General features: G+C 39.5%; 3 protein-coding genes across 4 annotated transcripts; all 3 read left to right on the forward strand.

Annotated features, from left to right (window-relative positions):
• Positions 1-10,218: 10,218 nt before the first annotated feature.
• LOC127645030 (contactin-associated protein-like 2) lies at positions 10,219-70,305 on the forward strand. Of its 2 annotated transcripts, XM_052128525.1 has the most exons (25): positions 10,219-10,568; positions 38,259-38,369; positions 39,468-39,661; positions 41,210-41,357; positions 43,318-43,521; positions 43,856-44,040; positions 45,053-45,196; positions 47,633-47,891; positions 49,029-49,178; positions 49,829-49,991; positions 53,971-54,077; positions 54,382-54,501; positions 55,786-55,904; positions 56,016-56,100; positions 57,951-58,107; positions 58,342-58,469; positions 59,288-59,458; positions 59,656-59,874; positions 60,063-60,299; positions 62,574-62,801; positions 63,576-63,709; positions 63,806-63,899; positions 67,145-67,375; positions 68,232-68,306; positions 68,530-70,305. In XM_052128525.1, the coding sequence occupies exons 1-25, from the start codon at positions 10,499-10,501 to the stop codon at positions 68,727-68,729; spliced, it is 3,933 nt and encodes a 1,310-aa protein (XP_051984485.1). In that variant the 5' UTR covers positions 10,219-10,498; the 3' UTR covers positions 68,730-70,305. The 2 variants fall into 2 exon arrangements, 1 of the variants encoding a protein (XP_051984485.1); XR_007970760.1 differs by lacking the exons at positions 67,145-67,375; positions 68,232-68,306; positions 68,530-70,305 and having other exon boundaries at positions 63,580-63,709.
• Positions 70,306-74,911: 4,606 nt separating this feature from the next.
• cul1a (cullin 1a) lies at positions 74,912-95,800 on the forward strand. The gene is made up of 22 exons (XM_052129260.1): positions 74,912-75,097; positions 76,893-77,194; positions 77,636-77,813; positions 80,275-80,442; positions 80,522-80,572; positions 80,660-80,750; positions 80,842-81,005; positions 81,673-81,835; positions 82,128-82,258; positions 82,669-82,776; positions 82,894-83,000; positions 83,100-83,148; positions 83,420-83,551; positions 88,831-88,948; positions 89,041-89,117; positions 89,521-89,652; positions 89,818-89,910; positions 90,017-90,064; positions 90,170-90,252; positions 90,400-90,505; positions 94,413-94,526; positions 94,661-95,800. The coding sequence occupies exons 2-22, from the start codon at positions 77,055-77,057 to the stop codon at positions 94,739-94,741; spliced, it is 2,334 nt and encodes a 777-aa protein (XP_051985220.1). The 5' UTR covers positions 74,912-75,097; positions 76,893-77,054; the 3' UTR covers positions 94,742-95,800.
• Positions 95,801-98,002: 2,202 nt separating this feature from the next.
• Positions 98,003-114,644, forward strand: mcm6l (MCM6 minichromosome maintenance deficient 6, like). The gene is made up of 17 exons (XM_052128916.1): positions 98,003-98,100; positions 98,180-98,326; positions 99,538-99,648; positions 99,863-100,112; positions 100,612-100,777; positions 102,240-102,385; positions 103,116-103,266; positions 106,785-106,926; positions 107,029-107,170; positions 107,322-107,429; positions 107,590-107,745; positions 107,852-107,980; positions 109,048-109,209; positions 109,305-109,419; positions 112,660-112,857; positions 114,226-114,365; positions 114,464-114,644. Exons 1-17 carry the CDS (start codon positions 98,006-98,008, stop codon positions 114,584-114,586), a joined length of 2,481 nt encoding a protein of 826 aa, XP_051984876.1. The 5' UTR covers positions 98,003-98,005; the 3' UTR covers positions 114,587-114,644.
• Positions 114,645-118,332: the final 3,688 nt, after the last annotated feature.

Consider the following 118,332-nt stretch of genomic DNA (forward strand, 5'->3'; position numbering starts at 1 on the left):
GCCAGTTTAAGCTATAAATAGTAACTTTGAGTGAGACTGAATTTATTGAACAAAAACATATCCTCAGTCAAGTGGTTAAATTGCTCTATTTATTTAGTTAATGTGTTCAGCACTCCTATTGGAATTTATTTAATGTTAATGGAAAAGAATAAGAATCCTCCAAGAATCAAATATCCAAAGAATGCTAACACTGAGCCTCTTTTACTGGGTCAAATATCTGGATCAAAAAAAGAAATATATATATATATGTGTGTGTGAGTGTGTGTGTGTGTGTGTGTGTGTGTGTGTGTGTGTGTGTGTGTGTGTGTGTGTGTGCGTGTGTGCGTGTGTGCATGTGTGTTTATTTATTTTTGGCAGATTAAGGCACTTTGAAGCAGGTTAAAATTAATTTGGTAGATGGAATATAATATTTGCTGCAGTTGGTTGGTTGCAGCTGAAGACTGTGGGTGATTCTTTCATTCACTCCATGTCATCATGGTTCTGAGTACACTCTTTTATCACCTTCATAGAAGAGAGGAGTGGAAATGTTCATGAGATTGAAAAACAAAATCATTGGCATTCAGGAATACAGTAAAATCACAGTTTAAGGGCAGGCATTCGTTCTAAAGCTTTATACTTTTATATGTTTTTATATCTTTAGAAACCCTGGAAAATAACAATAATCCTAATGGGATCAATAAGAGTCTTCTAAGAAATAATAAGAAGAATATAATATTTTTATTATTATTTTTAAAGATAATCTAGTAATTTCTTAATACATAGAGAAGTCTTTTTTGTATCGTTATATGATCATTTAGGAATACTGTTCTTATACTTTTGATTTTTTGATTCTGTGAAATTGAAATGAAACACACACCTGGCCATCTTGATAATAACTTTCTTAGTAGATGTGCATTCTGTAAAAGGCTTGGACTCAAGCATTGGTTCTGTGATAATGCAAGAATATCTTAAACTGAACACACTCTCATCTATATATTTCACAATAATATTTTTGGCCCTGTGTTAATTGGAGAGAGGAGAGTGATACAGCCAATTTATGGATGGGGATTATAAGGAGGCCATGGTTGAGAAGGGCCAATGGGGGGATTTGGCCAGGACACCAGGGTTACAACCCTACAAGGAGTGCCCTGGGAATTTTAATGACAACAAAGAGTCAGAATCCCAGTCTCATTAGAAGGACTGGAATTTTTTTTTAAGTTTTTTTTTTATTTTTTAAAGCTTTGCATTCACATCACTATACTGGGACATTAGGACCCACACAGACCACAGGGTGAGCACCCCCTTCTGACCTCCCTAATACCTCTTCCAGCAGCCTGAGTTTTCCCCAGGAGGTCTCCCATTCAGGTACTGACCAGGCTCAACCCTACTTCACTTCAGTGGGCAACCAGTCTTGAGCTACTAGGTGATATGGCTGCTGGCAATGCGTGGTGGTGGTGTTGTTGTTGTTGTGTGCACATGTTGCTTAAATATATCTGGACTGACCCAGAATCATAAATGAGCCTGTTTACATGCACACCAATACCCTGATTACTCCCAAAAAATCCAGCCTGATCTCATGAAATTTACATGACCATGGCAACATTTTTGCAAACAAAAATGACTTGCTGTGTTTCACATTTGGCTGCAGTTTCCTAGTGAAATGTCCTGTGGGGGGTGCCAAAACAAGTTTGCAAGGTGAATTTTAGATGAATGTTTTAACGAGTAAAACGTACTTCCCTAACCTAAAAACTTAGCATAAACATAACCAATAGTGTCCTAAAAGATAAATGAGAGGTAAACAAAGCATACATCTTTACCCTTAACCAACGCCTAAACCTAACCAATAGTATTTTAGGCAAATTCGACATGAAAAGGTCTTTTTTTTTTCTGAATCAACCATGACAATTAATGTCGCTTAAATGTCACTGGTTTACCTTCGCTTTTGTTTCGTGCGTCCTTTGCTGGGCTCAAACTGCAGTCTTCCTAGTTAACCTCGTGCGACCCCGCGTCCTCTTGTGTAGATGTTGTATTTTGTTTTCACTATACGCAATGCATCATTTAAATGAATTAAACCTGACTGAAAACTGTTCACAAGACTCTACACTGTCATTTAAGGGTTAAAATTCTGGCACACTTTAAGTTTTTTCATTGAAACCTGTTTGGTTGTAAAGGGTAGTGTCTCTAGTTTCGTTTGATATGCCACTTTAAAAAAATTCATAAATGTTTCACGCTTCAGCACGCTCATAAAGTTGAAGTCCACATTTGTGGACCTTATTTCCTTAAAAGTTTAAAAAAAACTTTTCATTTGAAAAAACAAATAATTTTCAACTATTTTCAACATTTCGCTTCATTTTAATATACATTTTGTCATATTTTATTTTGTTATCACTGTTAAATATGGTTCTATTCATTAGTATAAGTAAATTCATTCCTATATATTGACTGTGCATTTTCACATTGAGAATACATGTATTCATGCAAAAGCTGAAAAAATTAGCTTTTAGAGGCTTTAAAAGTTTATATTTATGCATTTGGCCGATGTTTTTATCCAAAGCAACTTACAGTGCTCTTATTACAGCGACAATCCCCCCAGAGCAACCTGGAGTTAAGTGCCTTACTCAAATGGTGGTGGCTGTGGGGATCGAACCAGCAACCTTCTGATTACAAGTTATGTGCTTTAGCCCACTATGCCACCACCACTTCTAAATGTTGCAAAAAGAATGACTGTATCTCTTAAACGCATCAGTCATGATACTATCTCTTGCTATTATGCATCAGCACAGGCCTCATGAATTAAGTTCCTGCAAATGGCTGTTCTTATGCAATTAGTAAATTATCAATATCAATACCTCCGTGTCCAAAACACCTGAGCATTGTTGCCAACTCAATCTCCAAGGCTGTACAAGGAAGCACAACGTTATGATGGTTGAAGCACGTGCTGAGGCGGAGTTAAAGCGAATAGGAGTGGATCTGCTCAGATCTGCATTGGCTACGACTCCATTCAGGTTAGTCCCAAAATAGCTTTCTGTTGGGTCTCCGGTTATTTCCTTCAGGGGGGTCTGAGTCCACCCAAGACCCCCGTAATTCCCACTGATGGTCGAATCAAAATCATTTTTGTGCTAATTGACATTATGCCACAAATGCTGCTGACTGAGCTTAACTTGTATTGATTCCTATTTTGGGGGCCACTGCAACCTATTTATTGCAGTTTTTGTATGTTTTTGCTGTCCATACTTCTCCCTGAGTCGCTCTAGTCTGTAAGATTGTCTCGCATCACTTCCATGCTCGTTTTCTCCATGGTTAGCTGATCCACCTGTTGCCACAGGTCACACATCTCCTTCTCATATAAGTACGTGATCTCTGAAGATCGGAAGATCTCTGGCCCTGCGAATGTTCCAGCTCCACCATGAGAAACGTATTCTGCTGCTCCAGTAAACACACTTTCTTGATGAATCTGGGGAAGCTGTCGTTTAGCGACTGCAACTGCACCATTTTGTTCAAGAGCAAGGATCATTCGAGACTTGTCAATTTGCCAACGGATGCTACAGCAAATAAACTAGCACTTTGAGAACAATGTTCCCCAAAGACAAATTGGAAGGATTTGGGGCATTTCACCCTCTACAGTGCACAATATATACTTAAAAGATTCCGGGACTCTGGTCAAATCTCGGCGTGTAAAGGGCAAGACGAAAACCACATCTGAATGCGTGTGATCTCTGATCCATCAGACGTCACAGTCTTAAAAAACATCATTCATCTGTAATGGATATCATGAATATGGGCTTGGGATTATTTAAGTACAATTTTGTTAGTCAACACTATTCGCCGCTGCATACACAGATGCAAGTTAAGTCTTACTATGCAAAGCAGAAGCCGTACATCAACACTGTCCAGAAGTGCTGCCGACTTCTCTGGGCTCGTTCACATCTTAGATGGAAAGCAGAAGTCGTTGTGTTATCTGGGCCAAGGTGGAAAAGACATCCAAGCTGTTATTAGCATCAGGTCCAAAAGTCAGTGTATGTTTGGGCCAGGAGTATGTCAGTGCCCATGGCATGGGTAACTCCCACATTTGCGAGAACTCCATGAATGCAGACGGATATATACAATTTTGGATCAACACATACTGTCATCTAGTACCGTCTTTTCCAGGGACATCTCTGTATTTTTCAGCAGGACAACTTCAAACCTCATACTGCTCGGATTACAAGTGCATGGCTGTGTAAGCAGAGAGTGCGGGTGCTAGACTGGCCTGCCCGCAGTCCTGACCGGTCTCTAATTGAGTATGTGTTGCGCATTTATAAGCACACCATACGGCAACAAAGACCCTGTACAATTGTGCAGCTTAAGACCTGCATAATGGCTGACTGGGGGAAAATCCACTTTCTAAACTTGACAAACATGTGTCTTCAGTGTCCAAATGCTTAATAAGAGTTATTAGAAGAAATAGTGATGTTACACAGTGGTCAACACTCGACTGTCCCAACTTTTTTGGAGCACGTTGCAATCATCTGATTTGAAATTACTGTATTTTTTATTTTTTTTAAATATGTTCTTGTGGCAGGGCTCTCCTCCGCCCCTGGCAGCGGCGCCATCGCTCCAGGCGGTCGGAAAGTCCAGTCCCCACTCGCCTTACGGACGGCGGCCGTTCACAAACGGTCGGTCTACTCCCTCCCCCGGTGGATGGCAGCGGCGCTCCCCTGGGTGGACGGCAGTGTTGAGGACTCCGCGACGGTCATCCCTCCTCCTTCCCGGGCTTCGGCACCAGTGTAACGTAGTTCAATGGAAAGGAGGAGGCGAGAACCGGCTTGGCAATATAAATAATAGTGTAATTAGTAAACTGAAACAAAAAACAAAACACGCACATGACGGACATGTCTGTAAACTATCTCTCTCTCTCTCTCGTCGCACCACCGTCTGCCATCGGCCTTTATCCCTCTCGGAGGCTTAATTAGCCTGATAAGGGACCGGGTGTGTATAATCACAACCTGGCCCCGCCCTCCGCCCTGCCACAGATCTGTTTTATAGTCTGACCAGTTCCGTTTTGTGTGTGTGTGTGTGTGTGTGGGTGGGTTTGAGTGGTTTACGAGGACATTTAGGTTAAAAACTGGTAATTACAAGGGTATTATGATAGAAATGTGGTTTATGAGGACATTTCTAGTGTCCCCATAATTCAAATCTCTTAAAAAAACATACTAAACAATGTTTTTTTTTAAATGTAAAAATGCAGAAAGTATTTTGTGAAAGTTAGGTTTAGATGCCTTTGTGTTTTCTGCATTGTGGCTGTTTTTATATATATATATAATAAAAAGACTTTCAGTTACTATTTGTAGACAGTATCATATAACAAATGGTTCTAATGAGACATTTAAAAAAAATTACTTTATCACATTATTGAGGTTATTTTATTTAAACTTTTGCTAAAACATCAATACAAAAATTGCATTTCAAACAGTCATGCCAGTAAATTATTTCTAAATTGACATTGAAATTGAATGAGAACAGAGAGAGAGAGAGAGAGAGAGAGAGCGATTTACAGCAAGTGTAATTTTTCATTTGACCTTGGTTTATAACCTTAGGCCTATTTGGCTGAAAAGCTCTTTTGTTTCACCTCCCATGATTCTGAGCCACTGATCATGTCCCGTTTCTATGGAAACTCAATCAAGTATGTCCTCAAGTGGCACTCTGCAAGTGAGGGGCTTGTTTGTTCCAGTTGCCCTTTAAGTTAAGGGGATAGTTCACCTAATTTATTCACCCTCATGCCATCCCAGATGCGTGACTTACTTTCTTCTGCAGAACACAAATGAAGATTTTTAGAAGAATATCTCAGCTCTGTTGGTCCATACAATGCAAGTGAATGGTGACCAGAACTATGAAGCTCCAAAAAAACACATAAAGGCAGCTTTAAAGTAATCTATACGACTCCAGTGGGTTAATCAATGTCATCTAAAGCAATCCAATTGGTTTTGAGTAAGAACAGACCAAAATCAATTATAACTCCTTTTTCACTATGAGTGCTTCTCAGTTGGAAGACTGCAGCCTTGTTAGGCTGGATATCTCGGCTGCCATGTCATCAAGCACCGTCGAAGGCCGTCTCAATTGTGAGGACCCTTGGAAGGCAGCCTTGTCTCGCATCCTTCGTTCGACTTATTTTGGAGGATGCATCAGATGTGGCCTTCAGTCACACACAATCCATTGCACAATTCTGATTTTTTAAAAGAAAACACTGGAAAGCAATTCAAACAGATGTGCATCTTCCTGGTCACTTCCAAAGTAGTTGTAGAGCATCAGAAATAATTTATTTTCAAACATGTGTCCTCACAGCCCGGCCCCGCCCTCCTCCTCATCACAGTGATATTGTTAATATATTTTACATATGCCTTTTAGAACATTTTAATTTATCCATTGATTATTTATTTGTATAGTTTTATACAAATACGCTCCTCGTCGTCACACTCCTCCATCGCCTGACTCAGGTCTTCCCTCCTTTCTGGAGCCCTGGGAGAGACGTGGGGAGGGAAAGAGTGAGGTGGAGCATCAGAGAGAGAGAGAGAAAACTGTCTCGTTGGTCCCCAGACACGACATCGCCTGGTCCTCAGCCACTCCTCCGACCTCTGGCGGACGGCTGTTACCGCTCCCCTAGTGGATGGCAGTGGCGAGGACTCCTGGACAGCGCATCCCTCCACCATCCCAGGTTTTGGCACCACCAGTGAAACCGGTGGGCAAGGACGAGGCGAGAACCGGCTGAGCATTCAACATAAGTTTTAATATCATAAATTAACTTAAATCAACGTAAACACAAACATATAGACACACACAGCAGCCACATGTGTCTCTCATTCTCCCGAACTGGCACCCCAGTTTGCTTTATTAGCCTGATTTAGCTGTATCCTTATCACTGCATTATTCAGATCAACTTGACAACTGTCTTTCATGCCTGTCGGTGACAGTTGTGTTTTCTTTCAGAAGTTAGAAACAAGCTTTTCTGTTGTCATACCTTTAACCTGAACTTTCCAAATCATAACACATACACAAAAAAATCACCAAAAAAAGCTTCACAAATGCTCACATATATAATCAACTGATAACACCACTACTCACTATGTTTATGCTTTACTTTGCCTCTGTTTTCAACTTAATGCAAAGAGCGACGGTTGTTTATTTTTCCCAGAGCATTCTTAATTTCCCAGAATTCAGCCAGGCCAACCCTTGGGAATCTCCTTGATCACTTCTAATCTGGCCTTTCACAATAGCATGTACATTTTATATCAATCCATCAAATGTACACACAAATCTCCTTGCTTTCGTGCTCATTAAGTTAGCATGTTTATCTGCTATATTTACAAGTTCTCGTGGATATGAAACAAAAATGATGAAAAACCTTTGATGAAATTCATGGTCATTTATCTGTTTCAAAAGTGATTGTTGTGAGATTGCATTTGGAAGACTACCTTATGGTTCACTGTATAGTGCATACTGCAGAGTATACTGCCAAAACTAATTTTAATAGTATGAGAAACAGTATGCAGCCTGCAATGAAATGCAGTACTTTTAAAATGCAAACATTTCAAACCGTAGTATGCATTTTTGTCACATGACCTCACCACGTTGCATGTTGTATTCAGTGAGTGGTGCAAATGATCATGCTGGAAAGTTTGGCTTAACTTTTGGCAAGTAACACTTTGTTAAAATTATGATTTATTTATCACACTGGAAAGGGAAGTTAAAGTGGAGTATTCCAAGCAGTGTACTATGTTGTACATTATTGCACATAATTGAACATTTTGCCTAATATCTCCTTCTGTAATCTTCAGAATAAAGTCACAACATCAGGCTGAGTAAATGATATCAGAATTTTAATTATTGGGTGACCAATGCTTTAAAATGTATATACCTTCACTGTTCATTAAATTTGTTTAAATTGTTTTCTCTGCATTTACTGTTTATATATCATAGTTGAGAAGCCTGTGGAAAACTAGTAAGGTATTAGCTTGACTGGTTTAGTGCATTACATTTACATTTATGCATTTGGCAGACACTTTTTTCCAAAGCGACTTACAGTGCACTTATTACAGGGACAATCTCCCCGGAGCAACCTGGAGTTAAGTGCCTTGCTCAAGGACACAATGGTGGTGGCTGTGGGGTTCAAACCAGCGACCTTCTGATTAACAGCCCTGTGCTTTAGCCACTACGCCACCACCACTCCCACGCCACAGTTGGAAAGGGTTACATATTAATACTGATAGGCAACATTACAATATGGTGTTTTGTCGCCCCTTAGTGGACACTCTTTCATTCCACTGTAAAACGGCAGAAATCTGATGCCAGAGAGCAAATGCAGACATCTGATTTCACATTCAACAATCAGGTCCTAACATGGGTTTCATGTCGATTGTCTAATATCCCATGTGGTGTTCAGATAAAGCCTTCGTTGATTACCATAGCATTTTCCTTATTGTGGAATCAACTGTGTCCTTTAAGGGATAATTTACTCTAAAATGTCATTTTTGTTATAATTTACTCACTCTCATGTTGTTCAAAACCCAAATGACTTTCTTCCATGGAACACAAAAGGAGATGAAAATCATTAGCCTAAGTTGCCATTCACTTTAATTACAATTTTATATACTGTATATATATATATATAATACAATTCTGCTAGCATTTATTGTCATATTGGTTTGGGAAATTATTGCTTTTAAGATGAACTGTCCGTTTAAGATTTTTATATTATACATTTTTTATTTTATTTTTTTAAGGGAGAGGTTGTTTGGAAACCATAGCATGACACATGTTTCATTATAGAAGTAATTTTGTACTAGATTAACGAAAATTGGTGCCTAACTCCACTAATTGCCCCAGGGAATAATACAGAATTGGTGTGATTATGTCCAATTTAAACTAATATTAGAAAAATACACATATACAGTACTTTAAAATTTATAACAAATGTATTATGTTAGATTGTTATGCATGTTTGAAAATTCACATCTATCTGTCAAAGATTCGATTTTTGGCTTAAATAGCAACCTTAAAGGGATAGTTCACCCAAAAATTAAAGTTCTCTCATCATTTACTCACCCTGAGACATCCCAGATGTGTATAACTTACTTTCTTCTACAGAACACAAAATAAGTTTTTTAGAAGAATAGCCTATTTCTACTCTGTTGGTCCGCACACTGCAAGTGAATGGTGGCCTGAACATTGAAGCTCCAAAAAGCACATAAAAGCAGTATAAAAGTACACATGTGACTCCATCAATGTCTTCAGAAGATAAATATGATAGGTGTGGGTAAGTAAAAGATCTCCACTTTCAATTTCACATTCTTATTTTGTTTTTGGCGACTCGTATTCTATGTGCATATTGCCACCTACTGGGCAGGGAGGAGAATTCATTGTAAAAAATGACTTAAATATTGATCCCGCATTTAACATATTGCTTCAGAAGACATGGATTAAACCACTGAAGTCGTGTGGACTACTTTTATGCTGCATTTATGTGCTTTTTGGAACTTCAAAGTTCTGTCCACCATTCACCTTGAATGGACCAACAGAGCTGAGATAGTCTTCTACAAATCTTCGTTTGTGTTTAGCAGAAGACACCTGGGATGGCATGAGGGTGAGCAAATGATGAGAAGATTTACATTTTTGGGAGAAATGTCCCTTAAACTTATACGACTTTCTTTCTCCTACAAAACACAAAAGTTTATATTTTAACGAAATTCATAGTTCACTATCAAATCAGTGATCAACCCATATCAATAGAGCCCAAATCAAATAGGGTGACATGTCAATAACATAAAACCTCATTGGTTTTCAGTGAATAACAGTTAACTATTGCGCAACACTATTGTATGGTTTTAGACTATAGAGCATGAGTCATTTGGACTACTAATATGACATTTTTTTCTTCTACTTTTTATGGCTTGATAGCCCCCGTCCCCATCCAGTGTCATTATATGGACAACAGCAATATAAACTCCTATCAAAACATCTTATTTCGTGTTCAATGTAAGAAAAAAACATACAGGTTTAGAACAACATGAGGCTTAGAAAATGATGACAGAATTTTCTTTTAACGGTGAACTATGCCTTTAAGAAGCCAACCAACCACCCCTCTCCTCTTATGTTTCACCGGTTCCTGACGTTCATGTGTGCTGGTGGGCTGCACCACTTTCTTTCGCAGTGGGGGAACTCGAGACCTCATTAACTTAAGCACCTGGACAGCGACTGGCCCGGAAACCCTCCTCTTTATCTCCTCTCAGTGTAACAATGCAGGTTGAGCGTTCCGTGAAGCGATATTCCTCTCAGACATGGTTTGACAAACAATGCGACTTCAATCCGTTTCTGGGGGCTTTTGTTGCCGGGTAATATAGGATAGCTGGATGTATTGCGCACATCGCACGTACAGATCGCTGAAATAGCGCAGGTTGTTGTGGGTTCCCTTCCGTACAGGGAGGGGTGAGCGTGAAGGAGGAATAACGCCGCGGTTCTCTTTGTTTACACCGGGATAAAAGTGAGAATGCGACGGACTCTGATTTTGTGGATTTGGAGTGTTTATCTACACCTCAGTGCAGCACGTTCAGCATCCCGTAAGTACATGTGTAGCCTATGTGTGCGCGCGCGGGTTCTATAATCTTATTATGCGTCAGCTGTGACTCTTCAATAAGTCACTAACATATATGCTGCATATATTGTTACGTTTTACAGTTTTAATAGATGATTAATAGAAAGAAATGCTCTTCTAAATGATCAATGCACACATGTGTACAGAAATGGTATTATGTGTGCCAAATGGTAACATGAGATGTCATGCTTTAATGCTTTGCATGGGTGTATCAAGGGAATATAATATTAGTGTACTGTAAAAAGTGCAAATGTAAAGTGTTTACCTAAAGGTTCATTTCTACCTGATTTGACCCTAAAAATTACTTTTGTTATTGGTATAGTTGGTATAACCTAATGTGGTCAAATTATACTATAGTTTTTATTGACTTCAACCAGTTAATGTACATGGTACCAAAATAAGCACATTTTTAAGTTACATGAACTCTGAACTATAGTCTTCTTTCTTTCTTTCTTTCTTTCTTTCTTTCTTTCTCAAAAACCTCTTTTAGTCAAGTATAGTTGTTGTAGTCAAGTTTACATACTGTATAATTCATTCATGTGGAATGAAATTGTTCTGCGGTAATAACAAGTAGCCGCTTGAGGTCATGCATTAATAAATAATGCCCAACAGAGAGGTATGGACATGCTGGCACCCTAGTATAAAGTAAAAATGAAAGGAACAGGTGGGGATGGAGCATGCAGAGAATTAGAGATGGGGTATTTAAACCAGAAACTGCTGCACAGAAATCTGATATGCACTAGGAGACAGTGTAGAGCATCACCTGTCACCACCTATGCAATACTGTAATTGTTATTACAGTAATAATCACAGTACTGTAATTGTAAATTTGTATCACAGCAAATATTATACTACTTTAACAGGCATTACTGCATTAATTTGAATACTGTAAATTAATAACTGTAAAATGAAGACACTGTTTTTGTCACAAAAATGACATTTATTTTTTAACTTAATTCAACTTTCAACATTTTACATTTGAAATTACATAGGCACTAAATAGATTTTATTTTGTATTTTTCAATTTGTAAACCCTTTTTCATTTTGTAATTTTTTTTATTTTGTAAACAACAACACTACTTTCCTAAATCCTTCCTCTTTTTTCAAGTTACCCTGACAATGTAAACTGCATGGCTTGAAATTGTTTTGTTAATCTTTCATGCATATTTAGAGAGTTTTAAAATGATTGATTTATTGTTTGGGGAGTTTTAGTTCATTTGATTGTACTTCTAGAAACAAATGTAAAAGAAAGAAACAGAAAAAAACAAAGGAAAGTAATTGTTAATCATAAAGATGTGTGCAAGTACACTATTGTTTTACATTTGCTTTCTGAGACTCGCTGACAGTCACATGTATCCTAGTAACGTTGATTCAATGTGGGAAAAAAAACACAAAAACAAAGATATTTTTACAAATAAAACAGTAAGATCCAAGCACTGGAAGCAATTAAAATGTTTAGTTAAAAGTGGAAATGCATAAAAACACAATTAAATATGAACCAAAAACTGTAGAATTTTACGCAATAAAATGTCTAAGACTGACTTTATTATTCCTGAACTGGATGCTTCTTCCTGTGCTGGAGTCTTCTTACCTTCAGTGGAAGGAATTAGTTACTAAAGTGTATAGGCAAGACTGATGACTCTATGACAATTTTTGTTGACTCCTCATTTCCCATTAGAAATACCACAATATATTTCTACTACTGACAACAGTACGTAAAAGGGCAGTAGCATGGTACAAAGGTACACACACACACACACCAGCTGGTTTAAGTTTTGTGTGGTTTTGGTACACGTGCGTCTATAATGCACAAAATGTCTTGAAATTACAAGGACACTTGGAAATCCCACATGGAAACCTGAAGTTTGCACAGTTTCTGTGCACATAACATGCTTGATATATCTAGGGATTGTGTCTGCAGAGAAACGACATTGTTTGCACATATTGTATGCATACTAGTTAGTCCCTTTATGAAGCTGAAATGATTGTTGTGGTTTTCTTTGCTGCAAAAAACATTCAAAACATCACTTTGTAGAAAACTCTACTCAGACTGAAAGGAAAGAGCGAAATGGTACAAAACATCTTAATAAAGTGGAATGTATTATGCTTCTGTAAATGTAGCCAGCTAGTAGGTATCTGTGCAGTATGTAAACCTCACTGATGCTACAGGCTGTAGCCTTTGCCTCCTTGTTAGCATGCCTGCCTCCCATGGTGGAGATGTCGGTTTGAATCCCGCTCAGAGCAGGTTGAGCCAGAACGGTTACAGTGGTGCTGTGACCCGGATGGTAGTGAGGTTTAGAGGGGTGAGTGTAACGGTAGCCAGCTGGTAGGTAGCTGTGCAGTATGTGAACCTCACTTCCCTGGCCTCAAGACTGATGCTAGAGGCTGTAACCTTTAGCCTCCTCGTTAGCGCGCCCACCTCCCATGCTGGAGACGCCGGTTCGAATCCTGTTCAGAGCGGGTTGAGCCGGAGCAGTTACGGTGGTGCCGTGACCCGGATGGTAGTGAGGTTTAGAGGGGTGAGTGTAACGTAGCCAGCTGGTAGGTAGCTGTGCATTATGTGAACCTCACTTCCCTGGCCTCGAGACTGACGCTAGAGGCTGTAACCTTTAGCCTCCTCGTTAGCGCGCCCACCCCCCAGTGACACCGGTTCGAATCCCTCTCAGAGCAGATCGAGTAGGACCGGTTGTACTTCCACGAGTTGGGAACAAGACCCCTGTATGCTCAAGTTAGGCTAGCAACAATTTGTCCAACTTAGCTGCTGCAGTCTGCCCTGCGATGAAGCTCAGAGAAATACATGATCCTATCAAAAATGATGTGCTGTTTAAAAGTATTACCCATTGTTGCGTTTTGTTTCGCCTCGGCCCGCTTCAGTACTTGTTAACCCATGCCTCATGGTAGCAAGCAAGAGAAAAACAAGTGACAAGCTTCTCCAAACGGAGCTAGCTAGTGCACTAACACACACACATACACGTGGAGACACACACACACACACACACAATTTCAATTTAATTTTATCCAATAATGTTAATATTATTGATGACATTATCAAATAAATGTCACCAGATAACACAATCTATCAAAATTGAATGTCCAAATAGTTTATTTTGGTAATATTCAGCACACTAGCTTACTAGCTAAAGAGGATGACTCTCTCTACTTCTTTCTCCCAGTGCACTCTTAAAGTTAAACACACAGGTAAATTTACATGAGGAAACTAAATTAACGTAGCATTGCAAAATAATGAGCAAAGTTACCTTGCTGAAGTCAAAGGCGGAAGAAAGTGTGGAATCTTGTCAGTAAGCTCTTGCAACAAAATAGTGTGGAGAAAAGGAGGTGGCCGTCAGCATATCATTATACTCCATCATTTGTGTAACTGCTAATGTTATGGAGGATATAAAAATGTCAGGTCCTCCTCTGTCTGTGTGATAGCAAAAACTAGAAAATGTCTGTGTTGGAAATAATGCAATGTGTACCTTCAGCAAAAACAGATTATTGTTTCTACTGCTGAAAAAAAATCCAGCTCCAAATTACTGTATTGTGATTCACAGGAAAAATATAATTACTGTAGAATTCACCCGCCAAAGAAATTTGACCATGATGCTTTGCAGATGTACAGCAACATGTTGTAAACAGGTTCTACAGTAAGCATTTGTCAGGTAACCTTAAAGGCATAGTTCACCAAAAAATGAACATTTTCTCATCAGTTACTCACCCTCATCATATCCCAAGTGTGCATGACTGTTTTTCACAGGACACATTTGAAGAAACATATCTCAGCTCAGTAGGTCCTTAAAATGGAAGTGGATGGTGATCCGACTTAAGAAGCTCCAAAAATCCCAGACAGTCAGCATAAACGTCATCGATATGACTCCTGCGGTTAAATTAATGTCTTCTAAAGGGACACGATGGCTTTTGGTGTGAAAAAGATCAATATTTAAGTACTTTTTATCTATAATTCAATGCTTCATGCGAGGGTGGAGTTCATGTGTTCGCTCGTGTGATGTATTCTCATGTGGAGTGGTGGTGGCGTAGTGGGCTAAGGCACCGAACTGTTAATCAGAACGTCGCTGGTTTGATCCCCACAGCCACCACCATTGTGTCCTTGAGCAAGGCACTTAACTCCAGGTTGCTCCGGGGGGATTGTGCCTGTAATAAGTGCACTGTAAGTTGCTTTGTATAAAAGCGTCTGCCAAGTGCATAAATGCAAATACATTTATGTTGCCATGTTACGGATGTAATCTCACGTTCTCCTCTCGGTTGAGACATCCAGGATAAGCACACAAGTGCACCATTGTGTGTAAAGAAACAGATAAATACAGATCTAATCCAAAACCAATGAAGCTACTGTACAGCATTCCCCCTTCTCACTTATAAACAGGGCTGCTCTTCTGGGTGTGTCGCACATGTCCCAGTTCTACCTTGCATACCGCTGCTGACCAAAAGCAATTATTTCAAGTTAAAAAAGTGCATAAATATGTATATTTTTTGCACCAAAAACTATCGTATCACTTTAGAAGACATTCGTTTAACAGTTGGAGTCATATGGATGATGTATTTGCTGACTGTCTGTGATTTTTGGACCCTCAAAATTCGGATTACCATCCACTTGCATTTTAAGGACCTACTGAGCTGAGATATTTTTAGATTTTTCTTCAAATTAGTTCTGGTGAAGATAGAAAGTCATACACACCTGGGATATCATGAGGGTGAGTAAATGATGGGAGACTTTTTTTTATTTTGGGGTGAACTATCCATGTAAAGTGTGCTCTATGTGGTAACATTTAAATAATCTGGTTTTATTCAAGTCAGAAATATTATTTACTATGAAAAATTTACCTAAAATAAATACACAAGGTTACACTGACAAAAAAAATAGTTTTTAAGGAACAGATCTAGTCGATATAGAACCTTAAGGTAATAATTGTATGTAACAACTTTGTTTTGTGTGTGTTGTAGTAAGAAAAAAAACAAACAAAAAAATATTGCATTTGGACATAAGTTAAATAGAAGTTAAACATGGGGCATTTTGCAATCAAATTAGCATCACCATGCTTTCACGGCAACATTTTCATGAGAAATTATATTTTACACATGCATAGAGTACATAAAGTAGTCAAAAGTAATACTTTTCCATTACTCTCTAGTAACATTAGGTTGCACCACAACTAATTTTAAGGGTTACAGTAAAGGTAGAAATAGCTCCTTAAGGTAAGAGTTGCAGGTTGCTACTTTTTACAGTGTACTGTGCAGAATTTGTAATTTTTTAATATTGTTCTTGATAAGAAGTCAATCTTTTAAATATCTTAAATATCTGGATTTTGCTATGTGATACACCATTTACAGAAAATGCCCTTCCTACTTTATGAATGTAGTTTATGATATAATAAATATAAGTTTTCCTCAGTGTGTCTCTCAGTTGTATTTGCCAATAATAAACAGCCAAGAAAAAATATTGTTTCTAACAGAATTTATTATAACACAAAAATTTTATTATTATTTTTATCAATAAAAATAAAGTACTTTTTTTTATTTGAAATCAGTTTAAGATCACACACACACACACACACACACACACACACACACACACACACACACACACACACACACACACACACACACATATGTTGTGTTTCCATGTTTTATGGGGACTTTCTATAGACATAATGGTTTTTATACTGTACAAACTTTATATTCTATCCCCTAAACCTAACCCTACCCCTAAACCTAACCCTCACAGAAAACTTTCTGCATTTTTACATTTTCAAAAAACATAATTTAGTATGATTTATAAGCTGTTTTCCTTATGGGGACCGACAAAATGTCCCCACAAGGTCAAAAACGTTTTACTATCCTTATGGGGACATAAGGATAGTATGGAGAGTCCATCTAGTGTACCCACAAAGTGATAAATACACGCTCACACCCACACACACACACACACACACACACACACACACACACACGCACACACAATAGAATCAGATATCATTGTAGAAATCAGCACACAGTGGTAGACTAAAATATTACAGGTCTTAACAAAACCAAAACATATCTGTGTGAACCAAATTATAACTATCCATTCAAAGATTTTCCAGTTAACGCTATGTTGGTATCATTTGCAGAGACTGGCAATAAAACACGCATGACATAATTCTGCTCTGTAATACAGACAGATATTCATAAGATCAGTTCGAGCTCTCCTATTGGCTGTGGCAGCTCCTCTAGATCAGTAACACTGTGTTTTGTGATGCTAATGAGGGAGCTCATTTAGATTCCTGGCACCTGCCATCTTGATTTGTCAAAGTGTGTGCCTCCACCTGTCATCTCACCCCTCCCCCATCCACCAGGCACCTCCCTTTGTCCACACAGAGATGGACACAACTGAACAAAAGCCTACAAGCAAGCATGCACCCCTATGTGTTTCACACTCAGTGTCTGTACTGTCACACCTCCAGAAGTTGGTTAGATTGGTGGTTATTTGGTTTTAACTGTTCACTCATGAACAAAGTATACATTTAGTTAAAGGTCCTTTATGGGCTGGATGGGTGAATGGATGGATGGCCATATTGGGACTACAAAAGTATGCTTTGTAAATGTACTGTTAACCACCGTAATAACACATGTGGTGTTACAAAAGGCCACATGATGACTTCAATTTCATCAAGAGAGGCTCTTCCAGGAACAATGGCCAATAAATATGAATAGGCAGTGCACAGTGTCATACACAAACACAAAGGGTAACACACCTAACATTAAAATAATGCAAAATATATTAGCTAAAAATAAAACGTAACATAATTTTAAGAAGAAGCTTAAACATTTCAATAAAATATCAAATGTGATGGGTCACGCAGGGACTTCTTAGAAAGTTTTTTCGTTTTAGTTTACTGTAAAAGTACATGTATTGTCTTGTTAAACATAATATACAATTTCACAGTTAACTATTTGGTTGTTTTTTAACAATAATTTACCGTAAAATTACAGTTACAATTTTTACTGTAGGATTTTTACTTTTTTCTGTTCAAATAAAAAAAAAAAAAATACAATAACTTATTGTAAAATTACATGTGTTGTCTTGTTAAATTAAATATAACTTTTCATCATACATTCTATGGTTAACAAATTAACAGTTTTTACTGTAGCATTTTTACATAATTCTTCCATTAAATCTACAAAAAAAATGTTTACAATAATTTACTGTAATATGTATTGTATTGTTAATTTAATTAACAAATTAATAATTTTATGACATGTATTTTCTTGTTCAATTATATATAATTGTTTACCATACATGGTAAAGTAAACCTATAGTAATACTTTTTTACTGTATAATATTTACATTCTTTTAACATTAAAATTAAAATAAAAAAATACAATTAATATATATATATATAATTTATTGTCTTGTTAAATTAAATATAATTTCCACTTTACGTGCTAAGGTTAACATTTTGTTTACTGTAGCATTTCTACATAATGTTTCCATAAACATTTTTGGATAGATAATTTACCCCAAAATCAAATGCTGTTTATATTTGATAGATTCAAATTAAATTAAAACATTTTGCTGTAAAAGTGACTATTACATTATTGAGAGTCTAAGAATCATCAATGTTGTTTATGAGGCCAGTTCTAGTGTCCCTATAATTCAAATAGCTTAAAAAACATACTAAACTATGTTTTTTGAAAATGGAAAATGCAGAAAGTTTTTTTTTGTGAGGGTTAGGTTTAGGGTTAGGATCAGGATGATAGAATCTATAGTTCGTACAGTATAAAAATCATTATGTCAATGAAGAGTCCTCATAATGATTGTGTGTGAGTGCATGCATGCGTGTGTGTGTGATTTACCTCATTATGGCTGTATAGGTTCTGGAGACTTCAATTACTCCTTATGTCTGATTATCACTCAGAGCTTGAGCTTGCTCAATGAATCTGAATCACAGTTCACTAACACCCAGGGAGACATGAACGACACAAAGCCCCCCAGCAGGCCCTTCTCCACATCCAGCCACTGAGAGCTCATGTTTTCAATCAAATCCCAATTTATGAACAGATGTGGTTTGGAGAGCAAGAGAAGGCAAACAAAGGCCATTTGCGATGACACTGTCAACTCATTAATTCAAGATGTGGCTGTTCATAATTGACAGCTTATACCACAGAGGTTATTAAACATGTTGACTCAGAGCAGCTGCTGGCTCTCATGAGCAGGAATGAATCCATGGATATAAAGTGGATTTAAGTGTCCAAATATGCGTTTCATAGAGTTTACATAAAATTAATGTTCCCTGAAAGGTGGGTTGGAATTGTTTGGGCTGCACTGGTATTTTTAAGAATCATCTTTATATTACATACTGTAACAAAGTTACGGGAAGGAGGAGACAGGAAACGGGGTTTGATAACTGATGGTAGGCTTTTTAATTGCCGTTTTTCTCTTTTACTGAACAATTCAATCACTACAATACACAGCACACTGGGTTGCTTTTTGGGCTCTCTCTCTCTCTGTCGGACTGGAGGCTCGGAGTCTGCTTTTATGCCGCTCTCCTCGTGCTCACTGGAATTAGAGACAGGTGTTAGGCATAATTTAGCTCAGGTGTAACCGCCCTTACCGCTTTCCTCTCCCGGACAGGCGCTTGACCACGCCCCCGCTGCCACACATACATTATATTTGCTGTGTACAATGGGAAAAAAATGGGATAGTTCAACTGAAGATTCAGATTCTGTCTTTCTTTTCTCATCTTCATGTTGTAATAAATCCACATAAGTCTCTTTCTTCCATGGAACCTAAAAGGCAATTTTAGGCAGAATGACAGCTCAGTCACCATTCAATTTCATTGCATAAAAAAAAGATCCATTGAAAGTGAATGGTGACTGAAGCTAACATTCTTCCCAAGAAATCAAATGTTTCAAATTAATTCTTTATATAGGTATATTTGAGAATTTATAGTTGGATTCCATTGTATGCTCATAAAATCCCTTTAAAAACATATAGGTACAGTTATAGGTTCTAGGTGCAATTAAGCTCAACAACAGGTTTTTGTGTAGGGCTGTCCGATTGCACCTGCTCATTTTCCAAAAATAAATGCCTTTGTAAGTGCCTTTATAAAAACACAATGGAAAAAGTTCCCTGCAACTCCAAGAACTTTTGTAATTGGTCCTCCAAACACTTACCATACACAGCTTTAGAAAGAAAGCTCTACTATGAGCCTCGCACAGGTGGATATACCAGGGTGGCATGGGGTGGCAAATGCTGCCCTAAGAAAAAGCATTGCCACTCCATCTGCCACCCCAGCATAAGTATCCAAATGTAAGTATATCATCATTGATTTTGACATTGTGTAGGTGTTTATTCATGTCAAACCGAATAAACTCTCAAGGAACGCACAAATGACTACCGACCCATTGATTGATTACAGCAGCAACCAATCACGTGATTGTTTGCAGCAGCAGCCAATCGCCTACCTATTGCAGCGCTTGTGGGATGATGAGCTTATTTCCTCAACAACATTGACCACATGGATAGATACATGGAGAAAAAAAAAGAGGTAAAAGATGGATTTCTCATTTGTTTCCAAAAATTCACTGAATGATTATTAGATACATCGCTGCCAGTTATGGGTTGAGACGTGTCCTCACCACTCTTTGGAAATAGTTTCCCTCAGGTATAATCCAGATGAAACATCTCCAGTTCTTGAGTTGGAGTTTCTATTTCATCTTTGTGTGTTTTGACTGGCGATCCAGTGCTGGAATGTTTATTTTGAATATCATGATAAGTGTTCGTTGCGACTGTGATCAGTGTTTTATAGTGTCAGCATTTTTGCCACAGCTCGTGCTCTTTTTCCCATGTCCCCCATTGTGATAGCCTTCTCGACCATATTGTTTGTGTGTATGTAGTGTGTGTGTGTGTGTTGTCTTTTTCTCTTTCTCTCCCTTAACCAGGTGAGCTGATTGTGGATGGGGTGCACCGGTGCGCAGTGTGTTTCCTCCCTATATAAACTGAGTGTTTCATGGCTGGGTTGTGTTATGGGAGAGGGTTGTTCGTGGACTGTGTCATCTCCTTCATGGGCGCTCAGGTGCATTCCAGGTTCCCACTCCTGGAACGGAGAGTTTGTGGTTGAAGCTGTCTGAATTTTGGTGTTCATATACAGAACTGTTCAGTTGTATAACACATCTACGATGCTAACATACACCCATTTCTAATGGATGAAGCCTTGGCCTGGATGAGAGGTCGTCAGGTGGTCCCCAACCTTCTCTGGGTGTTTCGACCCTTAACCACAACACCCTCCAGTTGGCAGGTCGGCAGTGACTGGCCAGGTCACTGCCCCTCTCTTCCAGGCTTCCAGCTTGTGTCCTCTCTCTTATGCCAGAGCCAACAGGATGCTCTCTCTGATGCTTCTTCCAGCCTACGAACTCCTGCTTTCCTCAAGTGGCCTCTCAGTCCAACCTTTGACAATAAGTTCCACACAGACTGGGCTGGGAACCCTCGACACCCGACCTCCACCGTCATCAGCCATGTTGTCCACCCCTTGTCACGGCAGTCTTGGACAAGTTGCTGGTATTTGGCTTTTTTCCTCTCTGCACCTTCCTCACAGCCCTCCTCCCACGGCACCGTCAACTCCACCAGGATGATTTTCTTTCCCTCTGGAGACCACATGATGATGTCGGGCCTTAGAGTTGTGGCCAGTACCGCCTCGGGGAAGTGGAGTTTCCTCCCGAGATCAACCTCCATTTCCCATCCCTGGGCTGTCTGCAGAAGATTCTGCCTGGCTTGGCTGTGGACGACAGGTCTTTGGCCCTCTTTCACAAAGGCGATGGTACTCAACTGTGGTCTTGCTTTGACTGGTTGTTTCTTCCTCCTTTCATGCTCCAGGATGTCTGCAAGCTCAGCCAACACCCTGTCATGGCGCCACCTGTATCTCCCCAGTGTCAATGTGATCTTACACCCTGACAGAATGTGCGCCATCGTTCCTTTCCCACCACACAGCTTGCACAGTGGGTCCTCCCCCATCCCCCATCTGTGCAAATTGACTGGGGTTGGTAAGGTGTCATACACTGCTCAGAGCAGAAAGGATATACGGAAGGGCTCCAGCCGCCACAGTTCACTCCATGTGATTGTTCTCTTCGGGAGGTTCCACCTCGTCCAGGTGCCTTGAGTTGTGAGCTCGATGGATTTTGCTCTTCTCCCTTCTTCCTCAAGGTTTCGGACTTCATCCTGGATCCTAGTTTTCTTCTCCCTAGGGGTGGACTTTGACCACTGCGGGAAACGTGCTGTTTTCCAGTCATTAAATGTGTCTGTGTTTCCGCTACTCTCGTTTCTCCGCATCTTTTATTTTATTTTATTTTTAAAGTGTAACACCCATCCACTGACGTATAGATGGAATCTTGTTTTATTCAAATAAAGTTATATTTGGGAGAATTAGAATCCAAAGCCTCTAAAAACTAAAAGTCAAAAAGTTACCACTAGATCAATCAGTCATGTTCTCAATCAAATTGCTGATCTATGTATTCATCTATTGATTAACAAAATCCCAAGACTGATTGTTGCAGATGAAGAAATTACCATATTATGTGAGACCATCAAAGGTGATGGTCTTACAGGACATAAATAGTAGAATAACATGGGATATGCATACATTTTCCATCCATGGGTAGACATTTAGTCCAGATTGCCCTTTCTATATGTGAAGCATAGGAGCATTTAGAATTTGTTGATGTGTTCAATAGACAATGTCTTGGTGCTCTGATATTTCTAATTTGATAATGACTCCAATTAATGAACTAGTAGTTGTTGCAATGAAGCTTGGTACTTGAATCCATAAGGACTACGCATGGGTGCTTGCTTTAGTGTTGCCACCCCTCATACTCTGCATGCCCCCCCCCCTGCCGCTCCACGAAAAAGTATAGATCCACCCCTGGAGCCTTGAAATATATTGAGATTAACAAAACATTGATCTCATCTGCTATATGGAATAGAAATGGGAAAACTTGCTCCATTTGATGTACTTACGTTCTATTAGAAGATACCATGATGTTCCCTTGACGTAGCTGAATCCAATTCAGACATCTGCTTTGGTAAGAAAACGTAATCGATAACCTTGCTACCATTGTTATCTTGCATCTGATCCTGAAACTTGCACAGTCTAGAGTTTGTCTGGTACAATAAGATTCAAGCTTACAGATCAATATTTACTGTGTTCCTGCTGAAAAGAGCAGCTTAGACCAGTATGAATTTCAATACTGATTAGTGCTGGTTTGGTGCTGGTCTACAGCTGGTGGACTAGGATAGCCTTCCTGTTTACATTTAAGGGTGTTTCTTCAACGTTTAGCATTTTAAGCACTGTGGATTTCTAGAGAGGAAAGTCCCATTTAAAAAGAAATGTTTTTCCATTTCGGTTTGTTCTGAGCAAAAATTTTATTTTTTCGTTACGGTTCAGAAGTTCCGCAGCCTCCTACCCAAATGGTAACCGGTTAGAATAAAAAAAAAAAAGAACGGTTATTAACATTTTTCTAAAACGATAGTACTCTGCGCTAAGGGGTGCATGACATACCAATTGCAGTGTTGCCAGACCTTGCAAGAGAACCAAGCAACCTGGGCCTCATTTCCCAAAAGCATCGTTAGTCTAAGTAGATCGTAGAATCCATCTTACGATTCATCTTACTTTTGCGGCCCGTTTCCCAAAAGCATCATAACTGAAGTAGTACTTGAAAATGCTCATAGATTTAAGAGTGCTCTTGAGTAATCGTACAGCGCTAAGAGCATCGCAAGCACATAGACTTCTGCAGACACCTGCAGGACAAATGTGAAATTACACCTGATACAATTTAAATAAAGTCAATAACTGCATGAAAACCGTGAGTATATATTGGCTCATCATCCTTGTCTCCTCTTCCTGTCTGACACCCAAATGTGCTCTCGCCAGTACTACAAGTTGTGTAGCACAGCGCATGCAGCATTGTCACTGTTATCAATTTTGGGAGTAAAGAGTAGACCCCCGCTTTATTGTTGAATGTCCCTAAAACGCGTCTGCTAAATGACTGCTTATTTTGCGCTGCGTGATAACTCGGTGAACCTCGTAATGTTGAATGAAATTAAAGCTTGTAATTAGCAGGATCATACACAGGGCCTCCGCTGTCTTCACTAATCCTGGAAGCTTTCATATCGAGAGAAATGTGTGAAAACGAAATATTACACATGCACGCCTGATTATGGAAGCAGATTGTGTAAAAGAAATAGACAGTTCTGTACACAATTATTGTAAAAAGAATATGTTAATATGCCGTTAATTAGGTTGAATATTTAAGAAAATATTTTAAACAAATATTAGCGAGGTTATAAGGTAATAAAAAAAGGTTATGCACATATAAAAAAGATGAAGAGAAACACTGCACAGTCACATTTCAGCACTGTCACACGGACAGCGACTCTCTAAACGTGTGCTTGCGCAATCATGTTATTTGCAATTTTGGGAAACGCACGTAAAAAAAATAACGAACGTTCATAAATTTGGTAGTAGAAAATGCTCTTAACCACGAAGATCGATCTTTATTGGAAAACGGCCCTGGTCTGAAAAAACAAGCCCAAAATAAGCCACGTTCCTCACCAAAATAAGTGAAAATAAGCAATTATATTGTTTCCTGTGCTGTGGATAGCAGCATAGAAATCATAACAAGAAGTTTTCAGTTAAAACAATTTTCAAGAAGTCAGGGGGAATGCTTCTGCAGAACTAGTCTGAAACAAAAACAAAGTTTGCAACAGTCTGGCTCTGCAAGACCACTGCAGTCAACTATGAAATATTGAAGGAGTTTTCTTTCAGCAAGAGAGTAGTATATCATTTTGCATTCTTCCTTTGGTTCGGTTTTGCTCTCATGGGTTACTGAAAATTTAATAGGCTATGCGGCTTAAAAACTAGATAGTAAATATGCAATTTACTGTCTGAGGATAAACCGTAAAATGAGTTTTACTCCAAGCAACTGAATCATAATTCTCACTGTACCTGATATGATTGTTATGAATGAGGCTGGAGTGAAGACAGACGAGGAGGTGCGGATCCAAACGCAGTTTTAACTTTATTGAAATAAATGGACAAACAAAGGAAAACCCACGATGGGGAAACAAACATAAGCAGGGAACTCGGGAAGGAAACACAGAGCAGGCTTAACAAACATTACCAACATTCAACAATCGACAGGGACTGAACAAACGGGCAGGGTATAAATACAAGACAGGACCAATGAACAACCAGAACTCAAAATTACATGATGAGGTGATGAACAGAAACCAATGGGAAACTAACGAGGACAGGTGAGAACAATGAACAATGAACACAATGGCTAACAAGACTATGGAGGTACAGAAGGTTCAAAAGTGAAAACTATGGAGTGACGAAAGTATCAAAATGGGAGACAAAAGGGAAACAGTAAAACAGGACAAGGTCATACGTTACATAGCCCCCTCTAAGGATCGGATCCCAGACGATCCAAAAACGAGAAAACAAAACCCAATACAAAAACCATAGAAAACAACATGATGGCACCGGGGCAGACAGACAGACCAGGGGGGCACAAGAGCAGGGGGCAGTCCAGGGGGCACAGAGGGCAGGCAGGAAGTCCAAGGGGGCAACAAGGGGAAATTAAACAGTCCACGGGTGCACAAAGAGACAGGTTTCGATGGTCTGGGAGCTGGCCACCGGGTAGATGCAGGAGGCCTAGGAGGAGACCACTGGACAGGGACTGGGTCAGGGGGCCTGGGAAGAGGCCACGGACTGGGACTGGGTCAGGAGGTCTGGGGAGAGTCCACGGGACTGGGACTGGGTCAGAAGCCCTGGGAGGAGGCCACAGGACAGGGACCGGGTCAGGAGGCCTGGGAGGAGGCCACGGGACTGGGACTGGGTCAGGAGGTCTGGGGAGAGTCCACGGGACTGGGACTGGGTCAGAAGCCCTGGGAGGAGGCCACAGGACAGGGACCGGGTCAGGAGGCCTGGGAGGAGGCCACAGGATAGAGGCCGGCTTTGGTGGCCTGGGAGGTGGTCGTGGGCCAAGGGCCGGTTCAGGGGACCTGGGAGGTGACCACAGGACAGAGGCCGGTTTTGGTGGCCTAGGAGATGGAGTGGCCACAAGGGAGGCCGGCGGAGCCGCGTGAGGTGGAGCCCAGGAGGACCTCTGAGGCGGAGCCGAGGGAGGTGATGGCTCAGAAGGCCCAGAAGGCGGAGCTGAGGGAGGCTCAGGAGGTGGAGCTGAAGGAGGCTCAGGAGGCGGAGCCGAGGTAGGCGGCGCCGTGGGAGGCTTTAGGAACGGAGACATAGGAGGCTCTGAGGGTGGAGCCGTCGAAGGCTTGAGTGGCTCGAGAGGCGGAGCCGTAGGAGGCTCGGGAGGCTCTGAAGGCGGGGCCGTCGAAGGCTTGAGTGGCTCGAGAGGCGGAGCCGTAGGAGGCTCTGGAAGCGGAGCCGTAGGAGGCTCTGTAAGCTCAGGAGGCGGAGCTGAGGGAGGCTCTGGGGGCTCAGGAGGCGGAGCTGAGGGAGGCTCAGGAGGCGGGGCTGAGGGAGGCTCAGGAGGCGGGGCTGAGGGAGGCTCAGGAGGTGGAGCTGAGGAAGGTGGCTCAGGAGGGGCCTGTAGGAGGCGGAGCCAGAGGAGGCTCGGGAGGCGGAGCTCTAGAAGGTTCTGGAGTCTCTGGGAGCAGAGCCATAGGAGGCTCTGGAGACAGAGCCATAGGAGGCTTGGGGAGTAGAGCCGTAGGAGGCGGAGCCGAGGAAGGCCTAGGAGGCGGAGCCGAGGGCGGCTCGGGAGTCTCTGGAGGCAGAGCTGTAGGAGGCTCGGGAAGCTCTGAGGGCGGAGCCGTCGGAGGCTCGGGTGGCTGAAGAGGCGGAGCCGTAGGAGGCTCTGGAGGCGGAGCCCTGGAAGGCCCGAGAGGCTTGAGGGGCAGTGCCCTGGAAGGCTCGAGAGGCTTGAGGGGCGGAGCCCTGGAAGGCTCGAGAGGCTCGAGAGGCGGAGCCCTGGAAGGCTCGAGAGGCTCGAGAGGCGGAGCCCTGGAAGGCTCGAGAGGCGGAGCCCTGGAAGGCTCGAGAGGCGGAGCCCTGGAAGGCTCGAGAGGCTTGAGAGACGGAGCCCTGGGAGGCTCGAGAGGCTTGAGAGGCGGAGCCCCGGGAGGCTCGAGAGGCTTGAGAGGCGGAGCTCTGGGAAGCTCGGAGGGCGGAGCTCTGGAAAGCTCGGGAGGCTTGAGAGACGGAGCCCTGGAAGGCTCGAGAGGCTTGAGAGACGGAGCCCTGGAAGGCTCGAGAGGTGCTGGCTCTTGGACGATCGAGGCTTCTGGTGCTGGCTCTTGGACGGTCACGGCTAATGGCACTGGCTCGTGGACGGTCACGGCTACTGGCACTGGCTCGTGGACGGTCACGGCTACTGGCACTGGCTCGTGGACGGTCACGGCTACTGGCACTGGCTCTGGGATGGTCGAGGCTACAGGCCCTGGCTCGCTGACATCGGAGGCTACAGGCACTGGCTCGCTGACATCGGAGGCTACAGGCACTGGCTCGCTGACATCGGAGGCTACAGGCGCTGGCTCTGCTGACGTCGGAGGCTACAGGCGCTGGCTCTGGGACGTCGGAGGCTACAGGCGCTGGCTCGCTGACGATCGGAGGCTACAGGCGCTGGCTCTGGGACAGTCGGAGGCTGACAGGCGCTGGCTCGCTGACATCGAGGCTACAGGCCCTGGCTCGCTGACATCGGAGGCTACAGGCGCTGGCTCGCTGACATCGGAGGCTACAGGCGCTGGCTCGCTGACATCGGAGGCTACAGGCGCTGGCTCGCTGACATCGGAGGCTACAGGCGCTGGCTCGCTGACATCGGAGGCGACAGGCGCTGGCTCGCTGACATCGGAGGCGACAGGCGCTGGTTCACCGTGACATCGCGTGGGCACTGGCTCGCTCACAGTGATATGCGTGGGCCGGGAGGCGGAAGCCTGTCTTCTCCTCCTCCTCCGGGCAGACGAAGAGGGCCGCGCTGGCTCGTTGACAGGCGTGAAAGGACGAACCACGGGCGAATGGAGGGTCAATACTGTGGGAGGCGCTACGGGGTTCTCCTCGATGATGTCCACTGTTAAAGGAGAACCGCAGGCCTGTAGGGTCTCCTCAACGAACGCGCGGAGCGTCCAGTCGCGCGTTGCTGGTGGCAACCGCTCCTTCAGCCCGTCACTCAGGTTGCCTCGGAAGAAGACCACAAGGGAGGAATTAGGGAAGTCTGAAACGTTTGCCAGAACAAGAAAGTCGTGGATGTGGTCTTCTATCGGTCGGTCCCCTTGCTTCAGGCAGAGCAGTTCGTAGTTAGCCCGAAAAACTGCTGGATCCATTGTGTGGTCGATCGTTCTGTTATGAATGAGGCTGGAGTGAAGACAGACGAGGAGGTGCGGATCCAAACGCAGTTTTAACTTTATTGAAATAAATGGACAAACAAAGGAAAACCCACGATGGGGAAACAAACATAAGCAGGGAACTCGGAAGGAAACACAGAGCAGGCTTAACAAACATTACCAACATTCAACAATCGACAGGGACTGAACAAACGGGCAGGGTATAAATACAAGACAGGACCAATGAACAACCAGAACTCAAAATTACATGATGAGGTGATGAACAGAAACCAATGGGAAACTAACGAGGACAGGTGAGAACAATGAACAATGAACACAATGGCTAACAAGACTATGGAGGTACAGAAGGTTCAAAAGTGAAAACTATGCAGTGACGAAAGTATCAAAATGGGAGACAAAAGGGAAAGAGTAAAACAGGACAAGGTCATACGTTACAATGATTCTCTGGGACCTGCATTTCATTGTTTTTTTTAGATGATGAGCACTTGAATTCTACTGAGGGAAAGTACGTGTACTGGTAGTTTTGACACAGAGGTATCATTTGGACTGTTTACTTAAAATGTGATAATTAATCTCAATTGTACTAAGACCATGAAATGTGTTTAGTGACTATATGTGCATACTTTGCCTTTCAGAACTGGTGCTTGAAAGTGTCTTAAAAGTGACTTGATAATCTCACTAACCCTAGAAGAATCTATTTTAGTATGTATGAGCCTATTTCATTAACCAACATCATTAGAATGATCACTTCTTCCCCAAAACACACAGAAAATAAAAGTTTGAGGGGAACATGAGTGTATTTTGAGGGGAACATTGTGTGTATTTGCTGCCATGAATAGAAGGCTAATCTTTTTTTTAAGAGGACACAAGGGTTATTTTTGATATAACCTCGACTTAGCAGGGTCCATTTCGACTTGTTCATTTAGAAGTGTGTGTAATGAGGTAGGAGGTGGAATAAAGAAAGATCCCAGAGCAGTAGAACAGACTGCTGGCTAATGTTTTCCTGTGGTGGATGGTACTGTAATGGCACTATAGAGACGTCAGAGAATGTCAAGTTTTTGATTTAAGATTATGTCTGGGAGCCACAGAATTAATGTTTTGGGGATGTAATCTCAGATGCTTCTCTAAACATTCCTTTGGAGAAATTAGATGCAAATGAGACACTTGTTGAGATCAAGAGTAAGACCATAAGAGTTATAAAATGAATGTGGCTGGCATAGTGTAGATAATTCGGTTTTGGAATATTTTAGTGAGATTTTCGAATTAATGAGATCTCCGACCCATTCTCACTTCCCAAGCCATATGCCTAAACCTCAACAATATTAAAGTCGTAATAAGCAGATAAAAGTAGAGTCAAAATATAAAGCACTCTTATAGTATTCCAAACCATATGTGAAACTGAAAGTTTTAATTGCTGAAAATCATCCCCCCCTGTAAAGGGAGTGACGTCCAAGCAGCAAAAAGCAAAAAACATTCAAATCTCATTCAAAAGATACATCCGAACTTAATCCTGGTCGCAGTTGGTCACGAATAAGGCGAGAGCCAATGGCATTTGACATCGCTGTCAAAATGGTTCTTGAGACGGCAACTTTTGAATGATAAAACTGATGTAGGACCGGGGGACCGTGGACAACTTTGGGTCTGTTCTTCATGCAAAGCAATTGGAAATACACCTGGAACGAACACCAACCACATGGAAACTAATACATGTTGCTGATGAAACCTATTTAAAGGAAAATTACTCCAACATGTCATGTTGCAATGACAAAAAGTTACCCTAACATATAAATTCAAGATGATACAATTCTGATGCCCTTTGCATCAGTCTATTGAGGCTAAAGGTTTCTCTTTGAGAGCAATGCACTTCCCAGATGCGTCAGGAATTGCTTTTAACTGTATATGTGTGGCTCTTCAATTTTTCTGTTTGATTTCCGAGTACTCTGATTCGTACAAAAAAAGTTTGGGCATACAAAGGCATCTCCTCTTCAACTTCAAACTCTTCAGACATGTTTTGTAATTTCGGTTCTCTGGTTTGTATGCAGCTGTGTTGTCATCGCTGTGGAGGTCCGGTTCTACCAAAACAAAGCAAGTTCTCACTCGAATGCCCCATCTCGTGAGTGGGGCTGCGTGAGCTGCTGCTCTCGTGCACTCTCATGAAGGTGCACTGGAGAGCAACGTCCGGTGAAGATTATCACTAAATAATAAATTCGATTACGGATTGTTTTTCAGCAAACCTTATCATATGCCTTCAAGTCATGAGTCACATGGAATAATTAGTTTGAATTCTAAATTCTATTTTAGCATCCTTTTTAAGCTTAAAGTGGTGGTCACAATTCACTACTATTGTATGACATCAGCAAAACAAATATTTTTAAAATTTCTCCATTTGTGTGCTAAAAAAATAAAGAAAGTTATGTTGGTTTAGTAAAACATGAGGGTGAGTAAATAATGACAACATTTTCATTTTTGGCTGAACTATCCATTTAAGTCATTTTAAAAATCAACTGAGACTGAAGAGAGAGAGAGATCAGTGTTGAATCCAAGAGATTCAGCTGCACTCTGGGTAAATGAAAGCAGAGGCGTCATGCCCATTCAGACTGAGGGGGCACGTGCCCCCTTATATATTTGATTCTAGAGGATTTTTCATGGATTATTTGAACTTCCAAAAATGTATTTGTGCCTTCGATAATTAAATTAAATGGTTATTGCATGTAAAAAAGAATGTCTGTGGCAGATATCTTTTCACATGTCTAAATTCTGTCGGTCCAAGTCCAATCGAGTCACATATGTTCCGCTACACCCTCCGTCCAGTGGCTGCTTCTGAGATCGTGCTCACGGGGAAGGTCAAGCACCAAGGGAAAACTAATTATTTGCATCACCTTCAATGCAGTTAACATTTGCCAACTGTGTCTGATCATTGTGAGACAGTCAGTCAGTTTTTATAGTCTATTATAATTTTTTTCTATGTTTTTATTTGATTAGTCGCTGTTCGTTTACTTTGGTGCGGAAATGCATTTGACAGGTTTTGCGGCATCTTTAAACTCTTTTTTTCATGATTTACTGATTAATCTGGGCCGATAGTTGTGTGGTTTAACCATCAGCTATCGGAAAAAATTAACTCCAATAGTTTCTGATATTTTTGGTTTCATTTCTCCATGGCTGGTGCTGGAGGGTTCTACAGTCTGAACTCCTTGTTTCTACAGTATAATGGCGCCCTCTAGAGGTTAAATAAAAACAATCACTGACTCTGCATGGAGTTTGTTTTGCAACGTGACTATTTATACTTTAAAAAAAGGGTTTTAAAACATTGAAAGAGAAAAGCAAAGGTATGTATACAATGCATGTTATTGTTATTGTCATGGTAAAATAAATCAGTCATTTCAGAAAACCAAAGGTAGTTCTGAAATAAGTTTGATATTCATGAGAGGGCACATTGTTATATAATACAATGTGTTCATGTTAGGGCACATATTCTACAGACAATGCCATTCTAAAATTAACTTTAAAAAGATTATAATTTCGTTAATTTAATTTCTATCCCTTTTTCTCTCTACCTTTTTTGGACATCATTTATAGATTTTATATGACAGTAAAATTATATAAAAAATATTATCAGTAGTGATGAAGCGTACAGTCTCTATTTGGCTTTGTAAGGCAGTGTTGTATGTTACTGCTGAACAACAAACACATTTGACTTGTAATATTTCATTTAATAAACGGCTTTGAAGATGGTAGCAGTGTTGGAGTAATTTATTAAAGTATCAGCATGGTTTTCCAAGTCTGTTTTCCCAACTTAGTTATTGGTATCGGCAAACGCACTATCGTCGACCTCTAGTTTACTATTTTATTTCAATGTGAATCCTCTCCTTTTCAGTCATTATAAAAACTTTAAGTAACGAAAGGCTGTTTTACACGAATCCTCGGTAGCCGCTGGTTCCATATTTGCAATGGGAAAAAGGCGGCAGGAGGCTAAATGGATCGAAGCAGCAGCGCTTGTGTTCACGAGACATCAGCTGCTTTGTTTCATGACTTCTTACAGCACACACTTCGCAAGATACAAATATTTTGTATTTTCGCTGCTGCTGCATGTCATTGAGCACTCAGACATTACTTTATTCAGTCGTCATTTAGCTATTATTTATTCAGTTCCCTTAAGAACATTCGCTACCACCCCTGGAGTCACAAGTTCGAATCCAGGGCGTGCTGAGTGTCTCCAGCAAGTCTCCTAAGCAACCAATTTGGTCCGGTTGCTCGGGAGGGTAGAGTCACATGGGGTAACCTCCTTGTGGTCACTATAACGTGGTTCACTCTCAGTGGGGCACATGGTGAGTTGAGTGTGGATGCCGCGGAGAATAGCATGAAGCCTCCACATGCATTATGTCACCTTATGTCTTATGGGGTGGCTGTGGCTCAGGTGGTAGAGCGGGTTGTCCATTAATAACAGGGTTGGTGGTTTGATTCCCAGCCCATACGACTCCACTTGCCAAAGTGCAAGACACTGAACTGTCTGGATAGCACCTTGCATGGCAGCTCTGCTGTCATTGGTGTGTGAATGTGTGAATTAGTGAATGAGACACAGTGTAAAGTGCTTTGAATACCGCTAAGGTTAAAAATGCGCTATATAAGTGCTGACCATTTATCTCTGCGGTAACGCGCTCAACAAGCCACGTGATAAGATGCGTGGATTGACTGTCTGCGGATTGAGGCGAGTCACTATGAGGACTTGGAGCACATTGTGAATTGGGCATCCCAAAGCTATCACTTGAACACAGAATGCAATATTTACATAACTGGCTCATTCAGATATAGTTTACAAGCAGTTGTGGGCATTATTGCGTTTGTGATGTCGAATTTTGCGCCCTCAAAAAAAGAAAAGAAAAGGAAAAGAAAAAGAAAATAGGTGAATAATGCCCCTGAATGAAAGGTTAATCCCTACCGGAGAACACTGATCAATATACAGGATGAGCACTCTAGTGTCAGATAACAGATTCTGCTCAGAGCTCTCTCTCCTCTCTCTCTCTCTCTCTCTCTCTCTCTCTCTCTCTCTCTCCTCTCTGTTTATAGTGCTCTAAGGAATTTACCTGTTTCAATATGCATATAGGCAAAGTTAGTTTAATAAAGGATTCAACATTTGCTCTGAACAGCAGTGAAAATCTCTTTATACCGCTCACGTTTGCTTTTTGTTCTGTATTCTTTATCACACAAGGGAATTTGGTGTACATTAATTCGTTTGTGTAATCTAAAACAAAAATGTTCTACAAATCAATGAATAATTCCCTCTTATCTTTGCTTAAACACATCATTTGCTTTGTTTTGTTGTCATGATGGGACAACTTGCATTCTTACCCATTGTTTTTGTCTTTGAAGGGAGAAAATAGCTAAAGTAAATGGCTTGATTTGAGGTCTGTGTTATGACACAGTTATGACAAATATGATAAAGAATTTCTGTCTGCACTTGGCAGCTTTGTCGACTGACCCCCCTCCTATAAAAGCTATAACCCAGGAAAAGTCTAAACTTGGGGGGCATTCAAAAATGTTTGGCCAAGACCAGCAAAAACCAGGCGTAAAATGCCTTAATGGGGCATTACATGCCAGCAGGAACCATAAGAAGTCTTGTTCATGTAGGCATAGAATTGCGAAGAAAACGCTTGAACAGTTATGAGTTAGCCTAGTTTATGATAACGAAAATGGTCATAGATTTCATAGCTCTTTGTAGCGTGCATATGGTCATGATCACTTTTACAACATGCTATAAACCTCTAAACGCATGCCAATATAAAATACAAAGACCTACTCTTACCGTGTGACAGCTGGGTCTGTTTTTGAGAGCACATTGCACCAATCCGTGATTTAATACTGTAGTCATAAATCATCCTCCTTTGTCAATAAACGTGAGCAGCAGTGGGGATTTCTTTAAGACTGCAAGGGAAGCTCAGCTTCCCCTATAATGTCAAAAAAATAATGGTCAAATATGTACTATTGTGTAAACAATTTATTGACTAAAAATGCGTTAGAACACGTTCATCTCGAAGACGAGTTCGTTCAGAATCAGCTACATTACATATAGCAGGTCGGCTGACTCGATTTACTTCTCATACATTCCCGTAGCGTCAGTGCATTTCCCTGTTGAAGCCGAGCGTCCATTGACTTCAATGGGGCTGCTCTGAACAGTTTTTTTCAGTGCTCCGAAAATAGACGGTCATTGGATAAATGCTGCGATTATGTCCCGCCCACGGACGCTCAGCGTCTCTGGGGTGAATGAGGAGTGGGCTGGCCCGGACTCGGGCTTCAGCGTGATGATTGGAGGATCTGTCGAAAGACTGCATCTCCTTTTGATTGACAGCGAATCTGTACTATAAGAAGTCACTGAAGCTATTTCACGCTCAGTCCCATCGCGGATTTCTCAAGTGTAGTCGAAAGACAAACTGCTGCAACCTATTTCTTTATATTTGTTTGGCGAAATTGCTAGTCAATTTGCATAATACATTTCACACAATTATACACCACATTCCTTGTTTCAGTTTTACCAAGTTTAATATATTTTGTTTTAGAGCCGCTCGTTCGTTCGCTCGTTCATTCATTCATTCATACAGTAGGCTAGGCTAGCGTCGTACGGGTGAAACTGCGCACGATGGCAGACGGTGCTAATATTGTCGACCTGATTTTGGCGAAGCCATTTGAAAGTCTTCCTTACGAGGAAAAAATTAGAATTAAACAGCAGGGCAGATCAACACCTAAGATTGATTTAGTGCAAAAAATAGGGTAAATAAGTTTATAATGTAGGCCGAAAATGAGCTTCCCCTCTTTGAAAGACCAGCAGCCGCCACTGGTGAGCAGTACTTGTTTTTGATATGAGAATTGAAAACGTGGCTTACGTGGTTATTGTGGTTTGTCGGCTTGTGGGACGGCTGTGGCTCAGGTGGTAGAGTGGGTCGGCTGCCAAACGCAGGGTTGGCGGTTTGATTCCCGACTCCACATGCCGAAGTGTCCTTGGGCAAGACACTGAACCCCAAGTTGCTCCCAATGGCAGGCTAGCGCCTTGCATGGCAGCTTTGCCGCCATTGGTGTATGAGTGTGTGTGTGTGAATGGGTGATTTGGACACAGTGTAAAGCGCTTTGGTATACTCTACGGTTAAAAAAAATTGCTATATATGTGCAGACCATTTACCATTTGTCAACCCTGAATATTTTCAGCGGGAAAAACAATAATTGGCTTATCTTTGAGTTTGAACGTCCGATGTTTACATGTTTAATGGCTTTTCATTTCATCAGTATTCCAATCTGAACGAATCTCTTTGGTAAACGGATTTAGTTAGTGGGATAGGTGCACTTGCCGCTTTTACTGGGGTGCTGCGTGAGTTTCTTGTCTGACGACGAACAAACTTGAGGAACATTTTGTGTGTCCCATTATTCTGTCAGCTTTTCTGTTAACTAATTAACTAATAAATCATTCTTTGAGTCAGTTAATTTCAATTAATTGGTCAGAAGGTTGATCAAAGGGTCTGAATCAGTTCGCAACTGAGTTCAAATTATCCAAAATGCTTGCGCACGCACTGAATTGTTCAGAGTGGTTTCTTACTCCGTAGATCAGTATCAGGATCTTTAGAAAACTGAGAACAAACAGAGCATCGGATGAAGTAGATATTTACCTATGATCAATTGAAACAAAACTGCATCTACTGTACATCGGATCATTTGCCAGCAACCCATGGTGTACTATCAAAAGCGCTTGAAGTACCGTAAAGTACCATTGCATTGCCATGTTTTTGGACATATGTGTTTGGAGTACCATGTAAATACAATGGGACATGAATATTGCAATCATTTAGTACCATGGTGACCCCATGCCAAAACGCTGAAACCCGTTTTAGGACTCAACCTCAACATCACATTAGGATGAAGGTCAACATTCCACAAGTGTTTGCTGATATTTACAGTGATCTCCTAAGGGTTGACTAGACGTAGAAATGCAACAATATCATAACAGACATATCCTCTCACAGCAGGACATAATTGCTCATGTACAGTGTCTGTATATGAAACCCAGCGGCAGGAAGACTCATTGACATTTTCTACACTGCTTTTGTTCCTGCAACAACCTCTATGTAAACTTGGTTAATGTGTGTATTAAACCGATTTAAAGTGTCTAATTTGTTTTTCCTGTTGTCTTTTATATCCATGTCAGTCTCACATTGAGTTTCAGCCAGTTGAACAGCAGTATTAGGCAATTCATTCAAAAAAGTAAATCATTACAGTGTTACATCTGTAGACATAGATTGTTGTGTTTTTCTTCTCTGCCTCCCCCCCATCTCTATCTATCTATAGTTGCTTGTGTGAGTTCCTCCCCCAAATAATCACCCGCCCCAATGACCCAATTCCCAATGCGCTCTAAGTCCTCGAGAGTAGTGACTCTCTGGGTCAGTCCTGGTGGCTGAGGACGAATCTCATTTGCCTCCGCGTCTGAGACCGTCAACCTGCACATCTTATCACGTGGCTTGTTGAACGCGTTACCGTGGAGACATGGCGCATGTGGAGGCTTCACTCCATCCACCACGGCATCCACGCACAACTCAACACACACCCCACCAAGAACGAACCACATTATAGCAACCATGAGGAGGTTTCCCCATGTGACTCCACTCTCCCAAACAACCAGGCCAATTTGGTTGCTTAGGGTCACCCAGCATGCCCTGGATTTGAAATCATGAACTCCATTTGTGGTAGTCAGCATCTTTACTAGCTGATCTTCCCAGGCCCCCAGAATAAGAGCAGTCTTAATTTCAGCCAACCAGTGCGAAGTGGCCATTTATAACAAAATCACATTGGAAAAGTCTTGGGGTTCTGCTGGGCCCCCTGTCTGTCCAGGGCCCTCAGAATCGTCCTAACCCCAGGCTATGGTAACTTTTTCACAGCAAAAAAATTGCTGGGTTAATCCAGTGGGCTGTCATCCCAAGGAGACTAGCCCAAATGACTGAGGTTATGGACATTCTGTATACAGTAAACACTCAAATATCTTTTTAAGTCCAGACTCAGACTTTCAGCATAACATTTATCCAAATATTTTGCAAATGTCTTTCGTTCTGGCATGGGCACGCATTTGCTATGTCTCTAAATGCCTGTGACTCAAAAGTCGACAGGGATAGCATTTCCACTCCTCTTCTCTTGATCCTGTACAAAAATCTGATTATCTAGGTGAGGTCGGACCACTCTTTTTTCAGGCGTAGGAAATAGACAAATGATACTGAACTGTTAAATCCCTTACAACATCATGCGTCTTGCACGCACTCGATTCCGAAGTCTTTTAGTGAAGATGACTTAAGCTCCACTATCTTCACTCACAGCTCCCAAATGTCGCACATCACTTGCAAGTAGTTAAACCTCAACTTTGTCGTGTTGAACGCCATGCCCACATATTGTAGCTAACGTTCACTGTTGTTCGTGTTGCCTGAAGTTGCTTTGCTCTCATTGACTCTTCTCAATCATGGCCTCCTAATAATCACCATCCATTAATTGGCTGTATCACTCTACTGTCTCCTCTCCACCAATTGCTGGTGTGTGGTGAGCGTATTGGCGTACTATGGCTGCTGTCGCATCATCCAGGTGGATGCTGCACACTGATGCTGGTTGAGGAGAACCCCCTGTTCACTGTGTAAAGCGCTTTGAGTGTAGTGTCAGAAAAGCACTATATAAATGTAACATTCATTCATTCATTGACAATGTATGAGATTGTGTCACTTTGTCATTGTGTGTCACTGGCAGTGTGAATGGAGCTTCAGTCACCATTTCCTTTCATTTTATGGGAAAAAGGTGCAGTGAAACTGAATGGAGGCCAAGGCTGTCAGTGTGCTGTGTTAAACATAGAATATTTTTGTTATTAACAAAGTTGGCTTTTTTAATACCCATTGATTCTATTTAATTAGAAGAAGTAAAGTTTGGAAAATGATTCATATTAACTCTATAATATATAGAATTATATTGAGGTAGAAAGGAGTACATATGGCTTTGAACGTCCCCTCTTCTGGCAGGATAAATTGGGGTTATGTGGGGCCTATTTAAACTCTGCAGACTGACCACACACAGTGTCCAGAAATATGAGGAACCTTTCGGTGAGACAAATGTCCCACTTCTGAAAGATTTCAGAACTTTTAGGATTAGGCACGCGTTGTTAAGATGTTAATAAGATGTTTTTGGGTGTTTTTTTTTTTTCAATAACTGCTCTTGAAAGTTTTTTGAATATTCTGTGCTGTGATTTTAAATGTGCTTGTCTGTTTCTATCTTGTACTTGTCTTTCTCTAGAGAGATGTGATGAGGTGTTGGCTTCTCCCCTTCCCTACAGCGCCTTCACCAGTTCCTCTGTGCTGGCGGCAGAATTTGGGGCTGGCTATGCAAAACTCAACAGGAGAGTAGGTGAGCATAGACTTTTAGGATATGTTCAAAATGGAATACTAGATTACTGCTTGTCTGCTTGGTACACACTGCACAGTATACACCATATACTGCACTTTAGAAATAGTATGTGAAAGAATATAGGCAATGATAAACATTTCAAACAGTAATATGCTATGTACATTACCTTTATATTCCGAATGGAGCACTAATTAACTTAGTAGATACTGTGCAGTATACACCGTGTACTGCCTACTATTTTAAAAAGTATGTGAAACAGTATGCAGAATGCAACGATAAACATTCACAACAGTAGTATGGTATATTGTTATCACATGACCTATATATTCAGAATGGAACACTAGTTTACTTCTTAGTATGTACTGTGCTGCATACATTGTATACTGCCTACTTTTTTAAGTGTGTAAAACTGTATGAAGTATGTAATGAAAACTAGTAGTATGCTACAGTATATTGTTGTCACATGGCCTATATATTCGTAATGGAATAATAGTTTACTTCTTAGTGCATACTGAGTGTATACTCCCTCCTATATGTGAAATATGTGAAGTGGTGTGCAGTATGTATCAATAAACATTTCAAACAGTAGAATGCTATGTTCTTGTTGTTCTTGGACCTAGCTACGTTACATGTTTAATTCATTGAGTGGAATCCAGATATTATCACAGAATATATACATCCAAGCATAGTGCACACAGTAAACACATTCCAGGATATATGTGCAAAAACAGTAGTAAGTGTAGTATGGTGGTATTCTATTCTGAACATAGCCAAAATGTCACCCTCATGATCGTTGTGGCCACTCTCTCCTCATTTGTTGACATTTAGACAGAGATGTGGGGAGCAGTTCACTGGCGAAAGTATAGAGCATAGATCAGGATTTGCTTATATGGAATTCTCTAGACGTACTTCTCCATAGGTCAATATGAACTTTAATGCACATTTTGGCTACTGGTAAGGAAATGGAGCATTTTAAACCATTAGCATACGAGTCTAAAAAGCCTGTTTACTAAAAGCATCATCATTTAAGTTTGGCATGATCATGTGCTGTTTTCTGATTATATTACAATATTTGATTACGTGTGTTATCTTTCAAAGGCAATGGAGGATGGTCACCGTCAGATTCTGACAGGTACCAATGGCTGCAGGTGGACCTCAGGGCCAAGAAACAGATCATTGCCATAGCAACACAGGGTAGATACAGCAGCTCTGATTGGACGAAACAGTACAAGCTCCTCTACAGTGACACAGGAAGTAACTGGAAGCCTTATCGGCAGGACGGCAACATATGGGTGAGTTTACAGGGAATGCTGAATGATTTATTGCTCAGGGAATAAATTTAGCTTTTTAGCTGCCTTACTGGAGAGAAAACAGCTGATGTAGTGTTGCAGAATACCCACATCAATTTGGGGCAAAAGTGAAACTTTACTCAAAATATATTGACAGTAAAGGAATTGTTCACCCAAAAATGAAAATTCTCATCATTTACTCGCCCTCATACCATCCCAGATGTGTGAGACTCTCTTTCTTCTGCAAAACACAAATGGAGATTTTTATAGTAAATGAACATTTCAGCTCTGTTGGTACTCACAGTGCAAGTGCACAGTCCAAAACAGACATAAAGGCAGCATAAAAGTAATCCATAAGACTCCAGTGGTTAAACCCATAACTTCTGAAGCAATATGATTGGTGTGGGTGAGAAACAGATCAATATTTAAGTCCATTTTTGTTTTTACCGAAAATCTACACTTTCACTTTCACTTCCACATTTCACATTCAGTCAACTACTGGTTGGGCTGGTCAGATTTATTGTAAAAAGTACTTAAATATTGATTGTTTCTCAACCTCACCTATCATCTTACTTCTGAAGACTTTGATTTAACCAATGGAGTCTTATGGATTAATTTTATGCTGCCTTTATGTCTCTTTTGAACCTTCAAAGTTCTGGTCACCATTCACTTGCATTGTAAGGACCAACAGAGCTGAAATATATTTCTAAAATATTCAATTGTGTTCAGAAGAAGAAAGAAAGGGGCATCTGGGATTTAATATTTTTATATTTATTTTTATATATTTCTTAATATATATTTTGATATTGGTAAAAATCAAATGGTAAAGTTTATATTGAAAACATTGCTGAGATCTGTTCTGAAATTCTAGAGGAGACATGAGTGTGATTACTGTAGGAGTGGTGATGGTGTAGTGGTCTAAAGCACTGAATTGGTAATCAGAAGGTTGCTGGTTCAATTCCCACAGTCACCACCATTGTGTCCTTGAGCAAGGCACTTAACTCCAGGTTGCTCCGGGGGGATTGTCCCTGTAATAAGGGCTCTGTAAGTCGCTTTGGATAAAAGCGTCTGATAAATGTAAAATGTTTTTTATTTCTAAGGAGAAAAATCTGAACAGCCGGAAATGTAAGAAAAATGTTCCATTTGCTCTCCATTTAATCGCATTGCTGTCTATGAGAAACAATTAAGATACTAAAGAGGTCTCATTTGTGATCTTTCTTTGTAATGCTTCCTTTCTAGCATGAAAAGCACAAGCCTCATAAACTGATGTTATTTCTCATTTGCAAATGCTCATTTGCAAATCTTTAATCTCAAGATTGGAAACAGGATTACCCTGATTCTCTATGACTCTGGAGAGTTGAACATTACTGCATGTATTGACTCATTCTTTACATAATTACACTGAAATGCTAAACGGCAGAGTTTTTTTTTTAAATGGTCAGTTCTCCTTGAAGTATGTGCCAAGACCGTTGATCTGTTTTGTATTGATCTGTGTACTCAGAATGAGTAATGATGCTTTAATGGAGTTTGGCTCCCTCTTTTCTGTCTCAGACGTTTTCAGGTAACTGGAACTCAGAGCGAGCCGTGCGTCATGAACTTCAGCACCCCTTTTTGGCTCGATACGTGCGTTTTATTCCGCTGGACTGGAGTGAGGAGGGATGGATTGGACTGAGAGTGGAGCTCTATGGCTGTGCTTACTGTAAGTGTCTAAACACAGATTTCACTTTTTGTGATTTAAAAAGGGCCACATCATAATTTATTAATTCATCTTTTTTATTATTTTTTTTAAAAGACTTGATATACACTCACCTAAAGGATTATAAGGAACACCATACTAATACTGTGTTTGACCCCCTTTCGCCTTCAGAACTGCCTTAATTCTATGTGGCATTGATTCAACAAGGTGCTGAAAGCATTCTTTAGAAATGTTGGCCCATATTGATAGGATAGCATCTTGCAGTTGATTGAGATTTGTGGGATGCACATCCAGGGCACGAAGCTCCCGTTCCACCACATCCCAAAGATGCTCTATTGGGTTGAGATCTGGTGACTGTGGGGGCCATTTTAGTACAGTGAACTCATTGTCATGTTCAAGAAACCAATTTGAAATGATTCGAGCTTTGTGACATGGTGCATTATCCTGCTGGAAGTAGCCATCAGAGGATGGGTACATGGTGGCCATAAAGGGATGGACATGGTCAGAAACAATGCTCAGGTAGGTCGTGGCATTTAAACGATGCCCAATTGGCACTAAGGGGCCTAAAGTGTGCCAAGAAAACATCCTCCACACCATTACACCACCACCACCAGCCTGCACAGTGGTAACAAGGCATGATGGATCCATGTTCTCATTCTGTTTACCCCAAATTCTGACTCTACCATCTGAATGTCTCAACAGAAATCGAGACTCATCAGACCAGGCAACATTTTTCCAGTCTTCAACTGTCCAATTTTGGTGAGCTCTTGCAAATTGTAGCCTCTTTTTCCTATTTGTAGTGGAGATGAGTGGCACCCGGTGGGGTCTTCTGCTGTTGTAGCCCATCCGCCTCAAGGTTGTGCGTGTTGTGGCTTCACAAATGCTTTGCTGCATACCTCGGTTGTAATGAGTGGTTATTTCAGGCAAAGTTGCTCTTCTATCAGCTTGAATCAGTCGGCCCATTCTCCTCTGACCTCTAGCATCAACAAGGCATTTTTGCCCACAGGACTGCCACATACTGGATGTTTTTCCCTTTTCACACCATTCTTTGTAAACCCTAGAAATGGTTGTGCGTGAAAATCCCAGTAACTGAGCAGATTGTGAAATACTCAGACCGGCCCGTCTGGCACCAACAACCATGCCACGCTCAAAATTGCTTAAATCACCTTTCTTTCCCATTCTGACATTCAGGAGTTCAGGAGATTGTCTTGACCAGGACCACACCCCTAAATGCATTGAAGCAACTGCCATGTGATTGGTTGATTAGATAATTGCATTAATGAGAAATTGAACAGGTGTTCCTAATAATCCTTTAGGTGAGTGTATTTGCTTAAAGGAATATTCCGTGTTCAATACAAGTTCAGCTCAATCGACAGCGATTGTGACATAATATTGATTACCACAAAAATTTGTTGTGACTTGCCCCTCCTTTTCTTTAAAAAAGAAGCAAAAATTTAGGTTACAGTGAGGCACTTACAATGGAAGTGAATGGGGGCCAATTTTTGAACGTTAAAGTACACACTGTTTCAAAAGTATAGCCACAATACATAAACAATACGTGTGTAAACATGATTTCAGTGTGATAAAATCTCTTACTAACCTTTTCTGTGTGAAGTTATAACTAATTTTACAACTTTGTTGCCATGACGATGTAATGTCAATAAACTCTAAAACCCTGAAATGACTTTAAAAATGACAATTTAAAAAAACTTAACAGCTCAAATTTGTTTTAACTGAAGAATTTATATAAAAATGTACAAAATTTGGCCCCATTCACTTCCATTGTAAGTGCCTCACTGTAACCTAATTTTTTGCTTCTTTTTTTTTTTTTTAAAGGAACTGAGGAACGTGTCAAAATAATGTTTTTGTTGTAATCAACATTATGCCACAAATGCTGTCGATTGAGCTGAACTTGTACTGTACTGAATATTCCTTTAAGACTGAAACTTTTTTCTGAATTCAGGGGCGGACGTAATCAGTTTCGACGGGCAGGGAGTGATTTCCTATCGCTTCCGACAGAAAAAGATGAAGGTCTTAAAAGATGTGATTTCGCTGAAGTTCAAGACCTCTAAAGGAGACGGTGTTCTTCTGCATGGAGAGGGGCAGCAGGGTGATTATATCACTCTGGAGCTCCGCCGAGCCAAACTACTACTGCAGATCAACCTAGGTAAAGTATTTATCTCAAGAGTGACTGTGATATGACCAGACATAATGAAAAGGCTACAGACATAATAAAAGGCTACAGAATGTGAGATTTACTCCTGTTTGATAAACTAATACTATTGCTTATGCTTATTTAATAAAACCTTGACATGCAACTCATCCCACACCATTTGTGAATTATTCCTCAAACCGTGCACCCTATTGAGAAGATTTGTGCAATTACACATTGATTTTTGCATAGCAGACAAAAAAAACTAAAATATATATATATACAGGGTCACAGTTTGACCCATGTGACCTGTTTCACTAATTGCTTCTTGTGGGTGTGTCTATTTCAGGCAGTAATCAGTACGGCTCCATTCAGGGTCACACATCAGTAAGCAGTGGAAGTCTGCTCGATGATGACCATTGGCACTCAATTCTGATCGAACGCTACAGACGCAGTGTCAACTTCACTCTCGATCAACACACACAGAGCTTCCGCACCAATGGAGAGTTCGATCACCTGGATCTGGACTATGAAGTAAACAAAACAATTAGAATAATTTAGTTTGTGAAATGTCAGTGTTATTGGTGACAGGGGGCTGGTTTAGAAATCTACAGAGTGATTCCTAAACTGAATTCTTAAACTGTTAAAGGGATAGTTCACACAAAAATGTACTCACCCTCATGCCACCAGCGGTGTATAAAGAAGATATTTAAAAGAATATCTCAGCTCTGTTAGTCCGGTCACTGCAAGTGAATGGTGGCCAGAACTTTGAAGCTCCAATAAAGGCATAAATGCAGCATAGAATTAATCCACGAGACTCCAGTGATTATATCCATGTCATCAGAAGCGATATGATAGGTGTGGGTGAGAAATAAATCAATATTTTTTACTATAAATTGTCTTCCTAGCCCAGCTGGTGGCGATATGCAAGAAGAATGCAAGTCACCGTGAAAGTGAAAGTGAAAGTGAAAGTGGAGATTTACAGTAAAAGAAAAAGGGCTTGAATATTGATCTCTCACCCACACCTATCATATTCCTTCTGAAGACATGGATTTAACCAATTAAGTCATATGGATTATTTTTTGCTGGCTTTATATGCTTTTTGTAGCTTCAAAGTTCTGGCCACCATTCACATGCATTGTATGGACCAACAGAACGGAGATATTCTTCTAAAATCTTCATTTGAGTTCAGCAGAAATAAGAAAGTCAAACACATCTGGACACATCTGGGATGGCATGAGGATGAATAAATGAGGAGAGAATTGTTTACATTTTTGGGTTACCTATTCCTTTATGGCACAAATGGAGATGTTTGGTAGCATTGCATCATTTTCATACAATGAAAATGAAATGTGACTGAGGCCAGCATTTGTCTTTTGTGTTCCAACGAAGAAAGAAAATCGTACATGTTTGGAACAAAATAAATTTTCATCCCTTTTAGAAATGTTAGGGCCATATTTCACCCCAAAATAATGAGATTAATAAGATTAATCTTTCGCTAACTGTATTACAGATGGCAAATGTTTCCATCACTTTCTATTCCCAGATTACGTTTGGAGGAATGCCAGTGTCTGCCAAGCCCAGCTCCGGGGGCAAAGAGAACTACATCGGCTGCATGGAGTCCATTTATTACAACGGGGACAACATCACCAATTTTGCCCGCAGGAAGAAAGTCGACACCTCTAGTTTTGTAAGTGCCACATTTACATATCTATTTTTATCAAATAAACTCTGCAGAGCTATCCAATGCTTTGAGAAGATAATCAGTGGCTGTACAGAGGAATTCCTGTTGTTTGGTCTTACTGTAAACTCTAAAAGATGATCTTCTGGTTAAAGTGCCCATGAAATGATTTAAAAAGGCAATATTCTTCCCTGTGTTTACACATTTAATATTAACATCGATGTGCTTTTCCTTTTTTTTTTTTATATATATATATATAGTCGGTAGCCTTTAGTTTAACCAGTAGCCAAAAAACATGATTTGCTACTTGCTATTAATGGTCCGAGGCAGGCGGTATTATGGTGAGGGACATTCCCTTTCTGGAGAGTAATTTAAGGTGCAAAACCATTTGTGTTTACAATTAATTGTGTTGCCCCCACTGTCTCTCAGGCTGTGACACGTTAAAACGTATCTTGCAGCCAGTGCTGCTGTGTGTCCCTCTCCAAGTATTATATTCATTTTTTCTTGTTCTGTCATGGTTATAAATTTGTCTATGCTGTTTGTAAATGTATCTATATAAATGTCCCTTGTATCTTTCAATTTTGGGCAGTGAAGGAGAAAGAACACCCTTTCTTCTCTGGGTAACCATGTTTTTCTGTGTCTGCCTCTCTCGATGGCGAGACTGTGCTCACTGAGCCTGGACTTGCCGGGATCTGTCTCGTATCTCTGACAGTCAGGAGATACTCTTCCAATTCATACTTTGATTTTAGAGTCTGGTAGAATTGTAATTTGCTTTGTGTTTTAGTTTCTTGATCCCAATGTTCCAGATAGGTGAATTGAGATTGTTTGCTGATCTGATTTATTCTGATGTTTGGTTGTAAAGCAGTGCTGGTCTGAGGCTGGTTAATGTTAGTAGTGTTAACTGGGTGAGTGAGTCTCAGAACCAGCTGACTGAGTGGACTTTTTTCATGGTTCAGTTCTTGGGTTTGTAGCGCTTTAAAATGTAGTGATTGGTGGCTGTGGCTCAGTTGGTAGAGCGGGTCGGCCATTAATCGCAGGGTTGGTGGTTCGATTCCCGGCCCACATGACTCCACATGCCGAAGTGTCCTTGGGCAAGACACTGAACCCCAACTTGCTTCCAATGTCAGGCTAGTGCCTTACATGGCAGCTCTGCCGCCATTGGTGTGTGAATGGGTGAATGAGTCACAATGTAAAGCGCTTTGAATACCGTTAAGGTTAAAAAAGCGCTATATATGTGCAGACCATTCTGTGGGACTTTTTTGTATGTTAATAATCAATGAGAATCGTCCTAATTCTGCCCTAATTTCTCTCTTTCTCTTACTTTTTAATGTTTGTATCTATCTGTCTCTTTCTCTGTCTCTCTCTCTCTCTCTTTCTCTTTCTTTTTAATGTTTATCATATCACAGATCATGTTTTTTGTCTAAAACAGTCAGCCCTATATCCAAGTATACAAGATGAGCCATCATCTGCTAAAGTGAATACTAAATGTGTATATCTGCTTACTAAAAAAAGTTACTATTGTCAACTTTGAGGAATTCACCAGCATACAGATGGTAATAATACATAAAAGCTAAAAGACATGGACTAAAAGCCATAAAACTCCAACTTTAATGGCACTGTCTTAAGAGAAGAATATGAAATGTCTTTATTTTTGTTGTGGTTTATGATTTTCCACCATGATTTGCATTGTGTATTATGTTTTCAATGATTTTTCTAATTTGATTCTTTGTATTGCTTACAGTAATCGCAGCTCACCAAGGTTTGCCGTTTTTATTTCTCACATTAAAAAGTAGTTAAAGTTCCTCTCCTGCATTAACCTTATCCATTAATGGAGATCCCCTCCCCTTTCCCATATGTGTAGAAGTGAGAAGTTTGCATATAACCAATAACAGGAGGTTATTATGGTTGACCAGGTTGGAAAGGGGTCTACCCACCGGTAGTCAAGATGACCAACCATCTAGACCAGTTTGAACCAGCTAATTACCATAAATGCCCAGCTTGGAGCTAGTTTTAGCTGGATTTTCCAGCAGGGTCCGGATGTAAACTAATCAATTGTCCTGTGTCAAGTTCCCTTGTCATTTGACCAAATGAATCTTTCCCTTGAAACTCCAAAATAACAAAGTGGCATTTTCACACTTTTTAAGTAGTGACACAGTAGTTCACCCAAAATAGAAAATACTGCAATTATTTACCGTTTACCCTCATGTCTTTCTAAACACGGATCTAGAGGACTTTCTATTTTCCATGGATTACTGAAAATTGATGGCGGGCAGAATGACTCAGTGCCTCAGTCACTATTCACTTTCATTGTATGGAACAAAGATGCAATGAAAGTGAATGCTAACTGAGGCTGTCATCATCTTTTGTGATCCCCAGAAGAAAGAAAGTCATATGGGTTTTGAACAGAAGGTGATTTACTGTCATCCTGTGCTGTTTCTATTTCAGCACAACCTGACGTTCTCCTGTTCTGAATCGCAAACATTCCCGGCGTTCTTTAACTCCACCAGCTCCCTGCAACTCCCAGGTCGGACCGACGCAGATACGGTCTCAGTCAGACTTCAGTTCCGCACGTGGAACCCGAGCGGTCTGCTGTTATTTACCCCTCTAATGCCCGGGGGTGTGGAGGTCAGCCTGGTGGAGGGTAAAGTCACTGTCCACATCTACATCACAATGGGCAAGAACACACGTGTGGACATATCCTCAGGTAACATTATATCAGATATTTAAGAGCTCCTTCACCAGTACCGCTGCTCTCTACACGCATACTACGCAGTCTGTGTAGGGCACCAACTCCCTAGGGGGGCACCATCTTACCCTAGGAGGGCATTAGAAAGTCCACTGGCTGCCCTTACTCAAATGTTATAGGTTATTCAAGAACCCGAAAGCAGTTGCGGAACACAGACGATCGCTTCATGCAAATTATACTCTGTGTAGGGCATCAATTTGGCAAGCCCTGTCCTTCACAATTTAAACATTTGAAGTTTCTCTTTAATAAACATTATATTTGATCCAGAACCTTGTGAGCTGCCTGTCTAGACAGCATCTTATAGGAATATTTTGCAGAACATTTTTTAATTCTGTCATTGTTTACTCACCCTCATGCCTTTCTTTCTGATGTAGAACACAAAAGTCAAAATTGTAATCTTGGTCTGTCTGTTCAATACAATGGCAGTGGATAGTGATTCACTTTAAAGCTTAAAAAGGCACCTAAAAGTAGTCCATGCGACTTGTGCTTCATATTCCAAGTCTTCTGAATGCAAAGGATAGGTTTTGGCGAGAAACTACCTGAAATGTACTGTAAGTCATTTTTCGGTGAAAATATTGACATTGTGCATTTATGAGTGCATGAGAAAAGCTCCTTACTTAGCAACTTGTTAGCAAAGTACATATATTTTTTAAAAAGACAGCTTAAAAATGGATGTTTGATTTTACGTTGAGATCACGTTTTCAGCCAAATACAACTTGCTTTATCTCAATAACCCCCCTGTTTTTAGATTCTTTTGGTTGTGGAATAAATATATAATGGGGGACAAATATGCTTATACTTAATGTACTTTATATTTGATGTGATGCTACATCCTGGATGTGGAGTGTGAGTGTATGTCTGTCTATGTGTGGCCCTGCGATGGACTGGCGACCTGTCCAGGGTGTCCCCCGCCTTTTGCCCAATGTTAGCTGGGATAGGCTCCAGCCCCCGCGACCCTGTACACAGGATAAGCGGTTGACGATGGATGGATGGATGGATGCTACATCCACATTTATTAGTATATAGTCCAAGATTACTGTTGGTGACCAGTGGATTCGGAAAATGACTACTTGATGAAGCCATTTCTCTCTGCAGGCTCTGGTCTGAATGACGGCCAATGGCACAGTGTTCACTTTCTGGCACTGGAGAGCATCGCCATGTTGACCATCAACGGAGACGAGATGTCCACAGTGAGAGCAGCTCTTCCCATGCAGATACGGACTGGAGGAGATTATTTCTTTGGAGGTCATTTCAGAAATGTGCATGTCAAACTACTGCAACATAAAGTTACTTTTGTCATTACAACTGCTTCCCTGCTGAAAGAAAAGCATCTGAATCCAGTCTAAAATGGTCTATTGGTCTCCCATCTTGGCATGCTGGTTCAGCTGGTTGCCTAGCTGATCTCCTAGCTGACATATGGTTTAAGATGTTGTTTTCAGCAGGGTTGTCCACGTAATAATGAAAGGTATGAAGATATATTACTCTCTTTACAAAAATTTAATAAAAGTGCCAGCCGTTCTGCTTCCCTGATGTAAGGAACATATTTTTAAACCAGTCTAAGATGTTTTGCTGGTCTTAGCTGATGTATGATGTTTTAGCTGGTATCCCAGCTGTACAGTCCCCAAAACCCATCTAAAACCAGTAAAACAGGCCAGCCCACAAGACCAACTAAAACCAACGTTTAAGCTGGTTTAAGATATAAGCAGGGTTGTCAATATTATAATGGAAGTTATAAAGTTTTACTGCTCTATAAACAAAAATTCAATCATAATATAAGTCAGTTTGGATGTCAGCATCTTATTGATGAAAATTGGCTTTCCTGCTTTGCCTGATTTCAGTATTTTCTGAAATAATCTGAGGCTACTGATTTTAATTTTCTTTGTCATCATGTGTAGGATATTTCCCGCGGACAGACCTATCTCCATCCCAGCGCTCATTTCAGGGCTGTATGCAGCTCATACATGTAGATGAACAGCTGGTCGACCTACGTTCTGTGGAGCAAGGCATACTGGGTAGCTTTGAGAATGTCAGTCTGGACATGTGTGCCATCATAGACAGGTAATTCATGCTTAAAGGAGTGTTTCATGCTTAATACAAGTTAAGCTCAATGGACAGCATTTGGCATAATGTTGATGACCACTAAATACTATATAATTTCGACTCATCCCTCGTTTATTTAAAAACAAAAATCATGGGTAACACTTTACAATACAGGTGCATTAATAAGCATTAATTCATGCTTAACTAATGCTCAGATAATACTGAGTTAAAGTATGACTTCATTAATTAATGATTGCCACATCAGCAACTAATAAAGAGTCTGTCTGATTAATATATTAAGTCATATATGAATTGCTATTAATTAAATGTGTCATCATGGATTAATTCCCTAATAACTTATTATATGAACTAATAGTGTTAATTAATGTGTTAATTACCACAATGAGCTGAATTAACGCATACATTTTCAGTAATAATGCAGTAATTGAGCATTTATTAATGCATATTAGTGCACCTGTATTGGGTGGAAGTTCAAATACATGCCTTCGGCTCATTGTGGTAATTAACACATAAATTAACACACTTATAAATTGTTATTATAGGGAAATAATCCACCATGGCATATTTAATTAATAGCAATTCATATATGACTTAATATATTAATCAAACATACTCTTTATTAGTTGCTGATGTGGCAATCATTAATGAATGGCTTAGGTAATCATGAGTCATACATTAACTCAGTATTATCTGAGCATTAGTTAAGTATGAACTAATGCTTATTAATGCACCCGTATTGTAAAGTGTTACCAAATCATGGTTACATAGTTTGACACAGAATTTTAAAAGTATAACCACAAGACGTACACATTATATGTGTCAATATGATTTTAGTCTGATAAAATAGTTTACTGACCTCATTTGTGTAAAGTTATATCTAATATTACAACTTTGTTGTCATGACGATGCAGCACTGGTAAACCTTGTAATCTGGTGAACGCTGTAACAACTGTAAATTTCAGATTTGATCACACTAAAAACATGTTAACATACCTGATTATAAGATAGTTTTGTATGTAAGATACTGTATATGTTTATGTATATTGTATACTGTATGTACATATGGCCATTTTTGATCACTCCATAATTCCCATACTGTACATTCCTTTATGTTATTTTGTAGTTTTGATGACATTCTAAATACTTTTGACTGGTTGTGAATAAATATCCTGCTTTGTAAAACTAAGCATGCACTCTCCAAACAGTGCTGCTCTTTAATATGGTAAAGTCAGTGTACAAAATGTCAATCCCTTTGCACTAAAGACAAGTCCCTGTGCACATCCATATTCATTCATTAACCCATGTAAAATGACTCTAAAATGAATGAAGAGCAGGTGTTTGCCTTTGAACACTATGTTGTGATCTTATCAATGCTTTTGCTGTGTTCTCCAAAAGAGTCATTCATAGAAAGTCAGTGCTGTTCCCCGAATCATGGCATTGATTGTTTTATTAGTGATCTATGGACTTTCAGAGCTGTGAAGCTGTTTTAAGGAGGTCACGTAAGCCACATCTCAATCACTTCATCAGGAGTTCCTCAAAGCTCCGTCAGGTGTCCTGGCCTCTTTTAATCAGGCCGACTGTGTTAACATGCATGATCAGGGGGAACCTTTTCACTAATCTGATACTTCTACAAACTGGATTTGAGTGCTGCAGACATGAGGATTTACAGAGCTACTGGTTAATTTGACAGGGACAATACAGAAAACATTGCTACATAAATCGAAGCAGCAGATGCTCTGTAAAAAGGCTTTGCAGCAGCACATGTCTCTGGTTTCCCAGAGATTATCAAAACAGGGTAATGAGGCCAATTATACTGGTGAGGATGTCTTAGAATTGTATGCATAAAGAAAATTCAATCTATTTTTGTGACCATTTGAAACCAAGGTTTTTTGCATTGTGGCAGTATTTGCATGACTATTAAGCACACATTTTCCACCCAAATTCCGTTAGATGTTTTACTTTTGTTTTTCTTTTTATTATTTACCTTTTTCTCAAAGGTGAGTCATTATATTCAAATTATCATCATAAATTAAAGTCAGCATAACATGTTTTACCATGATATTAATTGTATAATTATAATTGTATAATTTTATAAATAATTTACAATTGTAACATTATTTTTAAATTATGTAAAAATAACCATTTAAATACAAATAATGATATATATATATATATAAATAATCTAATTATTATTAATTATTAATAATAATTTAAATACAGCTATTAATTATTCTAAATTACTCTCACTTAATTATTGATTAATAATTATAAATAATTCAATTCATTTAAATAACTAAAAACAATATTAACACAAATTATAAATAGAATATAAGAATACAGTTTATATATACAATGTGTGTGTGTGTGTGGGCAGGTTTGGTAGTTTACAAGGAAAGTTTTTAGGTTACAGACTGGTAATTACAAGTGTATTATGCTATAAATTTGGTTTATGAGGACATTTCTAGTGTCCCCATAATTTAAATAGCTTAAAAAAAACAGGTGTTTTTAGGGGTTGTGTTAGGTTTGGGGGATAAAATCTATAGTTCGTACAGTATTCAAGTCATTATGTCTATGGAGAGTCGTCATAAGGACAGCTACATTTACATTTATTCATTTGGTAGACGCTTTTATCCAAAGCGACTTACAAATGAGGAATGCATTGTAAGGGAATTGTCTTAAGGAGACAGGGGTTCGAAAAGTGCCGTATTACAAGTTTCACTAGCATCAGAATAGTATTCAAGACAGATTAAAGTGTAACAAGCAATCATTTTTAGTGACTGGTTATTGATGAGATGTGATTTTTAACCTTTTTTAAGACAAAAATTAAGTCAGCTTCATGGATGGAGTTGGGAAGGTCATTCCCAACTCCATCCATGCATCAACACATGCACCAACACATGCATTAACACATGCATCAACACATGCACCAACACATGCATCAACACATGCATCAACATTTGCATCAACACATGCACCAACACATGCACCAACACATGCACCAACACATGCACCAACACATGCACCAACACATGCATCAACACATGCACCCAACACATGCACCAACACTTGCATCAACATTTGCATCAACACATGCACCAACACATGCATCAACACATGCACCAACACATGCACCAACACTTGCATCAACATTTGCATCAACACATGCACCAACACATGCACCCAACACATGCACCAACACATGCACCAACACATGCACCAACACATGCACCCAACACATGCACCCAACACATGCACCCAACACATGCACCCAACACATGCACCCAACACATGAACCAACACATGCACCAACACATGCACCAACACATGCACCAACACATGCACCCAACACATGCACCCAACACATGCACCAACACATGCACCAACACATGCACCCAACACATGCACCCAACACATGCATCAACACATGAACCAACACATGCACCAACACATGCACCAACACATGCACCAACACATGCACCCAACACATGCACCCAACACATGCACCAACACATGCACCCAACACATGCACCAACACATGCACCAACACATGCACCAACACATGCACCAACACATGCACCAACACATGCACCAACACATGCATCAACACATGCACCAACACATGCACCAACACATACACCAACTTGTGGACAGTATATAAATTAAATAATAAATTTTATTTGTTAAAATAATATATAGAAATAAAGTCATATATACTGAATAAAATATTTAAATAAAATGTGGTACTTTAATTGTCATGATGCAATGTCACAATGCAAAAACATCTTAAAGTAGGCTTTATTGTCTTTAGGCATTATGCCATTTTGATTTCCTTTTGATATGGGGTGAAATGTGACCTGGACAACTTATTGACAGGTTTCATCAAATTCACCCAATCAGGGGCTGACCAAAAAAACTGTTGTAATGTCATTTCATTTATTAAAGAACTTTAAGAATTTCATCCTGATCTCTTTCTCAGGTGTGTGCCAAACCATTGTGAACATGGAGGCAAGTGCTCTCAAACTGGAGACATGTTTAAATGTGCCTGTGATGGTACTGGATACTCTGGTGCCACCTGCCACAACTGTAAGCCATTTACAATACATGTTATCCAACATTTATTACAACTTAATAGGGTTTGGTTTGTGGTTCTGATACTTCTCTGATACTGATGCTGGTTTGTTGACCAAAAGGAAGTAAACTTAGATCAATAGATGAAAGTGTGCGATAAACTCCAGTGTGATTTTTAATAGTGTGCTCTTAAAAAACAGTTCCCAGTTAGAAACCTTCTATGCTTCAGGGATTGAACTGACTGGTACACATAGATAAAGCACTGTAGGTTTTCCTGCAGTGGTGGCTGATTTGATGCTTACACTGTGTGTTTCTGCAGCTGTGTACGAGCAGTCCTGTGAGGAGTATAAACACTTGGGCAGGGGCTCAGGCAAGTACTGGATCGATCCAGATGGCAGCGGACCCCTCGAGCCATTCAAAGTGGCCTGCAATATGACGGGTCAGAACTAACAAAGAAATGTGGAAATTATAATGATGTAAACATAATACAGTGAGTGAATACCCTGGTGTTTATTCTGTGTCTGTATCCAACTGGATTAGGCTGATATCACCAAAAGGGAAACTTCTCCTAATGACGCTAAGGGGTGGGTGAAATACCAATTGCAGTGTTGCCAGTTCTCACAAGAGAAACAAACAACCTGGAAAACTGAGTGTGCTGAGTGACTCCAGTCTGGCTTCCTAAGCAACCAAATTGGCCCGGTTGCTAGGGTGCGTAGAGTCACATGGGGTAATCTCCTCATGGTCACTATAATGTGGTTCACTCTCTGTGGGGTGCGTGGTGAGTTGTGCATGGATGGTAACGCGCTCAACAAGCCACATGATGAGATGCACGGATTGGCGGTCTCAGACGCAGACGCAACTGAGATTTGTCCTCCGCCACCCAGATTGAGGCGAGTCACTAAACCACCACGAGGACTTAGAGCGCATTGGGAATTGGGCATGTCAAATTGGGGAGAAAAAATCCACAAAAATATCTAACAATAATTCAGTGAAGACATGGAAACAACTGAGAAATATACTTTTTACCTCTAATAATGTTTTCCTTGTATATGGATTAACTGTGCATGTATATATAGTAATTATACATACAGTATTTTGGTCAATTAGGCAAAAAATGTTGTTTCCTTCAGAATCAAAGCACATGTTTCATTTTTTCGGGCAACATATGTAAATTGATGTATTTCGAAACATTTACTGTTGATAAAAACTTGTAAAAATATATATAATAATTGTTTTTATTTAGGATACAGAAATGTTTGCTATCAAATTAGCCTTAGCAAGACAACGAAGTCAGACATTTCAATTCAAAGACATAAAAAATGTCATTTCCACCACAGAATTCTATTGAACACAATGCAGAATTACATAAATCTCTTGTGATGCATATACATACAGTGTTGAATATTGTTATTAGACAAATTAAATAAACTAGTGAGAGTGTGAAATATTTTTTTAACAAGACTTTGTAGAAATCCACAGTGCTAAAAGTTGCCGAAGTTGAAAATGACTCCATGAAGTAATATAAGAATACATCCAATATTTTCACCAAAGTAAACGTGTTGCTTATAGTTTTATACCATACAAGATTTGTCCATCTCTGCCAGTGTCAACATTGCCTATTTATGTTAACACTGATCTATCAAACCCCTATAATTCCAGTAACAAAAACAACAACAACTGAATACTCACTAACTGGTACTCATGCAAATGATGTATATTTCAGAAGACAAGGTGTGGACAACCATTGTGAATGATTTGCCAGCTCAGAGTTCAGTGACAGCGGGCTCGAGTCCAGAAGACAAGACTGTGCTCACACTCAACTACAGCATGTCTGCTGAGCAGGTGACCGTTAAAAACACTGTTAATAGAGAACATTACATCTGACCAACAGACGCTGCAGTTGCCGATCAGCTCACCTGCAGAACTGCTGTTGTAACGGTGTGGTTTTTGCAGGTGAATGCAGTCATCAGCAGTGCAGCGCTCTGTGAGCAGCGTGTGGCCTACACGTGTTACAAATCCCATCTGCTCCACTCACCAGGTAAACAGATGTGGCAGCTTTTACTGGCTGTACTATTGTTACATTCAGTGATTGATTATGTTTTAGCTTCCTAAAGGAACATTTTATAACACAGAGGTTGCTCTTTCATGCTCATAATACTTAAAGGAATAGTTCACCCAAAATGAAAATTCTCTCATCATAGCCCTCATGCCATCCCAGATGTGTGCGTTTTTCTGCTGAACACAAATGAAGATTTATAGAAGAATATTGCAGCTCTGTAGGTCCATACAATGCAAGTGAATGGTGACTAAAACTTTGAATATCCAAAAAGCACATAATGGCAGCATGAATGTAATCCATAAGACTCCAGTGGTTTAATTCACGTCTTCTGAAGCAATTCAGTCTGTTTTGGGTGGGAACAGACCAAAATATGACTCCTTTTTCACTATAAACAGTGCCCTTGGCGATCATGATTTCAAGCTCGATTACTCTTCCTAGCACCATCTAGCACTCTGTGCATGCGCCAAGCACTAGGAAGTGTTGATCTTCAACTTGTAATTAACTACTAATTAACTTTTTAACTACATTTGTTTAATTGTCTGAATACTCCACAACACTAAGCACATATTAAACCTCCAACAAATCATATTTCTCTAAGTCCTCATGGTGGTGTATTTACTTGCCTCAATTTGGGTTGCAGAGGACTAATCTCATTTGCCTCCACATCTGAGACCGTCAATCCATGCATCTAATCACGTGGCTTGTTGAGAGCATTACCACGGAGACGTAGCGCTTGTGGAGGCTTCATGCTATTCTCTGTGGCATCCACGCACAACTCACCACGCGCCCCACCGAGAGCGAGAACCACATTATAGCGACCACAAGGAGGATACACCATCTGACTCTACAATCCCTAGTAACCGCACCAATTTTGTTGCTTAGGAACCCTGAATGAAGTCACTCAGCACACCCTGGATTCGAGCTTGCCACTGCAAGTGTGGTAGTCAGTGTCTATACTTGCTGAACTACCCAGCCCCCTGAAGTGCCTGTGGGACATTAAAAAATGCTCTAAAGATAAAGATTAGTTTAATGCTTTAATTCTTTTAATTCATTATAATGGACATATCAACATCTTGTAAAAAGCTTTTAACATTTAATTTTAGTGAACCACCACTTCCACCACCAAGTCTGGGGAACTGAAATATTACCGAATCCCAAGAATGTCCAGCCTAGAGACTGCAATTGCGAGATACACAGTATAAAATGAGTAAAACGGTCTGTTCACACCCAAGAATACATGGTTTAAACCACTGGCGTTGTATGGATTGCTTATATGCTGCCTTTATGTGCTTTTTGAGCATCAATGTTTTGGTCACCATTCACTTGCACATGGACCTACAGAGCTGAACTGTTCTTCTAACAAAAAATTATTCATTTGTATTCTGCAGAAGAAAGAAATTCATACACATGGGATGGCAAGAGGGTAAGTAAATGATGAGAGAATTTTGGGATGAACTATTCTTTAATGAAGTTTAAGGATCAACTTTGTCTCAGATCTTTTACCTGAGATTACTTTGGTTTTATGGCAAATCTTAGCACAATTTGAAACTTTGTTTAGATCTCTTCTGAATCTCCAGGGAGACACATATGAGATTACTGGGGTTTCGTTCTCGGGAGAAAAATCTGAGAAACAGGGCACTTAAACAGAAGTCTGTTTCATCTCATTGGTGCCTAGGAGAAACAGAAAGAGGTCTTCTTTGTGGTTTTTCTTAACTTTGGGAAAATAATGATGGGTTGGAATGAATAAATGGTTAGTCTTTATTTATTTCAATTTCTCGTTCATCAGTGTTTGTCATGTTTCATTTTCTTTGCTTCTCTGTCTGTCTTAGATGGTTCTCCATCCACTTGGTGGGTCGGCAGGGGCAATGAGAAGCACTTCTACTGGGGCGGCTCAGGACCAGGCGTACAGAAATGCGCTTGTGGCATTGAACGCAACTGCACAGACCCAAAGTACTACTGCAACTGCGATGCAGACCTGAGACAATGGTAAGATCTCATTCTTTGCTAGTTGTTGTGAAATAAACAAGCAGGAAACTTGCAACTGGAACGAACAGTAGATGTTATATGGCTTACTATTGCAAGACAAAAAGCCACTCGTCTATTAATTCGGGAAGCATTTTACAGTTAAATGAAGTTTTGAAAATGCTATCTACTGCATTGCAAAATGTTATGTTGCCCCCTTGTGGTCAATGATTATTTCTTTGATTGCTGTTTCTCCAGGAAAGAGGATGCAGGTCTGTTAATGTACAAGGATCATCTGCCTGTCATTCGGGTGGTTGTTGGGGACACACACCGCTCCGGATCTGAAGCCAAACTCACTGTTGGGCCTCTACGATGTCAAGGAGATCGTAAGAGTTCATGTTCTCAAATGTATTTACGTTTATTAATTTAGCAGACACTTTTATCCAGAGCGACTTGGAATACAACCGAAGCGATTCATTCTAAGGAGGCAGTAATAAGAGCAAATTAATTCATTAGATAGGGTCAAGACGGTCAAGCATTCGCAAAAGAGGTGCGTTTTTAGATTTTTCTTGAACGTGGCTAGAGAATCAGCTGTATGGGGAGAATTTGGCTTTGAAATTGATCCCAGCAATCATTGTCAACCAGTGAAGTTCAATGTGGAGAGGCGTGACGTGCGCTCTCTTGGGCTCGTTGAAGACCAAGCTGGCTGCCCCGTTCTGGATCAGCTGCAGAGGTTTGTCTCTACATGCAGGAAGTCCTGCCTGAAGGATATTGCAGTAGTCCAGTCTAGATATAACAAGAGCCTGCACAAGGAGTTGAGTAGCATGTTCAGATAGGAAGGGTCTGAATTTCCTGATCTTATACAGAGCAAATCTGCATGATTGGGCTGAAGCTTAATATATTAGCTTCAACGTACAACATGATTTAGCCTAGTAGAGCATGTTTCTGGATATGAACGTCCTTTGTTGGTCCTGAAACAAATTCCTATTGAGCACGCATATCCCCATTCCTACCCTTAACCTTTCCATTAAATCCAATGGAAATAATTGGTTGATTAGATTGTTGTTTAACCAACAAAATCTGATTGGTTGATCTTCTTCTAGTACCCTATGTTCACCCAGTAACATTTCCTACATGCTAACTCCAACATGCAGATACAGCGCTAAATAAAGTCATGCTATTTGTTTGTTTGTTTGTTTTATAGGCCACTACTGGAATGCAGCATCCTTCAACACACCTGCATCTTATCTGCATTTCCCCACCATCCAAGGCAAGACCAGTGCTGACATCTCCTTCTACTTCAAGACTTCATCTTCGCATGGTGTCTTTCTGGAAAATCTGGGCAATCCAGATTTTATTCGTTTGGAACTGAATTGTGAGATGTTTGTGCTACAAATCTTTACTTGTTTGTAAATCTAACATGTACAGTAGTGTACGAGATTTATTTGTTTCACGTCATCTTAGATAGGGTTGCCATAAGCATGATGAGTGCGTCTTGAGATTGTGATGACCTGAGTTTTGAATTTTTGTCTTGTCATCCAGAGAAAGTGAATCACAGTTATCTTCCCGCAGCTTCCACAGTGGTGTCGTTCTCTTTTGATGTGGGAAACGGACCGGTGGAGTTGACCGTACGCTCATCAACACCACTCAATGATGACCAGTGGCACAGGGTGGAGGTGGAACGGAACATTAATGAGGCTGTTTTGCGATTGGATAAGATGCATAGAGATGTGCGTCCAGCTCCGCCTCAGGGCCACACCCGCCTGCAGCTCTTCAGTCAGCTGTTTGTAGGTAAGATCTCCAGCAGGTATTTTCCAGAAGTAGAGTTTTTCTACTTATTCCAGCAAACAGATGTCACATTACCATTTTCTTCTTCTTAAAATTCTTTACAGACTATATAAGGGTACAGGTTTTGTTGTGTGTTTTTTTTTTTTAATGGCAAAATAATACCAAGGTACATCTGTTTTTATACATTACAGGTGCGTCAGGGGGACAGAGAGGTTTTCTGGGTTGCATTCGTTCCCTGAAGGTCAGTGGGGTGACCCTTGACCTAGAGGAGAGGGCAAAGGTCACACCAGGGGTGAAGCCGGGCTGCTCGGGTCAATGCGCCAGTTATGGCATGCTGTGCCAGAATGGAGGGAAATGTGTTGAGAAATACAACGGATACTCCTGCGACTGCAGTCTGACTGCCTTCGACGGACCATTCTGCAATGATGGTAAGGACCTTCTTGTTGTAAATACTGTTGATGCATCACTGTCCAGTTCAGTTTACAGTCCATGTTGATACGTTTGAAATAATGAATGGAAAAAAAGTGTGTACTGTATATATGCAGTGTGATAAAAAAAAAAAATGCATAACAAAATTGGCCTATATCAGCATGGCTGTGTCCTATATCGGTAGCAGGCAGAGTGCCACAGTTAATCACAGTGAGTGAATCACAGTGGTTGTGAGTGTGCCATTGCTTTTATATATACAGTAAAACAGTTGAACAGTTCAGCAAACAAGTAGAAAAAATTATGAGGATAAACTAAGGAATGTCACAAAAAATGCACATGTGCAGGGAACTACTATCTTACACCACGGATCAGGATCTGCCAATGCTAGTTCAAAAGATGCGCCCAAGCCTCCGTTACAAATTCGGAAATGGCGCTTTAGAACAAGTAATGTCCACTTGGAATGTTTCTTACTAGAACATTGGAGAAACAAGGGTGTGTGTGTATGTGTGGGCAGGTTTGTGTGGTTTACAAGGGCATGTTTTACATTAAAAATTGGTAATTACAAGGTATTATGCTATAAATGTGGTTTATGAGGACATTTTTTTGTGTCTCCATAATTAAAATCGCGTAAAAAAAGGATGTTTTTCCGAAAAATGCAGACTACCTGTGTCTGTCGGGACACACAATCAGAGATTAACAGTAAAGCTGATGCTGTTTAACTCTATTCCTTAGCTGTAGTGTAAGTCAGCTTGCTGAAGATAATGTAAATTTGGTCAAATACATCCTGTTTCCTTTGTGTAAAAATAGCCGTCCAAGCAGAGTATAGAAACCGTGTTCTCCTCTGCCATGTTGAATGTTTACATCTCCTCTAAACATCTCCTATATCATGTAAGCATGATTACTCTGTCTGTTGTGTCTCTCAGCTGTGGTAAGGCTTATTGCTGAAGTTGTTAGTTTACCTCTGTTTCCCAGCTGTACTGTAGTAGTAATCCGAGTGATCAAGAAGTGACTGACAATGACTTCAAAGAAACTGCTCTCTGACTGACAGCGCTGACTCAAATGAGCGTCAACTGAACTGGCTCATAACACATAAAAAGTTTATTTTGTCACCACCTGCTGGCTAAAATCCTCTCGAGAACGTGCATGTGCATTAGCTGAACAATTGGGTAAAAAATTGTCAGATTTTACTGCTGATTTGAAATATGTTCTTTGATTGTAATCTTGACCAACCGTTTTGGAGATTTCGGTCTTTCCCCATTCAAGAAGATCGGAGCTATACTAGTATGTTGCTTCTTTACATTGAAAATAGCTGCCCAGCCTGCCCACGAGCATTCCAAAGATGGCTGCTGAGTGAACAGACCTGCTAAATAGAGTTTGAATATTCCTACCATCAAAGCAAATCGAGCTTGAAATACCAAATTTTCAGCAGGGGGCAGTAAGCGGTACTCCAACACGCAGCTGTACAGACAATAAACGACACTCAGTCTTGCTTGATGAGGACGCATTCTTGCGTTCAAACAGCTGGACAGGGTGCAATTCTGAATGCTGGGATCTCGAGGGTCGAGACGTGTTTTTTTAAGTTTCAAACTGCGTTTAACTTGACACAGCAACCTAAAAACACTGTGTTTTTGATGCGAGGCAACCAAAGTGAGACGCTCTGAAAGCATCTGTCTGATGCATGTGTACATTGATGTGTAGATTGATGAATTCAATTGCAAAATTCCACATTTTTGTATTGTCTTATCACTGCTTTACTCATCTGCCAAAATAGCGTAAAGCATTTTAATTATATGAATTAGTATATTTATAATATATTTATATGTGTATATACTATATTTATAATTATATCAATATAACTATTTATAAGCATTTCATCATTATACATTGAATTATTGATATTTGGGGGCCTTTCTCAGCAAGTATTTATATATGCGATTAACTGCGATTAATTTGATTAATCACCATATTTACTGCTTATGGCAACCCTATCTAATCACCAATTAATTTGATTACAGATTTTAATCAATTGGCAGCCTTAATTATGTCATTACTTTGTAACATGTAAATGAATTTATTTAATGCCTTTAAAAGTTTTATTGTGTTCAGAGTGATTTCTATAACAATACTGTTGCCGTATTCTCATTTATCTGTAAATTATGGAGAAAGACATTCCTAATGACAAATGTATTTAGAAATCTAAACCAGGTGAGATCACTTGAAGTCTTTATGGCAAAATGTAATGACTTTCTTGCCTTCTTCTGTCTCTGTTCTAGATGTAGGGGGGTACTTTGAGAGTGGAACGCTGGTGCGCTATGACCTGATGTCAGAGAGCAGCTCATTTCCTGCAGTAAAAGAAGGTGGTTCTGGAGTTCTGAGTACTGTGGGTAATTTGACTCGTGAGGAGCTGAGCTTTAGCTTCAGTACTTCTCACACACCCTCTGTCCTCATCTACATCAGCTCCAAGACACTGGACTATATGGCTGTGGTGATGCGACACAATGGTGAGATGTGTTTGATTTATTTAGACATTAATCTCTTGGCCCCTATTTTATGAGTGCTAGCATAAGCGCAGCGCTATGCCATAAGTCATAAGCGCAAAGTCAGTGAGCATTGCCATGATATTTTGGTATTTTCGGTTAAGTCTATGCACGTGTAGGTTTGGTGAAATTGCATGTGCGATGCGTAAATAGGCTGGATTAAGTGCAATTTAATTGGGTGGTACGGTGGCTTAGTGGTTAGCACTGTTGCCTCACAGCAAGAAGGTCCTGGGTTTGAGTCCTGGCTCAACTAGGGACATTCTGTGTGGAGTTTGCATGTTCTCCCTGTGTTTGGGTGGGTTTCCTCTGGGTACACTGGTTTCCCCCAGTAGTTAAGTTAACGTTAAGTGAATTGGAGACTCTAAATTGCCCCATGAGAGTCCACCAGCCACTGGAGATTGGGCATCAGGTGTAAAACATGTGCCAAATCAAATTCTAGACTATCATGAAGCGGACCCTGCACCTACATGGGACAAATGCAAGGAAAGAGAGAGAGTAAAAAATTTGAGAATTTTAATTTTTGGGTGATCTATCCCCTTTAAGGTGTTTTATATAGAGAGTGATATTACAGTGGTTATGGCATGTTGCTAAGCAGCTGGCAGGCAATTTGAACATTAATATACAGCATCTGATGAGTGTGGTGTGCATTTCAGCTATTTTACAACAGCTTTAAATTTTGCATGGAGAGTGAATGTCTAGAAACTGTTTCCTCTGAATGTCTTTTGTGTTTTCTCTCAGGCAGTCTGCAGATCCGCTATAATCTGGGAGGATTGAGGGAGCCATTCACCATCAGTCTGAACAATCGTAACATGGCTAACGGACAGCCCCATAACGTCAACATCACACGGCATGACAGACTCATTCAGCTGCAGGTACAGCTTTCTGAAATGCATTTCACTTCCCTGTATTATATATCTGCTCTGTGATCTGAGAGGATGTTGATTTCTGTGTCTCAATGTGTGTTGCAGCTGGATCATTATCCCACAGTAAGCTACATGCTTCCCGAGGCCTCAGACATTGAGTTTAACCTTGTGAAGACCATTTTCTTAGGAAAGGTTTTTGGTGAGCATTTATTTAAATATTTTGAGCACTAATTGGTATAACGTGTTGCTGCTGGACAATTAGGAAGTCCTTCAGGGGCATTTTAACTTGTCTCCGATCATAATAGTCCTATTATAATAATGTGTGTTTTTTTGGAAATTATTTTGTTTAATTCGTTCATTTATAAGTAGTTTAAAAAAAAAATCATCCTTAGTAATCAACTTTTGAACCATACCTAGCAAAAATATTTCATTTAATGCAAAACCTGTAGTAAAGAATTGTTTATGAGAAAATTAAGAAGGTATAAATCCTTAATTAATAAAGAAATGATTTATACATTTAAATACAGTACCTAATGAATATTACATATTTTAATGCTTTATTCAATACGATCAATACAAATAAAGCTCAGTCATATGTATATATATATATATATATATATATACAGGGTTGGGGATTAACAGAATACATGTAACGGGATTACGTATTTAAAATACAAAATATAAGTAACTGTATTCCACTAAAGTTACAATTTAAATAATTGGTAATTAGAATACAGTTACATTCAAAAAGTATTTTAATTACTGAAGAGATTACTTTGAATTTATTTGTCATTTGTTTCATTTAATATTTAGTCGTTTCAGATGAAAAACATTTATACATATAAATGATGTGATCTAAAGTGCATTTGAACAGCGGTGAAACACTTTCTTATGATGTGTTACATTCATACGAGCAGACAGAGAAGTATGTTTTAAGTTTGAAGCAGAAGAAATAGAAATAAACCTGGTGTAAATTGTCAGCTTTACACTAAGCTAAAATGATATATCTAGCCATTTTACATGCACATGTTATCAGGCACGATCATATTTTTTATTAAGAAAATTCACGTTAGATCGTGATTTCTTTTTTCTTGTAACACTTTTGAGACTTTTTAAGACTATATATATATGTATCATGATTCACTGTTGTTTGCCTTGTGTTTCTCCCCGTCATCTGTTCCTCCCGGACTACATTTCCCATAATTCCCGTCCTCATCGCTGCCAGCTGTCCTTGATTGCTTTCACCTGTCTTCCATTAAATCAATATCCATTGTGTATATAATACCCTGTTGTATATGTATATATATATATATATACATACATATATATATATATATATATATATATATATATATATATATATATATATATATATATATATATATATATATATATATATATATATATATATATATATATATATATATATATATTATTTTTTTTTTTTTTTGATGTCTGAAAATGTTTGTGTATTTATGAAATTACTCTGGCTACATATATTGGGCTATAGATATTAGGCTGCTATATTATAAGCATATAAACATAACTAGAATTATAATGTCTTGTCTCTCTACCTGTAGCTGTGGTCTTCAGCAGTCAACACCCGATTGCTTTTTGGGAAATGCACTGTAGAGATTAAGTAGCCTACTGCTTTAGTGATACTAGCATTGTACTTAGTGCCACGGGATACACAGCCATGGACAAATAAGTGAAATGAGATTAAAAAAAAGCTTCCAATTCCGGACTGGTCATCCTACTACATTATACCTATTGCCTACCTACACATCGCTTCAAACAACTGAGTTATGTAATAACCTGTACAATGGATCGCCAGTCTTTTTATAAAAATTTTAAAAGCAAATACATTCCACATACTGCTCCGCTTCACTACAACGGTCCAGTGGGTTGTATTTGGTGCGCAGCTTCACCACACCTTTTGATAGAGATTTTGATAGCTGAAAGATAAATAAAACAGGCTGTGTGTCTAAGAAGTAATTTTGCATGCAGATGCGAGGGACATCAATAGGCTATTTTTAAACCAGACAACTAATATTTCTCTGGAACATGTTGGTTCCAGAACCCATGCCTACATAGAAGAAAGTTGGCATGAAGCCCTGTCTAGACCCTTCCCTGACCAGTACGGTTTGTGTCACAGGCATTCCTTAGTTCGTTTGTATGATGAGAGAGAGATAATATGTAGTTGCAATAAACGTTGAGTAGCAGTGGATTATTATTCTGTTGCATGGCAATTTTGACCAGCCCTAGAGCAGCTTTGGGACCCTCTGATCACTGTCTGGTTCATGTACTTTCGACTTTAATGCAGAAACTTAAAGCAGCTAAACCTGTAGTAAAGACTGTAAAAAGATGGACCAATGAAGAAGAGCTGGAAATATAAGCCTGCTTTGACTGCACTGATTAGTATTTTTGAAGCTGCAGACACCAAGCTGGATGAGCTCACATATACTGCGACATCATATATTAGTTTCTGTGATGATATGTGCATTCCTACTAGGACTTATTTAATGTTTAACAATCACAAACCAGCAAAATGTACAGGCAGCTTTGTCAGGTCAAAGAGGATACTTACAGAAGTGGGGATGAAATCTTGTACAATCAGGCCAGAAACACACTGACAAAATAGATTAGAGTGGCTAAAAAGTTACTCTGAGAAGCTAAAAACAGGTTTTCAGCTAATGACCTTGCAATAGTGTGGAGAGGCCTGAAAGTCATAACTGACTACAAGACACCATCCCCCAATAATGTAGGGAATCAACAACTGGCTGACGACCTGAATGTGTTTTACTGTAGATTTGAAAAGCCCACACCGCTCTGACCTTCACAAACACCAACACTTCCTGCAACCATCCTCCTCCCCAACCTGCAATTAAGAGTCAGGGACCCCCTCTTTTTTCTCCCAATTTGGAATGCCCAATCCCCCATGTGCTCTAAGTCCTGGTGGCGTAGTGACTCAACTCAATCCAGGTGGCAGAGGACAAATCTCTGCTGCCTCGACGTCTGAGACCGTCAACCCATGCATCTTATCACATGGCTTGTTGAGTGCATTACCGCAGAGATATAGTGTGTGTGGAGGTCATGACATCCACTGCAACATCCACACACAACTCACCACGTGCCCCACCGAGAGCGAACCACATTATAGCGATCACGAGGAGATTATCCCGTGTGACTCTAGCTTCCCAAGCAACTGGGCCAATTTGGTTGTTTATGAGACCTGGCTGGAGTTACTCAGCACACCCTGGGATTCTAACTAGCAAACTCCAGGGGTGGTAGCCAGCATCTTTACCACTGAGCTACCCAGGTTTTTAGTAATTGTGAAAGAAAGACTGCACAAAGAAACAGATCACTCTCTCAAATGACTGTTTTGCTCATGAATTGCTCCATCCTGTTGCATTGATAATTTCTGATGTTATCTTTATTTTTCAGAGACCGGACAGATTGATCCAGTCTTGATTGAGCGCTATAACACCCCAGGCTTCGTGGGCTGTCTCTCCAGAGTGCAGTTCAACCGCATTGCTCCACTGAAGGCCGCCTTGAGGACAGGCATTCCCTCTACAGCCTCCATACAGGGAGTTTTGGTGGAGTCCAATTGCGGGGCATCTCCACTCACAGTACCGCCCATGTCTGCAGCATTTGACCCCTGGCACCCGGATTCAGGTGAACAAAATAATGATGCTGTTTTCATAGACCTCCTCAACATGACACCCACATTTTTTTATATAGCATGACGTGCCAAGTTCAAAGTTCATGTTCTAGACTAGCCTTTTAAAGGGACAGCTCATAAAAATAGACAGAATAAAGCTTTTATAAGGTCACTGATATGACTCGAGTCCTTGTCTCATGTGAGTGCTAATGATTTTATACCTATCTTTTAAAATTACAATTTTTTTAAAGGGGAAAAGACAACCTAGTGCACCTTTATCCATCCATCTATCTTCTATAGCTGCTTGTCCTATGTGCTGGAGCCTATCCCAGCTGTCTTGGGCTAAAGACAAGGAAACAGGACAGGTGGCCAGTCCATCACAGGTCAACACACATACACACTCTCATTCATGAGGCAATTTAGAGTCTCAAATTAACTTTCTAATGGGAAACTGGAGCACCTGGAGTAACACAGGTAGGACAAGTAAACTCCACACAGAAAAGCCCAGTTGAGCTGGGACTTGAACCTGGGACCTTCTCACAGTGAGGCAACAGTACAACCCACTGAGCCATAGAATTTGAAGCCTGCAGATATGGCAGCCGAGAAGAGCAGACGATTCATCTCAGATCTGCTCCTCTGCCAACGTCAACCCACTAACTTGCACTGAGACAACACCCCGAATGTATTCAAAGATTTACTCATCTGCTGCCTAGATAACATCTGTGATAGTGTTCCACTGACCTTCTGAAATTAATGCCAAGAGATTAAATGAAAGGAGTTCTTATTCTCTTTATTGCATATCTGTAAAGGTTTAGAGTTACTTAAATAGAAAATTATTTAACGCCACGCAGTTTTTCTCTTTTTATCAAGCCGGTGCCCAGTTCCCATTCAATGATGAGCAACTTAGCCGTGATGGTGTCAACAGAAACTCTGCAATGATTGGAGGTGAAATCTATTGTTCTAGTTTGTAAAGATTTCTTAGATTATTCACACTGGGTATATTACAATTTCTGAAAACCCATTCATTTTCTCTATAGACAAATTGATTTTCTCAGAGCTCAGATGTTGTTAATCAATGGTGTATGCTTCAGCTGAAGCTATCTAAGGAATTTCTAAATTAGCCTTAACGTGATTTTAATAGCATTCTTCTATCTCCGTCCTCACTTAGGCATCATAGCAGTGGTCATTTTCACCATCCTCTGCACATTGGTGTTCCTGGTTCGGCACATGTTCCGTCACAAGGGCTCTTATCACACCAATGAGGCGAAAGGGGCGGAGTCTGCCGACTGCGCTGATGAAGCCATTATTGTGAATGACCCTGCTTTCACAGAGACCATCGACGAGAGCAAGAAGGAGTGGTTCATTTAGCCACACACCTTGGAGGGGCTTTATTCTCTGACATGGATACCATACAGGATACATCTGGGCAAAGTGCCCATTCTGAGTCTTTTGGGTAGCCTATGTGAAATGAACACTTGGCAGTGTCCAATTGGACCACGTCTGTGCACTGGCTGGCATGTCTTTTCTGTAATTATTTTGTTTGTAAGTGACTGCAGCACAAGGACTTCTATAAGATCAAATTCTTCACACTTGACAGGCATATTCCATGGACTACAGTTTTTAGCATTTTTATCATTACATTATTACTGTCTGTAAACAAATGGAACAGACAATGCTGGAATGGCATGGAAATATGTGTCCGGCAAACGTGAATGCACCAAATACTCCAATAGCACAAAACGGAACATACAGAATGCATAATTATGTTTCCGATAATGACATTTGATTGTATTTAAACATTTTGTTGTCAGCATCTTCAGGACAATAATATATTGTAGCATGGAAACCAGACTGTGGCATTCCTGAATCATTCATCAACTTTAATGCAGCACATTTGTATGTCGTCGTAAATGTTCTTTATAGTTATTATCTGAATTCAGTGTTATTTATTTGATTCTCCATAAGTGCGTGTTTAATCTCTATGAAAAACATAAGGCGTTTTAGAGCCCCCTCTACACATATGGTTGGGCTTTTTATAACTCTTTTAATGTCTTAACATGAATGCTCTTAAAATCATAAGCTTTAGATAGAAATTGCAGTTTTGTTCCAATGTGTTATATTGTAAAATATTAGTTACTTTTAATGTGCCTCAAGGGTTCAGTCATGCTTCTGTCAAAGCATGGATTTCATGAAAGATGTGATGACCCTTAAAGGAACAGTTCACCCAAAAACTGAAAATTCTCTCATCATTTACTCACCCTCATGCCATCCCAGATGTGTATGACTTTCTTTTTTCTGCAGAATACAAATTAAGATTTATTTGAAAAATAGCTCAGCTCTGTTGGTCCATACAATGCAAGTGAATGGTGACCAAAGCTCCAGAAAGCATGTAAAGGCAGCATCAAATAATCCATAAGACTCAAATGGTGTGAATCATGTTTTCTGAAGCGATCCAATCGGTTTTGGGTGAGATTGCACTTTCTAGTGCTTGACGCATGTGTAGAGCACTAGATGGTGCTTGGAAGTGTAATCGAGCTTAAAATGTAATATGTGCATTTTGGAGCTTCACAGTTTTGAGTAAACACAAATTTTCATTTTTGGGTGAACTATTACTTTAAATGTTAATATGTTTGCAGTTTAATACATTGCTAATTTGGGGTTGGTCATAGCAGCATCAAATAGCAAATGAATGTGCAAACCATTTCATTATTGTCTTCATTGTTTGTGCTTTAAGTAATTTTTAATTCTTAACTAAGTCTGAATTACATGATGGAAAATGGGTCTTCTCAATGAGTTTCCCGTATCTGCTCATATGGATTCATAAACATGAGTATTACTTGAACCTAATCAGCTAGATTTTAAACCTGATTTGTATTTAAGCACTAAAGTATTGTTGCTTTTTAAAGTTATTAAACATCTGTACATTTTGAGTTGTTTCAATTGTTTCTATGCATTACTAATATGTCTGTTGATCTTTTAAATTAACACAATAATTAATGAGTACAGGCTTACTTAACATATTTATTAAAGGGATAGTTCATCCAAAAAGGAAAATTCTCTCATCATTTACTCACCCACATGCCATCCCAGATGTGTATGACTTTCTTTCTTCTGCTGAACACAAATTAAATATGATTATTTAAAGAATATTTCAGCTCTGTTGGTTCATACAATGCAAGTGAATGGGTGCCAAAATGTTAATGCTTCAAAAAGCACATAAAGCCATAATAAAAGTAAACCACATGACTGCAGTGTTTTAATCCATATCTTCAAAAGTTATATGATAGGTGTGGGTGAGAAAAAGATAAATATTTAAGTTATTTTTTGTTAGAAATTCTTCTCCCTTCCCAGTAGGTGGTGATATGCATGAAGTGAAAATTGACTGAGCAGGGAGGAGAATTTATAGTAATAAAGGACTTAAATATTGATCTGTTTCTCACCCACACCTATCATATCGCTTCTGAAGACATTGATTCAACCACTGGAGTCTTATGTATTATTTGAATGCTGCTTTATGTTATTTTTGGCGCTTCCAAATTTTGGCACCCATTTACTTGCATTTATAGAAAGGAAACAGCTGAGGAATTATTTAAAAAATCTTCATTTGTGTTCTGCTGAAGAAAAAAAGTCACACACATCTGGGATGGCATGGGGGTGAGTAAATGATGAGAGAATTTGCATTTTTGGGTGAATTATCCCTTTAAGGTTTGTCTTAAAATTATTTCATGTGACTTTTTTCATGTTTAGAAATGTTCATGAAAATCATTTAATTTTAAGGGTTGTAAAGAATCTCCAATAATGAACACATTGCAAAGTAAACTACTTGATTGTTTTTGTTACTAAACAGACAAGAATATCTTTAGGTTGTAAGTGATGAAACAGTTGTGTTTGCATCACACAGTCCTCTTTTAATGATTCGTTATGTTTATGATTGTTAATGTTCCTTTAATACAATTAAGAAACCGTTAATCAAATGAAAATTATATCTATTATGATTGTCTTGAGTTCTGAATACCTGCGTAGTCAGCAGTGATTTCTTAGATGAGAAGCTTTGAATTCTGAATACTTTGTTCTTATGTACATCCAACTCTAATATTGACCCTGATTAAAAAGTACTTTAACGATACTATGGTATCAGATGATAAAACTTTGGTAGCAACTTAATGATTACCTTCATGTACCATGGTATTATATAGTACTCCAATGAACTACAAAGTTCATGTTCAAATACATGGTTGCTTTTTGGTATTTATACAGTGTGTGTGTGTGTGTGTGTGTGTGTGTGTGTGTGTGTGTGTGTGTGTGAGCATGTATTTATCACTTTGTGGGGACCAAATGTCCCCATAAGGATAGTAAAACCTGAAATTTTTGACCTTGTGGGGACATTTTGTCGGTCCCCATGAGGAAAACAGCTTATAAATCATACTAAATTGTGTTTTTTGAAAATGTAAAAATGCAGAAAGTTTTCTGTGAGGGTTAGGTTTAGGGGTAGGGTTAGGTTTAGGGGATAGAATATAAAGTTTGTGCAGTATAAAAACCATTATGTCTATGGAAAGTCCCCATAAAACATGGAAACACAACATGAGTGTGTGTGTGTGTGTGTATGCCATGGGAATCAGCAACTAACTGTTTTTTAAACAAGTGATACACACTACATTTACTGTATTTATATTATATGTGACAAAAAAAAAAAAAAAATCAATCATATAATTAATCCAAAATGAAAATTCTCTCATAATTTACTCAGCCTCAGGACATCACAAATCTCAGCTCCGCAGGTCCATACAAAGCAAGTGAATCCTTGAAAAACACATAAAGGCAACACAAAATGAATACAGTGGTTTAATTAATGTCTTCCTGGCGCAATTACCACTCAGTGGCATCCAACAACAAACTGAAGCATCTTCAGTTTGCCAGACACTGCTGGAACTTCAAATGTGACCGGGTTCTGTGGTCAGATGAAACTAAAGAGCTTTTTGGCAGAAAAGACCAGAGATGGGTTTGGCCTACACAGAGATGAAATACCCAATGCCCACATGGTTTTTCCTGCCAGAATTGCATTATGGACTCAAATACCAATAGATAAAATATCAAAACCTGACTTGTGCCAGAAAGCTTACAATGGGCCCTGGTTGGATCTTCCAGCAGGACAATGATCCAAAAAAAAAAAAAACATCAAAATCACCACAAAAATGGTTCACTGACCACAAAATCAAGGGTCTGCCATATATATAAATCAAGGGTCTGCCATATATATAAACACACACACCTAGAACTTTATTAGGAACACCTGTACACCTACTTATTCATTTGATTATCTAATCAGCCAATCATGTGGCAGCAATGCAATGCATAAAATCATGCAAATATGGGTCAGGAGCTTCAGTTAATGTTCACATCAACCATCACAATAGGGAAAATTGGTGGCATGATTGTTGGTGCCAGACAGGCTGGTTTGACTGGTATAACTGCTGATCTCCTTGGATTTTCATGCACAACAGACACTATAGACTCTAGAGTTTACTCAGAATGGTGCCAAAAACAAACAACATACAGTCAGCGGCAGTTCTGTGGTCAGAAACACATTGTTGAAGAAAAAGGTCAACGGAGAATGGCCAGACAGGTTTGAGCTGACAGAAAGGCTACAGTAACTCAGATAACCACTCTGTACATTTGTAGTGTGCAGAATAGCATCTAAGAATGCAAACACATCGAACCTTGAGGCGAATGGGCTACGACAGCAGAAGACCATATTGGGAATTATTTTTAGGACCATACTGTTCCTAATAAAGTTCTAAGTGAGTGTATATATATATATATATACACTCACTTATATATATATATATATATATTTAAATGAGCCACGGTTTGATGACAAGCGATCAAATCATTATAGCCTGTCGATACACCTACTCTTTTGAGATGAGTCGGGAAAATGAAGACAGATTGTTTAGCTCCATCTCTAATCCTGACAGTCTGACCTGTCCTGTCAAAATCCTCTGGCTTAAAGTGCTCACTGCTTAGCAAAGAGGACTCACTGGTGGAAAAACCTTCCCTCATTAAAGCTACTTCCCGCTGCCTCCTCAACTGTTTCTCTTTGGGAAACCTTAGCTAGTATGAGAAATATTAGCTAGCCAACTAACTACAGTCACATTCACAATATGTCAGTCTCACAGCCGAAACGAGTAGCTTGTGACAAAAGTCAGTTTGGTGAAAAATGGCAATATAGATGAAAATTATGGGCACTTTAGTTAATAATATAATTTATGATATAAGCTATATTATAAGAAATCACTTAAACTTTATAAATACCATTTCATAGCTAACTAGCGTTATCGCTAGCTATTCTTTCTAACTCTGGTGGCCAACTAGTTAGCTTTCAACAATGTTATAATGATCAAATACAACCAGAAACAACTGTTCAGTCTTACCTATGAAAGGTAATACCCCGAGATCTGGTTTGGATTGTGCAAAAGTTTGTACAGCCACAAGCTGCACACGAGTCAGGCATCTTTTCTCCAGTAAAGCTGCCTGAGAGTTATGGCAAGTTGCCTGGTCCAATATGGCGACGACGTTGACGTACGATCCAGCGGCCAATGAGGCATCTATGTATTTATATGTCTATGTTGATCCCTTCATGCCTTCGTATACAGCTGCACACGGGTCAAGCAAGCACTAGGATGTGTAATTGAGCTTGAATTCATGACTAGAGACTAGAGACTGCAATGGCAAGATGCACAGTGAAAAAGGAGTTATATATTTTGGTCTGTTCTCACCCAAAACCGATTAGATTGCTTCAGAAGACATGGTTTAAAACAGTGGAGTCTTATGGATTACTTTTATGCTGCCTAAATGTGATTTTTAGAGCTTTAAAGTTTTGGTCACCATTCACTTGCATTGTTTGGACCTGCAGAGCTGAAATATTCCTCTAAAAATCTTCTTTTGTATTCTGCAGCAGAAAGTCGCACACATCTGAGACGGCATGAGTAAGAGTGAATGATGAAAGACTAATTACTCTGTCTGAAAAGTAATTGCATTACTTATTACTAATTACTTTCTAAAACCCTTATCAACTTCAACAAGATGGGAAAATATAAGGATAGACATGACAGTGCTCTTTTAATTCTTTCAAATAAATCATATATAATCAAATAAATTATTCATGAACTGGCCAAAGAATTTAATGGAGGAGCGTTAAATACGAAAACATATATTCGAACATTAGACGTTATATTTTTATTTTAAATTCACTATTGTTTTATATAGAATTGTTCTATAGTCTATACAGTATTTAACGCAATTAAATCAGAAGTAACTGTAATTAAATTGCTGAAAAAATTAAGAGTATTCCTTTACTTTAATTTAACTACAGTAAATAATTTCTTAGTAATGCATTACACCCATCATGAATTTAGTTATTTTCTCAGTGAGACTATATTTTCATCGTGAAGAACGGATAGATATAATTTGCTAAATTAATAAAAAGTGCAAGTCGGAACCTTCAATCGCAGCTGTTGTTGTTTCTAGGTCGCGCGCACTGTGACGGAGTTCGCCCTATGTTTCCGTGAGCACGCGCTGACGGAGTTTTCTGTGTTCGTTGTCGCTGTTTTTTATTTTATTAGTCAAAATCAAAGTTCGCCACGTGAACGTACCATTTCTGAAGGGGAGCTTGTTAATTGGTAGACGGAGCGGCGGCAGAGATCCATGTTTATGATTGTCTTTATATCTGGATGATGGTAAGAGCGCGAGACTAGCCGTTAGCTTTAATCCTTAACACAAACACACACAGTTGTGATTAATTATTCATCTTTAATCATCACTATTACGTTCTTCTGCTCTCATGACTGTATTGGCGGGACTGTGAGTGTTTTATAGAGAGCTGGTGGCATGTTATGTACTGAGGCCTCACCATTTACACTACTTGCATGAAAACACACAATTAAACACTTTTAATTGTGTGTATGAGTTGTGTGGACGGACGCAGGATCTGGCGTGTTGAAACCAGCAACATTACTCTATAATAACACGTACCCGGTGGTGATTCAATGTAAAATAGTCACCGTTATTGGCTCCGCTGATCTGCTTATACAGGATGTGTCCTCTGTGAGCGACGCGACACAACTAGATCGCTCATTTTATAATAAAATGAAGCTAGTTTTGTCGTGTCGCTTGCTGTCGGTGTGGACTGGGTCGCACAAGCGTCAATAGATTGATGTCATTGTGAAGTATCAGAGATCTGGAGAAATCTGAAATGATAAATCATAATATATCAAATTAGACATCAAGAGAGATTGTGGAGATCAGCGATTAAGGGAGAACATCAAAAACCTGGATTGATCAGAGATGAGAAATCAAGAGACAATTAGAGATCAGAAGAGCTTGTGCTTTTATGGGCAGGTGTCCATTATTCATGACATTGTTATTACACCTTTGAAGGAATGGTTTACTTGCATTTCACTCCTCATTTACACACCCCTAGGCCATCACATATGTTTATGACTGTCTTTCTTTTGCAGCATACAAACAAAGATTTTTAGAAGAAAGTTTCGGCTCTGTAGGTTCATACAATGCCAGATCGGTGTCAAGAACTTTGAAGCTCCAAAAAGCACATAAAGTCAACATAAATATCATCCATATGACTCCACTGGTTAAATCCATGTCTTTAGAGTCGATATGATGAGTGTGAGTGAGACCGATCAATGTTTAAGTCCTTTTTTATAGTAAGTCTCCACTTTCACTTCACTTTTTGTTTTGTGCCGATTTGCATTCTTCGTGCATATCGCCACTTACTGGTCGGTGCTGGTCAAAGGTGGATATTTATTGTAAAAATGGACTTAAATATTGTTTCTTGCTTCTCAGGTCATGGATTTAACCACTGGAGAGTCATATAGATTTATTTTATGCTGGCTTTATATGCTTTTTGGAACTTCAAAGTTCTGGCCATCATTCACTTGCATTGTATAGACCAACAGAGCTGAGATATTCTTATAAAAAATCTTTGTGTTCTGCTGAAGAAAATGTCTTTCTTGTTAATGAGAACGGTTGTATAATACAGTGATGATGCTGGCTGATCAAATTATACTGCTCTGTGCTTGTTTTGCAATCTCTGACGATACCAAGCTAATTAACATAGTTCTTCCATCTCTCAAGTGTATTGTTCTGCCTGAGTAAACCACTGTTTTAAAGTCACGATCTAATAGCAGAGCAGTGTTGGTTTGCTAGGTTACAGCACCGGCTGCAACTCTGGCTTCTTGCTAAATATTTGCCATTCCTTGAGTTGTTGCCATGGATACAAGAAGGGAAACCCAGGATATAATGAATAGTAAATTCCATACAAGGAATGTTTGTCCCTGGAAAAGCTTCATTTTCTTCTGTAGTCATCACTATGTCTAATTTAAGGGACTGATGTTTTGCACACTCTCAAGATGGACTGTATTTGACCCTGTTGCTACATCATATAGGTGTACAAGTCATACCAAAATTAGACACTGAGACAGACTAACACTAGTGTCTCTCTTGTGTTCCACACAGGTTTCTTTCCTGTCTGTCGCTGCACCCTGCGGGTCCGTTCCTTCTCGTCCTCTCTCGCTGCTAGACTCTATGGAGGAGTAGCTCTTTGAGTGACAGGGACGAGAGCCAATCGAGCATCAGGAGGTGTGACAATCACAGCAGCAGGGCCGATAGGAAGAGAGGATGTCGTCAAACAGGACCCAGACCCCACATGGTCTGAAGCAGATCGGGCTGGACCAGATCTGGGATGATCTGCGAGCGGGGATACAGCAGGTGTACACCCGCCAGAGCATGGCCAAGTCACGCTACATGGAGCTCTACACGTATCCTTCATTGTAATATTATGAATGAATTAAATATCTTTCACATTTTACATGAATACAGTGATAAGTAGTGCACAGTTTCCTCAATATATTTTTTCATGTATAAATTATGGATGAGTGACTAATTTCACTGACATTAAAACAGAAATGTTTTAATCAAATCGAATTTCAACAAGTAAAAGTTACCAAACATATAATAACAGTGAGCATTGTTAAAAAAACATTTAACAGATATATCAAGTCTACAATAAATCAATGCACTGAGAAGTCACTCAAATTTTGCGACTTGCATCAGCCTAGACTGTCTGTTTGCCCAAGCAGTGGCAGACGAGGGAAGTGTTCAGGAAACCTGTTTACATAAGATCATTGTTGTATTTGCTGTGTTTACCTTTTAGTTAAAAAAACAGCAATCTGTTGTGGCCTTAACTTTCTATTTTCCAGGCATGTCTATAATTATTGCACAAGTGTGCATCAGTCAAATCAGGCCCGGGGTGCTGGTGCCCCCCCGTCCAAACCTTCGAAGAAGACCGCCTCACCTGGAGGAGCACAGTTTGTGGGGCTGGAACTCTATAAAAGACTGAAGGAATTTCTGAAGAATTACCTTACAAACCTCTTAAAGGTATGTTTTCAAAAAAAGGCACATTGTGAAATTGGTTCAATTGTGTTCTGGTGAAACTTTATAATAGAGCTTTTGTAAAATGAATTGATATTTAAGCATGCATTATTAATTCAAAGAGTTCAAAACAGTCTCTACTATTATTCTTTACATCAAAACATCTACAAATCTACTAACAGACTTAAGAAATAGTGTTTAACCTCTTCAACTTGGCAGGGCTAGAAGCATGCGATTAGTTGACGCTTAAATTGTTAAAGTCCCCTGATACATAAGTCACTTGTTTAGAATCTGACATTTTCAAAGAATACCATCACTTTTGCATTTGTTCAATAAAATACAAAAATAATGCCTTTGCGCCACAAATGAGCGGCACCCAGAGGTGATGTAGAAATATTCAATTAACAGGAAAGATTTTCATAAAGAACTTAAATAGGCGAGTCATATATCAAATTAAAGCTCTCATCCTTATTTTGGTGCCCTAATACCGCAGTTCGAAAGATTAGCAAAAGAATCACAAAGTGAAATATGATCTCCAGAAGAAAACAAAGACAAACCTCTCATGTCTACTATAATCACTACTTCTGAAAAGTAGCCAAAACGCCATATCATATTTTACCTTAGGCTGTTTTCTTCAAAATGATTGTTTTTTTTAATTGTCTTTGCGCTTGCTTGGTAAAATTATCCAATGTTAAATCTCAGATGTCCAGAAAAAATTGCAGTCCACCAGAAAAAGCATGAGAAATCATCTGCAAAATATGTTATCATCTATTGATAATGATATGTTATAGAGTAGGGGTCAGCAACCTATTGCACGCTAGCCAGCATTGGCACACAGAGGGGTAATTGCTGGCACGGCAGCAACATGTATTCATGAATGGGAGGCTAAACAAAAAGTTAAAATGTGACAAGACTACAGTACCCAACTGACTCATGCAGTATGTGCAAGCCATTCAAACATCACCAGCCAGAAGCACTTCACTTTCAGTTAATTGCGTGAGTATAAACGCCTGATTTGCATCAGTCAGGCTGCACGGATGACAGACTACATTCCGTGTTTCATTTGTTTCTTTTTGCTTTCTGAACAACATGTCATGTCATAAGGAAAACACCACTATTAATCCTTGAAATTTCTAACCAAACATACAGGTACACCTTAAACCATGGTCACTCAAAATGACACTGAACTATTAAAAGAGAAAACATAAACCCACATCGTGGGGTCCAAACAGAGTCTATTGAAAATATAAATGAATCCTGGAAATACATTTTTACGATTTTGCAGGTGTGGTTCACCGAAAAGGGCTAAACATATTTATCGGCTTGTGATGCACGAATGGCTTGCATATACAGCGTGAGTCTCGTCACACTTTAATACTGTTTTGTAAATTTGTGAATTTTTAATTACTCTTAAAAAAAAACTTCTCTAAATATACTTCATTAGTTCAGTAAAACTTAATGTTGTAGATTGTGGGATATTTTGGACCTTTGAATGTTTTTATTAGAAATTAAGTCAAATTGTAACATGCTGCGAAAATACAGTGCATAACACAGGCTGCCGTTTCTCTGGTGCTGCTGCGATGTCGGCTGAATGTGCCTTTGTGCTTTCCCGGCAACCACTTGCGTAATTGTAGGTTGGGACAAAACAAGGAGACCAACAGTGCTTGTTGTCATGTTGAACTTTAACACACAGTCAAGGTGTGTGCAGAAAACAATGTTAATTAATAAAGATGCGCACCAAATTGTTTACATTTGAGATCTGTGCGGCTCATCTTCTGTGAAGCGGATAAGGCATGACATGCAGCCTGCAAGCGCCCTCTAGTGGCGGACCTTATCAATGCCTGTAGTCATAATTACTGAAAGCATTTTTCCTGAATTGAATTAATCAACGATTGATAAGTTTAATCTTTAAAATTATTAACAACAATTAATTGATTTTTGATTAATCATTAACGTCTCTTTACAGTATTAGGGCCCAGTTAGGTCACTTCATTTGTTTTTTCTTATTGGATTGCTATCCGAACAACTGCAGACTCTGCACATTCCATTTACTTTTTGTGTCTCCGCCAAATGGATATTAATCTGTTCTTCAATTCTAGCACTGTATGCAAATAACACTGATTTCACTTCCGTTATTATGCTTATGCCGGGCAGTCTCAAATGTGTTTCGAAGGGCATTTACACCTGGTCTTTTCATGTTCGGATAGCTATCCAATCAGTGAAAATGTATGAAGTGGCCAAGTGTTTAACAGGCCCTTATTTATGAATCATTGGTATCTTTCTCTTTTTTTAAAATGGGGTGGTGTTTGTAAGATGAGACCAATTTTTTGCAATTAGTCCACTCTATGTGTGTAAGGAGAGCTTTTAAGTTTGGGAGTGAAAAAAAGACTCATTGATAATTTAGACCGAAAGTAGTCTAATCTCTTGAGACTGATTTTTAAAGTCCCCTATTGAATGTCCTCCTAAGGATGGAGAAGATCTAATGGACGAGAGTGTGCTGAAGTTCTACACGCAGCAGTGGGAGGACTATAGGTTCTCCAGTAAAGTGCTCAATGGGATCTGTGCTTACCTCAACCGCCACTGGGTGCGCCGGGAGTGCGATGAGGGCCGGAAAGGGATCTATGAAATCTACTCTGTAAGTGTTGCTTTAACTTGTTTTGCACAATTCTATTTCATATTATACAGCTTATAAGGTTTTTTTTTCTGATTTGCAGCTTGCTCTGGTGACATGGAGGGAATGTTTGTTTCGGCCGCTGAATAAGCAGGTAAGATCTGAAGCAGGAGTCAAGTGTCAAAGTGGGTATATGACTGGAACTCTGACTAATAACAAATTGAGTACATTTTGTTTTTAGGTCACAAATGCAGTGTTGAAGCTGATTGAGAAGGAGAGGAATGGAGAAACCATCAACACCAGGCTCATCAGTGGAGTGGTCCAGTCTTACGGTGGGACATTGTTTACTTCAACGTCATTTGTTAAATTACATTTGCTACTCAAGTGTAGTAGCTCAGAGATGTTTATCTTTATCTTCTGCAGTTGAGTTGGGTCTCAATGAGGACGATGCTTTTGCTAAAGGTCCAACACTGTCGGTCTACAAGGAGTACTTTGAAACTCAGTTCCTGGCTGACACGGAACGGTTTTACACAAGGGAAAGTACAGAGTTCTTACAACAAAATCCCGTTACAGAGTACATGAAGAAGGTGAGGCCAAAATAGCTTGTGCTAGTTCACCCAAAATGAAAATTCTCTCCTCAAACACAAAAGAGTTTTAGAGGAATATCTCAGCTCTGTAGGTCCTCACAATGCAAGTGAATGGTGATCAGACATTTGTAGTTCCAAAAATCACACAAAGGAAACAAAAGTAATCAATAAGTCTCAGTGGTTAAATCCATATCTTTAGAAACAAGATAATGGGTGTGGGTGAGAAACAAAAAATTATTTCAGATGTGAAAGTGAACCGAAACAGCCACCACATTTGACCTCCCAGATGTAAAAGTGAAAGTGGAGATTAGGGTAAATAAAGGATTTAATTTTGATCTGTTTCTCACCGACACCTAAAATATCACTTCTGAAAACATGGATTCCTTTATGTGATTTTCGGAGCTACAAAGGTCTGATCACCATTCACTTGCATTGTATAGACATAGAGAACTGAGATATTATTCAAAAATCTTAGTTTGGGTTCTGCAGAAGAAAGTCAGTCATAATGATATGGCATGAGGATGAGTGAACGATGAGAGAATTTTCATTTTTGGGTGAACTATCCCTTTAAAGAGGAAAGAAAACATTGAAGAAGAATGCACATTCTTGTTCATTTTAATGTGTTTTCTAGTTGGTGTGACGTTGAGTTTTGGGATGTGTTTTGCAGGCAGAGGCCCGTTTGTTGGAAGAGCAGAGGAGGGTGCAGGTGTACCTCCACGAGAGCACACAGGACGAGCTTGCCAGAAAGTGTGAGCAGGTGCTCATCGAGAAGCATCTGGAGATCTTCCACATGGAGTTCCAGAACCTTCTGGATGCAGACAAGAATGAAGGTGTGAACAAACTTCTGTAAATTAGTCTTTGATCATTTTGGGTGGAATTTTTTGGGGGTAGCATGTTATAAGTAATGCACATCGCTTCTCTATCGATAGATATATTTCCCTCTCTCTTCCTCGTGAAGTAGTCACGTAGGCCTCTGCAATGGGTTTGAGCTTTCTTTGGTCAGTCTAGCATTTCACTTATGGATGTAATTGCCTTGTTTTAAATTAATTGAAATAGACAGAGGGGCCAAAATCTCTTGTCTCCAAAGTATTTTATGCATTTTGTTTTTCTCTCACTCCATAGATCTCGGTCGTATGTATAACCTCGTTTCACGGATCACAGATGGATTGGGAGAGCTGAAGAAACTTCTGGAAACACACATTTATAATCAAGGCTTGGCAGCCATCGAGAAATGTGGAGAGTCTGCTCTCAATGTGAGTCCATATGAAGATAATAGAACCGCCCACATAGACTGGAAGAGACCATGAAAAATAGCTAACCACGCTTTATTTTATGTGACGTTTATAGGCAGGTAAATTTAAATTTGTATATAACTAGGAAAATGGAATATACATGTGTGCTCTTGGATGGCTTATTTACATGTTTCTAAATGTTTCAAGCCAAACACTTTAATATCTTCCAAAGATTTGACACCTTTAACTTTTTCTTCTGCTTTTTAAACTTTGATTCCCAGCGGACTAATTTAAAAACCTGTGCAACAAGACAATGTGCATCAGACTATTTTTGTATGAACATTATGCTATCATCATGCTTTTGATTTGATCTTTGAGCCAACACATGTGGTCAGTTGAGAACTGCTGTGAATAATTGTATTTTCTTATAGGACCCCAAAATGTACGTCCAGACTATTTTGGACGTCCACAAGAAGTACAATGCCTTGGTGATGTCCGCATTCAATAATGATGCTGGTTTTGTTGCTGCTCTAGACAAGGTATTATCAACTTTTCTGCAATGTGAAGTCAAGTTTGTGTTAGCTGAGCCATTCATGGTTTCGCATTAATAGATTTTCCGCATTCAGTATTTATACAAGTATTTTCTTTCCGCACAGGCTTGTGGACGCTTCATTAATAACAATGCTGTTACCAAGATGGTTCAGTCCTCCAGCAAATCTCCTGAACTACTTGCCAGATACTGCGACTCTCTGCTCAAGAAAAGGTGTACATCGAATTGAATGAGAGAGTTTTTCGAACATATATTTGAACAATTCTGCTTGTTTCATGAATTTGGATTGAGTTAAATTGTTTTATTTTTTAGCTCCAAAAACCCAGAGGAGGCAGAACTCGAAGACACACTCAATCAAGTGGTGCGTTTTATATAATTTGATTAATTGTGATTTTCTAGATCACTATTTGCTTTGGGAATATTTCGAATTTTTAGAGATTTCCAGGCCTGAAAATGTGATGGAAATTTCTGTAGTGAATATATATGTAGTACATTTTTGTGGCACTCAGCTCTAAAATTAATTGTTTTGAAAATGCTTGTTTTGGTTGCAGTCCATTTGTAAAAATTCTTATAGGGAAACATTTGTGCATATTGATCTCTCCTCCTCTCTTTGTGTTCATTTTTCATTGTAGATGGTGGTATTCAAGTACATTGAGGACAAGGACGTGTTCCAGAAGTTCTACGCGAAGATGCTGGCCAAACGTCTGGTCCATCAGAACAGTGCCAGTGATGACGCAGAGGCCAGCATGATCTCCAAACTTAAAGTACATCCATTTTTCCCATCATCTCTGTAAAAACAAGTTCAGATTTCGTCTGTGCTGACTAGTAGGGATGTCAAAAGTACCAGTGCTTTTCACACTAGTTAGATACTAAGGCTGTGAATTGATACAGATTTCCCAATTCGATTCTGATTCACAAGGTCTAACTTTGAATCAATTAATATTTCGATAGCAACTCATATGTGTTATGTCCATTTTGCTTACATATGAAAGAAATTCTCAGCTAATGCTAATACTTATACAGAGGACCTTCTAACTAGTGAGTTATATTATGAAAATATAAATTTTAATAATTATATTTAATTAGTTTTAGCTTTTTAAAAATGAGCAAATCCATGTATTCCAGCAATATATAAGATATTATATTGCATGTATTTTATATTTTTCCATGTTTATTGTTATCATCAACACTCTACGGACATGTTGGATAAAGAGTCGGCAGTACATTTTTGTTTTTACTTGCCAGACATTTGACAACATATAAGCATAATGCAACTGAAAATTAAAAGAAATTAAGAAAACCAAGTGCATCATATATAACACAGTGCATTCAGAAAGTTTTCAGACCCCTTAATTTTTTTCAAATTTTGTTATGTTGCAGCCTTATGCTAAAATGCTTTATATTATTATTTTTATGTTTCACATCAATCTACACTGCATACCCCAGAATGTAGAACTGTAAATTTATTAAAAAGAAAAAACTGAAAAAATCACATTGACATAAGTATTCAGAGTGAGGCTTAAACGATTAGTCGACGTTATCAACAATGTCAATAATTAATAATTGTAGACAAAAATGTTCATTTTCAAATAGTTGTTTGATCTCTTTAATGTAACACAAGATCATATGAAATTCTAATGATGACATGCGAGAGCACTTGAGTTTGAGTTGGATTGAGGGGTGGAAGAAGACACAGCTCATAGTCCAAATGCACTCCAAACTTTCCAAAAGCATAAGGTGATGTATATCGCTAAGTATGAAGGAAATTATACTACAAAATACAGAAGAAGTGTTGTCCTGACTTGAAATAAAGCCTTGCCGGATCTGGCATTCGGCTTGAGCAAAACGTGCCTGTCAAAGCGTCTAAAAATGAAACAGTCCGGCGTTATGTTTAATGCATTCTTTATTAAAGTTCACATAAAAAGGAAGTGGTTTGTGTAAATAAGCACAAACTCCGAAACTGGCGTTACTCTATTAAAAACAGAGCAAGAGCGTTTCAAACTGCTGCCGGCTGATAAACCCTCTTGCACGGAGACACTCGTCCTTTACGTGCTCGCTGCAGCTAGATTTTAACATGATTGCTTGTGACATAGTGACATAATGAATCGTGATATATGTTTCACAGTGTGTATCTTATAGTTTGTTTTTTGTGAGTTAAAGATGGATCAAAGTGAACAAAAAGGCGAGAGAATGTAGTCTTAGTCCAATATACAATGCAAAAAAAAAACTAAATGGTTATTGACTTGTCTTTTTTGGTTTGTTTTCCAATTTAAATATCTAAAAGTCCTTACATTTACTTTAAGAGCTATACTGCAGAAGAAAACCATGTTGGAGAATGTTGAATATAATATTTAACATATATTTAATATTTTAAAATATCAAAAAATCCTTAAAAGAAGATACATTTACCTGAGATATAACATATAAGATATTTAGACTTGCTTTCAAAGATTATATATTAAATACAATTATGTTTTGTCATTAATGCACTGGCATAAATATGAACAAGTGAAAAAATGCACTTGTATACAAAATACACTTATATTCAAGATACATTCTCTCAAAGCAAGTCTAAATATCTTATATGTTTCTGTCATATCTTTTAAATGGGAAAACAAGACAAAAACACTTGATAACAATAGGAAGTTTTGCAGTACATTTTTTAATGAATAATAATTAAATAAAAACCCAAGTATTATTTTCCTTGTAATTCAGTAAATGGGATTTAGAGGTATTTTTATTTATTTATGTATTTATTTGGCCTTTTTGTAGGCTTTTTAATGAGTTAGTGGAGAGGAGACAGGAAATGACAGTGAAGAAGAGAATGGGAATCAGGAAAGGACCTCACAAGCCAGGACATGAACTCTGGTCACCCATCATGCGTCAGCACCACGTGTTATGAGCACAGTCTGCTAGGCTACGGCTCTGACAGAGGTATTTTTTAAATATGGTTAAGAGCTAAAGATTAATCATTGCAGTAATCGACAAATAGTAGAATAATCGTTAGATTAATCAATTATCAAAATAATCTTTGTTGTAGCTCTAATTCAGACACTTAACTCAGTACTTCGTTGAAGCACCTTTGGCAGTGATTAGAGCCTCAAGTCTTTTTGGGAATGATGCGACAAACTTTGCACACCTGGATTTGGGGATTGTTTTGCCATTCTTCTCGTCAGATCCTCTCAAGCTCTTGTCAGGTTGGATGGGGTCCGTTGGTGGACAGCAATTTTCAGGTCTCTCCAGAGATATTTGATTGGGTTCAAGTTAATAGCAAAGGGTCTAAATACATATGTCAAATATGTTTTTGCTTTGTCATTATTAGTGTGAATTTGTTTTTTTTAAGCATTTTAGCACAAAAATGTGAAAAAAATAAAAGGGTCTGAATACTTTCTGAATGCACTGTGTATATATATCTGTATATATATATGTGTGTGTATTTATACACTGCATGCACAATTATTAGGCAAATTGTGTTCCTCAGGATTCATTTTATTGTTGAACAAACACTACGCTCTCAATCAATCCAAAATGTTATTGAATAACAAAGGAAAATTGAGTTTTGTCTTTCTCGGGGGAATATATACGTTTTTAGACTACTATTAGTGTGCACAATTATTAAGCAGCTAAGTTAAAAGAATAAATTCTCCCAACTCAATTGTGTATTCCCAATTTTTAGAGTAGGTGCAACAAATAAGTAACACAAAATGACAATTAAATAAAATTTTTGGCCTTTCAAAAAATACAGTGACCGACATAGCCACCCATCATTTCAATAACTGCCATGAGCCTTCCATCCATGTAGTCTTTCAGTTTCTTGATCTGTTCATGATAAGTTTTCGCTGAAGCAGCAACCACTGCCTCCTGTGTATTGTCTTCCCTCACTGTAAATCTCATATTTGAGAAGGGCCTACAAGTTCTCAATAGGATTTAAGTCAGGTGAGGAAGGGGGCCAAGTCATTATTTGGGCATCTTTGAGGCCCTTGATGGCTAGCCAAGCAGTGGAGTACTTGGATGCATGTGAAGGAGCATTGTCCTGCATAAAGATCATGGCCTTCTTGAATGCTGGGGACTTCTTCCTGTACCACTGCTTGAAGAAAGTACTTTCCAGAAACTGGCAGTAGGTTTGGGAGTTGAGTTTCGGTCCAACCACCTCATCCTTAATTATAGAAGCCCATACCAGTACCCCTCCTCCACCTTGCTTGTGCTTTATTCGAAGTGGTGCCCTCTGTCCATTAGTGATCCAGCCATTAGTGATTCAAAGGGGAATGGTCTTTGATTTCATGACAACATGCGTCAATCACTGTCAGTGTGTTACTGCATCATAATACACCGATCAGCCACAACATTAAAACCACTGACAGGTGAAGTGAATAACATTTATTATCTCGTTACAATGCACCTGTCAAGGGGCAGGATATATTTAAAGTCAAGTAAATGGTCAGTTCTTGAATTTCATGTGTTGGAAGCAGGAAAAATGGGCAAGCGGACAGGGTCATGGGCGCCCAAGGCTCATTGATGTGCGTGGGGAGCAAAGGCAAGACCGTCTGGTCCGATCCCACCGAAGAGCTACTATAGCACAAATTGCTGAAAATGTAATGCTGGCTATAATAGAAAGGTGTCAGAACACACAGTGCATCGCAGCTTGCTGCATATCGGGCTGCCTAGCCACGGACCGGACAGAGTGCCCATGCTGACCCCTGTCCACCGCCGAAAGCACCTACAATGGGTATGTGAGTGTCAGCTGTATATATGGAGCAATGGAAGAAGGTGGCCTGGTCTGATGAATCATGTTTTCTTTTAGATCATGTGGACGGCTGGCTGCATGTGCGTAGTTTACCTGGGGAAGAGATTGTAGCATGATGCACCATGGGAAGAAGGCAGGCTGGCGGAGCCAGTGGGATGATCTGGGCAATGTTCTGCTGGGAAACCTTGGGTCCTGTCATTCATGTGGATGTTACTTTGACACGTACCACCTACCTAAAGATTGTTGCAGACCATGTACAACCATTCATGGCAATGGTATTCCCTGATGGCAGTGGCTTCTTTCAGCAAGATAATGTGCCTTACCACACTGCAAAAATTGTTCAGGAATGGACAAAGAGTTCAAGGTGTTGACTTGGCCTCCAAATTCTCCATATCTCAATCCGATTTAGCATCTATGGGATGTGCATGGTGACCCAACCTTGCAGCTTACATGACTTAATTTTCATTTTTGGGTGAACCCTTTATCGCATGATTTACTCACCCTCAAACCATCCTAGGTGTATATGACTTTCTTCTTTCAGCCAAACACAATTGGAGTTCTATTAAAAAAAATATCCTGGCTCTTCCAAACTTTATAATGGGAATGAATGGTACCTTAGATTTTGAAGCTCAAAAAAGCGCATCCATCAAAAAAGTAATCCATACGGCTCCAGGGGGTTTATAAAGGCCTTCTGAAGCGAAGTGTTATTGTAAGAAAAATATCCATATTTATAACTTTATGATCTACAATCATTGGCTTCTGGTAATGCTGTCTGCACGTTCACTGGCTTCCTCTATCCTCTGCGCTTCTGCGTTCATCACTCCTCAACCGGAGCTTGAACTACGGCAACGTCATTCGCCAGAACTTGAGACTCTCGTGAACGCGCGGACTGCCATTTCTCAAAGACAAAGCGCGGTTATTTCTTTTTATAGATGCTCGTTACCTGCAAAGTTTAAACTTGTTTTAAATTCAGCATTTGATTGACAGGTGAGTGGTGGTGCTTCACTGCTGTCAGGGACTGATCCAGGACTGATTACTGTTAACACCTCAAATGTGACGTGGTCACGTGTGTTATGTGTTTTTTAGTGATCCGATCACAAATCATTTTCGACCCCGTTTCCACCTGTATTTAGTTTTAACCAGATGTGATCGGATCACCTGAAAGAGGGTTGCTACTGAATACTAAAATGAAAAAATAAATTAAAATCTCTTGTCACAAAATCACATGTCTAAAGATGCACAGTGAAACCAGCTCTAATCCATTATGCTGATATTGGAATAACTGTTGGTCATTTTCAGCAAGCTTGTGGCTTTGAGTACACATCAAAACTCCAGCGCATGTTCCAAGACATTGGAGTGAGCAAAGACCTCAATGAACAATTCAAGAAACACCTCACAAACTCAGAACCTTTAGATCGTAAGTGTCATTTTTGTCTGCTGTGCAATTAAATGGTTGTTAAAAGTTGAATTTGTTCGTAAATGTAACACGTGTTTTTGTTTTTTTTGTAGTGGACTTCAGCATCCAGGTCCTGAGCTCGGGTTCATGGCCCTTTCAGCAGTCCTGCACTTTTGCTCTGCCATCAGAGGTAACGCATGAAGCGCACTATTCCCTAACATTAGCATTTTGCTATCCTAAGAACCAGGGACTAAAAACGGTTCAAGGATGGAAGGCAAAAACGGAAAAAAGTTCAGAACTTTAACAAAAACAGGAACGAAATCCCTTTCAATTGTTCCGGAGTGAAAATTGTATGACCTTTGTGACCAAGCTTTAAAATACTGTAATTGCACAAAAAAACTGAAATTTTGCATTTGTTATCAGATGAAACATTTTAGTCGTATTTAAAATTAATTGGCTTTTTATTTTTTGGAAAGCTACATAGTTTTGCTGTCTTCTGTTTGGAGTAGTCTTGACGCTCAAAAAGGTTGCCTAGATAGGCCGCTTACTAGGGTTTAAAATGCATTCTGCATTTTCTGTCTATTCTGTCACAGTTGGAGAGGAGCTACCAAAGGTTCACAGCCTTCTATGCCAGCAGACACAGCGGACGCAAGCTCACCTGGCTGTACCACCTATCCAAAGGGGAACTGGTCACCAACTGCTTTAAAAACCGTTACACCTTACAGGTGATGCCGCATATTTCATGCATTAACCTTTAGAATTAACATCTAATGTCCTGGTACACAGTATTCTGGGATTGTTACTGTTTTTTCAAATAAAGTAGAATTTGGTCTTCTTGGTGGTTGACTTGATTTGTATTTAAATATGTTTATAAATGATCATCTCTGCAGGCGTCCACGTTCCAGATGGCCATTCTGCTGCAGTATAACACAGAAGACGTTTATACAGTCCAGCAGCTGACAGACAGCACACAGATCAAAATAGTATGTGAACAGAACTGCATTCAATACTGTGAATAAGTTAAAACAAAAATGCTGAATTTGTGTTTTCCAGCACATTGACAAGTTTTTAAAAATATATATATTTCAGGACATACTAGTGCAGGTCTTGCAAATATTATTGAAATCCAAGTTGCTGGTAAGTGACTTTTTCCTCTAAGTAGTAATATTTGACCCACATGCTAATATTCAATAAATTGTACGTTTTTAGTTTTCATTCGCAAATCTGTGTAATTTTGTTCAGGTTCTAGAGGACGAGAACGCAAACGTGGATGAAGTGGAATTCAAACCCGACACCCTCATAAAACTCTTTCTTGGTTATAAAAAGTAGGTACCCTGAGTGCTCCTCCCCTTAATAGCAGTAGTTATGAATCTATAGCTTGGTTGCGTATAACATATTGTGCTCTGAAATGCAGCTGATTAAAAAAAACTTTCTTGTGAATATTGAAGTCTTGACTGTATTTCTCTGTCCAGTAAAAAGCTGCGAGTGAACATTAATGTGCCAATGAAAACGGAGCAGAAACAGGAACAGGAAACAACGCACAAAAACATAGAGGAGGACAGGAAACTGCTGATACAGGTATGTACATCCAAGCTCAATAAATAAATAATAATAAATGATAAAGTTTTGCAGTCAAGCACTGTATGTACTGTGTATAGAATGAGCATTATCAGTGTGTAAATAAAACCAGTAACATTATGACCAACCAGGGTCAGAAATTAACTTTTCCATTTAAGGGGCAAGATTTGCACACTGGATTTGATTTTCAGAGGCATTTTACTGGACATTTCTTTCCAACCAAATAATAAATATAAGGTTTTATCCTTTTATGTCAAATACTTAAAGGGATAGTTCACCCAAAAATGGAAATTCTCTCATCATTTACTCACCCTCATGCCATCCCAGATGTGAGTGACTTTCTTTCTTCTATTGAATGGAAATGAAGAAATATTAAAAGAATATTTCAGCTCTGTAGGTCCATACAATGCAAGTGAATGGTGACCAGAACTTTGAAGCTCCAAAAAGGATTAACATAAAATTCAATCAAAATAAACTTGTACTGTATAATAATAATTATAATGTGTATAATTAGGCCTAAATAGAGTAATTCATCATCAGGCATTTTTTTGCCCCTATATTTTGTATTTCAGGGGTTATTTTTTATTTATTTTTTAATATCAGTGGCATTTGTGCCCTTAGCCCCCCTTAATTTCTGAACCAGTGACCCACTACATTTGCCATGGAGACACCAGCTGTGATTTTAAACATTTATTCCTTGACTTATTATTTGATTGGACTGCCAAAAGATTTCCAAGGCATTTTACACAAAATTGGATATAAAAGGTTAAATGGCCATATATGTTTCTGAGATGACTGAACTCAGTTGCATTAACCGGGAATTGTAGCGAGGTCATGTGACAACAGTTTAAAAGGAATATTCTGGGTTCAATACAAGTTAAACTCAATCGATAGCATTTGTGGCATTATGTTGATTACCACAAAAATTGGTTTCAACTTCTCTGTCAACCAAGTTGACAGACAGGCACTTACAGTTGAAGTCAAAAGTTTACATACGCTTTAGCCAAATACATTTTAACTCAATTCCTGACATTTAATCATTCCCTGTGTTGGGTCAGTTAGGATTACTAATTTTAAGAATGTGAAATGTCAGAATAATAGTAGAGAGAATGATTTATTTCAGCTTTTATTTCTTCACATTCCCAGTGGGTTTGTTAATATTTGGTAGTATTGCCTTTTTGGGTAGCATTCCACAACCTTCTCACAATTCGTTGCTATTTTGGCCCATTCCTTCATACAGAACTGGTGTAAGAGTCAGGTTTGTAGGCCTCCTTGATCGCACAAGCTTTTTCAGTTCTGCCCACAAATGTTCAATCGTATTGAAGTCAGGGATTTGTGATAGCCACTCCAGTACCTTGACTTCGTCCTTAAGCCATTTTGCCACATCTTTGGAGGTATGCTTTGGGTCATTGTCCATTTGGAAGACCCATTTGTGACCGAACTTTAACTTCCTGGCTGAAGCCTTGATGTTGCTTCAATACATCCTCAGAATTTTCCTTCCTCTTGATGCCATCTATTTTGTGAAGTGCACCAGTCCCTCCTGCAGCAAAGCACCCCCACAACATGATGCTGCCACCTCCATGCTTCACGGTTGGGATGGTGATCTTCAGCTTGCAAGCCTCACCCTTTTTCCTTCAAACATAACGATGGTCATTATGGCCAAAAAGTAAAAATTTTGTTTCATCAGACCAGAGGACATTTCTCCAAAAAGATCTTTGTTCCCATGTGCACTTCCAAACTGTAGTATGGCTTCTTTTCTTTTTTTTTGCTTCCTTGCTGAGCAGCCTTTTAAGGTTATGATGATATAGGACTCGTTTAACTGTGGATATAGATACTTGTCTACCTTGTTTCCTCCAGCATCTTCACAAGGTCCTTCTTTGTTGTTCTGGGATTGATTTGCACTTTTCGCACCAAACTAATGCCTCTGCTTCCTGTGCAGCATGATGACTGCATGGTCCCATGGTTTTTATACTTGCGTACTATTGTTTGTACAGATGAACGTGGTACCTTCAGGCATTTGGACATTGCTCCCAATGATGAACCAGATTTGTTTCTGAGTTCTTTGCTAATTTCTTTTGGGTTTTTCATGTCAAGCAAATAGGCACTGATTTTTAAGGTAGGCCTTAAAATACATCCACAGGTACACCTCCAATTGACTCCAATTAGAAAATTTGCATATCAGAATCTAATTGGCTAATTGCCAAAAGGATTGACATAATTTTCTGGAGTTTCCCAAGCTGCTTAAAGGCACAGTTAACGTGGTGAATGTAAACTTCTGACCCATTGGAATTGTAATGTACAGCGCTGGACTGAGAAGAGAAATCGGCCCGGGATTTTACATAGTATGTATCCAAATGTTGACCGGGGTGAGGTGGGGGGTTGTTTGCTGTCCTTTTCTGTATATCGCAGCACCGTTTTGTGGCGGTTCTGCATAACGCAGCCGCTCATATTAGCAAAACTATAGTTTGCTAATATGAAATCTGTGGAGTGGTTAAAAAATTTGTTTTAACCTGTTTATGTAAACTTCTGACTGTTTAAAAGGCAGAAATTGAAGCTTATAATTTTATATCTTACATTAATTCTGTTAAAACTCATGTATTATTTGAGCTGTAAAGTAATTTTAAGGGTTTAAAGTTTGTTGACATTGCATCATCATGGGAACAAAGTTGTCAAATTGGATATAACTTTACACAGAAAAGGTTGGCAAGCAATTTTCTCACGCTAAAATCATGTTTCTATGCGTATTGTTTGTCTTGGCTATACTTTTGAAAAGAGTATTTTAACGTTCAAAAATTGGCCCCATTCACTTCCATTGATGATGAGCTAAATTTCACAGACCACATTTCAAAAACTGCAAGATCTTGTAGATTTACACTCTACAATATCAGGAAGATAAGACCCTTCCTCTCTGTACATGCCACACAACTGCTCTCGTTCAGTCCCTTGTCATAACTAGACTGGACTACTGTAACGCTCTCATTGCAGGCCTTCCTGCATGTGCTATTAGACCTCTCCAAATGATCCAGAATGCAGCAGCACGTCTGGTCTTCAATGAACCTAAGAGAGCACATGTTACACCACTCCTTGTCTCTCTCCACTGGCTGCCAGTTCATGCACGTATTAAATTCAAGGCCCTGATGGTGGCATATAAAACAGTCACTGGGTCTGCTCCAGCATACCTAAAAACATTTATGCAGAGCTACGTTCCCACCAGAAGCCTGCGGTCGGCTAAGGAACGTCGCCTTGTCGTACCAAAACAAAGAGGCACCAGAACACTTTCCCGGACTTTCAGTTTCATCATACCACGGTGGTGGAATGACCTTCCCAACTCAATCCGGGAAGCTAACTCACTCTCTATCTTCAAAAAACGGCTAAAAACACATCTGTTCCAAAAGCACTTAACCGGTCACTAAAAAAAAGTAAAAATAAAATAAAAATAATAATATAATTATTTACATTTCTTGTTGCACTTAAATCTGTTTTGTATACTATTATGATGATAGTGAAACTTTGTAATATGGCACTTTTTGTACCACTGTCTCCCTAAGATGATTCGCTGATGTTCTTCCTCTTTTGTAAGTCGCTTTGGATAAAAGCATCTGCCAAATGAATAAATGTAAATGTAATTGCCTCACTGGAGCCCAGATTTTAAAAGTTAAAGTTAATTTAGAAGTTAAAATAAATCCAATAATGCTCCAAGTTAAAATACATTTTTGTGATAATCAATATTATGGCACAAAAGCTGTCGATTATGTTTAACTTGTATTGAATTCTGAATACTCATTTTAATTGTTGCACACGTTTTTTTTTTCTTCGTTTTTTTAGGATATTCCCAGTACATACCGTGCATTACGAAGTTGATTTGTATTAAATTCTGAATGCCTGTAAAAACACATTACTTCTGCAGGCGGCTATAGTGAGAATCATGAAAATGAGGAAGGTTCTGAAGCACCAGCAGCTTCTGGCAGAAGTTCTGAACCAGCTTTCATCCAGATTCAAACCCAGAGTCCCCGTCATCAAGGTTGGTTATTCCTGTCATACAAACCTAGTCTGGTTTACAGGATACATTTACAAATTTGGGAAATTAGACATTTGATCATCACAGAAACCCACACCAGACCTAATGCTGACTACGATTGGTCTTCTCTGTTACAGAAGTGCATTGACATCCTCATAGAGAAGGAATATCTGGAGCGGGTGGATGGAGAAAAGGACACGTACAGCTACTTGGCCTAAACATTTTATTGCTTCACATCTTCACTGTCTCTTTCACTCTCACTTTTTTTTTTTTTTTTTAAGTTGTCTCCCGGGTAATAAATATCATTCCTCTTGATGTTTGGCCTGTGCTGATGGGAATATGTGCACAGCAGGAATTTTAAATAGGAAATGGACAAACAAAAGAGGAGGATCTGTGTGTGCATCAGTGAATGTGGGAGCTGGACTTCACTGTTGTATTGGAGCGACCCGCCCTGGATGGACAGACTGCATTTAAAATGTACATACAAACAGAAATATTGAGCTTTATTCTTGCTAAATTAAACATTACAGGTTTTTAAAACCCAAACAGAAATAAACCCTTCACATTAAGCATGCTATATCCTCTCAGCATTGAAATGAGGAAAGAAACAAAAATAAAAGATGCATTGAAATCTTGGAGAAGGGGCTACGATGCCTGGAAATTGTTTATGCCTGGAAGATATGAATAGAATAAATAGGAAAAGGGTGCAATTTTAGCTGCACTTCCCAAGAAGGAACGAGTTGGACAGGTCTGGAGACGTGTACTCTGCATTGTTAACTGCTACCAGAAAACCATTTGTATAGTGTTTCATTTTTTTTTAAATGTGTTAAATAAAATAATTAAATGTTTCTGTATTTCTGATGCTGTGGAGTCGCTGACAAACAGACTCTTGCAGATGTAATGAAATGTTTTGAATATTAAAATAGCACAAATTATGCATATTTTGGCCATTTAAAGGTAGTTGACATGTAACATGATATGCTCCATCTAAAACTATTTAAAACAACATTTTGCTAATTCATACTTATTCATGCATGCTGCTTTTGTGGCTGCCTGTTTATTTAGAGACTACATGGAATATTTATAGTTTAAAAATCATCTGTAATGTCACACAGGACTAGTGCAGTCTTGTAAAATTTTACCTAAAATCTTGTTTTTAGGGGGGACAACATGAGTTGTGAAAAATCAGATGTGATCTAGGAGCTTTATACCATTCGTGCCATAGAGATGCTAATTCTATCCCTTATAGCCTCGTTGTCAATCTCATTAAAAATCAAAAATGTCGCTAGCGTGAATCAAGTCATTTTTATTTGAACAGGGTTTTTCAAAACACATAGTCAAAGCAGCTTTACAGAAAATCATACATTAACAGAAAATGAATCTGAAATATTTATAAATTCTTATAGTCATAATTGGGAAGTTTTATTAAAAAATATTGAAAATTGTGTATACAAATAAAATTTTATTTAGAACCCTTTTGAGCAGGCTGAAGAAACCAGACTTGCTGAGGGGGCTAGTTCTCCTATGCTAACATCATGAATATAATGCCAATATTAGTTAGTTATGTGCAGTGCAGGTCATGGTTTAAAATTAGTAAAACCAAGTGTTAAAGGCCAGTGTTTAAACAAAGATTTTGTATGAACTGTAAGATTAATGACTAATGTCTTTGAAGTTCATCCTGGATTAACTACAGCAGTTCACATTGATGCATTGTCCTTTGTTAGTTGGCTGAATAAGGCTTTTGTTGGCAAATAATTGAAAGTCTTATGTACTCCATTTTAAGAGTCCATCATTAGACCAAGGTGATGCAGAGATTAGTGAGGTGCATCGCTGTTCATCCAGCAAGCCATTTCAGTGATGTCTATCCTAAATCCAATGTTCAGCCAGAGGCATATGAAGTATCCCATGTCTTATGGTCATAATAGACTGAAGTGATGTCTGGCTGGCACCAGCTGCATTTAGTAGTCATCAACCAGAGACAGCAGTAGAGTCTAGACTAGACTGTTCCTAATGAACGTGATGGAATAGTGATAGAAGGTCACTTAAGTACTGTGGCGCTAGACCATTCAAAGCTTTGTACGTAGTTAACAGAATTTTTAAATTAATACGAAATTTAACAGGTAGCCAATGTAACGATGATAAAATGGGGCTAATCATATTTCTTGGTTCTAGTCAGCACTCTGGCTGCTGCATTTTAAACCAATTGAAGTTTATTTATTGAATTTGCAGGACATCCTCTCAGTAGTGCATTAAAATAATCTAGTCTTGAGGTCATGAACTTAATTTGAATTAATTCAAATTAATTTGAATTCTAATTTGAATAATTGAGAGCATGTGTCATAACTTAGCAATAGTTCTAAGGTGGAAGAATGCTGTTCTACAAATTTTGGAAATGTTATTTTCAAAGGACAGATTGGTATCAATTGTTATCATGTTCTTTGCTGTTGAAGATGATGTAACAGTACACCCATCGAGAGTCAAAATATATTTTAGCGGCTTATTTTTAGAGGTTTTTGGTTTAATAATTAGTATCTCTGTTTTGTCGGAATTGAGTAAATCTTTGATTTAACTGATACAATCTGCTAATTTGGAAATTTGTCAAATTTTGTAGGGGTTCAAAGAAATATAATGTTGGGTATCGTCGGCATAACAGTGGAAACTTATTCCACAATTCCTGATCATATCTCCCAGGGGAAGCATATATAAGGAGAAAAGCAGAGGCCCTAAAACTGTTCCCTGTGGCATTCCATACTGAACTATTGTTTGATTTGACAATTCCTAATTTACACATACAAAGTGGTAATGGTCTACTAAATAGGACCTAAACCATGCTAATACAAGTCCACAAATGCCAAAATAATTCTCCAGCCTGAGAATGTCATGATCTATGGTGTCAAAGGCAGCACTAAGATCCAAAAGCTCTAGAAAAGAAATGCAGCTGTGATCAGATGATAAGAGCAAGTCATTTGTAACTCTGATAAATGCAGTCTCCTGACTGAAATTGTTCATATATACTATTTCTCTGTATAAATGAACATAGTTGGGAGGACACAACCTTTTGTAGTATTTTCGAAATAACGAGAAATTTGAAATCGGTCTATAAGTAGCCAATTTTCCAGGAAGAGTAACATCTGTTACTTTTCTCAGCCCAGTTCAGAGCAGGCCAATCACAGTCGTTTGTGATTGATGAATAGGCCCCCACAGATTGCCCCCACAGATTTCCATTAGTATGTCAGGTACTAGTCTTTTTAATCAATTAAAATTAAAGATTATACTTATTTATTTATTTTTTTTTTAAACCGTCCTGAGATTGAATGCGGCTCAATTTTTGGGCCGTCAAGCGCTCCCTTAAGGAAGAGTCAGCTACTACTACTGAAAACAGCCGTGATGCCGCTCAATTGAAATAATACGGATTTAAAAAGGTGTGTGATTGGAGAGCGCATTACCTGCACAGGTGTGTGTGTCAGCTGTGCGTGTGTCTGATGGAGCCCGGATCTGAAGCTGCGACCGCTGGCGTGCAAGTGCGCGATGAGCTCTCCGAGAAATGTCAAAAGTTATTTCTGGAGTTTTTGGAGGAGTAAGTGCGTTTGCTATCATATCGTTTATATCGGGAGCTAAATGAAATAGTCATCTCAAATATATGTGTGAATGACTAGGTTTCAGGATAAAAACGGTGATGTTTTATATCTGGCTGACGCGCAAGAGCTGATCAGACCAGAGAGGAACACTCTGACTGTGAGCTTCAGTAACATCGAGCATTTCAACCAACAGCTGGCCACCACCATTCAAGAGGAATATTACAGGTGAGCAGAACAGGTGTTTTTCAGTAAGGTAAAAAAAAAAATCAAAAGTAACAGTCAGTATCTGTGTTGGCCAGCAGCTGCATTAAGTTCTGCAGTGCATCTCCTCCTCATGGACTGCACCAGATGTGTCAGTTCTTGCTGTGAGATGTTCCCCCACTCTTCCACCAAGGCACTTGCAAGTTCCTGGACATTTCTAGTGGGAATGGCCTTATCCCTCACCCTCTGATCCAACAGGTCCCAGACATGCTTAATGGGATTGCGATCCGGGCTCTGCGCTGGCCATGGCAGAACACTGGCATACCTGTCTTGCAGTGATTCACGCACAGAACGAGCAGTATGGCTGATGATGTCAGGATGAGCCTGCTGGGAGGGTACCACATGAGGGAGGAGGATATCTTCCCTGTAACAACACACAGTGTTAAAATCGTCTGCAATGACAACAAGCTCAGTCTGATGATACTGTGACACACCGCCCCGGACCACGATGGACCCTCCAAAGCGATCCCTCTCCAGAGTACAGGCCTCTGTGTAACGCTCATTCTTTGACGATAAACGCAACCATCCAACCATCACCCCTGGTGAAACAAAACCGTGACTCAGTGAAGATTGAAGAGCACTATGCCAGTCCTGTCTGGTCCAGCGAAGGTGGGTTTATGCCCACAGTTGTTGCCAGTGATGTCTGGTAAGGACCTGCCTTACAACAGGCCTACAAGCCCTCAGTTCAGCTTCTCTCAGCAAGAAGGAAGTTTTCAGGATAACCTTGTTCGTGGCATGATTAATGCGTCCTTCACAAAGACTAATCTGCCCAATTCCAGCGTTGCTGAAGGACCCCCAGATCAAGACCCTGTTATGGCCAGCCCAATCTCTAGACCTGAACCCCATTGAAAACCTCTGGAATGTGATCAAGAGGAAGACTGATGGCCACAAGCCATCAAACAATCTAAGCTGCTTAATTTTTTTTTGGCCAGGAGTGGCATAAAGTCACCCAACAACAATGTGAAAGACTGGTAGAGAGCATGCCAAGATGCATGAAAGCTGTGATTTTGAAAATCAGGGATATTCCACCAAATATTGATTTCTGAACTTTTACGTTGCATTATTCGAGTTTTGACAGATGAGCAATTTTAATTATTTTTTTTTTTAAATGTGTAAATGATTACTCTGGTAATTATGGTGATCTCACATAGGCCTACTCATCCTGTGTTTTTCAGGGTTTTCCCGTTTCTCTGTAGAGCAGTTCGCCACTTTGCCAGAGACCATGGAAATATTCCACCATCTAAAGAATTTTATGTGGCTTTTTCCGACTTTCCATCCAGACAAAAGTAAGCATTTCTCATGTTTTAGTTTTTGAAGACCGTTTTGTAGGATTTGATCACTCTAAATCTTAAATTGAGTTTTAAATCTTTCCCCCTCTCACTGACCCTTAGACTTGAACCTATGAAGTACCAATATGATTTCTATTTATTTTTAAATGACCGCTATTGGCTATCCTCTTATATGAAATGAGTAACACTCCCATCTGCCCATGCTGCCCAGAATCCGTGAGCTGTCCACCGCCCGCATCGGGACTCTGTTACGCATCAGTGGTCAGGTGGTGCGAACTCACCCCGTACACCCAGAACTGGTCAGTGGCACTTTCCTCTGTCTGGACTGCCAGTCTGTCATCAAAGATGTGGAACAGCAGTTCAAATACACTCAACCGACCATCTGCAAGAACCCTGTGTGTGCCAACCGCCGCAGGTTCATGCTCGACACCAACAAGTCCCGCTTCGTTGACTTCCAGAAAGTAAGAATGTAGTCAACATGACGGGAATGTGGAAGTCTGTGTTTCTAATATCAATACAATAGTTTTGACTTTTCCCCAAATTGGCCAAAATATCCCAACTAATTGCCAACAAAATGTATAATTACAATGTTTGTTTTGTTTTTAACATCACCTTTGCAAGTAAATAAAGGGTAGTTCGTTCTTCCTATTTATAATCCCTTGTTTCTTATTAGGCGCGTACCCCAAATTTATTTGTTTTTGAAAATCTTTTCATTTTATGGATTATTTTGTCTTTAAGAAAAGGCGTAAACATGTTCATTTCCATGCACAAGTTGTTATATTGTCAACTTTTTGACATAATGGTCTGACAATTATCAACTATTAAATTGACACACATTTGTGCTTAAATATTAATAAGATTTAATAAAGGGGAAACATTCGGTTCAACTGCAGTTCATTTTGTGCATTAAACTTTTATGAATGAATCTTTTTTTTTTTTTTTTTTTTTTTTTTTGGTCAGGTGCGCATTCAGGAGACTCAGGCGGAGCTGCCGAGAGGTTCCATTCCCCGCAGTGTGGAGGTGATTCTGAGGGCGGAGGCCGTGGAAAGCGCGCAAGCAGGAGATCGCTGTGACTTCACTGGCACACTGATTGTTGTACCTGATGTGTCCGCGCTGGCACTCGCTGGTATTGATCAATTTCCTCTTACGGAGACTGTGGATGTACTATTTACTATTTAGTTTTTTCAAATTGGTATATTAGAATAAAAATATGAGATATATATATATATATTATACAGGTGAAACTCGAAAAATTAGAATATCATGCAAAAGTTCATTAATTTCAGTAATTCAACTTAAATGGTGAAACTAATATATTATATAGACTCATTACAACCAAAGTAAGATATTTCAAGCCTTTATTTGATATAATTTTGATGATTATGGCTTACAGCTTATGAAAACCCCAAATTCAGAATCTGAGAAAATTAGAATATTACATGAAATCAATAAAAAAAGGATTTTAAATACAGAAATGTCGGCCCTCTGAAAAGTATAATCATGCATATGTACTCAGTACTTGGTTTGGGCCCCTTTTGCATTAATTACTGCCTCAATGCGGCGTGGCATGGATGCTATCAGCCTGTGGCACTGCTGAGGTGTTATGGAAGACCAAGATGCTTCAATAGCGGCCTTCAGCTCTTCTGCATTGTTTGGTCTCATGTCTCATCTTTCTCTTGGCAATGCCCCATAGATTCTCTATGGGGTTCAGGTCAGGCGAGTTTGCTGGCCAATCAAGCACAGTAATACCACGGCCATTGAACCAGGTTTTGGTACTTTTGGCAGTGTGGGCAGGTGCCAAGTCCTGCTGGAAAATGAAGTCAGCATCTCCATAAAGCTTGTCTGCTGAAGGAAGCATGAAGTGCTCTAAAATGTCCCGGTAGACGGCTGCGTTGACTCTGGACTTAATAAAGCACAGTGGACCAACACCAGCCGATGACATGGCTCCCCAAACCAACACAGACTGTGGAAACTTCACACTGGACTTCAAGCATCTTGGATTGTGTGCCTCTCCATCTCTTCCTCCAGACTCTGGGACCTTGGTTTCCAAATGAGATGCAAAATTTGCTCTCATCAGAAAAGAGGACTTTGGACTACTGAGCAACAGACCAGTTCTTTTTTTCTTTAGCCCAGGTAAGACGTTTGACATTTGAAGCCCATGTCCAGGACCCGTCTGTGTGTGGTGGCTCTTGATGCAGTAACTCCAGCCTCAGTCCACTCCTTGTGAAGCTCCCCACACATTTGAATGGCCTTTTCCTGACAATCCTCTCCAGGCTACAGTCATCCCTGCTGCTTGTGCACCTTTTTCTTCCACACTTTTCCCTTCCACTTAACTTTCTATTAATGTGCTTTGATACAGCACTTTGAGAACATCCAACTTCTTTTGCAATTACCTTTTGAGGCTTTCCCTCCTTGTGGAGGGTGTCAATGATGGTTTTCTGCACAACTGTCAGGTCAGCAGTCTTCCCCATGATTGTGTATTCAACTGAACCAGACTGAGAGACCATTTAAAGCCTTCTGAGTAAAATACATTTTTATCTGTCAATTTCAGTCACATCTGATATATTCAACATGTCTGATCTTTCTAGGTACACGGGCAGAGACTAGTAGCAGACTGACCGGGAAGGAGGGCTTTGAGGCAGATGGTATTCAGGGCTTAAAGGCTCTTGGTGTCCGAGAACTCTCCTACAGACTGGCCTTCCTATCTAACTATGTGGCCCCAACCAATCCACGGGTGAGAGCCTTTTATTACAGTTTTTATGGCAGATCATCATTCCTTTTAAAAAAAATAAAAAATGAATGTATCATTACCCTCACAGTACAGTGCAAAAGTTTGACATTTGTAAAAAATTGTGCATAGTGAGGATATCTTCAGAAATAATGCCATAAATAGATTTCATAATGTCATACAAAGTCTAGTAAACAGGAAAAAAAGCTAATTCAATATTTGGTGTGACAACCTTTTGCCTTAACAACAGCACCATTTCTCATAGGTACACCTGGACAGTTGTTGGCAGATGGGATGTTCCAAGCTTCTTGGAGAATTTGCCACAATTCTTCTGTTTATTTAAGCTGTCTCAATTGCTTCTGTCTCTTCTTGTAATCCCAGACTGACTCCATGATGTTGAGATCCGGGCTCTGTGGGGGCAATGCCATCTGTTGTAGAACTCTTGTTCTTCTATTCATTTCTATTTGAAATCTAAAATTGAAATTTGCTACAGGATTGGTTGGGAATTTATAGAGGCTTTAAGGTAATAATGGTTGATTCGATACATTTGTATCGCATTCTGTATATGAATCAATAAGTAATCCAAAAATCTGAAAAAATTACCAAAAAAGGGAAATCTAAAACATTATTGCTGATCACAATTTTGGTTGTGTAATTTGTAATTCATACCAGGTTACATTTAATAGGTAATCTACCCAACACAAAGTAATTTGTTATTTTTTTTTTTCGATTGTAGTTTGGAGGGAAGGAGCTTCGTCAGGAGGATCAGACCGCTGAGAGTGTGAAGAACCAGATGACTGTGCAGGAATGGGAGAAAGTGTTTGAAATGAGCCAAGACAAAAATCTCTATCATAATCTCTGCACCAGTCTCTTCCCCACCATTCATGGTACTCCATGATCATTTTTCAATGAGCATACTTATTCATTGATTATTGCATTCATATTAGTTTGATCGATATAGGGCTTTCAGTGGCCAATGCTGATATAATGCATACATCTCTATATATTATACATTAGTGCTGTCAGTCAATTCAAATATTTAATCCTGATTAACTGCTTATATTTGATTAATCGCAGATTTTGAAAGTGCTGAAATTTGACCATATGTTTATACTTCTCCTTTTTAAAATGCATTTGAATTCCTTCTCAGAATAGAAAACGATATGTAACTATGATGATTTATTAACATTTTCCAAACGAAGCATTGCACAGTATAAAGAAACATTTTAAATTAATTGCATGTGTTAATGCGTTATATATATATATATATATATATATTACACACACTCACCTAAAGGATTATTAGGAACACCTGTTCAATTTCTCATTAATGCAATTATCTAATCAACCAATCATATGGCAGTTGCTTCAATGCATTTAGGGGTGTGGTCCTGGTCAAGACAATCTCCTGAACTCCAAACTGAATGTCAGAATGGGAAAGAAAGGTGATTTAAGTCAATTTTGAGCGTGGCATGGTTGTTGGTGCCAGACGGGCCGGTCTGAGTATTTCACAATCTGCTCAGTTACTGGGATTTTCACACACAACCATTTCTAGGGTTTACAAAGAATGGTGTGAAAAGGAAAAACATCCAGTATGCGGCAGTCCTGTGGGCTTAAAATGCCTTGTTGATGCTAGAGGTCAGAGGAGAATGGGCCGACTGATTCAAGCTGATAGAATAGCAACTTTGCCTGAAATAACCACTCGCTACAACCGAGGTATGCAGCAAAGCATTTGTGAAGCCACAACACGCACAACCTTGAGGCGGATGGGCTACAACAGCAGAAGACCCCACCGGTACCACTCATCTCCACTACAAATAGGAAAAAGAGGCTACAATTTGCAAGAGCTCACCAAAATTGGACCGTTGAAGACTGGAAAAATGTTGCCTGGTCTGATGAGTCTCGATTTCTGTTGAGACATTCAGATGGTAGAGTCAGAATTTGGCCTAAACAGAATGAGAACATGGATCCATCATGCCTTGTTACCACTGTGCAGGCTGCTGGTGGTGGTGTAATGGTGTGGGGGATGTTTTCTTGGCACACTTTAGGCCCCTTAGTGCCAACTGGGCATCGTTTAAATGCCACGGCCTACCTGAGCATTGTTTCTGACCATGTCCATCCCTTTATGGCCACAATGTACCCATCCTCTGATGGCTACTTCCAGCAGGATAATGCACCATGTCACAAAGCTCGAATCATTTCAAATTGGTTTCTTGAACATGACAATGAGATCACTGTACTAAAATGGCCCCCACAGTCACCAGATCTCAACCCAATAGAGCATCTTTGGGATGTGGTGGAACGGGAGCTTCGTGCCCTGGATGTGCATCCCACAAATCTCCATCAACTGTAAGATGCTATCCTATCAATATGGGCCAACATTTCTAAAGAATGCTTTCAGCACCTTGTTGAATCAATGCCACGTAGAATTAAGGCAGTTCTGAAGGCGAAAGGGGGTCAAACACAGTATTAGTATGGTGTTCCTAATAATCCTTTTAGGTGAGTGTATATACATACACAACAGTTTGTTCCGGTCCTCAAATCTGATTGGACGAGAGACGTTCCATGAGCAATGATGACCTGACACTCCGACGCCTCTGTGTGTGTGTATCACTCTGCTTGTGTTAGTCATCATAAACTGAAGTGTAAGAGCAGTGCATATGTGTTAAGAGTTAATGTAGGCTATGTGTCTTTACATGTATATTTTTTGACATTGCATATGTTAGCCAGCAGGTGGTGGCAAAAGATAATTTTTGTGTGTGATATGAGACAGTTGGTGACGTGAAGTGAATCCGTTAGTCATTGTTTACATAAAAACAGCTCTCCATGATGGCTTGTATTACTGCTATACTACTAAAGCTAGGAAATGGCTTTAAAACAAAGCTTTTAAATGAATAACTTCAGCATTAAGGCTCCTCACAGCTGCGACACAACAGACAGATTAATTACAGAATTCAAGGCGTTACCAGAGTTTCCACATTGGATACATACCGTTTAAAATGGTGGAGGACATTGCGGTTTCTATAGGGAATGACCCTTGTGCGCCGGCTACCACGAAATAGAGTACCCCCACTTGGACCGGTATTTTACCACTGAGAAAGCTGACCTTCAGAAAGCTGACCGCATCTCTGCTTGGGTGTGGCAACAGGTGATTGCACACGCTCCGTCACTGCTCTCGCATCCATTCATTCTTGTTTATTCAATAACTTGTTCGAAACGGCACAAGCCGTGATACTATTTCTGAAGTGACATTGTTTTTTTATTACTAACGCAGGTTTGGACACATCATTTGTTTTGAACCAGCAATGGCAGATTCTAATTGGTCGCATAAGTAGTTCCCTGCATTTTTCCATGCGTTTTTATGACCATACTCAGTTTTTCCTAATTTTTGTGTGCGTGTGTGTGTCGAAAGTACACAGATTATTTTATACCATGTTCACTCCTATAAATGAAAACCAAAAAAAACTCAGTCTGTCAGTAGACTTTTGGAACTGATGAACTATCACTTCATTTAATCGGCAAAGCACGTGTGTGTATCGGCTGATGTTAATAATCCCAGAATTAAAAGATATTTACAGATTAATTGATCTGGCTGCCATATCAGTCTACCATTTATTCCATATTTTTCTTTTTGTTCTAATTAAATAGGAAGTGTGATCACACTTCACAGGAAACCGATGGAGTGCGTACTCCAGGTAGGGAAGGAGGTATTGCCCCAAGTGAAGGAGTTCAAGTACCTCGGGGTCTTGTTCACGAGTGAGGGGACATTGGAGCGGGAGGTCGGCCGGAGAATCGGGGCAGCGGGGGCGGTATTGCACTCGCTCTATCGCACCATTGTCACAAAAAGAGAGCTGAGCCGAAAGGCAAAGCTCTCAATCTACCGGTCAATTTTTGTTCCTACCCTCACCTATGGTCATGAAGGTTGGGTCATGACCGAAAGAACTAGGTCGCGAGTACAAGCGGCCGAAATGGGCTTCCTCAGAAGGGTGGCGGGCTTCTCCCTTAGAGATAGGGTGAGGAGCTCAGTCATCCCTGAGGAGCTCGGAGTAGAGCCGCTGCTCCTTTGCGTCAAAAGGAGTCAGTTGAGGTGGTTTGGGCATCTGGTAAGGATGCCACCTGGCCGCCTCCCTAGGGAGGTTTTTCAGGCACGTCCAGCTGGGAGGAGGCCTCGGTGAAGACCCAGGATTAGGTGGAGAGATTATATCTCCACACTGGCCTGGAAACGCCTCGGGGTCCCCCAGTCAGAGCTGGTTAATGTGGCTCGGGATAGGGAAGTTTGGGGCCCCCTGCTGGAGCAGCTGCCCCCGCGACCCGACTTCGGATAAGCGGTTGAAGATGGATGGATGGATGGATGGATAAATAGGAAGTCTTGCAGTTTTTAATCACTTTATTTTTTTTTATTAAGGTAATGATGAAATTAAACGAGGGATTCTGCTCATGTTATTTGGTGGTGTTGCCAAAACAACCATGGAGAGAACGTCTTTGCGTGGAGACATCAATGTGTGCATAGTTGGAGACCCGAGCACATCTAAGAGCCAGTTCCTCAAGTAAATAGAATGTGCAGAAGGCACTTCATTGACCGGGTAATATGAGGATCATTGAGTGTCTGATTTGTGGAATGTGTGTTTTTATTTTTTCTTCCCTTTCAGGCATGTGCAGGATTTTGCCCCGAGAGCGGTGTACACCAGCGGAAAGGCCAGCAGTGCCGCCGGTCTGACTGCTGCTGTGGTCAAAGACGAGGAGTCGCATGAGTTTGTCATTGAAGCAGGAGCCCTCATGTTGGCTGATAATGTACATTTGCCAATTCCTGGTAGATTCTACAATATTTTCAAAGAATCCGTTCGTTGCTTTGCGCTTTTCCTGGAAATGGTCCTCCTTTTAAATCTGGCAGTATGTGACTATTCGATTGGTTTTTAATTATTTTAATGCGTTCCCTCTCTAGGGGGTTTGTTGTATAGATGAGTTTGATAAGATGGATCTGAAGGACCAGGTGGCCATCCATGAAGCCATGGAACAACAGACTATCTCAATCACAAAGGCTGGCGTCAAGGTGGGTGTCCATCTCTAGTTTCTATTTTGAAGAAATCCTTTTAAAAGCCTCTCTAAATCGTTTAGAGGTGGGGTGTAGTGAAATTCATATTAGAATGAAACCATTGCATTTATGAGAGGTCCTCACTAAAAGCTTCTAAGGGCTGTGTTTTTCTTTTTAGGCTACTCTGAATGCTCGCACCTCCATCCTGGCGGCTGCCAACCCCGTAGATGGCAGATACAACCGCGCCAAATCCCTGAAACAGAATGTCAACATGTCGGCTCCTATTATGTCCAGATTTGACCTTTTCTTCATACTGGTGGATGAATGCAATGAGGTCAGACATTAAATAAATTAGAGTACAACAAAAAAAATGCAGCACAACAAAATTTGTAAAAGAGTCGCAAATGTTGTTTTTTTTTTTTTAAATGTACATATATTAGGTGACTGACTATGCCATTGCCAGACGGATTGTGGACCTTCATGCCAGGAATATTGAGTCAGTAGAAAGAGTTTACTCTACTGATGAAATCCAGAGATACATACTATTCGCCCGTCAGTTTCAGCCCAAGGCAAGGCACCATCTAACACTGTTTTATGTTCCTATTAGACATTCCTAAGGTTTTCTTTTCCCTTTTTTTATTTTTATATTTTTCTCATTGAATTTATTCTTTCTGCTGAACGCAAGCTAATTTTTAAGAAGAATATCTCTGCTTCATATGTCCATTCAATGCAAGTGAATGTTGGCCAGCACTTTTAAAGCTCCAAAATCACAAAGGCAGCATAAAAGTAATCCATAAGACTCCAGCGGTTAAATCTATGACTTCAGAAGCGACATGATCGGTGTGAGAAATGGATCAATATTCAAGTCCTTTCTCCACTTTAACATATGAAAGTGTAACTGGAGATTTAGTGCTACAAGGGACTTGATAGATCTGGGTGAGTAACAATCAATATTACAATCAAAGGTTACTTTTATTCTGCCTTTGTGCTTTTTGGAGTTTCAAAGTTCTGGCCAACATTCACTTGCATTTTTATGGACCTACCTTCTTAAAAGCTTTAATTTGTTCATTTTAGTTGAACTTTCCTTTTTATTTTTTATAAAAATAACTAGACTATGAATATAGAAATTATGTAACACTCACACAACTTTGCCACCCCAACTCGGACCCCGCTCGCATCCTGTAGATGGCGCGCACCAGCTTAACCTGTCTGTTGCGCACGGTCCTTAACGTTCCACTCAGCCCAGCCCCCTGCTCTGACGTTTGGCAGAACACAGTGTTCCTCTGTTGACACCCCCCAACTGTCAGATGGAACGCCTCTGCAGACAACCCCCCTCCCCCCATCAGATGAATTTGGAATTCACTAAACCCATTTAACAAACAATGCTGTGGTGTACGCACCATTCATCAGTCCAGAGGAATGTTTTCGTAAAGGTTACATTTGTGTAAACGCCTACAGATGAGTAAACATTATGCACCAAATTTTAATGGAATTTTGTTTGCACCTTCTGGGTTTTTATTCATTTTGGACTCTTGCAGCCCCAATGTCTGTGCTTGTCACAGAAAGGAAAGACTCGGAAGTATTGTTTAATAAAGTATAAGATTAGATGATCTAACTGATATCCTGCATTTTCTAGATCACTCCAGAGGCTCAGGAGTTTGTTGTGGATCAGTACAAGCGTTTGCGGCAGAGGGATGGAGGAGGAACCACCAAATCAGCCTGGAGAATCACAGTGCGGCAGCTGGAGAGCATGTTGCGTCTGTCCGAGGCCATGGCCAGACTCTACTGCTCCGATGAGGTCACAGCCCTTTTCGTACACTCATTCAACATATACAGTTGTGCATTAGCTGGAAGTAGATTTTGAAATGTCAATTCTCCTCTTCCCTGAAAAAGGTTCAGCCTAAACATGTGAAAGAGGCATTTAGGCTCTTGAATAAATCCATCATTCGCGTTGACTCCCCTGACATCAATTTTGACAAAGAACAAGAGGAGGAGGATGATGTTAATGGTGAGATACTGACTGACAGTTTCATCCCTAGCAGTGAGGTACAGCGGTGGCCATAAATATTGGCACCCATGTTAAATATGAGCAAAGAAGGCTGTGAATACTTTTATTTATATATATATATAATATTTTATTTTTTTATTGAAATTATTCACAAAAATCTAACCTATAACTGAAAGGGGGGAAATATTGCTTTATTAAATATGTTCTCAAATTTCAATAAAAAAAAGCCTCTGCTCTCATCCAACAAACTCGTTTGTTTGCCAGACACTGCTGGAACTTCAAATGCGACCGGGTTCTGTGGTCAGATGAAACTACAAAAGAGCTTTTTGGCGGCAAACACCAGAGATGGGTTTGGCGTACACGATGATGAAATACCCAATGCCCACGGTTAAATGTGGTGCTGCATCTTGAATGTTGTGGGGCTGTTTTTTCCTCCTGGACATTTGTTCGGATACATGGCATCATGGACTCTATCAAATACCAACAGATAACAAATAACAAAACCTGACTGCCTCTTCCAGAAAACTTACAGTGGGCCCTGGTTGGATCTTCCAGCAGGACAATGATCCAAAACAAACCTCAAAATCAACAGTTTCACTGACCACAAAATCATGATTCTGCCATGGCCATCCCAGTCCCCTGACCTGAACCCCATAGAAAAAGTGTGGAGTGAACTGAAGAGGAGAGTCCACCAACATGGACCTCTGAATTTGAAGGATCTGTAGAGATTCTGTTTGGAGGAATGATCTTGGATACCTTGCCAGGTGTTCTCCAACCTCATTGGGCATTATAACAGAAGACTCAGAACTGTTATCTTGGCAAAGGGAGGTATTGAAAAAAAGGGTGGCAATAATTATGGCCATGCGTTTTTGAGAAAAATATTCTCCCCATTTTCAATAGTTTTACTTCAATGCGTGCATGCTCTCGCCATTCCAGATATGTATGACTATCTTCTCCTAAACAGAACTGTGCAAGAGATATCTGCTCTAGTGGTGGTTTTTAAACTCCAAAGGCACCACAAAAGTAATCCATAAGTCTCCAGTGGTTTAATCCTTCTCTTCAGAAGTGATGTGAAAAGTGTGGGTGAGAAACACAATTTTTGTTTTTTTACTATCAATCTCCATTTTCACTTCCACTTTCTCCTCGTGTTTTTGATTCACATCCTGCATGCATATCGCCACCAACTGGGCAGGGAGGAGAATTTATTTATTGGTTACATTTATGCTGCCTTTATTTACATTTTGGAGCTTCAAAAAGTTGGTCACCATTCACCAGCATTGTGAGAACCTACAGAGCTGAGATATTCTTCTTATAGTCGGTGTTCTGCTGAAGAAAGTCCTACACATCTGGGATAGCATGAGTGTGTATATGATAGATTTTTCATTTTTAGATGAATTATCACTTGAATGATTATTCTGCCCTGCTAAGTCAAATTGCAGTAACTACACAGTCCAAACTGTGTTATGACCCAAACCAGGTCTCTTACCAGGGGTTTTCAAACTGGGGTTCCCCAAGAGGGACTCAAGAAGGTACTAGGGGGTCAGAGATGCATTTGAGACCTAAAAAAAAACCAAAGATTTTTGTTTAAGGATTTTAAACGTTTAATTTTCTTTATGACTATGACCGGTAACACTTAATGAAGTTTTGATTTCTTTAATATTAGTTAACTACTGTAACGCAGTTAAAGGATGGGCAAGGAGGAGGCGAGAACCGGCTTGTCAATATAAGTAATATTTTAATGAGAAACTTAAAACAAGGACATAAACACACATGACGGCCACCTTTATCCCTCATGCGCCTCATCAGGCCGATTGCGGACCGGGCGTGCGATATTCCGCCCCCCACCGCTCCACTCTCCTCCCGGCGTTATCTCAGGCCGGGGTGCCACCGGCATGACGTACACCCCCCCCCTCCCCATCCCTGGGGCGGGGTGTATCTTGAGTCCTGCATGGTCCTCCTCGCCCTGGGAGGAGACAGGAGGGGAAAAAACAACAAAATAGGCGAGGGGGGGGGAAAGGCCAACACTGTGCGAAAGGGGGAGAGAGAAAAGTTCACTCACCGGTTCTCTGATGTACGGTCGCGTAGTCCTCGAACACTCCTCCACACTCAGGCGGATGACAGCCGCTCCAACCCCGGGCGAACCGGAGTCAAACCTTCGACCCCCAGCGGGCAGAACGCTCCTCCGCCCCTGGCAGCGGCCTTACCGCTCCGGGCTGTCGGAGAGTTTCTTTCCTCCCCCCCTCGCGGACAGCGGTCTCACTCCTCCACCCCCGACAGTGGCTCCCTCGCTCCAGGCAGTTGGGGTATCCAGTCCCCACTTGCCCCGCGGACGGCGGCCATACTCCGTCATGGCAGGGAGCGGCGCTCCCCTGGGTGGACGGCAGTGTTTGAGGACTCTGCAACGGGCATCCCTCCTCCTCCCCGGGTTTCGGCACCAATGTAACACAGATAAAGGATGGGCAAGGAGGAGGCGAGAACCGGCTTGTCAATATAAATAATATTTGAATGAGAAACTTAAAACAAGGACATACACACACACACACATCGTCACTGGCCGCCTTTATCCCTCGCGCGCCTCATCAGGCTGATTGGGGACCGGGCGCGTGATATTCCGACCCGGCCCCGCCCCCCTCCGCTCCACAACTACATTTGTTAATATAAGAAAGAACAATACTTTTACAACATTTGTAAAAGTATCTTGGTTTATTAATTTCAATGTAACATTTACAAATACTTTTTAAAATAAAGTTATTAGTAGATGCATAAGAATATAAACTAGTATGGAACAATTGTGTTTTTATCGGTTAACATTAACCACGATTCTTTAAAATGATTTTTCATTGTTCGTTACACCCATTGCATTTACTAACGGTGACAGATGGAACCTGAATGAAAAGTGTTATCCAATGACAAAAAGAGAGCCATTCGTTTATGCTTGATGCTGCTTGCATACATGCCAATACAGTCAATACAAATTGGACTTTATACTATGAAAATATGATGCTGCATATGTTTTTGGAAGTGGGTCCCTTGTGAGGAGTTCATGTTTGGGGTTCTTGGGATGGAAAAAGTTTGAAAACCCATGTCTTGGACTAATTTCTCCTGTGACAATCAGGTTTGGCTTAACCATGCTCACAAAACCTTGAAGCAATTTCAGTTACTTTATTTTGGCTTTGTAGGACAGTATTGTAAAATATTAGAAGTGTCTGACACTTTTTCTGATTTCAGTTGTTTCTAAAGATCAAAATGAGTTGTTTGGTAAAGAGACAGAAGGTCAAAATGGAGTTCATGAGAACGTTCATGTGATTGAGGCCATGGACACTGAAGCTGGAAAACCAGAGAAGCCAACGGTGGCCAAACCAGCGCTCCGATTGTCATTCGCGGAGTACAAGAGAATCTCCAACCTGATGGTGCTGCACATGCAAAAGATGGAACAATGTGAGTAAATGAAGTTTGTGTATACCACTAAAAGCATTAAGCAACAGTTGAAATGAAAATTAAAATAGTCATTTACTCACACTCATGTTGCTTCACAACTGTTATTTTAACCCTTGTGTGCTGTTCGGGCTGTTTTCAGCCACTAGGGTGTTTTTTTGAGTCGTTTTTTGGCCATAACTTTCTCTGTGTTTCAGCTAATGGAATGATTTTTGGTGACAAATCTTATTTTCACACATATTTTAGGAAAATGCTTTGAAAATTTTCAAAAACTCAACAGTACACTGTGGGCAAATTCACTACCCTTTGGTTATGTTCGTGGCTGAAAACAGCCACTACTTTAAACTGCTGTAAAAATGTATCAGATAAATATTTTTTTCAAATTTTTTTGCATAAATCTATTAATCAACCTCAGTCCTGTTCAAAACTACTAAATGTTTAAAAAAATTCAGGATTTTAACTCTTTAATTGCCAAATTCATAAATGATGTCACTGATTTGGGGAAAAAATAAATAAAAAATGACGTATTTTCAATATAAAATGTGATTGTGGACTGGATTTTTTTTTTACCTTTTATCACAGTCTTGGACATGTCAAAGATTAGAAACAACATTGGTTTTGATGCATTGTTAGTTTTTGTGCAGCATCAGATTTTAACTTTTTCTCCCTCATTTACTGTTCGTGGCTGTTTTTGCCCCATTGACTTCCATTATAACCACATTTTTTGATTGCAAAGCCATGACACCATATAGTCATGCATTTTTGATTGTTTGTGGTTTTCCCTATTGGGAAGAGGTAAAATTTGTAATTTTTACTGTTGATAACCACGTGGCACCATTAACCCTTTAGATAGGCCTGTGCAAAAAAAAGCTTAGTTTCTGGCTTTTACATGGAGTTATATGGAGTATAATAGCATATTAAAGTGTGTGTGTGTGTCAAAAGCACTAATTGTTGTTGTTCACTGAAAGTCTTCCTCACGAATATCTTCTAGTGCAAATAATATCTTGAAGTGTGGTTTGTTCCTCACATAAAGCTTTATGTCTTCAATGGTATGGACTACATTTATGGTGCTTTTTGTCATTCTCAGTCCTTTTTTTTTTTTTCTTTAAATGAACCAATTGCTTGCAGGGTTCACTGGCATTGCATCGTCATGACAACAAAGCTGTAATATTGTATGTAATTTTACAGCAGAAATGTAAAACCTCAAATATCTGAGTATATTCTATTTTCTAATTGTCTTAAATGTTTTGAAATTGACACTATCTGGGCGTTTTTGTGATTTGATATACATGCCGAGTCGCTAAAGACCAAGTATGTAATGTTTGGCCAGACAGACGTGCATTTAAGGGTTAATGAAGTTTTGTGTTCTAGTGGATGAGTCGTCGTCTCTGAAGAAGAGTGAACTGATTAACTGGTACCTGAAGGAGATTGAGAGTGAGATCGAGTCGGAGGCTGAACTCATCGGAAAGAAAAATCTCATAGAGCGAGTGCTGCACAGGCTCATCCACTACGTTAGTATAAATTTATCATCCAGCTTTAGGACTGCTCTTATTAAACACCGATTGCTTGATCTGAAGAGGGAATTGTCTGACCCGGTTTTCCATTGCAGGATCATATCATCATAGAGCTGACTAAAACCGGGCTAAAGAAGATCAGTGAGGATGGAGACGAACCCATCATAGAAGAAGATCCGTTTTTAGTGGTGAATCCCAACTATATACTGGAAGACTAATCATGCTGGCCACTCCAGCTTTGATTTTTATCTTTGCTGGTTTGATGCTTCAATCTTAAATCATGACAAACTTAATATGCTCCATTTTTGATGAAGTAAATGAGAAAAATAAATACATTCATATTTTGCACTTGTGTGGCTTTTTATTGAACACCAGGTGGCGCAATATATCCTCAATGCATGACTAGCTGTTTGTTTGTTTTTTAACTAGTAGGCTACTTTACACCAAACAAAATTTAATAGAAAAGTGCAGGGTATCAATACAACTTCATGCAGTTGGCGAATTACAGTCCTTTTATTTTATAGTTATACATATTTATCAAAATCAAAAGTTGCAAAATTTACTGCATTCTCTGGGGTATGTATATTGCTCTTTTCTGCAAGCGTTTTGTCTAGAGCATTAGAATAAAATAGCATTTACATTAATGCAACAGATCTCTTGCGGCTCTCTGAACTATTTGACCTTAATGTATGTGACACGCACTGATGCATAATTAATCCGCATTGTTTGTATGCATTGTTTGAGTTAATATCTTATTCAAATGCATGCACATATATGTATGGAATAATGTAAATAATTGGATAGAAGATAATTAGTCATGGATCTGAAATCAATCCTTATTTAGAAACTCTATTGCAAAGCAAAAGATGTGTTTTGGATGGGACGTTTTAGGAAAGGCGTAAAGCAATTGCAAAGCTGCCCGATGAAATGCTAGTTCTGCATGCCAGAGTGTTTGGGAAGATGGCATGTATGCCCTGTAGTGTGATACTTTAATACATTTCAAAAGAGCATTTTCTAATTGCTAAGTGGTTATAATCTCATGCATTGGCCCCATGAAGTACTTGGACACTTAATGAACTCAATTCTTTACATTTAAAGTGGCAAAGTGGCATTTATTTGAAAGAGCTCTAGGACACTTGGCACTTCCTGAAAGTTTGGTAGCTTCCAAAATGTGAAACAATTGATAATATGGCTCAGGAAGTGGTTAGTTCTGAGAAAAGGTCTTGCATAATTTGTTTGCGGATGCCACATGGTTTTGACTTTTTAATCTATTTCAATGACAGTCATACAATTTAACTGCAATTTTTGTCCCCATTTTATTGTTAATCTTGTTATGTTTGGTAACTTTGTTTTGTGCAGTCTTAAAGGTGCACTCAGTCATTCTAATCCAACACATTTTTGTCAAACTCTGCAAATACCTTCTCACAGTCTGCTAGCTGTCCGTTCTGTGGGTTGGCTTAAAAAACAATCTAGTATTTGTACACAACCCTGGCTCTATAAATGGGACAAAAACAAAGTGGATCAAACCTATCCACAAAACACTATTCCAGCCAATCTGCAACAGGATGCAGATTCTTGCATGTGCACAGGATGGGGGGTGGGGGCAGAGCCAGAGGGAAATTCATTAGAAGAGTGATGGCAAATCTGGCTGATGCGAACTTTCTAAACTCTGAGGAGGACACGTGGCTGAGAAACAGACAAAGAGAAAAAGGTCAGACAAATATAAACTAAAAAAAGAAGGATTATGATAAATCAAGGGCGGAGCTTCCTATGGAGTATTGAAGGGAGGGTTGTGTTTGTTTTGGCAGTTGAGTTGGAATCGGAGTATGTGAGTGGAGTGGAGCGGCAACAATTTCCCCTCTGCGCTCAAAGCATTATATAATCACTCCGCTCCAGCTCCACTCTGGGTTGTCCATTTGCTGCTCCTCGCTCTCTCCGTGCTCCTGGATTAGAGAATCCCCGCTCCGTGTTCGCTCCATGGCAAAATTAGCGCCTAACTACCTCTCCACTGTAAAGTTATTTCAGGATGTTTTTTAATATCACAAAAATCCATGCAAAAGTTGTATTAAATGAAAAATAAATACACAATACTAGAAGAAAAGCCACAATGTGATTTATTAGAACACTAGCACTATCCCAAGACTAAATTAAAGAATTTGTATAACTTATTTTTGAAACATATCGGCGGCATTCTCTGGGTTTGATTAATTAATTAAATTGCTAATAATAAAAACATGAAATTAAAAATATGAATTACCAAATGAAAATTTTCAACAACAAAAAAACATTAAATTCAATAAAATTAACAAATTACCCAAAAAAAAAAAAAAAATAATAACATTATTAGGCCTATGTATTATTGCACTTATTTTAATGAACCTTGTCCTATAATTCTGTGACCGAAAAAAAAATACATTCTCAGAATGTTCTGCACTTTTTTCCTCTGTTTGCTTTTGCTGAGCTTCTTCATCTGCTAATGCATAAATTAGCCTACGGCACTAAAATAAATTTAGATGGCAATAGATTAAAGTCAAACTAGGCAATATTAACACGTCGATTAGTTCAGTTGGTGTTTTATGTCGTTAAAAGTTCCGTTCTATTTAATGCGGAACATAATAGTCTACAGTTCAGATTGTGATGCATTAGATTAGAATGTTGATATGATTATTCAAAATATTTAGTAGGGGATATCTGTATTACTGACCTTTAGATTTTCTCTCTACATTTCTCTCTCCAATTTAAAAAAAAAAAAAAAACCCCGCTCCTCGCTCCCACTCCGCTCCGCTCACATACTCTGGTTCGAATATCAACAGGGTTTCTCAGGAATCGCTGAGTGTATCTTTAAGTTCATTTTCTACTCAATTACCTGTATATTATATTATTATTATTATAATTTTTTTAATCTGTTAAATATGACCATCATTTTGTTTCGTGCACCAAGTGTTGAGGTCTGTTTGTGCAGCTCTATACTTTGTTTCTTCCACCAGTAATGCAGAGAGATGTTGTCTCATATAGGTTGCATGCATTAACTTCATCTGTTGAAGGTTCCCGTATGTTGTGTTATGTTGTACACGATTAAACCTATTTGTAAGAAAATGTCAAAACATGACAAGGTCAAATTATAAGTTCATTTCAATTTGACAGAGTTTTTTTTTATGTAGCCTACTGTCAGGGCTGGACTTGTAATCTGGCATACCGGGCATTTTCCCGGTGGGCCGACGCACTTTGGGGCCGATCAGGGGTGTACTGGCCATCGGGAGAACCGAGCGGGCCGGTGGTTTGGCCGCGAAATGTGCCACGATAAGCTAAAATTATCCACCATGTACAATGTACCAGTAAATCAGTGCCACGCTATGCGTAAAAGGACGTCTTGAGCAGGAGCGCTGCGTTATGTATTCATTCAGATTATGTCTGTCCGGTTATAATGAACGTCAACTTTTAAAAGCGCGTTTGCGCAACAATGCCTAATTTGATTGTTTTGAACCCTCGTGAATCAGTAAATTAGTTACTCAGAGGTCCTTCGAATACAAAAATGTCCTCGTCAAAAGACTGCCATAATATTATATTTTAATATTATTAATAAATAAATTATTTAATATTATTATTAATTATTAGAGTTAATTCAGTCCTGATCATAACTACAAAATATTCATTCATTTTCAAGATTTTAACCCTTTAAATGCTAGTTTGTTTATATAATGCCACTGTGATTTTTGTTTTATGAAAAAAAAAAGAATATATATATATATATTCCATTTACTAAATGCTAAGGGGAATCTTTTTTTTTTTTTTTTCACAGTCTGGGATATGTCATTGGTTAGCAACAACACTGATTGTGATGCTTAATTATTATTTTGTGGAGTGTCGTGTTTAAAAAAAAAAACCCTCATACTCAGGACCTTAGAGGACATAATGTCAGCATAAAAAACTGCCATAAAAATATTATATATTAATATTATTTTCC

The sequence above is a fragment of the Xyrauchen texanus genome, chromosome 6 (assembly GCF_025860055.1).
Source record: "Xyrauchen texanus isolate HMW12.3.18 chromosome 6, RBS_HiC_50CHRs, whole genome shotgun sequence".
NCBI lineage: Eukaryota > Metazoa > Chordata > Actinopteri > Cypriniformes > Catostomidae > Xyrauchen > Xyrauchen texanus.

Bases quoted from the DNA above. Each gene is read 5' to 3' on its own strand.
- LOC127645030 (XM_052128525.1), top strand. From the start codon at position 10,499: ATGCGACGGACTCTGATTTTGTGGATTTGGAGTGTTTATCTACACCTC. The intron at 54,502-55,785 runs GTCAGAACTAAC...TGTATATTTCAG, and splicing joins AGTGGCCTGCAATATGACGG to AAGACAAGGTGTGGACAACC. The intron at 55,905-56,015 runs GTGACCGTTAAA...TGGTTTTTGCAG, and splicing joins ACAGCATGTCTGCTGAGCAG to GTGAATGCAGTCATCAGCAG.
- mcm6l (XM_052128916.1), top strand. From the start codon at position 98,006: ATGGAGCCCGGATCTGAAGCTGCGACCGCTGGCGTGCAAGTGCGCGAT. The intron at 98,101-98,179 runs GTAAGTGCGTTT...GTGAATGACTAG, and splicing joins TTTCTGGAGTTTTTGGAGGA to GTTTCAGGATAAAAACGGTG. The intron at 100,778-102,239 runs GTATTGATCAAT...TGATCTTTCTAG, and splicing joins GTCCGCGCTGGCACTCGCTG to GTACACGGGCAGAGACTAGT.
- cul1a (XM_052129260.1), top strand. From the start codon at position 77,055: ATGTCGTCAAACAGGACCCAGACCCCACATGGTCTGAAGCAGATCGGG. The intron at 77,814-80,274 runs GTATGTTTTCAA...TGTCCTCCTAAG, and splicing joins ACCTTACAAACCTCTTAAAG to GATGGAGAAGATCTAATGGA. The intron at 80,443-80,521 runs GTAAGTGTTGCT...TCTGATTTGCAG, and splicing joins GGATCTATGAAATCTACTCT to CTTGCTCTGGTGACATGGAG.